The following is a 111,146-nucleotide window of genomic DNA, read 5'->3' as shown; positions in this document are numbered from 1 at the left end:
CCCTATAGAGCAGGGAGCAGAGGGTAGAACTGCCCCACATCCCAGTAGAAAGTAACAGTACAATCACATACCCTATAGAGCAGGGGGTAGAACTGCCCCACATCCCAGTAGAAAGTAACAGTACAATCACATACCCTATAGAGCAGGGGGTAGAACTGCCCCACATCCCAGTAGAAAGTAACAGTACAATCACATACCCTATAGAGCAGGGGGTAGAACTGCCCCACATCCCAGTAGAAAGTAACAGTACAATCACATACCCTATAGAGCAGGGAGCAGGGGGTAGAACTGCCCCACATCCCAGTAGAAAGTAACGGTACAATCACATACCCTATAGAGCAGGGAGCAGGGTGTAGAACTGCCCCACATCCCAGTAGAAAGTAACAGTACAATCACATACCCTATAGAGCAGGGGGTAGAACTGCCCCACATCCCAGTAGAAAGTAACAGTACAATCACATACCCTATAGAGCAGGGGGTAGAACTGCCCCACATCCCAGTAGAAAGTAACAGTACAATCACATACCCTATAGAGCAGGGAGCAGGGTGTAGAACTGCCCCACATCCCAGTAGAAAGTAACGGTACAATCACATACCCTATAGAGCAGGGAGCAGGGGGTAGAACTGCCCCACATCCCAGTAGAAAGTAACGGTACAATCACATATCCTATAGAGCAGGGGGTAGAACTGCCCCACATCCCAGTAGAAAGTAACGGTACAATCACATACCCTATAGAGCAGGGGGTAGAACTGCCCCACATCCCAGTAGAAAGTAACATTACAATCACATACCCTATAGAGCAGGGGGTAGAACTGCCCCACATCCCAGTAGAAAGTAACAGTACAATCACATACCCTATAGAGCAGGGAGCAGGGTGTAGAACTGCCCCACATCCCAGTAGAAAGTAACAGTACAATCACATACCCTATAGAGCAGGGGGTAGAACTGCCCCACATCCCAGTAGAAAGTAACAGTACAATCACATACCCTATAGAGCAGGGGGTAGAACTGCCCCACATCCCAGTAGAAAGTAACAGTACAATCACATACCCTATAGAGCAGGGGGTAGAACTGCCCCACATCCCAGTAGAAAGTAACGGTACAATCACATACCCTATAGAGCAGGGAGCAGGGGGTAGAACTGCCCCACATCCCAGTAGAAAGTAACGGTACAATCACATACCCTATAGAGCAGGGAGCAGGGGGTAGAACTGCCCCACATCCCAGTAGAAAGTAACAGTACAATCACATACCCTATAGAGCAGGGAGCAGGGTGTAGAACTGCCCCACATCCCAGTAGAAAGTAACAGTACAATCACATACCCTATAGAGCAGGGGGTAGAACTGCCCCACATCCCAGTAGAAAGTAACAGTACAATCACATACCCTATAGAGCAGGGAGCAGGGGGTAGAACTGCCCCACATCCCAGTAGAAAGTAACAGTACAATCACATACCCTATAGAGCAGGGGGTAGAACTGCCCCACATCCCAGTAGAAAGTAACAGTACAATCACATACCCTATAGAGCAGGGAGCAGGGGGTAGAACTGCCCCACATCTCAGTAGAAAGTAACAGTACAATCACATACCCTATAGAGCAGGGGGTAGAACATACAGGTTGAGCCTGAAAGAGCAAAAAGGAATACAAAATGGAGGCTCTGTCTATACTGTCCCATTGCATGCTGGGTATTGTAGTTTTATATTAACCCTAGCTGTAGCCTAATTGTTAGATACAAACTACATTACCCAGCATGCAGAGGAACAGGCACACTAGGAAAAAAAAAACTTTGGTTAGTTTCCAAACTACAAACCCACCAAGGCTCCAAAAACTAGCAGCCCAATTTGGCGGGAAAACCACCAACCTGGCAACCCTGTTCTGAGGTAAAGTTTGCAGCCTGCAAAACCTTCATATCAGTCTTCATTTCTGCAGTGTCTTCCTCTCCCCAGCCCTGCCTGCATCTGTGGCTTGATTGGTCAGTTTCACTGTCTGTCAGGAGAGCTGCACTCTGATTGTAGAAGCCACAAGAAGAAAGATCCAATCAGAGTGCAGCTGATTGCCAGAGCTTGCAGGGATGCATGAACCTACACAGATGTAAAGGTAACAGCGCAGAGAGAGTCAAGTACAGAGTGAGGTTTATTTTCTAATGTGCCAAGCAGGTTTGGGGAGGCTGAGCCTACCTTAGCCTTATTATCCGCCTGTGCCCATAAGGCTTCACACTATATATCCTCCCCCTCCACATGCTGGAGACAATATGGAGAGGAAGGCACAATACACCACATATTGTGGAGCTGCCCTGTCATAAGAGACTATTGGACAGCAGTGTTATCTCTTTTACAACCATTACAGTTAGGCCCATTAACATTCTTACTGGGTCTCCCATCTCTAACGCTCAAAAATCACGTCCAGAAATTAGCGCAATACTCACCGCAGCTAAACGGCTACTTGCTTGGAACTGAGAGAGAACAATCCAGAAGCTAGACAGAACTAGAAGCTACAACTCAGGACATTCACTGCATTGAATCAGACTTGGATTCGTGGCGAGGCCACAAAGGCCTGGGCCTAGGGGGGAACAAATTTAGGGGCGACACATACAGTGCTCCTTATGTGAGCTAAAAGGATGCGCAAACGCGTGATTCTTGGTAGAAAGAAGAAAAAGTCTTATGTCATACAATTATTACTAAACAGTACTTAACAGTAATCAACTTATATTGTAAGCTCTACGGGGCAGGGACCTCTTTCCTACTGTGTCTCATACCACATGGCACTTACTCCCTGTGTATTTATATATATATTTATTGTATTTATTTATTATTATAACACTTGTCCTCCCTGTAATTTTGTAAGTTTGTACAGCGCTGCGTACCCTTGTGGCGCTTTATAAATAAAGTTATACATACATACATACATACATTCAACAGACATGTAAACCCTACATTTTCCTACCATGTATATAAGTTGGGCACATCTCCCCCACCCAAACCACACCCTTTGTATTGGATATATCCCCTCCGTTCAACAGCGACATCATATTTTCCTAAAACAAAAAGCAGCTTTCACCCAGCAGCCATTTTCCATCTCACACATCTTCAGTGACATTTACACAATATCAGGCTAATTCATCGTTTGGCCCAACGACGGGCATAGGTGGAGCCGGTGCGGTCCCTGATCTGACAGAAAATCTAACCTGCCCAATCGAGATCTGGACAATTGAAGCCAGCTGTCAGTCGGATAGGCCCGTCATTGGTGCCCATACACAGGCAGATAAGCTGCCAAATCAGTCTAAAGGTGGCCATACACACACCGATAATATCGTACGAAACCTTGTTTCGTACAATATTTTGTGCGTGTATGGTATGTCGGCGAGTCAAGCGATATTGCAGGAGACTGCTGATATCGGCCGACTCGCCGATCGGACCAGATTGAAAATTTTGATCGGGCGCCATAGAAGGCGCCTGACCAAAATTCTCTCTTCAGCGCTGAATCGACAGAAGGAGGTAGAAATCCTATTGTTTCTACCTCCTTACCTGCCGATTCAGCCCTGAATGGTGTGTGGCGGATCTGACCGATGGTCGCACGAAACATCGTCAGATCGCCACGTGTATGGCCAGCTTAAAGGACCCAAATCAGCAGCTAAAATCTGCCCGTGTATGGCCACCTTTACTATTAACCTCTGAGCAACAGGAGTGGCAGGTATTTAAACATTTCAAAGAGGCTGATCACTGATTATTAGTTTTTTGTGAGGGGTTTTACGTGTCTTGTATTTTTTAACCAGGGGAGGGGAAACGGGGGAGGGGTGAGGTAGAGAAGGGGAGGGGCAATGTGAAATGGATCATTATAGCAAAGATGTGCTAGTTTTGTGTAAAAAGACATACGTGCATTTATGATCATAAAGTCAAATATATCAGATATGCAGAACAAGCTCTGTTGTTGGAAGGGCCACACATCACTGCAAGATGGCTGAATACATACGGATAATGTTGTGCAAACAAATGGGCACAACTGACATTTACTAACCAATCTGATTACAGAAATAATCGAGATCCATGGCACGGTTATAACACAGACAATTGCGCAGTTGCCTCTCTCAGATGCAGCTAGGGCACACAGTTTATATCACACACCACCTAGTGCAAAAGAGGTGCTTCTGTGCATACAGAGACTATTAGTTCAGTCTGACCAATCTGTATTTGCCCACTGTGTGCAAATTTAGGCATACACAATGTTTTCCATAGACTGCAAACACTGCCAGGGTGTTCCACCTGTCTATATGAGCCAGCTTCTGTGATTATAGATGTGCAGACCCAATGTGTTGGAAGTGCATGGAAAATAAAGAGTAAAAATACCAAATAGTGCAATATGTTTCAAAAGTTAATGAAACTGAAATGAAAGAGTTATGCCTATAACTCCAAATAATAGCAATGTGCACATAAAATCTACAAATCGCAGTGTGGTGTAGTTGCACACTCACCAGATGGTAATTAAGATATGCAGAGATAAATGAAATCCACTGTTGATAGAGGTAGGTTCAAGATCTCCATTCAATTTGGGAAAGCAAAAGATAAAAACAGAATATAGTGTAATACCCTTTATTAAAAATAGTCCTGCTGCAGTACAGGCTATTTACAGTATCTGGATAAGAACAAAATGTATCACAAATAGCTCTACACGTTTCACGTCTCCGCCACGCTTCATCAGGAGCAATTGCTTTCCCAAATTGGGAAACATTGGGTCTGCACATGTTTTAATACCCATCCAAGAGGGGTATTTTCTTTGGAGGAAGCAGCAGGAGATTTGAGCACCACGCTTATTGTCTACATTGAAGACTGAAAGCAATAAAGCACGAGGACACCTATAGCGCTGAGTATCACTCACAAACTATTATAGATTATAGATGTTGCTGTAACAGGGTCAGTTCCAAAGTGCTTGGCTTGAAGGTTGTAGAAGGCAAACAATGGAAGAAAATAAACCAGTTGTGCAAATACAGAGATCTTTCCCGTAAAAGGATGTCCTGCACTCCTGTGCCCTTATAGAGAATCCTAAATTGTAAATAGAATGAGGGTTTGCACACAAGAAATACAAGCACAGTGGTAGTATTAAAAAGTATAGTCCTTTATATAATATACAAAAGAATTTTTAACAACAATCAATTTTTATTCTATTTAAAATTACTGGTTTTGGTGCCCTATACTTACATTGCTGGGTTTTTTTGCATGCTAAGTGAGTGCCCTCCATTTATGTATATTCCCTGATAGAGAATTCCCCAAGCAATACTGTTGATCTGTGCTGTCCAACTGGTGGCCCACAACCCCCCTTGGTGGCCCCCCCACCTGTCTGGCTGCTGTAACTGGTACCTTTGTGTAAGCTTTAAATGGTATCAGTACTGAAATAAACTGCCCCCCTACACTGTTCACACCTTAGATTCAGGCTGTAAACCCCTGTATTGTTTAAACACATAAGCCCCTGTACGGTTCACACCTTTTAGTGTCTGCATTGTTCATCCACTGCATTGTTCACACCTCAGACTCAGACTGTAAGCACCCACATTGTTCACCTGTTCACACCTCAGACTGTAGGATCAGTGCCAGCATTGTGTCACTGTATGTACTGTGGGTAGGCAAAGTATGGCACCTACGGGTGGGCGATATCGGGTCATTTTGGTTAATTCGGTCGTTTGGCCCTGGGGCCAAACAATCGAATTAGAACGACAGTAATGGGTGCAGACAGTTCGGGGACCACATCAACAAGCCGATGTGGTCCCCAATCCGACTAAATTTTTTAACCTGCCCAATTTCAGGCCAGATGTCGGTCGGGCAGGCCCGATAACCTGTCTAAGGGACCAATATCGGCAGCTAGAATCGGCCCGTGTATGGCCAACTTAAGTTATCCTATAAAACCACAAACCTCAAGGATCTTGGAGGGGAAATAGTGTTAAGATAAATGTTGAGGAGAAAGAGATTAAGAATCACAATTAAAAAGCAAAATCAGCAGCCGCCCACACACCTCAGGTATCAGTTTAGCGCTTAAGTAGTAAAAAATGTTCACATATTAAAATCAAATGTTAAAAAATCTGCTCCGCAGTGCCTTGCCGGACGTTTCATACGATATTATCCCTGCGTGTATGGCCAGCGATCCTTGTGGCTTGCAGTTTTATTGGATAACTTAGTCCTTTATAAGTATTAGGCAAGGTAAACACTGAGCCCGCAGCCACTTGGTATCTGCATTATCTTTGCTTTGTGGTATCCCTTAATTCAGTCAGCAAAAACTGAGATAGTTAAATGCAAAGAGGGATATCTCTGCACCTCTTGAATTTTCCTTAAATTATCTCCGGTGCTGTTACACAATTGCTGCTTTCTATAGAAATTTACCAGTTTGGAAATCTCTTTGGCTCCACCCAGTTACCAATAGGGCAGTGAGCTGAAGGGTATGACCCTCACACATAGACATATAAACTGCCCCATCCAACTGAGTCTGCACAGTGTCCAGTCTGCACCATGGGCTGTAGAACTCTCTGCCTGTCTCTGCTTTTGCTAGTGGCCGGATCCTACGCCCAACAGTGAGTATAAGTCCCCAAAATCCATATCCCAATGTCCATTCTCTGTCTTAGGGTGTTTGTATTGTTCCATTGCCGCAATTCTGCTAAATATTCCCAATGTCTGAGGTATTAGCCTGTATAGATCTGCTGCACCGACTCTCTGTCTGTCTGTATTATTAGCTTTACTGTCTGTATTTTGGAATCATAGGATTATGGAATTGGAAGCTGTTTTGTCCAACACGTTCCTTTCTCATTTTGCTGTGTGAGTAGTGAAGCGTCTACACCTTTCGTCAAACCGCCCACTTCCGGTAAAGTGACAGGTGCCCCGCCCCTTTTCTGGTCTAATGCGTCAGATGTCCCGCCCCTTCCGGTTTAAGTCCCACCCACTACACCCATCGATCGGCGCTTGAGCCCCGCCCAGTACACCCCACAGGAATGTCACCACGTGACCCTGAACAACCAATGGGATGGCTTATTTAAGGGCGGCACCACATGACCCTGAGCAACCAATGGGGATGTCTTATTCAAGGGGCGGCACCACGTGACCCTGAGCAACCAATGGGGATGGATTCATGGTTATTGAGGACATGCCCGGGCATGTATAGTGTTATGCCCGGACACGTCTGTGACTAAAAAAAAAAAAAAAAAAGGATTCTGCGCAGTGTGGTTATAGTTTTTGCTGTATATTGTAAAAGCACAAACTCTCTGTAACATGTCGCTATGCCCTCTATTAAACTTTTATTAAAATAACAATAGCACAACCGTTTTTATCCATTAAATTCTCTTTATTAAATAACAAGTCATACAGTAGAATGGTAAACAGTATGAATAGAAACAAAAATGTAATATACAATCAATATTCACATTAAAACACAACATGTATTTACAGTGTTACAAAATATTTACAGCGTCAACCAGGTTGTCTGTAACAAAGGGAAACCTCTTTTCTTTGGAAGTAAACTACCCTGTGTTAATCCTGGTGATGCGGTTGTTAAAGCTTGTTTTTTATAAGGTCCAAGAGACATAGTGTTCAGCGGTGAAGAAGCCCCATGTAACTGTATTTTACATTGTCCAGAAGTGATCTCGTAGTTGAATTGCCAACAACTGTAGAGGGGATGTTTAATTCAGCCATGGCGTGCATAAAAGAATCCCAGCCATGCGGCATTTTGCTTTTGATCATTCCGTGACTCTGTGTGGTAGTGCGTACCAAGTCCAACATGTTGGAGCCAGGGAGGGTTTTACCTTTGTAAATAAATTCCCCTCTTTCATTCCAAGATGTGATTTCTCCAGCCTGTCGCAGTTTGTTTAACAATAGTTCTGCATTTTTCTTGAAACGGACATTTACATGTCTTAGTATTTCTGGGACAGCATTATCTTCGTTACTGATGGCACTTGGTGTTTGTTGTGTACTATTAGGCATTAGCAATGTTAAAGTTGACAATTCCTTTGCATCCTGTTTAGCAAATACCAAGTATCTCTGCAACACAGTTGTGTATCTTTTAATTTTTCATCATCTGATAAGTCATTCCTATGTAAAATTTCACTGATTTCAGTATCTAAACGCTGTGTAACACTCTGGCGGATGTCAGGTACTGCGGGAAGGGGTCTTTTTAGCCTGTCAAGTTCAAGCTTGGATACCAGGTACATTTTATCAGCATTTTCCATTATGATTAGCTAGCAGTCTTATTACCAAACAAGCTAGCTATTAACGGAATCGCAAAACTCAAAAGAGGAGCAATGACACCCCCTGTCTGTGTCACAAGCCGTTTTTTACCTCTGATAGGAAATTTTTTATCACTTAGTTTTTTTATAGCTTTTCGCCACCTCTTTAGAATGCTCTTTTGGGGCTTTTTTAGAGGTATTCGCCCTTTAAGCACATTAAGAGCAATTTCACTAATGGCGGCTATCAAATCATTACTGGCTTTTCGTAAAATAGATTTTCTATCAGATGCTCTAGCGGTCACAAGGGCTTTTAAAAGGGCCCAGTTGCGACGCAGTCTGCTAGACATCCTACCACCAATGCATATAGTATTAAGAATGCACACAACAATGAAAAAACTTACTTTTTAGAGCAATTTTTCTTAACTACGTACACCGCTGGTAGGGATGGTGGGAATAGACCCGTTCTTAACCGGAGTTCCTCAGGGGTGTTGGATCTTAAATCAACTAGTAAATACCCATAGGGTTGACTTGTTGCATCCTCAAAAGCTTCTAAAAAGAAACGTGTTTTTCCAGGGTACATTTGTCGTGACAGTGTAATAATTTGTAACTTATCACGCGGATTTTTAAAAAGCACCATATATTTGGTGTTTAAGTTTATTGTCCGGCTTTTCTTACCCTGACAAAACACATTTTGCACAAGATACATAATACTTAAATTTCTGTGATGCACATACTTGGTAAATGCTTTTTCTATTTCAACATTCTCACTAGCACTTTCCATAAGGTCATCAACAATTGTCAAATTTACCTTACCAGGAGGGAACAAATCATCATCCATAAATGTTTGAGGCAGACCCTCAATAAACCTAATATGGGGAAATGAAGAAGATAATTCATCATACAATTTTTGCCAGCATGCATAAAACCAAACAATATTATCAGGTTTGTGTGACAAAAGTGTCTCAGCATTGACTAATAGCTGTTTTACAAAATAACTTTTCCCTGAATTTGATGGTCCTGCTAAAATACAGGAGAATGGATGTTGAAGCCGTGTATCCATGGCCTCTATTTAGTAGCCAAAAGGTAATGTTGTAAAATCGTTTGACAGCTGTCTCTTTGTATAAACACACTTTTGTGTTTTCCGTAGTGTCCTGGTCTCTATCTGCCAACGTTTCTTGTTTCTGACAATACCAGATTGTTCTGTTCCTATTGTCTTTTGCGTCTTAACATCTGTATTGTGTGGGTAATCCAGAACCAGATCTTTCAGGCTGTCAAAATTAATAACCTGGGTGTTAGCAACATTGAGCGTTATGCCTTTCACTTTCAAGGTTGTTTTACCAGTGTTAAGCCTGTAACCATATGTCTTGGGCCCTGCAGATACAAATTCTGTGATATGTGTGTTATTTGGCACCTCACTGGTCAGTTCACCCAGATAATCACCCAGTGGTGGATTCCAGTCACCTTCTTTACTCACAAAAATAACAGAGTCTGTGTCATGATAGAGGCACCTTTCTTGTAGCCTGTCTAGAAGTTTGTATAATTCTAGTCTGGCATATGCTGTAGTAAAACAGGCTATAAAGATGTTGGTGTTTTTATTGATTGTGTACCGTTCCTTACTGTATTTCCAATTTACAGCAGCTGTCTCATCATTTATAAAATTAACCTCAGAAAGTTCATAGTAAGGCAGAAATGCTAACTTAAAAAGTTCATCGGGGTCTGTGACAATGCTGGTGTGTGGTAGGTTAGACCTCTGGCCAAACTTGCCCCACAATGAATTGAGAAATAATTTGGAAATTTGACGTTTTGTAGGGTTTACGGCTATCTTATCAGCACGTAACTGTATGCCCTCTTTTTCATAAAATGCGGCAATGTATTGTTTTTTCTTGGCCGCATCAGTACACCAGTTTGGATAACCTGATGCTTCTTGTTTGTCCCTGAGGTGTAGATTAATGTATTGTGTAAACAAGTCATTGCTGGAATTGTCAAAATGCCAGATCTCATAGATTTGTGCTATTCTGTAACCCTTTTCTATAGCTACCTCTAGTTCCATAGTCGTCCACGTACCAGTCAGAGAGCGCTGCTCATCAGAGTGTGTGCATAGTTCTGCCTGACAATTCAAAGCACATGTGTAACAGAGAGGGAACATGAGTTTTTTGTTCAGTTTCATAGGTAAGACTGGAAAAAACAAATCCCTTGGTGGGTATACTTTGACCTTAGCAAGACCAAAGTATTTTTTGATGTAACCAAAATTTTCGTAAATTATTTTTGGGTGCCCAACTGGATAGGTCTTGGTTTTATTAACAAAGGGGTAAAGGCTAGTGAAATCATAATAATTTATGTTTTCACCATCCTCTACTTTGTGATACAGTTTGATAGCGTTTGTTCTACCGCCATAAAGCGCATCACGGGGATCCAGGGGTATTGGAAACTGCATTTTATGGATAAATTCTTTAAGCCGTTCATCCTTTTCAAGCATTTCATGCCATTCATGCTCCCACATCAAACGAATTATAAAGCCACATTCTTGCAGATATCTTTTTTTAACCAAAAATGTGTAGTATAATTGTCCGTATGTTGAATTTGTTACATCATTGGAGTCAGCCTCATTGTAGCAAACAGGACAACCATGATAAAAACAGCCCTGAAATTCAAAAGCAACGTGCTTACCATCAACAAAAGCATAGCCGTCCAAAAAGTACCTTCCAACCCTCCTTTCACCACCCCTTAATGCATGCTGTATAGGAATATTTTCTGTATGTGCTACATACAAAAGCCACTGGATAGCCGGTGTAGAAAAACGTTTTTGTGTCTTGTGGTAATTGTCTCCTGGTACAATGGCTATAGTGTTTAATGGTATGAATTTAAATCTGTACATAGCCATGCAGACAGACGCCAGTGTAACAAGTTGAAAAGGATCAATAGATCTACGGACTACAACACGCCTCTTTTTACGCTTACAGTAATATGTACGTTTCTTTTTTGTCATTGCCATGATCCTGTCTCTGTAACACTCACAGGCCTTTCTTAAAACCTCCACATCCTGTTTGCAATATGCTTTTAGTTCTTTCTGAAAATTAAATGTGTCATCTTTGTGTTCTGTGTACCATGTCATGAATTCATTTTTCTCACCAGGCATCATGTAATCTGTACCATAAAATTTGATGCTTGGCATGGGCCCAATATAGTTTTGATTTTGCTCTGTGTTAAAAAAATGTGGAAAATAACCTTTGGACCCTGAAAAGCCCATAGCTTCTGGTAATTTACTGAGCTTCATGGGCAGGAAGTTTAAAGAGTCTATGAACCGCATTTTCAAATCAGGTAGTGTTACGCACAACAGTTTACCCCCTTGATTTATTATTTGTATTTGGAGTTTTTCCCTGATCAGTTCTTGAACAATAAAATACGAATCGTACCTCCCTGCATTGTGTGCAATGAATGTGTAATGGTCAAATACGCCACTAGTAAAAAACTGGACAAATTTTTGCACACAGTCGTTACCTTCAAACTCCCAAGCGGGGGAACCGTGCAAGTTTGCGGCATAGATGTAATTTGGAATGTGTGTGCCTGTCTCCTGCATGCATTCAAAATCATAGATAATGTATTTTTCACACCTTTTTTGTGCTTTGCACTTTTGCATGTAACAAATGTGTGTGTCAAATTTCCCAACACGCACACCACACACACTGCAGCGCAGCCCACCACATTTATGCTCATCCCCATTACACACATATCGGTAGCAGGAGTCACAAAACGTTTTAAGTCTACAAATGCTCTCGTCATCAAGAGCCAGCTGTCTATGCAATTCCAAACAGTCTTTTGAACGACAAAACACACGACAGTTAAAACACCTAGGCTGAATACCTATTTCATCCCTACAATCCATTCTATGACATGCTTTACAAAACTGCTGACAGCCATGATTATTCTTGTGGTGATACACAGAATTGCATCTCTCACAAAAGTATGACTCACCAATAAAACTTTTCACATTTTTAATACCATAATAATGGTTTTCATGGTGTAAAACAAATAAAATCTTTTCTCTGGATGCCGCCCCTGTATGATAAAACTGCCAGCGCCCCTGACTGAAATACAGAATTTTAATGTTAACGTTTAAGTAATTTTCAAACTCCGCAATGTCATTAAAAGACACTAGCTGATCCTCTGGTATGTCTAGAACCCTGTGTAACTGTTTGGCACGTTCTAGTAAAACGGCATCACCGACATCATCATTATCCATCAAGGCGTATAGACTGGCTGCCAGACACAGATTTGTAGTATAATTGTTAAAATCATACAACCATTGCTTTTTACCACTGATAATTTTGCTGTAAGGGATTGCACGCAACCGTTTTTTCACACCACCGCGCCTATTCCTGATCACTACTACCACAAGTTTTAGAGAATTGCCAGCAAGACATTCTGCATTACTCTGTAAAGCATTCGCAATGCAATTCAAAAAAGTGTCAGCATTAAAAGCTTCACTAGACTGTTTTGTGGAATATACAGGGTCAAAAGCATTCCCACCCTCAAGACGCAACTGTACAAAATCTCCTGGTGCTATGTCTGGTAAGGTTCTGTTCAGTAAATTTTGAATACTGGAATGCACAGCATTAACAGCATCCACAAATGAGTGTATTCTGTCTAAGTTTATAAATCCAAAATGGTCAATATACATAACACCGTTAAAGTTGGCTAGGTCTCTCTGTTGATGGTAAATAGCATCTAAATATACACCAGTATTTTGATCATGATCAGCATTAACAGCTTCCAAACACAGTCTTTGGTCACTGTCCTGTACATTACTGCGCCCACTATTCTGTTGCGTGGCCTGTATTTGTAACCTATCAGATTTGTGTGGTGTGTCATGTGTTTTGAGGACCCCTGATTGAATGGGTAAAGAAGTCGATGTTGTAGCATGCAGATTTGCATTGTTACAACAAAGACGTCTATGTGCCCTAGCCTTCAAAGAAGCCCTGGCACTTATTAACATTTTAACAGCCCGATTGATAGTTTTAGTTCTGTTCACAGACAGTTTGGGAAATTTTTCTAACCTACCACCACCAACCATTTTTAGTCATGCTGTTTCACCTATTTCTTTTTCAAAAGCCTTAAGAACCTTACTTAATTTTGTGTACTTTTCAGAAACAGCTATTATCTCTGCACCCTTAGACTCTTCAGGCGCCGTACTACCTAATGCCATGGCCTGTCTGTTAAGGTGCCCTAAAAAATTAACCATGTTAAGCCATCTGTGGTTTAGACTCCCCATATGACTCAATGCACTCTGTACTTTTTTACTCCAAGTTCTAAGACCTGTAAAATGTAAAATGTGAGTATACAGGCCTTCTGCTGGTAACGCAACATCTAAACTGTTTTCTGTTTGTGTTTCTGCGACGCGTTTTTGTTTAGCAGGTGGGGTATTTTCATATGTGAGTTGCCTCTTCACATTACTTACACCCCTACCAGCTAAAGGTGTGCTCTGTATAACAGACTGCTTTGGAACATACCTGATAACATTACTTGGTATTATACATGCTGACTCACCACCCTTGACAGCTTGTGATGTAGATTCATCAAGATTAGAAACTGGAGACAATGGCAAGGTCCTTATTGATCCATTAAAATCATTTTTTAGTAATGGCTTTGATTTAACGACTTCTGTTTTGTGGAGTCCAGGAACAACAGGATTTGTGATGTTTTTGGTTGCTCTTCTTTCTTTTGTATCAGATATCTGGCCTGTTTTACTTCTCTTAGCTGTAAAGAGACAAGAAAAAATAGAATTAAAAAAAATGTAAATACTATTTAAAAGAAGATTAGTTTGCTATAGTTCTGTACTTACATGTTTTAGTTGTTCTATTGTGTATTTCAGTTTGGGTTACTTTACGTGGGGCTGAAGGCATCAAAACACGCTCTACAGGGGGAATATTCTCCTTTTCTGATGCGTTATTTGCCTTGATTTTTTTACCTGAAGAGACAAAATCATAAACTAATTAGGTACCTTGGTGAAAAAACAAAACAAAACAAAAACAAAGCAACAACATGTCTTATTAATGTACACTCACGAAATGTTTTCCCCCTTTTTTCAGTCTGTGATGGTTTTTTGTGTGTTGCACGGCTCTCAACATTATGCGCAATGATCTCAATGTCGGGCTCTTTTAGAGTTGCACAGTCAAGAATGTTTAGGTCTAAAATAAAAATATAGTTTTCTAAGCGCCGTGGTTATGATATCATACGTTATATTTGAGCCCTATACTAATAACTGTGATTAATGTACAAACAATACAGTACGCTTACCTCTAGCTGTTAGTCCTAAAATATCTTCTGTTTGTGAATAGGGCAATGGTGGTAATACAACATCCATAACAGCCGCTATAACAAAAATGAAATAATAAATAAAAAAAAAAAGATAGCAAGTTTACTAATTAAACAATGATTACTGTATCAAACATACAGTAAAGACAGGTAGATAGATAGATAGATAGATAGATAGATGATAGATAGATAGATAGATAGACACATAGATAGATGATAGATAGATAGCTACATAGAAAGATAAAGTAAAAACATACCTAACTGAGAATCTGTAATGTCCCCAAAGTTGTTAAACATGCTATTAGCGCTGTGTTGAGACATCTAGAAATACAACACAATACAAATAATGTAATGTAATATTGAAGCTATACTAACATTATTTACATCAATTTAACAGACTTATAAATCTACGCTGGGACGTTATCCTTATAATATATACTAAAATAAGCGTCTGAAAAAACAGTCTAAATTTTAGGAAACCATCAGCCCTCTATGTGTGAACAACAGGCTGTTTACAGAGTATACTAAAATGATGTGCATAAACAGAACATAAAAGTATAACATTTTAATAAGCTTTAGTTGCACAAAATATAGAACAAAAGCCATCAAATAACTAAATAATAATTAATTTTAAGAAATAAATGCGATTAAAATGTTCTGTATATAACAATTACAAAAATATATATAGCAATTAATAAGGTATAACTAAAAAAAAAAATATATATATATATAAATCTACAAGTATAAAAATATGAAAGATATAAAATAATACATACCTTGTTTTTTTATCGTCAGAAAAATGTTTCTGTGAATAAAACTTTTGTATTGTCCAGGTCTCATGGTACGCTGTATTTATGGCCATCCTGTATTACCGCCCATAGATGCCTTGTTTTTGCGATTGGCTAGGCCTAAATTACGCCCCAAAACTATCTGCACTGCTATTGGGTCTGCTTAAATTATAAGTTTTAGATATTACCATATTTAACACTCCCCCTCAACTTATAATTAATTAGACTAGATACCATTTAAACATATGTTGCTAATTTGTATATGCTTTTGTCCCTGATCATGTTCCTGTGGTCAAGAGTCCCCAGACACAGAGTGTCCTGAGTGCTTAGATAATTGATATAGCATATGTGCTTTGTCTTTTGTTTCTGGCCAGTTCCCGAGGTCATATCTCCCAGACACATGTGGTACTTATTGCCAATATAATTGATATAGCATATGTGCTTTTGTCTTTTGTTTCTGGTCAGTTACTGATGGCCAAAGGGCATACATCTGTCATTAGTGATTATATATTTGAAACGGTCACACTTCCCCCCCCCCCTTTGCATCTCAAACTAGCATGTATCACTTTTGCTTTAGAAAATACACACAAATGTTGTCCATTATTAAATAAGTTTATTGTATAGTTTAATAGTATCAGTTACAGATCATAGCTGTGTTTTCACAATACGGTATACATGTTTGATTGTTATGACAACACTGTCTAAGTCTAAATGTTAAATACAGCATACGTTTATTTACAAAATGTTTTACTATTCTATCATTTCTTTTAAAATCACTATTAAAGAATTTTAATGCATTTTTATAAGACACACCACGGGCTATATGGTGTAACATGAATATACAGTAATGACCGCAGTATGAGCTAACAGTATCCTGTAGCTGTCTATTTTGGTATGTTATTCTTGTAGAATTTCTTTTTAAAAATTGTATAAAATCCTTAGGAAATACAACATTTTCTGGTGATAACCCATAGCTATCAAAAAATATAGAGTTCTTATTATCACATAAAATGATCAAGATCCAGTGACGGCCTCGTTTTTCTGAACTGTCTGTATTTACAATATATGCAGCAGGCTTCTGTTGGACCTTATGTCGCGGTAATAAATCACATGGAAACACACCCATAAACATTCTCTGGGCAATTGCATCTGATTTCATAATGTGGGTAATTTCCAAGTTATTCATTTTTAATTGTAGTCATACAATATTTCTCTTCTATTATTGATCTCAATAATGTTTGCATTTACAGAATATACAATCATATTAATGGTGTTTGGTGTAGGTTCTGCAAATCTTATTTCAGCTCTTAGATTGCCCGTCTTTACTAGAGAGAAATGTGCTCCGGGTTCTTGATCTGGTGATAAATCAAATCCAAATAAAGTAAAACCATTCATAAACTCTTCACGATCCACTGAAATCCCATTATCTGATTTTTGCTTGCCAGAAAGGTGTACAAGGGCCATGTATTCACGAATTGCTGCGTCATTTTGGAAGGTAGGCTGAAATCCTCTCCCACCAGGTACCTGTTGTCCGTCAACATATAAAGCCGCGTGACTTATATTATAATGATGGAAACATAATGGATTCCTCTGGTAGCTTCCACTGAAAGCCTCATTATCCACAAATCCTAATATTACAATTTTAGGAATTTGCCCCAGAAAGAGATTTTCGTGGTTTGTGATCCTTGTGCCTGCAGGTATACTGTATACTTTCAGAGAAACTCGATCAATGGCATACTTTGCGTTTGTTGTCAACAGCGCTTGGCTGTGGCCTATTCTGACTGCTGGAGAGACCTGCACTCTTTTAACATAGAGGGCCGCTTGTAATATTTGCACTTTATAGTGTTCAGCATCAGCAGTCATCAGACAAAAAGCGTCTTTATTTCTGGATAGTTTAATTTTGAGATCAAGTCCATTCAGAATCAGGCGCGGTGAATTAAAAACATCACCATAAATGGGCCCTATAATTTCTACAGTTTTTGAGCCGGCTGTAAACCGGGCCCTTTTGTTGAATCCTGTATTTTCCCCATTAGGCGTCCTATCATGATGATGGCCGGCTGTGTCTTTATAAAATAAGCCGGCCGTGAATTGTGAAGATAGAGTTTGTGGGCTATAGTTCAGGAGGGTTTCAATGTAAGCTCTGTAAGTATATAGATTATCAGATTGTGAAATGAGTCGATCACCCAAAGTTATATCCACTTGGTTAAAGAGACTGGCTATAGGGTAATTGATAAAGCCCACACGAGCCCCATCCCCTATAACTGTGTTATCTTGTTTAACAATTTTACAAAGTATGTACAAGAGTGTGTTATTTAGGTCATAATAATATTCACCACTCCCTGATATAAAAAATTCCAGCGGCGCATTGTCTGCAAGTGCCGCTATGGGCTGAGACTCTACATATAGGGATTTTTCAATACTTGTCTGTGTAGGAGGTATTTGAAAGATGTCCAGTTCAGATTTAGCACATTCATCAGAACTGTCGTGTACAAAAGCCATGTTGCTCTCTTAAAAGATGTCACCGGGTGAACGTCTAGCTGTTTTCTGCACACGGCGTCTTTTACGTTGTGTGCTTTTATTGGTTGCCATTGTTAAGAAAGCTGAATTATAACGCCTCTTATATTTCCTTGGCTTTTTACTTATGTATGCAATGCCTGATCCTTCTTGTTCTTGCGCTGGTCGGGTCATTCTATCCATAACAGCTGTTGAGACATTGGCAACTGCGTCTTTGACTATGTTTCTCGCAGCATTCTTTACATGTGGTTTTATAATTTCTAGGCCTCTTCGAAAAATCGGGGAGATAGTCCTAAAAAAACCGCGGAAGAGACCCCCGATTCCTGCTCCATACATATATTCACTGCCACGGAACCCATCCAGCCCATGGCCACTTTGTGTAATGTAATAATGGGTATATACAGCCGGATCCCCATACGTTCTTTTGGACAGCATTTTTAGTATGACAGTTCCTTGCGGGGTCTAAAATGTAATCGCACCAGGCATTTACCGTACTTGAATTTAACTGGTTTACACTGGTCTGAATAAATTGAAATTGCCACTGAATCAAAGTGCTGTTTGCATACAGGTATGTAATCTGGTCGTGTGTATCGCTGTGTGATTATCTCATTGTTTTTACCACTGATTTCTACAGTCCGGAGAAGTTGTACATAACTATCGCCCACTAGTTGATGTTGTATTATGTCTGAGTACACAAACATTGTGTAAAATCCTGCTTTTATATCTGCATAAATCTTTTTGACTTTTGGTAGAGAGGTACCGTATGGAGCTATATAACCATCCATACCTAAAATATGGGCAAGCTTTTCTCCGGGTGCAAAAGTGTATATTGGTGATTCAGATACTGATACGCTTCTTTCTAAATCATCATAACGCAGTTTAATATGCTCATGTGGAATTTTTAAACTATCGAGTCTCGCATTTATTGCTTTCACAACCTCATTAATAGTGTTATAATACCCCGATTTAATATGATACTCTTTCAAAAGATCATCCTGTTTCCCAACGACAAAATTACCTTCATGGGGGTCAAAGGTGTTCCATGTGTGGGGGTATTGTATTTCTGTAAGGGCTACTTCCCATGGCCCTCGAAGGTCAACACTTTTTGCTAATTTAGTTGTGTAATTAGATATGGTGTTGTCAGGATATATCTTGGAGGATGCATTGCTGGGCAAGGTCATATAGAATGATCCCTCATCCATGGTCTATAAATCAGTCAATTGATTCTCTTCAATCCAACAATTAAATTTTGGGGGGTAACCCATCCATTTAACAAAGAATAGATTAATGCCGTCAATATTTTTTCTCTTAATAATTTTCTCTATTCTGTATATGCGATTCTGATCTGGAGGAACTTTTTGTATTTCTTCTGCGTAGAAAGAGCCATCTATGGGGTCATCAGCCAGATCCTTCAGTTTATAAAGCGGTCTGAGCCCCCTGGTGTTTATATCGTAAATGGTGAATATTTCATCTGTGTAACTCTGCTCATACCCTTTACTAAAAGTTCCTTTATATTTAGAAATTCTGACATCATCACCGATTTTGAATTTGGGTTTAATCTTTTTAGAAGAAAAATATTCATAGTAAAGATTCTTCCAGATTTTTAATGAATTTTGTTTTGTAACATCAGCTGGTCTACACCGAATTGATGAGTGATATGTGTGATTGTAACTATATACCAAGTTGGGCAAAATATCAATATATCTAAAAGTGTTACGTTTTGTGAGATATCGCCACATTTTAGTCTTTAATGTACGGTTAAACCGTTCCACTAAAGAGCATTTCACAGTGTCTGATGAAACAAAATGTCTTATTTTGTATTTATCAAAAAGCTGCTTTACTTCTTTATTCAAGAATTCTTTACCACGATCTGTTTGTATTTTAATCGGTGTTCGGTGATCCTCTTCAAATATTCTCTGAAAGGCCGTGGCCACCGCTGTCCCTGTCTTATTGCGCAGGCCGCAACACCAGGCATATTTTGATAGGACATCTATAACTGTCAAAATATATTTTATACCATCATTTTCTTTAGACAAATCTATCATGGATACCAGATCTGCTTGCCACTGTGAGTCGATATCTGAAACCACAACTTTGTTTCTTTTAAAGTTCTTTCTAACAGGCTTATGCAGTGCATAGACATCTTGCTGATTTAACCACTCTTTTACATCTTTTCTTTTTAACCTGTGTTTTTTTACTTCTCTGTACAGGTTTTCAATACCGCCATAAGAGCCAGGTGCTCTGGGGTTAAAATATTGCCTTTGTAATATGTGTTTTTTATTCCTCCGTCGTGGCATGATTGTAATGCAACAACCACTATAACCACAATGCGCAGAATCCTTTTTTTTAGTCACAGACGTGTCCGGGCATAACACTATACATGCCCGGGCATGTCCTCAATAACCATGAATCCATCCCCATTGGTTGCTCAGGGTCACGTGGTGCCGCCCCTTGAATAAGACATCCCCATTGGTTGCTCAGGGTCATGTGGTGCCGCCCTTAAATAAGCCATCCCATTGGTTGTTCAGGGTCACGTGGTGACATTCCTGTGGGGTGTACTGGGCGGGGCTCAAGCGCCGATCGATGGGTGTAGTGGGTGGGACTTAAACCGGAAGGGGCGGGACATCTGACGCATTAGACCAGAAAAGGGGCGGGGCACCTGTCACTTTACCGGAAGTGGGCGGTTTGACGAAAGGTGTAGACGCTTCACTACTTGTGTGCATTTCCCAATTAATTATCTGCCTTGCAAGGGACAAAACATGAACCAAACTCCATGTTAGGTCCTTGCAAGGCAGATAACTAGATTACCAGTTCTCAGATAGCCCCCCTGTATAACGGGCTCCCACTTACAAAACAGCCACAACAAAGGGTGACGAGAGGAGTTTGTATACTTGTAATTTACTTATCTTCCTCGCATGAACCAAACCTGGAGTGCATTAAATCTCCCTGATTGCACTATTTAGCTCAAGAAATAACACATTTACATGAATTTTTTGTAATTGCAACAGACAAAAAAGTACTATATATTCAGCAAAAGCCCAATGAGAGCGGTTGCCAATCAGATCCCAACACAGATCAGTTTCCCCCTAACTGAGGGGGGTCCTCAATGTAGTGCTGAAGTTTTTGATCACCCTTTCCAAGCCAGGGAATTGGATCCAAATAAAGAGGAGTCCCTATCCTTATTTGCCTGTTTAGCAGAAGGAATGCTGGGAATGAAACTCATGCTGATTAGTAAACCATACCCTGCAAGGATGAGTCCCAGTAAGGGTGAAAGTTATGGGTACATGGAACTTGATCAGTAACTGCTCCGACTGTGCTGTAACCCCCAGTGAGGGAGCTTTAGCCTACAGGATACTCAATAGAAATGGGCACGTTAGCAGTTAAACTGGACTTTCTTGCCAGGATTCCTTCTGCTTTGCATGAACTTGAATTGCTTTTCATGGGATCCGCTCCTTCGGCTCTACGTGTATTGAAATGAAAACCCTGCGCTACTCTGTCAAAACTCATCAGTAGTTGGGATCCCCCCAGCAACTGCCCTGCCTGTGCCTTAAACTCAGTGCTTAAGCTTTAGCCTACTTGGGTTCCTTCTCTTATCTTCCCTCTGCAAACTCTACATCAAATGTTTGGCCTTTATCTCTTTTTATAGTAGACCTGTCTGTCTTTACAGATTCATATCTTCACCAATATATATTTCGGGCGGGGGGGGCCAAGAAAGGAGAGAGACTAGATGATAACAGGGCATGGGTGGTGTGTAACTAGGCCGGGTGTAACCAGACTTTGGACCCAGGTGCTTGATGTTGTTGTTATAGTCATATATAAATGGATCAGATTGATGACACTGTGAGCCCATAGTTAATGGATTCAGTTAGATACATGAGTAGATTTCTGGTTGAGGCTGCTGTACAGGAGAGCAAGGCCTTGTTCTTCTTCATAGGGTCCTATAGAAAGTTGGGTTCTTAAAGGTGCCTACAATACTCTGTGGCGTCCAACAGGAGATAGTGAAAAGGGATGAGGGTCAATTTTCTTGCCAATCAGGTCAGGTCTGGCACAGCATTTTTTTTTCTTTGTTTAAAACCAGCACCTCCGACTCCCTTCCTGTCGTTGTCTTCAACGGGACTTCATTGTTTTGTGGAAGGCAAAATACATTGGGGCAACAACAACAACTGCACTCTTTATCAAGATATATAGAACATTTGGACATTCTGTGCATTAAGATACCAAGCAATGTCCTCCCCTTTAAGCAAAGCAGGGATTGTTTGTCCATATATAGTGATGAGCGAATCTGTTCCGTTTCGCTTCGCCGAAAAATTCGCGAATCTTTAAAAAGATCCGGAAAACGGCGAAAAAGACGCGAAACGGCGAAAATGTTGTGCGACAAAAAAAATGTGTCGCCCGCGGATATTATTTTGTCGCGCGGCTATTGTTTCGTCGCCCGCAGCTATTATTTTGTCGCGCGGCTATTGTTTCGTCGCCCGCGGCTATTATTTTGTCGCGCGGCTATTGTTTCGTCGCCCGCGGCTATTATTTTGTCGCGCGGCTATTGTTTCGTCGCCCGCGGCTATTATTTTGTCGCGCGGCTATTGTTTCGTCGCACGCGGCTATTATTTCGTCACGCGGCTATTGTTTCATCGCCCGCGGCTATTATTTTGTCACGCGGCTATTGTTTCGTCGCCCGCTGCTATTATTTCGTCGCGCGGCTATTGTTTCGTCGCCCGCGGCTATTATTTTGTCGCGCGGCTATTGTTTCGTTGCACGCGGCTATTGTTTCGTCGCCCGCGGCTATTATTTCGTCGCGTGCCTATTATTTTGTCGCGCGGCTATTCTTTTGACGCCGGCGACAATTTTTGGACGTGTGGCGAATTTTTCCGCGGCGAATTATTTCATCCGTTTCGCAAAACAATCCGCCAATGGCGAAACACGGAAATTCGCCGCGAATCGATGCCTGGCGAAACATTTCGCCCATCACTATCCATATATTGTAATATATACAAGCTGCCCAACTGTGTCACACAACTGGCCTACACTCACTCACCCCCGGTCTGGCCTACACTCACTCACCCCCGGTCTGGCCAGTCCTACACTCACTCACCCCCGGTCTGGCCAGTCCTACACTCACTAACCCCCGGTTTGGCCTGTCCTATACTCACTCACCCTTGGTCTGACCTGTCCTACACTCACTCACCCCCGGTCTGACCTGTCCTACACTCACTCACCCCGGTCTGGCCGGTCCTACACTCACTCACCCCCGGTCTGGCCGGTCCTACACTCACTCACCCCCGGTCTGGCCGGTCCTACGCTCACTCACCCCCGGTCTGGCCGGCCCTACGCTCACTCACACCCGGTCTGGCCGGTCCTATGCTCACTCACCCCCGGTCTGGCCGGTCCTACGCTCACTCACTCCCGGTCTGGCCAGTCCTACACTCACTCACCCCCGGTATGGCCAGTCCTACACTCACTCACCCCCAGTCTGGCCTGTCCTACACTCAGTCACCCCCGGTCTGGCCAGTCCTACACTCACTCACCCCCGGTATGGCCAGGCCTACACTCACCCCCGGTCTGGCCAGTCCTACACTCACTCACCCCCGGTCTGGCCAGTCCTACACTCAGTCACCCCCAGTCTGGCCAGTCCTACACTCACTCACCCCCGGTCTGGCCTGTCCTACACTCACTCACCCCTGGTCTGGCCAGTCCTACACTCACTCACCCCCGGTCTGGCCAGTCCTACACTCACTCACCCCCGGTATGGCCAGGCCTACACTCACCCCCGGTCTGGCCAGTCCTATACTCACTCACCCCCGGTCTTGCCAGTCCTACACTCAGTCACCCCCAGTCTGGCCAGTCCTACACTCACTCACCCCCGGTCTGGCCAGGCCTACACTCACTCACCCCTGGTCTGGCCAGTCCTACACTCACTCACCCCCAATCTGGCCAGTTCTACACTCACTCACCCCCAGTCTGGCCTGTCCTACACTCACTCACCCCCGGTCTGGCCTACACTCACTCACCCTCGGTCTGGTAAGTCCTACACTCACTCACTATATCTTAGTTGGGATCAAGTACAGGTACTGTTTTATTATTACAGAGAAAAGGGAATCATTTAACCATTAAATAAACCCAATAGGGCTGTTCTGCCCCCAATAAGGGGTAATTATATCTTAGTTGGGATCAAGTACAGGTACTCTTTTATTATTACAGAGAAAAGGGAATCATTTAACCATTAAATAAACCCAATAGGGCTGTTCTGCCCCAATAAGGGGTAATTATATCTTAGTTGGGATCAAGTACAGGTACTGTTTTATTATTACAGAGAAAAGGGAATCATTTAACCATTAAATAAACCCAATAGGGCTGTTCTGCCCCCAATAAGGGGTAATTATATCTTAGTTGGGATCAAGTGCAGGTACTGTTTTATTATTACAGAGGAAAGGGAATCATTTAACCATTAAATAAACCCAATAGGGCTGTTCTGCCCCCAATAAGGGGTAATTATATCTTAGTTGGGATCAAGTACAGGTACTGTTTTATTATTACAGAGAAAAGGGAATCATTTAACCATTAAATAAACCCAATAGGGCTGTTCTGCCCCCAATAAGGGATAATTATATCTTAGTTGGGATCAAGTACAAGGTGATATTTTATTATTAAAAGGTAAAAGGGAATACCTTAATAATACCCGTAGATAAGAATTACATTTCAGGAGGGAATACATAGGCATAAATTACAGCAAATAAGAAACTAAATGGCCAATTTTGCTCTGTGCCACCTTGTACAGTAGTTGCCAGATGGGCAAATCCATAACCCATAGCAACCAATCAGTGATTGGCTTTTTCAGTTGTAGGCAGAACAATGAATGCAACAACTTCATTGGTTGCCATAGGTTACTGCCCATGACCACATTTGCCCCCCACTGTGTTGTAAAGCAAAGCTACGTTAAGTACCAATCAGATGCCACTTTGTTGAGTACTGTATGCTTGTGCTTTGTAGAACTTTATATTATTGTATTAATTACTTTATTCCTAAGGTTCTTATGGTTTTATTTATGCGTATAAGTTGGCTCTTAGACTCGGGTGTCTGTACTGTTGGGTAACACAAGAGCTGAGATCCTACCACTCTTCATTGCACTATTGGCTTCTCACATAATGACCCGTAGGTGTTCTACTATGCGCACTGTTTAATGGGCATAAATGAGCTCTAATATCTTTACCCTTTCTGTAGGCCAAACCCATTGCTCAGAGGTTTTTAATACAAAAGGGAACACATCTCGGGGATATTATAGTAGAGCACTCAAACCATATATCTACCCCACAGATGCACTCTGATAACACCAAGCTTGCTACGTGTAGAGACGGAAGAGACCATTGTGGTAGATGCTCAAGGACACAACTCTGCATTTGAGGCCAACATCCTCATCCAGGACTTCCCTCAGAAGAAACTCAGTCTTGCATCAGCCAAAGTCTCCTTGAATAATAACAATGGGTTTCTTGGAAGTGCCACAGTAAAGGTGAGATGGAATGACACGTGGCTCTACCTGAAATGGCTGCCCATGATGCAGCCAGTGAATATATGTGGGGCTCTGAGAGGTGTTATTGCGTTTCTGTTGTGTTTGGTAGGGTGAGAGCAGTTTGTGTCGTACCTTGTGTAATATGGGAGATGTTCCACACCTTTACTGTCTGAGTTGTGCCTATATTGTATTAATAGCCTGTCTTCCTCCAGATTCCCTCTGACCAACTCCCCAAGGACACAAGAAACAATCAGTTTGTGTATGTCAGTGTGAGGTCCGGTTCATGTAAACTGGAGAAGGTTGTGCTGTTGCAATACAGCAGCGGCTATATCTTCATTCAGACAGACAAGACTATCTACACCCCAGGATCTAAAGGTAAGGCTGATCATGGCTGCTGAGAGATATAGGAAGCCATTATTTATTGACACCACTAACTAATTTACCTATTGTTGCACTTGTGGAAGTTAAAGGGTAAAACTGAAAATTTCAGAGAAAAATTAATGCCAAGTAATGGACAAAGTTCTGTCTTTCACTCCCACACTACTTCCTGTTAGAGTTGCATCACTTCCTGTCAGCTGATCTCTGAGGGAGCACACAGCCCATAACAAAATGGCGGCTCAAGAGAAAAGGTGTAAAAGGGAAATATTTACTGATATATATATATATAGATTCTCATGGGGTTTTTTGGGGGTTTTTTTTTCATTTTAAAATTTGACTAAACTCATTTTCTGTAATGTCTAACATTAACAAAAAAAAATCCCATATGAAAAGTCGGAGCGGGAAAAAGAAAGAAAGATCTTCCAGGAAAGGATTTGGATTTTTAGCCGTTTTGACGAATAGTAAATCTTGGAAAACGCTAAAAGTCCGAATCGATAAAAAAATATCTGTTGGTTTGTAAATGGGCCCCAAAGAATCTGTTAAGTATTCATTCTTGGGGTTATGGTTTTTCTTTTAAATATATATTTTAGTTAAACATTATCTGATTTGGTTCATTGGAGGATTACAAGGAAGCCCAGCAGGCAGCACAGGACTCAGTGTAGACAATTATATGAGTGGTTGATGCTGCCTCTCATTGGTAGTGTGGGAGGGTATTGTTGGGAAGAACAGGGGGTGGGGCCTACCATAGCCACAGGCAGTTATGTAGCTGTGGAGGACAAAGGCCGATGCATGGATCTTTTCAATACAATACAATTTCCTCTACTCTTGGTCACATTCTTGCTCTTCAGTCAAACAGCAATGCCCTTTGTATTCTCACCAACATACTCAATCTATTTCTCCACAGTTATGTATCGGGTTTTCTCCATGAACTACAAGATGAATCCAATTACAAAACCAATGGTCGTCGAATTTGTGGTAGGTCTTCTGTTCTTGTTAGGGTCAGACTGGGGTGGCTGGATACCAGGAAAAAAACCTGGTGGGCCCATTGACCAAGACCCAATCCCCTCCTGCCCTCCCCAAATGCAGCAAAAGTAAGTGTGAGGTGCGAGCATGGAAGGGGCTGGTAGTGGGTAAGCGGCCGGCAGGGGCCCCTGTGACATAATAAGTTGTATAAGTTGGAGGGAAAACATGAAATATTCTGGTTATGCTTAAATGTACCGCCTGCCCCCTCCTACCTGTTGTAGCAAATGCATTGTGTAGGTTAATCTTTGATGTAAGTGTGTATTGTGTGTAGCCAGCCAGCTCTGTCTGGCCCTTCCAATGTAATTGCCCGCTACTGTGAGGGCACACAGAGCCACACCCCACAGTGACACAATACACATAGTTACCCCTTGTGAGAGCAGTGCTCTGTCTGGTAAATACAATAGACTGAACTGGGCATGCTCACTAGGTGGCTTCCCATAGGCCCAGTGGGATTAGTTATGATTGGCCCCCTCTGGAAGCTGCCTTTGGGTTGGAGAAGGAATCAAACCCTGTTCTGCATTTACGACAGGGGCTGCTCCCTTTCTGGCTACAAAGGTGGCTGCCAACACCCCAGAGCCTTTTGTCTGGGGTGTAACCTCGCTGCGGCAGGGCACCCTCCCCTGTGTTCCCCTGGAATCTACCTTAGCTGCGGCAAGAAGATTCCCCCCAACTGTGTGTATTTCCCTATTCCCTATGGAAGGACTGTTCCCCTGGAATCAAGGAACAAGAGTGCAGGCTGGCTACCACTTACTGGCTTATGGAAACATGCTGATGGCTACTTGCTATTTCTCCAATAAATGCCTCATTCTGTGATACCAACCGTTTGCTCTTTGGGTCCTGCCCTATATCTGTGAACTCATGGTCCTGAGGTTGTGACAGCCCCTGGGATAGCAGCCCTGGTGGGCCTCGCACACCCCAGTCCAACTCTGGTTCTTGTCTCTTATCAGATTTGCAATTTTTTCCAAATTCAGTACAAAAACAGCAATGGAACCTGACGGAGGATATTATGGGTTGTATAGTATTTTACAGTATTTCTAGTTGTCAGTGACTAAAATATGGTAGCATTATTGGCCTGGAAGACAGCAAAACTAAGGAATAAATGTAAAATAGAAAAAGTCAGCTCCTCTATGGGACTTATTCCACATTTGGGATGGACAATAATTATGTTGTATGTAGAGTCATGAGTAGTCATGAGTAGGCAGCTAGAGTCATGAGTAGGCAGCTTGAGTCATGAGTAGTCATGAGTAGGCAGCTAGAGTCATGAGTAGGCAGCTAGAATTATGAGTAGGCAGCTAAAGTCATGAGTAGGCAGCTTGAGTCATGAGTAGGCAGCTAGAGTTATGAGTAGGCAGCTTGAGTCATGAGTAGGCAGCTTGAGTCATGAGTAGTCATGAGTAAGCAGCTAGAGTCATGAGTAGGCAGCTAGAGTTATGAGTAGGCAGCTAAAGTCATGAGTAGTCATGAGTAGGCAGCTAGAGTCATGAGTAGTCATGAGTAGGCAGCTTGAGTCATGAGTAGGCAGCTAGAGTCATGAGGAGTCATTAGTAGGCAGCTTGAGTCATGAGTAGGCAGCCAGATTCATGAGTAGTGATGAGTAGGCAGCTTGAGTCATGAGTAGGCAGCTAGAGTCATGAGTAGGCAGCTAGAGTCATGAGTAGGCAGCTAGAGTCATGAGTAGGCAGCTAGAGTCATGAGTAGGCAGCTAGAGTCAGTGAGAGTTATATACTGACATTAGTTTAAGAATCATAGCAAAACTTAAGGGGAATAGAGGGGAAGCAGAGAAGAGATCCCCTGCCTCATATATTATTATTATTAGTAGTAGTGGTAGTAGTAATGGTATCTTTTTCTGCTATGTTTATGTGTTTGTTTCCACATATTAGAGCCCTACACCTTTCCTCCAGAAAGATGTCTTTCTTACTCAGAACTCAACTTCTAGACCAGTGATCCCCAATCAGTGGGTTGTGAGCAACACGTTGCTCCCCAGTCCCTTGGGTTTTTCTCCCAGTGGCCTCAAAGCAGGTGCTTATTTTGAATTCCTGGATTGGAGGCAAGTTTTGGTTGCATACAAACCAGATGTACTGTCAAACAGAGCCTCCTGTAGGCTCCCAGGCCATATAGGGGCTACCAAATAGCCAATCACAGCCCGTATTTGGCACCCTCATAAACATTTTTCATGCTTGTGTTGTTCTCCAACTGTTTTTACATTTAGGTGTTGCTCACAAGTAAAAAAAGGTTGGGGACCCCTGTTCTACACCATGAAGGCGCCTTACTCTATCAATTTATACTTAGTGTTTCAGTTTTTACAATTTACCAGACTTTGCCATATGTGCATGTTTGTGGGAAAACTAGATGTACGGCCCTTCTGTATGTTCAGCCATAACTCTGAGTTTAACAAAGGCCTTGTCTCTGTAGAACCCAGATGGCATCGTTGTGATGAGAGAGGCCTTTCACCCTGCCAGCAAATCAGGGATCTTGTCTGAGACATATGATCTGCCCAAGCTTGTGAGGTAAGAGACTCAGAAAGTTACAATCTTAATACACCCAGACAGACTGACTGGCACACACGCACACACACACACAAACACACAGCACACTAACACCCTGCCAACACAAACACGAAATGTGTAGTCATAAATGGCCATTTACGTGTGGGTGCTGTCTCACATTTAAACATCAAGAGAGTGCTGCATTGAGGGCCTAGAAGAAGGAGGACTTGGCAAAAAGTGATAGGAGTTTGGACAACACGGGGCATGACTATACATAAGTAGGGGTGCATTTGTCGATTTGTGGAACCAGGATGACCTTAATAACAGTAACAGCACTAATGTGGGTTCACCTCTAAATCACGTCTTTAGCAGCCATTGCCCCAAAACATTTTATGGAAATCAGAACTCATTTTACAGCCTTGTCCTGGGAACGGCCACATTTAATGTTGTACTTGGTGCTCGTGATAATTACATAACCCAACCGATAATGCTGTTCCAGTATCTACTGGGTTCTTTTCATTTGTTTCTCAGCTGTTTTCATAGAATTAAGGAATAAGCCACCAATTGCACTTCTCCTAGAACCTGAAGTGACCAAAGTCAGTCACATTTTGCACTGCTGCTGTCTGCACTTCCACACGTATGTTTAACTCCTCCAATAGTACAGATGGGTCACACATCTCTGATGAGAGCCTAAGGTACATGAAGACCAAGAGGTACAGATGGTGTTTAAATATAATATAGTCTTCAATTCCAGCACCAAGTAGAATTTAGCAGATCATCCCTCAGTCCTGAGGAGCAAGCAAGCATAACTGCAGTAGCAATTGTAGAGAATTCCTTCTTTCCACCCCTTCCCTGAGCCTCTAGCACTGACCCTTACCTGTAGCACTGACCCTTACCTGTAGCACTGACCCTTACCATATTTACTTGACTCTGGTGTTCCTGAGCTTTACAGGGGAGGGGGATAGGAAGCAAATGGCTGCTGGGTACCACTACCAGCAGGATGAAGATCTATCTCTTGCAATATATGCCTGGCCTCTTTGCTCCAGTGGGCTTAAGCCTCACATTAATCATTAATGAAGTCAGCCTTGGTCAGTCCCACCACCCCGATTCATTCCACTTCATCAACCACAGCACCATTGACTGAAGGGACAACATTTGGACAAGAACTCAAAGTTTCCAATTAAACGGACATTCAAGGGAAATGCTGTCAGAGCATGATGGGTGGTTTTGTTCACACACATACACACTCAGTATTCTATTGGATGCAATTGGCAAATAACCATATCTCATTTGTATCTGCACTAATACATTGGCAGCGTCGGGATATGGACCGTCTCAGCAAAGTATGAAGATACCCCTCAGCAGAATTACACCACCAATTTTGAAGTGAAGGAATATGGTAAGTAGATATTTTTCTGCAACACAGCATGGCGTTGCCTCAAACATCACATGGTACAGACAGAAGGGAACCACAAAACTATGAGTTGCAAAGTTATTTATATTGTATCTGTAGTGGAAGTGCTAAGCAGAACCCAATCTGGGGTTGCCAACTGGCTGGCAGGGCTGTATTTAGGTCTGGTGTCGGCCCTAACTACACCCCTAGGTTACAGAATACAGCGCCGCACATTCCCACTATAGTCATGGGAACCCTCACGCCCAGCTCCGCCGCCAGATTTGGCCAGGAAATTTTTTTTTTATATTATTGATTATATACACACCCAAGGGTTACCCCCCCTAAGACTGCCTATATATATAGATACAGCCCTGCCGGCCAGGATTAAAGTGGCCTGGTCTGTAAAAACAATTACTGATGCCAATGTTATTGATAGGGAAAAAGTTTAAAAAGAAAGGGACGCCAGTGTTTTTTATAGAGAAGGTGGCAACCCCACCCAATCAGAATTGCCACTTAATAGCACTGGGCACCTGTAGTTGTAGTTTTTTTTATTAAGCTAAAGCAGTTTTATTTTTCTCTTTGCAGTACTGCCCACAATAGAAGTCACTCTGAAGCCAGAAAATAGTTTCTATTATACTTCTTCTAAGACATTTTCAGTGAATATTGAGGCACAGTGAGTACTTGTAAATAGATTTGTTTCTCTGCTATAGGGGTCAGTGGCACTCAGTGAGTATCTGTGCAGGGTGAGTGGGGGGTGTAGGGGTCAGTGACACTCAGTGAGTATCTGTGCAGGGTGAGTGGGGGGTATAGGAGTCAGTGACACTCAGTGAGTATCTGTGCAGAGTGAGTGGGGGGTATAGGGGTCAGTGACACTCAGTGAGTATCTGTGCAGGGTGAGTGGGGGTATAGGGGTCAGTGACACTCAGTGAGTATCTGTGCAGAGTGAGTGGGGGGTATAGGGATCAGTGACACTCAGTGAGTATCTGTGCAGGGTGAATGGGGGGTATAGGGGTCAGTGACACTCAGTGAGTATCTGTGCAGGGTGAGTGGGGGGTATAGGGGTCAGTGACACTCAGTGAGTATCTGTGCAGGGTGAGTGGGGGTATAGGGGTCAGTGACACTCAGTGAGTATCTGTGCAGAGTGAGTGGGGGGTATAGGGGTCAGTGACACTCAGTGAGTATCTGTGCAGGGTGAGTTGGGGTATAGGGGTCAGTGACACTCAGTGAGTATCTGTGCAGGGTGAGTTGGGGTATAGGGGTCAGTGACACTCAGTGAGTGTGCAGGGTGAGTGGGGGGTATAGGGATCAGTGACACTCAGTGAGTATCTGTGCAGGGTGAGTGGGGGTATAGGGGTCAGTGACACTCAGTGAGTGTGCAGGGTGAGTGGGGGGGTATAGGGGTCAGTGACACTCAGTGAGTGTGCAGGGTTAGTGGGGGGTATAGGGGTCAGTGACACTCAGTGAGTGTGCAGGGTGAGTGGGGGGTATAGGGGTCCGTGACACTCAGTGAGTATCTGTGCAGGGTGAGTGGGGGGTATAGGGGTCAGTGACACTCAGTGAGTATCTGTGCAGGGTGAGTGGGGGGTATAGGGGTCAGTGACACTCAGTGAGTATCTGTGCAGGGTGAGTGGGGGTATAGGGATCAGTGACACTCAGTGAGTATCTGTGCAGGGTGAGTGGGGGTATAGGGGTCAGTGACACTCAGTGAGTATCTTTGCAGGGTGAGTGGGGGGTATAGGGGTCAGTGACACTCAGTGAGTATCTGTGCAGGGTGAGTGGGGGGTATAGGGGTCAGTGACACTCAGTGAGTATCTGTGCAGGGTGAGTGGGGGGTATAGGGGTCAGTGACACTCAGTGAGTATCTGTGCAGGGTAAGTGGGGGGTATAGGGGTCAGTGACACTCAGTGAGTATCTGTGCAGGGTGAGTGGGGGTATAGGGGTCAGTGACACTCAGTGAGTATCTGTGCAGGGTGAGTGGGGGGTATAGGGGTCAGTGACACCCCGGGGGCTAATATCAGCTCTATGTGCCCAGCTACCTGTTTGGGAGGCCTGTGGAAGGACACGCGTTCGTGCTCTTTGGGGTACAGAAGGACGGCAGGAAGACAGGAATTCCAGCGTCTCTAGCGAGAGTACAGGTAGCACAGATTCCATTTCTCTATAACACCAAATGAGGGGCCCTGAGGTGCAAGTAAATACTCAGCATGACAGACTGGCCCACAAATGCATAAAGAGGAACCTTTTTTTCATGATGGAGGCACATTTGCAACCATATCGGTACATCGGAAAGTAGCAGGAGAACCTACTGAGTGGGTCCCCATTATTATACTGGGATTTTACATGCTAATGTGAATCCAAAATGTGCTTTTACCACATTTCACTGCATCCATAAATGACTCCTGCTGTTCTCTAATTTGTGTTGCACCACCTTTACTCAGATTAATGAAGGCAAAGGACGTGCTGAGCTGAAAGGGGTACACCTTCGGAAGTATCTTAATGCAGTTGAGATGTTGAACTACAAGTTATATATGACAGTCTCTGTGGCCACTGCAACAGGTAAGAACTGGGAAACTTTCCCATCATTTTATACAGTTGTATGAGTTGGGAGGGTACAGTTGTATGAGTTGGGAGGGTACAGGTGTATGAGTTGGGAGGGTACAGGTGTATGAGTTGGGAGGGTACAGGTGTATGAGTTGGGAGGGTACATGTGTATGAGTTTAGAGAGTACAGGTGTATGAGTTTGGAGGGTACAGGTGTATGAGTTGGGAGGGTACAGGTGTATGAGTTGGGAGGGTACAGGTGTATGAGTTGGGAGGGTACAGGTGTATGATTTGGGAGTGTACAGGTGTATGAGTTGGGAGGGTACAGGTGTATTAGTTGGGAGGGTACAGGTGTATTAGTTGGGAGGGTACAGGTGTATGAGTTGGGAGGGTACAGGTGTATGATTTGGGAGGGTACAGGTGTATGAGTTGGGAGGGTACAGGTGTATTAGTTGGGAGGGTACAGGTGTATGAGTTGGGAGGGTACAGGTGTATGAGTTGGGAGGGTACAGGTGTATGAGTTGAGAGCAAGGGTACAGGTGTATGAGTTTGGAGGGTACAGGTGTATGAGTTTGGAGGGTACAGGTGTATGAGTTGGGAGGGTACAGGTGTATGAGTTGGGAGGGTACAGGTGTATGAGTTTGGAGGGTACAGGTGTATGGGTTTGGAGGGTACAGGTGTATGAGTTGGGAGGGTACAGGTGTATGAGTTGGGGGGTACAGGTGTATGAGTTTGGAGGGTACAGGTGTATGAGTTTGGAGGGTACAGGTGTATGGGTTTGGAGGGTACAGGTGTATGAGTTGGGAGGGTACAGGTGTATGGGTTTGGAGGGTACAGGTGTATGAGTTTGGAGGGTACAGGTGTATGAGTTTGGAGGGTACAGGTGTATGGGTTGGGGGTACAGGTGTATGAGTTGGGAGGGTACAGGTGTATGAGTTGGGGGGTACAGGTGTATGAGTTTGGAGGGTACAGGTGTATGAGTTGGGAGGGTACAGGTGTAGGAGTTGGGGGGTACAGGTGTATTAGTTGGGGGGTACAGGTGTATGAGTTGGGGGGTACAGGTGTATGAGTTGGGGGGTACAGGTGTATGAGTTGGGAGGGTACAGGTGTATGAGTTGGGAGGGTACAGGTGTAGGAGTTGGGGGGTACAGGTGTAGGAGTTGGGGGGTACAGGTGTATTAGTTGGGGGGTACAGGTGTATGAGTTGGGGGGTACAGGTGTATGAGTTGGGGGGTACAGGTGTATGAGTTGGGAGGGTACAGGTGTAGGAGTTGGGGGGTACAGGTGTATGAGTTGGGGGTACAGGTGTATACAGAGATTAAGTGGAGACAAAGTAGGAAAGTCCCTGCCCCACAGAGCTTACGTTCTGCATCACATTATTAGAAGCCTGTAAATTTCCTCTGGAAACCTGATTCTTTGGGTTGTGATTATCAGATATGTGTGAGTAGAACTGTGGGTCAGATCTCCCCAGCCGTCTGTACCAACTGTACGTCTCTCGCAGGCACCGACATGGTAGAAGCTCAGTTGGAGGAAATCTATATCGTCTCATCTCCTTACAGAATCCTCTTCAGCAAATCCCCCCAGTATTTCAAGCCTGGATTGTCTTACGATTTAACGGTAATTTCCTGTCTGAACTTCCCAGAGCCAGAGACTCACGAGCGGTTATTCCATAATATATATAACCAGATTATCTGATAATATCTTTATGTTGGGATCTGTATAGTAACCAGGGTGAGTAACTATACCGCTACTGATTGGCCATAACAGAAAGACTATGCCTTCTCCTTTAATGGCTTCCCCTATGGGTACAACTGGTGTGTTAACTATAGCTTATATAAACAAAGCTGCTGTGTTGCCCCGAGGGCAGCCATTCAAGGAAGAAAAGGCACAGGTTACATAGCAGATTACAGATAAGCTCTGTAGCATATAATGGGTTTTTATATGTTATCTGCTATGTAACCTGTGCCTTTTCTCCTTGAATGGCTGCCCTTGGGGCTACACAGCGGGGTTTTTATATAAACTCTAGTAGGGTTTCTGTAGCAAACACCCCAGCTGTACCAGTGCAGGAATGGCTGCCCCCGGGGCTACACAGCGGGGTATTTATATAAACTATAGTAGGGTTTCTGTAGCAAACACCCCAGCTGTACCAGTGCAGGAATGGCTGCCCCCGGGGCTACACAGCGGGGTATTTATATAAACTCTAGTAGGGTTTCTGTAGCAAACACCCCAGCTGTACCAGTGCAGGAATGGCTGCCCCCGGGGCTACACAGCGGGATATTTATATAAACTATAGTAGGGTTTCTGTAGCAAACACCCCAGCTGTACCAGTGCAGAAATGGCTGCCCCCGGGGCTACACAGCGGGGTATTTATATAAACTATAGTAGGGTTTCTGTAGCAAACACCCCAGCTGTACCAGTGCAGGAATAGCTGCCCCAGGGCTACACAGCGGGGTATTTATATAAACTATAGTAGGGTTTCTGTAGCAAACACCCCAGCTTTATCAGTGCAGGAATGGCTGCCCCCGGGGCTACACAGCGGGGTATTTATATAAACTATAGTAGGGTTTCTGTAGCAAACACCCCAGCTGTACCAGTGCAGGAATAGCTGCCCCAGGGCTACACAGCGGGGTATTTATATAAACTATAGTAGGGTTTCTGTAGCAAACACCCCAGCTGTACCAGTGCAGGAATAGCTGCCCCAGGGCTACACAGCGGGGTATTTATATAAACTATAGTAGGGTTTCTGTAGCAAACACCCCAGCTTTACCAGTGCAGGATCGGCTGCCCCCGGGGCTACACAGCGGGGTATTTATATAAACTATAGTAGGGTTTCTGGAGCAAACACCCCAGCTGTACCAGTGCAGGAATGGCTGCCCCCGGGGCTACACAGCGGGGTATTTATATAAACTATTGTAGGGTTTCTGTAGCAAACACCCCAGCTGTACCAGTGCAGGAATGGCTGCCCCCGGGGCTACACAGTGGGGTATTTATATAAACTATAGTAGGGTTTCTGTAGCAAACACCCCAGCTGTACCAGTGCAGGAATGGCTGCCCCCGGGGCTATACAGCGGGGTATTTATATAAACTATAGTAGGGTTTCTGTAGCAAACACCCCAGCTGTACCAGTGCAGGAATGGCTGCCCCCGGGGCTACACAGCGGGGTATTTGTATAAACTATAGTAGGGTTTCTGTAGCAAACACCCCAGCTGTACCAGTGCAGGAATGGCTGCCCCCGGGGCTACACAGCGGGGTATTTATATAAACTATAGTAGGGTTTCTGTAGCAAACACCCCAGCTGTACCAGTGCAGGAATGGCTGCCCCCGGGCTACACAGCGGGGGTATTTATATAAACTATAGTAGGGTTTCTGTAGCAAACACCCCAGCTGTACCAGTGCAGGAATGGCTGCCCCCGGGGCTACACAGCGGGATATTTATATAAACTATAGTAGGGTTTCTGTAGCAAACGCCCCAGCTGTACCAGTGCAGAAATGGCTGGCCCCGGGGCTACACAGCGGGGTATTTATATAAACTATAGTAGGGTTTCTGTAGCAAACACCCCAGCTTTACCAGTGCAGGAATGGCTGCCCCCGGGGCTACACAGCGGGGTATTTATATAAACTATAGTAGGGTTTCTGTAGCAAACACCCCAGCTTTACCAGTGCAGGAATGGCTGCCCCCGGGGCTACACAGCGGGGTATTTATATAAACTATAGTAGGGTTTCTGTAGCAAACACCCCAGCTGTACCAGTGCAGGAATAGCTGCCCCAGGGCTACACAGCGGGGTATTTATATAAACTATAGTAGGGTTTCTGTAGCAAACACCCCAGCTGTACCAGTGCAGGAATAGCTGCCCCAGGGCTACACAGCGGGGTATTTATATAAACTATAGTAGGGTTTCTGTAGCAAACACCCCAGCTTTACCAGTGCAGGATCGGCTGCCCCCGGGGCTACACAGCGGGGTATTTATATAAACTATAGTAGGGTTTCTGGAGCAAACACCCCAGCTGTACCAGTGCAGGAATGGCTGCCCCCGGGGCTACACAGCGGGGTATTTATATAAACTATTGTAGGGTTTCTGTAGCAAACACCCCAGCTGTACCAGTGCAGGAATGGCTGCCCCCGGGGCTACACAGTGGGGTATTTATATAAACTATAGTAGGGTTTCTGTAGCAAACACCCCAGCTGTACCAGTGCAGGAATGGCTGCCCCCGGGGCTACACAGCGGGGTATTTATATAAACTATAGTAGGGTTTCTGTAGCAAACACCCCAGCTGTACCAGTGCAGGAATGGCTGCCCCCGGGGCTACACAGCGGGGTATTTGTATAAACTATAGTAGGGTTTCTGTAGCAAACACCCCAGCTGTACCAGTGCAGGAATGGCTGCCCCCGAGGCTACACAGCGGGGTATTTATATAAACTATAGTAGGGTTTCTGTAGCAAACACCCCAGCTGTACCAGTGCAGGAATGGCTGCCCCCGGGCTACACAGCGGGGTATTTATATAAACTATAGTAGGGTTTCTGTAGCAAACACCCCAGCTGTACCAGTGCAGGAATGGCTGCCCCCGGGGCTACACAGCGGGGTATTTATATAAACTATAGTAGGTTTTCTGTAGCAAACACCCCAGCTGTACCAGTGCAGGAATGGCTGCCCCCGGGGCTACACAGCGGGGTATTTATATAAACTATAGTAGGGTTTCTGTAGCAAACACCCCAGCTGTACCAGTGCAGGAATGGCTGCCCCCGGGGCTACACAGCGGGTTATTAATATAAACTATAGTAGGGTTTCTGAAGCAAACACTCCAGCTGTACCAGTGCAGGAATGACTGCCCCCGGGGCTACACAGCGGGGTATTTATATAAACTATAGTAGGGTTTCTGTAGCAAACACCCCAGCTGTACCAGCGCAGGAATGGCTGCCCCCGGGGCTACACAGCGGGGTATTTATATAAACTATAGTAGGGTTTCTGTAGCAAACACCCCAGCTGTACCAGTGCAGGAATGGCTGCCCCCGGTGCTACACAGCGGGGTATTTATATAAACTATAGTAGGGTTTCTGTAGCAAACACCCCAGCTGTACCAGTGCAGGATCGGCTGCCCCCGGGGCTACACAGCAGGGTATTTATATAAACTATAGTAGGGTTTCTGTAGCAAACACCCCAGCTGTACCAGTGCAGGATCGGCTGCCCCCGGGGCTATACAGCGGGGTATTTATATAAACTATAGTAGGGTTTCTGTAGCAAACACCCCAGTTGAACCATTGCAGGGCAACAGCACATTGTATTTTATTGACATTATTAGAAATTCATAAAGATAAGGAGAAATTCATCTTAAAATCATTACAATAACTCAGCTGTTGCCCCTTCCTGCCTGGGTTATCATAATAGTTCCACAACCACATTTTGGAATTACTTTCACCAACCCTTTTTCACCCCCAGGTAATCTCCTCACTTCCTCTCAGTAGGGTAATTATAAAAGTAACTATAACATGTTTAATGGCCAATTCACTTCTCTCTCTCTCTATTTCTCTCTCTGTATATATATATATATCATGCATTTCTTTTTCTTTCAGGTTCTTGTAACCAATCCCGATGGCTCACCTGCTAATCGGATCCCCGTGGTGGTTCATCCAGGAAACTTTCGTGGGGAAACTCAAGCTGATGGAACCATTAGACTGAAACTCAACACTATAGAAGGAATGGCAGCGATGCCTATTTCTGTCAGTACCAAATATGTTGTTTTTAAAGGAAAGCAATTTCAAGTAAAACTGTTTCCTGGGCTCAGGCATCATGGGAAGGCTCGCAGTAACTGGCAGTATGGTAGTGCAGCCCCTGCTATTATATATGATGTCAAGTACTTTCTCCATTGGCGTAACTACCTATAGAGCAGATCCAGCAGTGCTTCGGTGGCAGGGGGCTCCGGGTTCTGCTGTACTGTAGTCTCCCCTCCCCGACCCCTCTCCTACCTTTAGAATAGCAGTGCTGCGTGACTGGGCCAGGGATTGGGGGAGGAGGGGCTATTCGCACTGCACCTCCTCCAAAAATTTTTTTGCAGGGGGCTGTGACCAAGTCACACTACTGACTCCCTCACTGACCAGTCAGCACTTACTGAGAAATTCTCCCATCTTCTCTTGATCAGGCAATGTACAGTAGGGAGGGAAACTGAAGAACAATGCAAAGTATATGCCATAAAAATTATCTTACAGCAGAGATCCCCAACCTTTTATACTTTTAATTGTAGAAAGAGCCGGGAAGCAACACGAGCATTAAAAAAAGTTCACGGGGTGCCAAATATGGGCCATGATTGGTTAATTGGTAGCCCCTATGTGGACTGGCAGCCTACAGGAGGTTCTGATTGGCAATACACATAGTTTTTATGCAACAAAAACTTGCCTCCAAGCCAGAAATTCAAAAATAAGCACCTGCTTTGAGGCCACTGGGAGTAACATCCAAGGGGTTGGGGAGCAACATGTTGCCCCTGGGCCACTGGTTGGGGATCACTGGCTTACAACAAAGCACTTGCCTATAACCCCCCGAGGGGCCCCAAGATGCAACACATGACACAACTTTGCTAAATCCTCTTAATCTATAAAATTTTACATTCCCATCCAATGGTCACAACAAACCACTTGTTGCTGATAATGATTGGCTATCACCGGAACTATATTAATCTTGGTTACGTCTAAAAATGTAGAATGGGAGCAGAATTTAAGTATCGGGCGGATCACAAGTATGGAAACCCAAGCTCAAATGTACAAAGCTACAGTGACTTTTTGTGTTGGTGAGAGGATCTCTTGCACTTGTGTGTCTGCTATGACTCTCCCATTGCCTTGTATATACAGAACCAGCCAAGCAATGAAACAAAAGTCTAGGAACAAATGGGCCGTTTTTAGACACGATACATAGAAGTATATGTAGGGCTCCCAGGATTCTGCCTTATGTTTTATATTTTCTGTTATCAGGTCAAAACAGACAAGGAAGGTGTGCAACCCCGGCACCAAGCAACTGCGACTATGTCTGCTAAAGCCTACAGTCCCGCCTACTCGTTTAATAATTACCTGCACATCGGCGTCCCTGGATTGGAGCTAAAACTCGGAGGCTCTCTCATAGTGACGTTCTACATCAAAACTGACTCCCCAGAGGTTGCAGAACAAATCCGGCATTTCACCTATTTGGTAACCAGACATACAACCCTGTGAACATGCAAAACTCCATTGCCCTCAGACATACACATAGACCAATACACAGTATGTCAGCGATTGCATTTACTGATAAATTTCACATGTTTAATGATAATTATTGCGATATTGGTCGTCTTGTCAATCCGCCATACACGCACCAATTATCGTACCAAACCTAATATCGGTGCCTGTATGGCCAGCTTAGGGCAAAAGATGTCCAGTTTATTTTTAACATCATGGACAGCAGAATGGGCTGCTGGGGGGGCTGTTTGGGCCTCTGTGTACTGAAAATCAGGCCCAGACTGGCAATCTGTGGGTTCAGGCAAATGCCAGAGGGGCTGCTTTAAGGTGCTATAGACACTCACTATTTATTGGGCCTATGGGGGGGGCTGTTTGGGCCTCTGTGTACTGAAAATCAGGCCCAGACTGGCAATCTGTGGGTTCAGGCAAATGCCAGAGGGGCTGCTTTAAAGGAACAGTAACACAAAACATAAAAGAGCTTTAAAGTAATAAAAATATAATGTACTGTTGCCCTGCACTGGTAAAACTGGTGCTTTTGCTACAGTAACACTACTATAATTTATATAATAAGCTGCTGTGTAGCCACGGGGGCAGCCATTCAAGCTGGAAAAAAGGAGAAAAGGCACAGGTTACATAGCAGATAACAGATAAGTTCTGTAGAATACAATAGTGTTTTATCTGTTATCTGCTATGTGCCTGTGCCTTTTCTCCTTTGAATGGCTGCCCCCATGGCTACATAGCAGCTTATTTATATAAATTATAGTAGACTTTCTGAAGTAAATGCACAACTTTTACCAGTGCAGGGCAGCAGCACATTATATTTTAGTTACTTTTATACACTTTCATTTTTTGGTGTTACTGTTCCTTTAAGGTGCTATAGACACTCACTATTTATTGGGCCTATGGGGGGAGCTGTTTGGGCCTCTGTGTACTGAAAATCAGGCCCGGACTGGCAATCTGTGGGTTCAGGCAAATGCCAGAGGGGCTGCTGTAAGGTGCCATAGTCACTCACTATTTATTGGGCCTATGGGGGGCTGTTTGGGCCTCTGTGTACTGAAAATCAGGCCCGGACTGGCAATCTGTGGGTTCAGGCAAATGCCAGAGGGGCTGCTGTAAGGTGCCATAGACAGTCACTATTTATTGGGCCTATGGGGGGGCTGTTTGGGCCTCTGTGTACTGAAAATCAGGCCCAGACTGGCAATCTGTGGGTTCAGGCAAATGCCAGAGGGGCTGCTGTAAGGTGCCATAGACACTCACTATTTATTGGGCCTATGGGGGGCTGTTTGGGTCTCTGTGTACTGAAAATCAGGCCCAGACTGGCAATCTGTGGGTTCAGGCAAATGCCAGAGGGGCTGCTGTAAGGTGCCATAGACACTCACTATTTATTGGGCCTATGGGGGGCTGTTTGGGCCTCTGGGTTCTGAAAATCAGGCCCGGACTGGCAATCTGTGGGTTCAAGCAAATGCCAGAGGGGCTGCTGTAAGGTGCCATAGACACTCACTATTTATTGGGCCTATGGGGGGGCTGTTTGGGCCTCTGTGTACTTGAAATGACAGGGCCTATTTTGAACCCCAGTCCAGATCTGGAATTCCATTCCACATCTCAGTTTCATGGGGGGGTTGTTGTTGTGTATTCTCACTGATCCCTAATGAACATCATCTCCCACCCATAAAAGTGTGAGGGTAGTTTATTGATTTAACCTTCCTTACTTATCTATTGAACAACAGAATATTGATACACTGCAACCCTCTCACCCAGCTGAGCCCTCACTGGAGGATAGGTATCGTAATGGAACTGTAATTGTAGCTTGTGCCGGTAGAAATAATAGAACTAAAAGACACCAGTGGCTCTTAACCATGAAATAAATGTTTTTTTAACGCCCACTGAAGAAAGGTACTTCTGTAACAGTAATGAGGCATTATTTTATTTAGCCATATAGTGGGTTGGAGACAGGACAGAATGAAAGTATAGTGCCCTCTACAGGTAGGGTTGCCACCTCTGCTGCTCGTACACTGCAGACCGAGAGGTGAAGTGTGACGTCAGTGGGCGGGGCAGTTACTTCACAGGGGCTATGACCTGATTGACCAGTCGCCACATCATCGCCGAATTCCAAATTTGGAAAACTGAGCAGGCAGTTTTGACCCGGACAGCCCTACCAAAAACCGGGATGTTCAAGTCAAAACTGGACAGGTGCCAACCCTATCTACAGGTATATCACACTGTTCACCTCAATGGACTCCCAGGGATTAATGTAAAGCAGGTCCCTCACCACTTTGAGCTTTACACTTGGCAAGTGACAGCTGTGGATTATTCTAAATATATTTTCTAGAGTTACTATGCAACATTTCTGAAGCATACCATCGCAAGGTACTGGCCTGTCACCTACTAACCGCATTCATGGTGTTCCTGTTACCCCAGCTTTAATAAGGAATGGCTACTTTAGGGCATGATCTCGGTGTCCTGTACTGTAGCCTACCTTAACCTCTGGCAGTCTCGCAGGTGGTGGGGTTCTGGCCCTTTGGTGCATTGATGGAGTTCAGAACAATAGTAAACACATGTTCCTTAAGCTCTTATACACTAGGGAACCAGGTAATAGCTACCCCTGGGCAATAGGAATACCTCTCTCCTACAGGGAATAGGGTACTAACTGGCGACTCATGAACAGTAAAGGGAGATTACCCCTTCATGTACCTATATGATTTTTTATTAATATTCCTATTGATTAAATCCACTGGAAATTGTAAAACAAAAACCATGATGGTTGCCCATAGCTTTCTGCAGTATTTGATATGCAGGTTTGAACAATGAGAAATAGTAATTTTGATATACTGGTTTATTAAATCTATCGACCAACTGGATCAATGTTATAAAACTTCAAATCTTTTGTTGAAAAAGGGAGTTAAAAAGAAGGTATATATATATATAGCAAAAAAAGGGAAAGTTGTGCTCAACCACTAAATTTTAAACCATTAGGCGGGGGTGCAATGAGGTTGTGACCACAAAATACATAGAAACAACAACAAGAGATCCAGGTGATCCCAGTGGAGCCAATAAAAGGGCAACCATATGGGGGTTTTAACCTTGAAAGCAAGTAAGTTGCAGGTAAAACTTAGTCCCTTGGCTAAATGTATATTGAAGCAGTAGAATTCTTAATGAATCGCATAAGTCAGTGTAGGAACTGGTCAAAAGGGATGACTTTGACGCAGTTGGCCAGCTTGAAGTATATTGCAATATATGGACAAACAATCCCTGTTTTGCTTAAAGGGAAGGGCATTTCTTAGTAGCTTAAATGCACCGAATGTCTTAATGTTCTATATATTGATAATGGGTGAGTGCAGAGGATCTCTTGTTGTTGTTTCTATATATATATATATATATATATATATATAAAAGGATAGGCATGGGAGATACATCTTATTTTATTACCCCTTCAAAATAGCAGTGGACCAGGAGGACAATATTTAAGCCTGAGGCTGAAGACTCTTCACACACCTAGCTAAGTGATGGGGTAACTGATACTAATCGGCCAATGAGAGAAGGAACCTACTGACTCTCATAAAAACCTAAAGAGCTTTGAAGTAAGAAGGATGTAGTGGGACGTGGCCCATAGTTGGGAGTCTGTCTCCCCAATCTAATTTTAAAAAATTTGGAACGTCTGCTGTATATTGTATCACTTTCACTTTAACTACGTATCATTTCTCCTCCAGGTCATGAGCAGGGGGCGCATCATAAAGGTGGGCAGGCAGGAACGGTTGGCTAATCAGCCCGTGGTCGCCATGTCTCTGTTTATCACTGAGGACTACCTACCATCTTTCCGTATTGTGGCCTATTACATGGTGACAACAACCGAAGGGGGCGATATTGTGTCTGACTCTGTCTGGGTGGATGTGGTAGATACCTGCATGGGCACGGTGAGATTCCATGTTGAAATCTATTACAGTACAGGGGAATCTGGTGTAGACGGTTGCTGGATTAACAGTAATCATATGGGGGAAGGTACTATATAAAGGCTGTGATGGATGTGGATAGGACTGATTAAAAATGCAAAGTTCAGTAACACAAAAAACATTTTCCACCAAATGCAAAGTGGATAATGAATAGAGAGCATATTGGTCGGATAACAGTAGGGACAACAGAAGAGCGACAGATGTATTTTTCCTCTACAATAAGTAACCTGACAAATTTATGGTTCTTGCACAGCTGGAGGTGACAGGTGACAAGGACAAGGACAACGCAGTTCAAAAACTGCCGGCAAGCGTGCAGCTAAAACTCACAGCCGACCACAAGGCCAAGGTGGGACTCGTGATTGTGGATAAAGGGGTCTTTCTGCTGAACAAGAAGTATAAACTCACTCAGAGTAAGGTGAGAAACCCTTCCCATATGTGTTATGTTCATCCATCCAAGAGAAATTATTCATTGTTGTTATATAGTCTTATTATTCTGTGCCCGGGATTTATGACTTTCTGTCATCTTAATATGCCTATGTCACATGAGAAGTTTTCTATATGGGTGCAACTGGCAGACAAAACTGCCCTGCTGCCTCCAATTGGCTTCTATACGAACTATCTGAAACCAGTAGTGTAGCCGGTTCTTGGCCTGAAAATGATGTAACGTGCCTTGTAAGGCCAAAACCCACCAGCGATGGAGGTTAATGGGAGGCTGCAGGGGGAATTGAGGGGACTTCTCCTTTAACAGAGCAAATACCCAGTGAGCAATGAATGTATGAGCACTATAGGAAGCAAAAAGCTTTGGCTGTTTCAGTTTATAACTAGTCCCTACAGCAATATGAACGCAAATGTAACTTTTCCCAAAAATCTAACTTCTACTATCCTTATATTAAACAAGGCAAAAGGCAATGTTCTCTAGCAAAAAGTAATCAATCTCTTAAAAACTTCCAGATCTTTTTAAGAGAACAGAGACATCAGTTAGTACAATACAATACAATACAGTTGCCTTGTGAAACTCCCCCCTTTGCTTTTACACTCCTTTCATTTATCACTTTGCTCAGGTTTGGAATTCAGTTGAGAAGTCAGACACCGGCTGTACCCCCGGGAGTGGTGCTAATAGCGCAGGGGTCTTTTACGATGCTGGGCTTGCTCTACAGACCTCCTTCAGTATTACTACTGATCAAAGAATAGGTGAGTATCAGCCAACAGGCTGTGTTATAGAACTCTTTCTTAATATCCTTATCATTTACAGTAGGGGGTACATTATCCCTTATAATACATGAGCGATACTCAGAGTTCCCTGTAAACCCAGCCTGCAGCCTTGTGCCTTTATATGGGCACAGAACCCCTCAGTGACTGCTAATATCCTTATCATTTACAGTAGGGGGTACATTATCCCTTATAATACATGAGTGATACTCAGAGTTCCCTGTATAACTCAGCCTGCAGCCTTGTGCCTTTATATGGGCACAGAACCCCTCAGTGACTGCTAATATCCTTATCATTTACAGTAGGGGGTACATTATCTCTTATAATACATGAGTGATACTCAGAGTTCCCTGTATAACTCAGCCTGCAGCCTTGTGCCTTTATATGGGCACAGAACCCCTCAGTGACTGCTAATATCCTTATCATTTACAGTAGGGGGTACATTATCCCTTATAATACATGAGTGATACTCAGAGTTCCCTGTATAACTCAGCCTGCAGCCTTGTGCCTTTATATGGGCACAGAACCCCTCAGTGACTGCTAATATCCTTATCATTTACAGTAGGGGGTACATTATCTCTTATAATACATGAGTGATACTCAGAGTTCCCTGTATAACTCAGCCTGCAGCCTTGTGCCTTTATATGGGCACAGAACCCCTCAGTGACTGCTAATATCCTTATCATTTGCTGGCACTGAAGAAGAAATATGATGTGATTGTGTTGCTGAAGACACATGGCTAAATGAGTCACATGACTGGGCAGTATATATATATATATATATATATATAGGGGGCTATACTTAGTTTCAGAGGAACAGAGGCAATAGAAAAGGGGGAACCAAGGGCCCTGTAGGCAATGAACTTGGCAAACAGGGGTTGGAGCTGTATTAGAAGGTGCATAGATTTGCGAGAGCGCTGGGGAGGCCCCATATAGGATATGGCTTTGTAATAAGGCAGGCTGCTCCTTTTGCAATGAAAAATGTATTTAAAGCAAAATAAAAAAATCAATAATAGCCAGGGCCTCAAAGCCACCCCCCAGCTGCTTAAAGTTGAAGGAAAAGGGGTAGCCATTTTGTCAGACTGATGGGCGCTAGCCCTGCAAAGCCTAAGACTGTAATTTTGTGTTTAGCAAAGGGCTGCTGTACTCCAGCTGTGTCTGGAAAACCATTTTAACCGCGTTAAATTCTCCAGAATATTTCAATTCTAAGTAGGGATGGTATCCATGGGTTACCTTACTCCTAGGGGCAGGGAGCCAAGCATCATCCATCATTCAAACATGTGATGCGCGGCTCATATTATGGCACCTTTACGCGCCTTATCGTTTGGATAATCACAGGCATACGTAGTATCTTCCATGACTTTCCTAGTTATGATGATAATTCTTAGTATAAAGTTGATCCAGAGACTGGTAAACTAGCAGTGTGGCAGTTTTATATCAATAAAAAAGTTTGAATTTGATGGACTGCTTGCCATTTGGTGCAACTATCTGTGCCAATCAGCTAGCACTTAAAGGAAAACTAAACCCCCAGAATGAATACTTAACCATTTTTTTGTGAAAATGGCTTATTTAGATGAAGCAGGGTTTTACATACGAGTTGCTTTATTCAATATATTTTTATAGAGACCTACATTATTTGAGGGGTATAGTTTCCCTTTAATAGGCTGAAAGAGGTCAGGTTTGGAATATATGGCTTTATCTGTATCTGCCTGAAGTGTCTTAACTGAAAAGGAACATTACATAAGCACGCCTGTGTCTCCTATGTATTTAGAAGTTCTGACAATGGTTATTTCTCTGCCCCCAGAGCCTCAATGTAAAGATCGGGTGCCGCGCAGACGCCGTTCAACTGTTGCACTGATGGAGATTAAAAACGGGAAAGGTAGATATGGTGCAAGAACTGGTTGGATCCAAGATGGCTTCATATAGCTCATGTCCATAATGCAATGTTCTGCCTCCTTTATGTAGAAGAGTAGAAGTTGCGGCACATATACCCATAACTCCTTGTGAATTTGTTATATGTTATTATAGAACCAGTGATGGAAAGCACACCAAGGTATGGTATAAAGAACACTTTATATAATTAACGAGTTTTCCTTTAGCTTCAGAATACAAGGACAAGGCCAAGAAGTGCTGCCTGGATGGGATGCAGGAGAACCTGATGGGCCACAGCTGTGAGCGACGTACCCGCTACATCTTGGATGGGAAGGAATGTGTGGACGCTTTCCTTGACTGCTGCAAATACTATGAGAAGAGGAGAGAAGATGAGAGGAAGAGTAAAGATGAGGATACTCTGGAAAGAAGTAAGGAACCATGAGAAGTTAGGAAAAAAAGAGTTAAGGACAGGGGGAAATGCTTTTGCTCTTGGCTTCTAGTGATTTTCACCCATAAGAGCATTACTGCAGTGCTTTTTAGGAGCCAATGAATAGAAATTTGATGTACATGGAAATCATTGCCTTGTCCATCATCAGATTTATATACATTAATATTCTGATAATAATTGGGATAATAATTGGAAAAAAATACAACCAGTAGAAAGGTCCACACACCTTTATGTAAAAAAATGTTTTTGTTTAATTTACTCGCTTGTGCATCCCAATGTACATGACTATCTTAGAAGGGAGGAAATCAACTTTAAATACCCAACATCAGGGTTGTTTAATTAAAGTAATATTGCGCGATAAAACTTTTCCAAAACTTTCTCCCAAATCTTCAGTGCCAGCGGCTGCATTAAAATGCAAAAAAATCCTCCAATGAGAATCCCAGTTGCTGTGTGTAAATCCGGCTCCCTGTTCTCTGTTCCTGCTATTGGAGTTGGGAGCAATAAGCACAGTTTCCCAGCACTGAACAAATCTGTCCTTTATTCCCATGTCTGATTTCAGTTTTGTATAATAAAGAAAAAAAATGACATAATTATCTCTATATGTAAGATACCAGCAAGATGGCTGACACAGTGCTGGGAATCAGCATTCTCATTGGTCACTTCTCTTGCACTAATAATGAGATTTTTATTTAGTAGAATGCTCAGGGGTGAATTTTCTTGTCTATAATTGTGTTTTTCGGAAACTTCTATAGCAAAACTATGGGGCACAGTGGGACAGCGTTATGATTGTGTTTACAACCCCTTTAACCAACGTTTCAGTTCCTTACTGAAACCTTCATCAGGATTACCAGAGCACACCATAAACGTATGCTTAATTAACCTAGTTGGTGCCAAAACCTGATGCTAGGCAACTAACACAACCCTCCCAGTGTCAAGGTGCACAGAAATGGGAAAGAACAAAACAAAAGCAAACTGTACAATCAAGCAAAAACCACAAAAGGAAAAAAACAAGCGAGTGTAACCAGACTACTATGTTGGTGAGCCAATGAGTATCAGGACTTATAAGCTCACATGGGGATAAGGTAAAGTAAGGAGCTAATTAGTCAACATGGAGGTGGTCCAAGAAGTTTAGATATGGCATCCCAAGAGCAATGCTATATCTAAAAGTGGTTCATAAATGGGCCAGTCTAAGAAAATGCCGGCCACTGGTTGGTTTGTCTTTCCCTCCTTTGCTCATAGCAGAATGATGGTTACCAATCCATTCCCTTAGTGGGGGTAACCGTCTTGCCCATGTTATGGTGTGCTCTGGTTGCCCTGATGAAGGTTCCAGTAAGGAACCAAAACGTTGGTTCTTCAGTGGCTTTTCAAGTATTGTCATTTTGATATTTACTGTCTTGTGCCACAGGTGAAGAGGATTCCGATTACATGCTGTACTCGGAGATTGATATCAGATCAGACTTTCCTGAGAGCTGGTACTGGAGAGAAGAGGAAATGACTGGAGCTGCTGATAAAGACAAGTTAGTAATGACACCCCTACCCTGCCTTGCTAGCAGTCTAAAAAAAAAGTGTTAAGTCAAAACAAGGTCAAACTGGCCTCCCAGAGTACCAGAGGATCTCCTAGTAGGTCCCAGCCTAGGCGTTCCTATCAGGCCCTTTTCTTATTTCCACCACAAGCTCATCACATCCATAATATTTAGCAGTGTCTTCATCTGATTGTTGAGACAGCCGAAAGGTGACCATACGCAGATTTTAGTTGCTGATTCGGGTCCTATAGACAGATTCTGCAGCTTATCTGTCCGCGTATGGGCACCCCCCGACAGGCCTACCTGACCGAGATCTGGCCTAAAATTGGGCAGATCTCAACCGGGCAGGTTTGATTTTCCGTCGGATCGGGGATCGTTGATGTGGTCCCCGATTCGACTATGTATTGCCACCTTTAGATGTCAGGTTCTTAGGATTTATATCTACAAGTTGCCTATTGGGACTTCAAGAATGCTACAGGTCAAAAGGTAGACAATGTATTGGGAGGATAATGTCTGTGTGTGAGTTGGTTCCTATGGGGTCCTCAAATCCAGCAAATAAACTTAAGCTAGGATGTTGCATCCCATGGCCTTAAAGCAGGGGCTTATTTTGTCTGTCAGTCAACATAGGGCAGGGGAGGAACTAGGGGGGGTGTGATTTCATCTGGGCCCGCACCCCCTCGGGCCTGCAGGATGCTCACGATGATGCGAATTGGACATGAAAACTGCATCCATTGGGGGGTGGGGGCCCAGCTGCACCCGGTCTACACCTGGGCCTTGGTGCATATAGCTCTAATATTGACATAGGGGCTACCAAATAGCCAATTACAATCCAGGAAAGTGTGTTCATGCTTGTGTTGCTCCTCAACTCTTTTTACATTTGAAATTAACTCATGGGTTAAAAAATATTAGGGACCCCTGATCTAAACATTAATGGGGAAGAGATAAATGAGATGGTATTTACAGTGTTTAATTTATACCCCCTGTAAAATTAACTCCACTTCTTAAAGAATCTAAAACAGCACTTTTAGAAGGTTCCCTAACATTAGCACTTTATCTTCACAGCATTTCAACCAAGATCCTAAATGTTAACTTGAAAGACTCAATAACAACCTGGGAGGTTCTGGCTGTGAGCTTGTCTGAAACCAAAGGTAACTGTCCTGTTGGCTGTAGCTATAGTTTCCCTGGGGAAGGATTACTGGAACAGCTTCTAGTGGCCTCAATCCATATGGCTCACACAGGACTATATCACATAAAGGTTTAGTAATGGTTCTGGCAGAAAAAAAGCCTGGAAAAAAACATACTTTTCATTTTCAAAATGTTAGTGGCCGATTTAACAGCACAGGCCCTAAAGTGCACAATTACAGTTGGCAAACCAATTGCTATTGGAAACTGCAATTTAGAACCCCATGGTCACTTCTCTGTTTTCTTATATAATATTAATTCAGTTTGTAGCTTAGCCCCCCCCCCGTGCAAAAAAATGTCTAAGGTTGACAATTTTCTGATATTGGGCAAAATATTTGTGGGCAAGTTTAAATATGTTTGCTGCCCATAGGCTGGTATACATTATGCCATTGTTATTACAATATTGAATTGAACAGTTATCCACTTTGTGGAAAGAGTTGGCCTAAGTTGGCCATATGTGCCTAGATATGTATCCAATATGTATCTGTCACGATCGGTACCCCAAAACTCAGAACAGGCACCAAGGGTCCAGTCACGGCTCACGCGTCTGCCTATAACAGCTGCCTTTCACATCGGGAGGAGCCCTTCGCTACTCGGATGCCGCCAGGACTTATAGTGAGAGACCCAAGGAGAGAGTTCTGAGCAGGCAAGGGAACCAGAAACGTGTGGCAGGAAGAAGGGGAACAAGTCAGAGTAGTCAGAAGTCTGGCCGGGGTCAGCAATGATCAGTCAGCGCGGTACAAAATCAGAATCCAGAAGAATAGTCAAAAACAGGCAAAGGTCGGTTCAGGCAGCAATGTGAGAATAGTCAGGAACAGGCAAGGGTCAGAATAGAGCAAAGCAATATGAAGAACACACCCAGGAACTATCAGGAAGTAGACCTACGTTGGGCAATGAACACAGGACAGTAAGTGCTTTAAATATTTGAATTTTGCACCAAAATGCCATCTAAGGTGAAGATGGGCACGCATGTGCATCAAAAGGAAGACGAAAGGGTGTGCCTGCGCCTAACAGAGGAAGATGGTGGGTGTCCCCGCACTTCCCACTAGACTGACGTACAAGACAATCTGCCCGAACATTAGAATCCGGAACCCAAGACCTCTCCTCAGGACCATAACCCCTCCAGTGTACCAAATACTGCAATTTAGCCCACTAACCTCTGTACCACCTATTCAGGTTGCCCTTCAACAGATATTGGAGGAGGAGGAGACCTCTGCCAAACTGTTCTAGCAGGCTTTAACAAAGAGACATGAAAAGAGTTAGAAATTTTGAGTTCAGGAGGAAGTTCTAACCGGACCGTGCTAGGATTGATCATTCTAGATACAGAAAAAGGGTCTATAAATTTGGGCCCTAATTTGGCAGATGGAACCTTCAAAGGGACATTTTTAGAAGAAAGCCAGACTCTATCACCAACCTGATACTCCGGTGACACTTTATGATGCTTATCAAATGCTTTCTTTTGAACAGCTACTGCAGAAGATAAAGAATTTTGAACATCTTGCCAAGTCTTAGAAAATTGATCAACCAAAGAATTAATTGCGGGCTCTGCAGGGGAAGCAGTAGAAAATAAAAATGCTCTAGGATGATAACTGAAAACAACAAAATAGGGGGATTCCCCAGTGAATGAATGAGTAGAATTATTAAATGCAAATTCAGTCCATGGAAGAAAATCCGGCCATAAAGATTGATTACTGGAGACATAACATCTGTTCTAAAGACTGATTTGTCCTTTCACACAAAGCGTTCAGCAAGAGACCTTGCAGATGGGAGGGTGGGAAGGGGAATAAAATGAGACATTTTGCTGAACCGGTCTACTACCACCCATATAATAGTATTCCCTTTGGAAGGGGGTAAATCCACAATAAAATCCATGGAAATATGAGTACATGGTCTTTCAGGAATAAGAAGTGACTGTAGTAGCCCCTGAGGCAAGGATCTGGAAGGTTTAGAGCATTGGCAAACTGGACAGGAATCTATGGCACAATCATAAGGCCTGTGTGGAGGAAGGATTTCAGCTGCCTTTTTAGAGAAGACGTCCACAAATGGGGAGTAAGGGGAAGGTAACCCCTGTATAGAGGTAGCAGCAAAAAATTGAGAGGGCTTAATACATGACCTCTGACAGTCTCTTCCCCATTGAAGTATCTTATTAGCCAGCCAGTCAATTTGGGGATTGGGCCTACACAACCAGGGGAGGCCTAAAATCACAGGGGTATGTGGACAATGAAAATGAATGATGACAATGAAATGAATGATGAAAAAGGAAATTCGCTCTGCATGAAAGGAGCTCATAGACATGGAACAATCCACGGACTTGGAAGATATAAACCTACATCCTAGAGAAGTTCCATTAATTGCTAGCAATTTAACTGAGGAGGATAAATGAAGCGTGGGTATTCCGTGCCTGCGGCCAAAGTAAATATCCAAAAAGTTCCCTTCTGCCCCAGAATCTATGAAAGCCGAGCTTTCCACACAATCCATATCCCATCCCATCCCAAAAGAACCAGAATCATGACTTTAGATGAATATTGTTGGGAAGGAGAAACAACATTGCCCAAGCAGAACTCCCCAGACCTGCTTAGGCTCTGTCGTTTCCTGGCCTTTTGGGACAGGTGCTACGGAAGTGGCCGCTATTCCCACAGTACAGACATAACCCGTTAACCCGCCTACGACCATTCTCTTCAGAAGATAAATGGATAGAACCCAACTGCATAGGTTCTTCTGAAGGCCTAGAGGAAACTATCTCGGCTTTGGGTACAAGTTCTGCAGAAAAGGTTTGTGGAGCAACTGCAGGAATTCTTTCCTGGTGTCTTTCCCTATGCCTCCTATCAATTTGAATGGCAAGATGCATCAGGGAGGACGGAGCAGGAAAATTTATCAGGCTATCTTTTTCCGATAGAGTCCGATAGCCCGACTCTAAACTGACTTCATATGGCAGTATCATTCCAGCCCGTTTCTACCTCCCAACGGCGAAATTCAGTACAATAATCCTAGACTCGGATCAGGGTCATCATAGATTATTGCCATGGCCTTAAAAAAGGACTCAAGGGATGTACGGGCTGGATCAGAGGGAGGTAAACTAAATGCCCATAATTGAGGATCGCCAAAAAGAAGGGTCATAACAAAATTAACTTTGACCTCCTCAGTAGGAAAAGAGCAAGGGAGGAAACCAAAATATAATTTACATGCCTCCTGGAAGGCAAAAATTTTACTTCACTTCCTGGATAACTTTTCGGGAAACAGAACCTTAGGCTCCACTACAGGAATACCCGAAGCTGTGGGTAGGGATCTGCTTCCTGGGAGAGAAACAGAACTAGCGACAGGCTGTTGTTTGGAGCACATCCAACCTTGCAGAGAGTCTCTGGAGGCATTGGGCAATCTGGTCTTGTTGGGCTTCTTGTTCCCCGAGACACTGAAGGAGATTGGCCAGGATTGCTTTGGATCAGCATCCATATCAGGCCCAACGTAATGTCATGATCGATATCCCAAAACTCCTAACAGAGGAAGATGGCAGGCGTCCCCACCGTCCCACTAGACCACCAGGTATCATTACAGTATCCCTTTGCCAAATGCATCGGTCAATAGGCGACAAATTTTTTTCTTACTCGCGACACATTTTTCTTACTCACATTTTTTTCTTAGGAGTAGGAGATATTGAGATATTGAGATCCAGGACCATGCGATAAATCCCAGTCTGATTTTTTTATTCATTATTTTTTATACTATTATCTTTTTGAGGAACCCTTCTTTAAGAAATACCTTGAAAATGATTTCCCTCTGCTCTATTTCCAAAGCAGATGGTCAGTTTCTTTTTACTGTTTACGTGTGTTAAGGTTCATGTCATGTGACTGTTTATGCAAAGCAAATATGGTTTGAAAATGGTGCATTGTCTTGTTCTCTGTATACAGGTCTGTGCGTGGCTCCTCCCTATGAGATTAAGGCAATGATGGATTTCTTTATCGATCTAAAACTGCCTTATTCTGTTGTGAGGAACGAGCAGGTGGAGATCCGAGCCGTTGTCCACAACTATAACAGCCACAGGATTAAGGTAAATGGGAGAGAATAGTAGGGAAGGGAAATAGGGAATAGTAAGTAATGCAAAGCAGAAGGAATCCTGGAAAGAAAATCCAGTCTCAGCCCTTACATTTCCTATTGGGTGAGCTTTTAACGTATAGCGGATTCCATGAACATAGAAAAAGACTGAACCTGGGCTCTTCAGTATTGCATTACTTTTAAGAGCTATAATTTTTTCACTTTAAACCTTTCTCCCAAGAGTTGTGTCTGCCACAGAATGTGTCTGGATCCGCATCTGAAGAGATGGCACATAATCAGGATGTAGGTATATCCTGGCAAGGCCAAGTGCAAAGAAGGTGCATGAGGGGAATGAAGGGAGGCAAGGTATTCCTGTCCTTAATGCACACTTAAGGCACCTCTGTCCACCAAATGTGGTGTCGGTATGTGTGGCAGTCCGTCGGTCTCAGTGATGGGAACAGACACTGCATTCAATACCAATTACACGCATCTGTGTACATGACACCCCATCCAACTGTTCCTTTTTGGAATTCATATTACTCCCCTAAACACAATACGTTGGAGCAAACTATGCTATAGGAATGCTGATAAGGGAGGCAAAGCTGCTATTGATGCTGGCCCAATACCCGCGGGATCCGTTGGTTAATCCGCAGGTCGGGTGGGTTTGGGCCGACCTCGGCACATGACTTGCAGGTTCCAGGCAGGTTCTGGTTGAGTTCTTCCGCTCACCCTCCCCATCCGCAACCTTACACTGCCGGCTTTCTCTTCTGCCTTCTGTATTTATAGGCACGTGTCTGGCATGCCCGCCCCTTTTCTGATGTCATTGAGGGGCGGGCGCCGGCCTATAAACAGAGGAAATAAGCCTGGGCGGGTAGGGTTCAGGTTGGGAGTGGGCGGGTTACGGTCGGCTGTGGGGTTTTCTCGACCTGCACATCACTAATGGCTGCTGTCCATACACACAGCCAGACTACAGCAGTTTATTAAACCGACGTTTCTGTCTCAGCAGAGACCTTTCTCAAGGTTACAGGACAGGAACAAAAGCAGACATAAATAACCCCCCCCCCAGGAATTGGGCTAAATATTCTGTGTTTGTTGGCATAGCAACCAAGGTAAACACCTAGCCACAAGTAGTGTAACATTGGAGTGAGCTGAACCACATTAATACATGAAACAAAAGATAAAATAAAAGAACGTGTGTCCCATTGTTGTCATTGTCTCATTGGGTACCATAATCCGTGAGTTCTATTGTGTTAAATTACAATCAGAAACAGAAGAGAAACAAAAGAGCATAGAAATAAAGAGAATAATATTACCATTAGTAGAGGAGAGAGTGAAGCGGGCCAGTGACACAAGTCGGTGCTCAGGCATTGGTGACCGTGTATAAACTTTTAATATTGTGCTAAATACTTTAACGTAAAGGAGAAGAAAAGGTAAAAACTCTGTAAGCTTCATCAGAAAGGTCTATGTAGATACAGCCATAAGCACTCACAGAAACGCTCTGTCAAAAGAAACAGGATTTCTTGCCTTATTTTTTGTAAACATGTTGTTGGGGTGTCTGACTTCCTCTCTCAGAAACATCCTTAATTCCTGGGGCCAGAGTCTGCCCAGTTCTTTCCTCTCTCCCCACTCCTGCTCCCCCCTCCCATAAGAATTTATAAAACTCACTCCCCCCTCCCTTAGGAATGTGTGATCTGAGCAATAAGGGCTAGACTGCAAACAGGAAGCTATTTAAAATGGCAGCTGCTGTCTTAAGCAAACAGAGAAAGCTTCTAGGGGTCTTTACTCAGGTATGGTAATGCTTTCTGCTGAATAAACCCAGAATGGGCCTTCGCTAAGTGGAAGAGGAAGGTGAGGGTGTTTGCAACTAGACCTCTCTTGCTGCTATGCAGAAAAATTAAAAACAGAGGGAGCCAGAGGTTCTTGCAAATAACAAAATAACAAGTGTTTATTGAACCTCAACAGGGTTACTCACAATACAGCTCTCAGAGGCCAGTGGTACAGGCAACACCACATACAGAGTGTAATACAGACTGACACTCCCCTGAGTACAGACTTGGGAATCTCACTTCCCTCTGCCCCACCCCGTAGTGGATCCCCTCAGGGAATTCTCTATCCTGATTCCCTATTCACTGGGATCCCTACACTACAGGCAATATGGCCTGGGAGAAATACCTCCAAACTGCCAGTCCTATGCGGGAGCTCAGAACTGCTCTTTCTAGCTCAACCCTAACTGCCTTACACTCCTAGAGTGGTACTGGTACGGGGGCCCAAACCTAAGTGCCTTACACCCCTAGAGTGGTACTGGTACGGGGGCCCAACCCTAACTGCCTTACACCCCTAGAGTGGTACTGGTACGAGGGCCCAACCCTAACTGCTTTACACCCCTAGAGTGGTACTGGTATGGGGGCTCAGCCCTAACTGCCTTACACCCCTATAGTGGTACTGGTACGGGGGCCCAACCCTAACTGCCTTACACCCCTAGAGTAGTACTGGTAGGGGGACTACCCTTGCCTCTATCTAATGCCTCATTTACGGGGCCCTGTTCCCCGAATTCAACTAGTCCCGTGCCCCGGGCTCACAGCAACACCCACCCTGTTCCTCAGGTGGAAGCAAACAGGAAGGTGCCACTCCTCTTCCAGCGCTATACCAAAGTGAGGCAGGATGTGGTCACCATACCTTCTAACCAATAGCACACATATGTTAATGAACTCACTTAGATACATTCCCTTCTGCCCAACAACTAAGGGAACTGAACCTGTAGGGATTTAAAGCCATAGGGGCCATTTAACCCTATGGGTCCCTACATATATATATATGCACATCATAGAAAGCACCCACAGCAAAGGTGCATACAAACAATCAAAGCATTTTATTGCTCCATACTCATATCAACATGTTTCAATCCACCAGGGTTCATCATCAGGATATATAATAAGACTCATTTATGAATGCAACCCAATGGTGTGACTGTACATTAACACCATGCACCCTTACACTATTCGTAAAGGTACTTGCACCCATAAGCATTCCTTACACGTGTGGACAGTGCCAATGCACCCAACCAACCCACTTAGATTAATTACATGCAAGTGTACCGACTGATACAAGGGAAACCTAGAATTACCACCAACATGGGTATGTGGTAGTTCCAAGGATCCGCTAGCAGGGTGTGTACAATATACATTAATGCCATCATCCCAGCATTATGTTTGTTGCTTCTTACACAGGACCGGGATCCATCAGTTTCTTTATAAAACCAACTCACAAGTGTGAAGGCCAACTGTATCTGTTTTCTTTCATTCCTTGCATAGGTGCTAGTGGAGTTCGGCTACAATAAAGAGTTCTGCAGTCTGTCCAAACCTAAAAAGAAGTTCCGGCAGGAGGTTTGGGTTGGTGCCGAGTCCTCTGTTGTTGTCCCCTTCGTCATTGTGCCACTCGAACTCGGTCAGCATGATGTAGAAGTGACGGCAGCGGTCTATAAGCAATTTGTTTCAGATGGCGTCCGTAAAACGCTAAATGTTGTGGTGAGTTAGATCCATGAGCAAACTGTAGTGTGTTTGAGGGAAAGTAGTGCCGTATTTGGATAAGGGCTATGTAAACAGATACTCTGGTGCTGCTGTCACTGTCAGGTTAAGGCTACTGGCCCATGGAAGAGCTTTGTCAGTCTTTCCACCGGCGGCTCCTATTGCTGCCGATGGAAAGGCATTTGGCGTGTTTAGACATCCGTGGTAGCAGAGATCTATTGGGGCCGGCTAACTCACTCCATGGGCCATTAGCCTAAATGTTTCTGTGTCTTTATTTTGCATTTATTTTGTTGTTCTGTTTTAGCCCGAAGGAGTGCTTCTTTCAAAAACATTACATTCTGTGACTTTAGAGCCAGAGGTAAAAGGAAAAGGTCAGTATTTGTTTTTTCAAGTACTGTACCTCTATGGGGGTGATGTAAGAAAAGGCACTAAGTTTGCCCAGGTGCCGTGACCTATAGCAACCAATCAGCAGTTAGTATTTACTGGTCACCTGTTTAAAGGCAAGCCTCTTATTGGTTGCTATGGGTTACTGCTCCTGGGCAAACATAGTCATTTATAAAATTCATGCAGTGCAGAATTATTCGCAGAGTGAACATATTTACCCTGCCCGTGTTTATTTTTATAAAGCTGGGCAAGACTGGTGCATTTCATTTGCAAATTCCTACTCGCAGTGTGAATGTCCTTAAAAGCTTTATAAACATGGCATATTCACAAATTGCAAATATTTATGCCCCGCACTCTGCGCCATAACGTTAGTGGCAGAAAAATATTATAGAATTGCAAATTTATATTTGCAAAGAGAAAATCGGTGCTATATTCGCGCATATTGAACGCAGAGGGCATGCTCACGCAAAGCGCAATCTCATCTGCAAATTATTGTGTACAGTTCCCATTGCAATTTGCAAAAAAAAAAAAAAGGAAAGATGAGCAGAGCAAAATTTTGTTGTATTATATTATCATAATTCCATATTTTATGACATATATTATTTATCCCATAGGTGGGGTACAAGAAGTAAAGATTAAAGCGCTGTCTGCACCGAATATTGTTCCCAAGTCAGATATTGACATCAAAGTCATATTACAAGGTGATGTATCAGTTTCAGCCTCTCATCCTTTTATTGGTCTCTTAACTATATCTTGTTATTCTTAATTAATTCTGTTTTTATGCTCAGGAACTCCAATCAGTCAGCTGGTGGAGAGCGCCATTGATGGGAGCAATCTACATCATTTGATTCAGATACCAGAAGGGTGCGGGGAGCAGATCATGATGAGAATGACTACTAATGTCATTACTACACGGTACCTTGATGCAACCGCACAGTGGCAGCGAGTTGGAGTGGACCGCAGAGAAACAGCCATCGGCAACATTAAAGATGGTGAGTAGACAAAGTGCAAGAGATAACAATGGCTATGTAGAGTACATCATGTACTTCTCAGGCCAAGAAAAGGTAAATGCTTTGGAATGGATGGCAAGTGAACAGGAGTTTTGGAGGTTAATTTACCCAGCCTTGTCAGTGTTTGAGATATAACCCTCAGAATTTAGGACCTAGATCTTTCACATGTGGGTACATGGGTATCTAAAGCTCTTTGTACAGCTAGCAGCTTATTGGCTTGTGTATGGAAACATATTATCACTAATATTCAGATGATCACCAGATATACATAGACATCCCCTCACTAACCACTGATATTCGGAGCTAGATCCCTAACTGGATGAACCAACACCACCTCAACCTATATAGAACATAGCTCAGTCTTTTCACCCAAACTCGACCCCTTCCTTTACTATTACTACAGATGGAATGACCATTAACACTGTTGATTTGGTTCGTTGTCTGAGGCCCATCTTTAACCAACACCTCTCCTTTAATCATTTACTGTAAATGCCACTGCCAAACCGGACACTTTTTTCTCTGTGATATTGGATATTGCAAAGATACGTCCATTTATTTCACATGTAACTGTTAAAACACTAATCCATGCCCTTATACTATCCAGCTTAAACTACTGCAACCTTTTACTAACCAGTCTCCAAGACACCCAGCTCTCTCCCCTGCAATCAGTTTTAAACTCTGCTGCTAGAATTCTCCTGCTGTCTCCTAAGAGGGAAGAGTTCATCAACTAGTAAAATCTCATCATCATGGCTGCCTGTTAGAATACAAAACACTGTTATGAGTAGAAGGTATCTCAGGGCCAAATGCTCTGTGATGCTCTGTCAATCATTGCAGAAGCACTTACTTGGCTGGGGACAAAGCATCTATGTATTGTACCAGCCACCAGCCACCTAAGGGATTTGACTAAAATTGTATTACTTTTGAATCAGTGCAGGGTCGGACTGGGCTGCCGGGACACTGGAAAAAATCTCGGTGGGCCCCGGCGGCCCAGACCCGACCCTTGCCGGCACTCCCCCTGCCCGACCGCTCCTCCCCTGACGCGTTGAATTACGCGTGCCCGGGAGAGGACGTCGGGTGGGGGGCCCTGCCAGGGGGGTTGGGGGGGGGGATTAGGGAACGTGGCTGGTGGGGGCACCTGCAGGGCCCCTGGGGCAGGAGCCTCGGTGGGCCCTTCACCCCCCCAGTCCGACCCTGAATCAGTGGAGGTTCTTTTTGAATGGTGCACTGCCCTACTGCCAATTAATGAATGGATGGGAAAATCCTCATCATTATATAGGAGGTGTGGTCAGCGGTATTAAATTAAATTCCTTCCTAATGTGTAGGTGGGGACAACAGACTGCTTGCACCGGTCCGTCCTCAGAAGATTTATTTTGCAGGGGGGCCCAGCTTATCCACGTTATGCCACTGACTGTAAGCATTCCTGTCTTCATAGGTTATCAGCAAGAACTGGCTTTTAGGAAACCTGACGGCTCCTTTGCAGCATTTGAAGAAAGCCCATCCAGCACGTGGTAAGGCTCATATCCGGGGAGTATACTGGGAAGTATGAAGAAGCAGGTGATGAAACTTATTAACACTAGTGCACAAAAGACATCCTTATATTAATGTACATGTAAACAATATAATCAGTGAACAGCTTCTTTGAAATCTTTAATTACCTGCCACTCTGGTTGTTCAAAGGTCAATAGTAAGGCTGCAGCAACCCCTTAATCACTTAGGATTCCTTCTCCTCCTCTAACCCACTCAGCCCCCTCCCTCAGGAATTTACTTTGGCTGTTGGCTACTGAGCATGCTCAGTTCGTCTCAACTCAGGTTACCAAACACACCCTCCACTCCAGCAGCCAGTGAAGACATAGCATTGCTGGTTCCCATAGAAACTCTGCTCTAATCGTCTGCCCCTATTTTTTTCTCCTAACCTGTCCTGAGCTCAGCTGAATCATTACAGTGCTCAATTCAAGCAGGACTGTTTTTTTTATCAAAATAAGTTCTGCCTGTGTAAGCCTGCATTCTTGATTGCATTAACTTTACAGCGCACATGTGCTGCTTGCAGTTGTAAATGTTACTGAAGATGTGTGAGAGACAAAATGGCTGCAGAGTGAAAGCTGCTATTGGTTTTAGGAAAATGTGATGGCACTGGTGAATGGAGGGGATATACACTTATATACATGATAGGAAAATGTAGGCTTTACACAACCCTTTAAGGGATAAATGAACAATCTGAAACAAAAACAAGCGCATGTTGTTTCCAAGACAGGCCAGGGTATCATACTGTGATTTTTTAGTGGTACGAGTAACCGCATACCTTCCATACCTTTCAGCGGGACAGTCCCGATATTTATAGCACTTCCCGCTGTCCCGGATTCATTGTTAGATGTCCCGCTTCTCAGCTTTGCCATTTAATTGATTGCTGTGCCTGCTCTGCTCTGGGGAATAAAGCCGCCCCCTTAACTCTTCAATCTCCCCTGCTACCCCAAGCTCACAGGTTTACCTTGATGTCTAATTGTCCTGGGAGGAGCATTTGTGACAGGCAAGGGTCAACTATCGGCATTGGCGGCATTCCTCTCCTGCTCACTGGGTCAGGGGCTGAGGGGGCTCTGTCTTTTATAAGGAGTGGAAAGGTGAAACTGCCCAGCGCACAAATAAAAGCAGCAGCCTCTTCTGCCTAACATATATCTCTCACTCCTGGGAATCTCTGGCAGAGCACAGCATGCAGGAGAATAAGAAGACAGAGGTATAAGTCTGGGAACCTTAGGCTGGCCTTGTTAATATGGCTAGAAATTCTATTGGTACATTAATATTGTTTTGCTTTCAACTGATTAAGAATGGAAGGAAATAACATAGATTTATGTACCACTGGAATTGGCCCTGTTTATAAGTTTGGAAAATGCACAGAACTGTTGGCATGTCTGAAGTTGATATGCCCTTTATCAGTTTCATTTAGTAATTTTACTAGCATGTCTGTGGTTAATATGCCCTTTATCAATTTAATGTAGTCATACTGGCACCTTTGAAGTTAATATGTCCTTTATTCTTTTTATTTAGTTATTATACTGGAACATCTGCAGCATGTAAAGTGGGTGTGGCATGTGGGGGCGTGGTCACAAAGCAGGTGTGGCCAAAACATTTTGCCACACTACCCACGTCACATATTTTTGTCCCTCTTTCTCTTAATGAAATGTTGGGAGGTATGTAACTGGCTACTGGCTACACAATTTCCCCGGTAGAAGATTGTAGCAACCTGGCCTCATAACCTCACCCCACCTCCAATCTGGTTGGTTATACAACCAAAACCACATGGTTTTCTGAAAAAACATTCCATTCACCAGAACTTCCTTTCTGGAGATTACAAGGGCATATTTGTTTTTGTGCCAATTTCCCTTTAATGACATCAAAATGGAGGTGAGCTAAAGGCATGATGGAAGATGGGGAGAACAATCACAACCTTGTCAAGTATTTCATATATTAACAATCATGTTTTTGCAGGTAGATAAAAAGTTAAAAAGTAGTGCCATTTGGCCAAAGCCAAGTCTGCCAATTCCTCATCCACCTTCACTCCTCTGAAACAGAACACTATGCAGGCCAATTAAGTTCATTCAAAATTAGGCCCCATCTAGAATATGCCAAGCAGTTTCTCCAAGGCTGGCCAAGTTAGGGCTGATTACACTGGAGAAGAGGAATAAAAGGGGGCCATACAAGAAACTGCTTTATTCATTAGTAGACCCTTCCAGCAGACACAAGGGCATACGATTAGAAGTAAGAAGGTTCCACATTACAGTGAGAGCTATTAAGTTGGAATTGTCTTCCTGAGGCTGGCAGATATATTAGATACTTTCAAGAAAGTATTGGACAACTTTTTAGAGAATAAGAAAATGCAGGATTACTGAAATTAACTCTAGTGAAAAATATGATCCATATACTGGTCACTGGATCTTTTCAACTTCCTCTGGCTCCACTAGCAGTTGGGCCGGTTCACTTAGACAAGAAGGTTGTGAGCCTTTTTCAACCTCATCTACTATGTTATGTAACCTTTCTTATCTTTCAGAAAGTCCTGTCCCTTTACCTGTGAAACAACGAATCATAAAGAAAAAGTCTAGTGACAACCAATGTGTGTCCTCTCTTTCATTGCTCTTTATTTCCCCTTCAGGCTCACAGCGTACGTTGCTAAAGTGTTTGCCATGTCCAAGGAATATACAGAGATTGATGATAATGTTCTCTGTGGTGCAATCAAGTGGCTTCAGCTGGAGGGACAAATGCCAGATGGAATGTTTGTAGAGAATGGGCCTGTCATTCATATGGAAATGGTGGTATGTACTGGTAGATATCCATACAGATACATTACAGGAATGGAAATGGGGGTACGTACTGGTAGATACCCATACAGATACATTACAGGAATGGAAATGGGGGTACGTACCGGTAGATACCCATACAGATACATTACAGGAATGGAAATGTGGGTACGTACTGGTAGATACCCATACAGATACATTACAGGAATGGAAATGGGGGTACATACCGGTAGATACCCATACAGATACATTACAGGAATGGAAATGGGGGTGCGTACTGGTAGATACCCATACAGATGCATTACAGGAACGGAAATGGGGGTACGTACTGGTAGATACCCGTACAGATACATTACAGGAACGGAAATGGGGGCACGTACTGGTAGATACCCGTACAGATACATTACAGGAATGGAAATGGGGGTATGTACTCGTAGATACCCGTACAGATACATTACAGGAATGGAAATGGTATAGAACCACACCCAGGCAGTATATAGGGCTATGGGGCTACTTTTTACTCCTGGATACCCCTCCTGGAAGATGTTGGACCTAAATTAGTGGGGATAATAAAACAGAACTTGAGACAAACAAAACCAAACCGGTGGGTTCGCTGCAGGTAATGATACAGCAGTTCCTAGCAATTTCTCCTTCTCCATGTTTCTTATTTTGTCAAAAAAACTAAGATCCTTTGTGTATCAATATTAGAGAAATGTTTTGCCTCTTCCACAGGGGGGAAATATAGAAGGAGCAGCAGAGCCAGACGCAGCCCTCACAGCCTTTGTGCTCATCGCTATGTTAGAGAGTCGGGAGCTTTGTACCCAACAACTCACTGTGAGTAACTGGAACAGTGTTGAGAAAGCCTCACAGAACCCCTCAGTGACTGCTAATATCCTTATAATTTACAGTAGGGGGTACATTATCCCTTATATTACACAAGTGATACTCAGAGTTCCCTGTATAACTCAGCCTGCAGCCTTGTGCCTTTATATGGGCACAGAACCCCTCAGTGACTGCTAATATCCTTATCATTTACAGTAGGGGGTACATTATCCCTTATAATACATGAGTGATACTCAGAGTTCCCTGTATAACTCAGCCTGCAGCCTTGTGCCTTTATATGGGCACAGAACCCCTCAGTGACTGCTAATATCCTTATCATTTACAGTAGGGGGCACATTATCCATTATAATACATGAGTGATACTCAGAGTTCCCTGTATAACTCAGCCTGCAGCCTTGTGCCTTTATATGGGCACAGAACCCCTCAGTGACTGCTAATATCCTTATCATTTACAGTAGGGGGCACATTATCCCTTATATTACACAAGTGATACTCAGAGTTCCCTGTATAACTCAGCCTGCAGCCTTGTGCCTTTATATGGGCACAGAACCCCTCAGTGACTGCTAATATCCTTATCATTTACAGTAGGGGGTACATTATCCCTTATAATACATGAGTGATACTCAGAGTTCCCTGTATAACTCAGCCTGCAGCCTTGTGCCTTTATATGGGCACAGAACCCCTCAGTGACTGCTAATATCCTTATCATTTACAGTAGGGGGTACATTATCCCTTATAATACATGAGTGATACTCAGAGTTCCCTGTATAACTCAGCCTGCAGCCTTGTGCCTTTATATGGGCACAGAACCCCTCAATGACTGCTAATATCCTTATCATTTACAGTTATCCATTGAATCATAAGATTTGGTGTGTAGGGTTGTGAAGTGACGAGGTAGGGTTATGGATGGCAAGAGGCACAACACAGTAGTATGTCTGTGATGATTCTGATAAAGTCACATAGTTACATAGGGTTTAAAAAAGACAAGAGTCCATCAAGATCAACCATTCCAAATAAACCCACACTGACCTATCTATCCACTCACATACAGACCCACACTGACCTATCTATCCACTCACATACAGACCCATACTGACCTATCTATCCACTCACATACAGACCCACACTGACCTATCTATCCACTCACATACAGACCCATACTGACCTATCTATCCACTCACATACAGACCCATACTGACCTATCTATCCACTCACATACAGACCCACACTGACCTATCTATCCACTCACATACAGACCCACACTGACCTATACACTCACATACAGACCCACACTGACCTATCTATCCACTCACATACAGACCCACACTGACCTATCTATCCACTCACATACAGACCCACACTGACCTATCTATCCACTCACATACAGACCCATACTGACCTATCTATCCACTCACATACAGACCCACACTGACCTATCCACTCACATACAGACCCATACTGACCTATCTATCCACTCACATACAGACCCACACTGACCTATCTATCCACTCACATACAGACCCACACTGACCTATCTATCCACTCACATACAGACCCATACTGACCTATCTATCCACTCACATACAGACCCACACTGACCTATCCACTCACATACAGACCCATACTGACCTATCTATCCACTCACATACAGACCCACACTGACCTATCTATCCACTCACATACAGACCCACACTGACCTATCTATCCACTCACATACAGACCCACACTGACCTATCTATCCACTCACATACAGACCCACACTGACCTATCTATCCACTCACATACAGACCCATACTGACCTATCCACTCACATACAGACCCACACTGACCTATCTATGCACTCACATACAGACCCACACTGACCTATCTATCCACTCATATACAGACCCACACTGACCTATCTATCCACTCACATACAGACCCACACTGACCTATCTATCCACTCACATACAGACCCACACTGACCTATCCACTCACATACAGACCCACACTGACCTATCTATCCACTCACATACAGACCCACACTGACCTATCTATCCACTCACATACAGACCCACACTGACCTATCTATCCACTCACATACAGACCCACACTGACCTATCTATCCACTCACATACAGACCCACACTGACCTATCTATCCACTCACATACAGACCCACACTGACCTATCTATCCACTCACATACAGACCCATACTGACCTATATATCCACTCACATACAGACCCATACTGACCTATCCACTCACATACAGACCCACACTGACCTATCCACTCACATACAGACCCATACTGACCTATATATCCACTCACATACAGACCCATACTGACCTATCCACTCACATACAGACCCACACTGACCTATCCACTCACATACAGACCCACACTGACCTATCTATCCACTCACATACAGACCCACACTGACCTATCTATCCACTCACATACAGACCCACACTGACCTATCTATGCACTCACATACAGACCCATACTGACCTATCTATCCACTCACATACAGACCCACACTGACCTATCTATCCACTCACATACAGACCCACACTGACCTATCTATCCACTCATATACAGATCCACACTGACCTATCTATCCACTCACATACAGACCCATACTGACCTATATATCCACTCACATACAGACCCATACTGACCTATCCACTCACATACAGACCCACACTGACCTATCCACTCACATACAGACCCACACTGACCTATCCACTCACATACAGACCCACACTGACCTATCTATCCACTCACATACAGACCCACACTGACCTATCTATGCACTCACATACAGACCCACACTGACCTATCTATCCACTCACATACAGACCCACACTGACCTATCTATCCACTCACATACAGACCCATACTGACCTATCTATCCACTCACATACAGACCCATACTGACCTATCTATCCACTCACATACAGACCCACACTGACCTATCTATCCACTCACATACAGACCCATACTGACCTATCTATCCACTCACATACAGACCCACACTGACCTATCCACTCACATACAGACCCATACTGACCTATCTATCCACTCACATACAGACCCACACTGACCTATCTATCCACTCACATACAGACCCACACTGACCTATCTATCCACTCACATACAGACCCACACTGACCTATCCACTCACATACAGACCCACACTGACCTATCCACTCACATACAGACCCACACTGACCTATCTATGCATTCACATACAGACCCACACTGACCTATCTATCCACTCACATACAGACCCACACTGACCTATCTATCCACTCACATACAGACCCACACTGACCTATCTATCCACTCACATACAGACCCACACTGACCTATCTATCCACTCACATACAGACCCACACTGACCTATCTATCCACTCACATACAGACCCACACTGACCTATCTATCCACTCACATACAGACCCACACTGACCTATCTATCCACTCACATACAGACCCACACTGACCTATCTATCCACTCACATACAGACCCACACTGACCTATCTATCCACTCACATACAGACCCACACTGACCTATCTATCCACTCACATACAGACCCACACTGACCTATCTATCCACTCACATACAGACCCACACTGACCTATCTATCCACTCACATACAGACCCACACTGACCTATCTATCCACTCACATACAGACCCATACTGACCTATCTATACACTCACATACAGACCCATACTGACCTATCTATCCACTCACATACAGACCCACACTGACCTATCAATCCACTCATAAACCATATACCAACATCAATATTAACTGTAGATATTAGTATGACAATAGCCTTGGATACGCTGCTTGTTCAAGAACTCATCCAGGCCCCTCTTATACGCATTAACAGAATCTGCCATTTTTTACCACCACTCGGTGTAATCTATCCTTCAGCCAGTTTTCTATCCAATTACAAATATTATGTTCTAGGCCAATATTCCTCAATTTGATCATTAACCTTCTGTGAGGTACTGTATCAAACACTTTAGCAAAGTCCAAGTAGATGACATCCACTGCCATTCCAGCATCAAGGTTCCTACTCACCTCCTCATAAAAGGCGACTAAATTAGTCTGGCAAGATCTGTTACGCATAAAACCATGCTAGCACAAACTAATAGTATTGTGAACTGCAATATATTCAAGTATCCTATCCCTTATTACCCCTTCCAAATCAGTCATTGTTAGGACTATGGGCAGACTTGGAGTACTAATCACTAATTAGCAGGAGTGAGGATGGTCCCAAACTTTAAGATTTTCACATAAAAAATAACCAGGTGGTTAGCTATGCTCCCTTGGATAAAGATTCTGGGTTTGAGCATAACCAGGGCATTAACTGGTTGTGTTTTGTGGGTTTCCACAACATACAGTGGGTTACAGTACTTGATCAAATGGTTGTGTGGTAGGGACCTTAGATTATAAACCCCACTGAGTCCGAGTCACAGATTCTTGTGAATGATGCAGGCCCGGATTTGCGGAGAGGCCACAAAGGCCCGGGCCTAGGGCGGCAGAAGTTTAGGGGCGGCATGCCGCCCCGCCGCAAGAACATTTTTTAATTTTGCTCCCATACGGAGCAGTCGGGACCTCTCCCCACTGCTCCGTATGGGAGTTAAAAAGAGCGTTCGCGCATGCGCTGGCGCTTTGCGCATGCGCAATGGGGAGCTGGCGCTTTGCGCATGCGCACTGGGGGCGCGCTTGCGCATGCGCAACGGGAGCGCGTTTGCGCATGCGCACTGGGGTGCGCGTTCGCGCATGCGCATGGGGGACTCCCACAGGGGCGGCCTCGGGGCGCACCAAAGAGAAATCCGGCCCTGGAATGATGGAGTATTTATCAAACACTGCCGCCTCCATCTACAGAGACCTTTATGAGATCTAGAAAACTCTAACTTTATGCATATGTATAAGCTCCTAAACTCAATGATGTGCAATCCACAGCATCACTTGACTTCTGACTCTGTTCTTGACCCTAGAGCCTGGGAGATTCTATTAATAGGGCCATCAACTTCCTGAGGGGTAAATATTCTCAACTGCGCAAACCGTATTCCGTTGCAATCACATCCTACGCGCTGGCATTGGCCGGGGAGCTCCAGGATACTAACACACTAATGAACGCAGCCACAGGTAATAGCTCATATATCTCCGCAGGCCATCCTCTACATTCACATCAACATGGACCATAAGAATGAATTGTTTCCTCTAAAAGTAAAGGAATATCTCATGTCATAAGTGAAACATAAATAACAGTCCAGAGTTCCTGAACTGTCTGTTCCTCAACTGTCTAATCTAAAGCTGGGTTGCCAGTTCATCCCAACTCTGTACTCAAAATACAAGATCACCATAAAACGGTTTATTGATGAATATATGAAATAATATCACCATATATATTTTAATTAAGCCTTCCTGGTAAGGGGAGAGTTTACTATAAAATGTCCAGGGCCGTTCCTACAGTGATCTTACTGGCCTGTGTGGTGTTAATGGAGTGCTCACTGGCCATTTTTTAGTAATCCTACTGGCGTTTATCGAGTGCTTCTTGGCCATTTCCAATGAGGTTACTGGCATTTTTGGAGCTAATGGCTTTTATGGGATTAATGGAGTGCACATTGGTTATTTCTAAGGTGTTTATACTGGCACAGCTGGGGTTAAAGTTATACTGGCACATCTAGATTTTATTTTGGTAAAATGAGTGTGGTATTTAGGGGTTTGGCCTAAAAGTGGGTATAGTCAAAAATGTTGCCACACTGCGCACAGCAGGGCACCGGGGACCCACCAACTGGATCTTTGCCCAGGGCCCACAAAGCCTTACAACGGCCCCGTAAATGTCTGATCAGTTGAGTCAGCTACAATGTACAGACTGCACTGTCTGCTCTCTATTTTATGTGGTGAACAGCTAAACAAATCTTTCCAGCCAAACTGATAAACATTATCATGTAAAGCAACACTTAATTGTCCACATTCTCAATGGTTTATGAGTATATTCATTCAAATGTGCTCTTCATAAAATACTGTATATAAGGTGGGACCCATTCTCAGTAATTTGACTGATCAAACTGATTTGGCAACTTATCTGCCCATGTATGGGGTCTTCAGATGGGCTTCCCGAATGGTATCTGCCCGAAAATCAGCCAGATGTCAATCCAGCCAGTTTAAAACTCCTATCTGGGTGAGGAGCGCATTGGCTCATTGATGTGGTCCTCACCCCAATGGCCTACATCTCTTTAATCTGGGATCGCCCACCTTATGGTGGATGTTTTTATTCTTGTTTAGACAAGACCCACTGGGATGAACCAGATTCATTGTTTATCACCCTGGAGGCCACATCATACGCTCTTCTGACCCTCCTTAAAATGAAGCAGCACGATCCAACCGGTGCCATAGTGCGTTGGCTAAACGAGCAGAGATATTATGGAGAGGCTTTCGACTCCACACAAGTAAGTGATGCCTTCCAGTTCATTGTGTAGTTACCTGCTGTCTGCGTTACCCCATTATGAGGTTATGCAGTGATGGCAATGAGACACCCTACTGAATGATCAGCATGCCCCTGCTCTATTCCTGAAAAAAGAAAGAATAGAAAATATAATTTATACCATATATCACCAAAACCGTGGCCCTCACCCTGCTTTATCTGCCACAGTGGGAGGCCAGTCCCATAGTTTTAGGAACATCTGTATAAGTCTATTATTCTGTTGTTCATTAGGATGGCTGATATTTTGTATTATTTTGTTCTAGGCTACGATTATATTGTACCAAGCTCTGGCTCAGTATCAGACAGATGTCCCCAATGTTAGTGACTTGAGCATGGACGTCTCTGTCTACCTCCCTGAGAAAAAAAATCCCATTGATATCCGCATCGATAATGAGAATGCTTTGATGCCGCGTTCTGAAGAGGTCTGTATGGAAGCCATTGCACGAGAGCTGCAGCAAATACAATCATAGTAGAAATAAAATAATGCCTAATACATAAATTGAAGGGGTTGGACAAAGACCACAGGTTGGACTATCCAGACATAAATACAATAGGTTAATAGGCAGCTACAACTTTTACTAAGCACTGAGATTTAGATACAAATAGCAGCCCTGTTGGACATCAACCCAGAGATGTCTCTCTCAGCCCCACCTACCGACTTAATCAGCTACTTGGGCCGCTGTTTGTATATTCAAGTGGCAAGTTTGTATGTATTTTACTCACCTTCTCTCTCTCACACACGTGTATTTATATATTTTGCAGACCACTATAAATCAAGACTTTGTAGTTAAAGCTAAAGGCAAAGGACAAGCTCTTCTGACAGTGAGTACAACCTCAACCATATATTGTGCTTGATCAAGTCAGCTGATAGCCATGATCATCGTTACTCTAGAGCAGGACTGTCCAACTGGCGGCTCGCAGGCCGCATGCAGCCCTCGACCCCCTCTGTGTGGCCCCCCACCTGTCTGGCTGCTTTGATGGCTTAACTTTGTGTAAGATTTAAATGGTATCAGTACTGAGATTAACTGGCCCCCGCATGGTTATCACCTCAGATTCAGGCTGTAATCCCCCTGTATTGTTTAAAAATGTAATCCCCTGTGTTGTTCACACCTTTTAATCTCTGCATTGTTCACCCCTGCAGTGTTCACACCTCAGGCTCAGGCTGTAATCACCCACATTGTTCACCTCTTCACACCTCAGACATTGTATGTACTGCCTGGCCTATGCTGCCTGTGTATAGCACATAGGCAGCATAGGGCAGGGAGGGTATGGCACACTCAGGCAGCATAGGGTAGGCATAGTATGGTACATAGGCAGTATAGGGCAGGGAGGGTATGGAACACACAGACAGCATAGGACAGGCAAAGTATGGCACACACAGGCAGCATAGGACAGGCAGAGTGCTGCCTTTGTGTGCCATACTCTGCTTGCCCTATGCTGCCTGTGGGAGGTGAACCTGGCAGGGGTTTGTTCTGGGAGTTTGTTACCAGTTGGAAATAGCCATTAAATGGTCCCTAAGGTGTGTAATTATATGCTGGGGGTTGCTGTGCTATCCACAGGGGAGGAGGCATATGGATTTAAGGGTATGTCTTAATATGACATAATATAATTCTTTAACATATGAATGATGGTTGATATCCCTGCAGCGACCATTGTGATAAAATGGGTGTGGTTTGAAGTGGGTGTGGTTTAAAATGGGGGAGTGGCCAAAACTGGCTTCCATTAGCGGCCCTCCACCATGTATGCGAGAGAAATTCCGTCCCTCGGCACCGCAGAAGTTGGACAGCACTGCCCTAGAGTAATTGATAATCATGGCTATTAAGCGTTAATCAGTAACCCTAACCAAGTGTTTGCCACTAATGCCTTTCCACCCAACCAAAACTCAGCTGCACTAATGTAACATGGAAAAGTCCATTATCCTACAGTGAATCGCTAGGGCTCATTTACTTATCTTACTGCCAATGCCATTGCCATTTTTTCCCACAATTCACCATTTTCCCATGATCCCAGCATAATTGCAGTTGGCAGGGGTGATGTCACCTCCTAATGAGCTTCAGTGTGTATCAGCTGGCATCCCATACTCTGCTTTTCCTATATTATACAACTGGACTAAAAATTCTCTATACCTGTAATTAAAATCTACAGAGAAAACTAGAAAAATACACCCAAGCCTCAACAGCCTTGACTTCGTATATCTCTTTAGCCGTTACGCTGCACCGTATATTATTTTGAGAGTTATGATGTCATCATTCCTAATAACATTCATTGTGATGCCATTTCCTGCGCAGGTAGTGTCTGTGTATCACGCTCTTACAACGGAGAAGCAAATGGAATGTAAAAACTTTGATCTCTCTGTGACAGTGAATGAAGAGAAAAACCGTGAGTCGTTCGAGGCGTATTTCATTTTTTGTTATTTTATGATGTTCCTAACAAGGCAGAACATTGAGGTCCCTTTGGAAAGTTTCATATCCTTTATCTCAGAGATGATTTGGTTTGGTACCTGCCCAATACATTCAAAGTGGACAGGTGGAACATTCCTGATTCCCTGACCATGAGGGGGGGTCAATGAGTACCCTGCAGTGGCATAACTATAGAGGTAGGGGATATCTGGGAGATGGGGGGCTTCTCTATAGCCGCTCTCTAACAGAAAAGGTACAAGCCTGCTGCCTGTAAGGGCAGGCACACTTGCACACTCGAGAGGGCGTGGGGGCAGCGAGTTGCAGGGGGGGGTCAGTGGCAGAGCAATGGGTCCCGCAGAAGTATTTCTAATCTGGAATTGGTCCTCCCACTCCCTCCAGAGTAAAAATTTCTTTTTTAATGTTTTTTTTTTTTTTTGTAACCTGGTCGATCCACCTCCTGGAATGATTTCACTTCTAGTCCACAGGGATATATCTTCTATATTATGCAATTGCCTGGTTGGAATAAAGTTAACCCCCAGTAGGTATGGTCAGGTGGTACGTCTGGGGCAAAGCAGGCAGGTTGCGGATCAGCGGTACAGATGAGGCACAGGTCTAACTGACCAGACAAGAATTGGTCTCCCTTCAGTAACACCATGAAGTAGATCTTCTGAGTGGGGGGGAAGCAGACACTGGAGGGAAGTCTGGTGAGGACCCAGAAGAAGGCTTCTTTCTTCTTAGACTGTTCCTGCTCCAATAGATTTCATATAACTGTGTGTATGGCCAGCAAGATGGTGGCAGGGGAGCCCAAGGAGGGACAGTTATGCCCCTGGATCTCCCCATCAGGATTACTAGCAGCCATGATCAATATGTCACATTGCGCTAATTAGCTGACAGTATTGTGGGGTTTGTTTGTTTCCTTTTGTTAACCCTTTCTGACCCTTGTTATTTTATTTCTATTAAACCAGTGAAGCTCCCTGATGGTGTTGTGGCTGCAGTGTCTATTGAAGTCTGTGCAAGGTTTGTCCAGGAGCATTTGTCCAATTCTTTTTTTTTAACCATTGAGTTTTATTCAGAAACAGATTACAGACATAGTTTCCATTCAGAACATCAAAGGAGAGATCATATGGTACAAAACATATATCAAACTTTTTGTGACATAACATGTGCTTTGATGGATCTCGCTATAGCATTACATAGCCTGTAATTCTGAGTTCCACTGTTTTTGTGGTTTATACATCTACACTTCATTACTACCTTAACACAACTATAAACTGTGCATTGCCAACGCTTGTTCCTAGGGTTTCTAGACCAGAGTGATGGGATGGAAGGACCATTGTGTGTTAGAGATGGAGGGGGAGGGGGGAGGGGATCAACGCTCATTTTTTGTTTCTGATTCTGGGTTGTTCTGTTATCGGGGTGGTATCAATTTCCTATATTGTGTTTGTTTAGCCACAAGGACCAAATTTTCTCAAATTTATTTGGGCATCCTCTTCTGACGTATAGCAGTCTATATATGGGCATTGCTTGATTGACTTGGCTTACCCAGAATTGTATGGTTGGAGCTGAGTGGGCTTTCCATTTCATTGTGATAGACTTACGGGCATATGCTAACAGAATAGAAATGAGAGCTCTTTCCGCAGTTGTTGGGGCTAGATCAGTAATTTGGTTTAACAGCATTCCGGATGGTGTTGCCGTGGTGGGGGCACTAGTTAGATCAGATATATAGTCTGCCACCTCTGTCCAGAAGCTCGCTATTTTGTTGCAGGTCCAGACCATGTGGATGAAATCTGCTGGGGATTGGTGGCATCGGGGGCATTCGTCTACCTGAGATGGAGATATCTTTGCTAGTACTTTGGGTGTGATATATGCCCTGTGCAAGAATTTGTACTGTATTAGCCTGTCTCTTGAGTCCACTATATAATCAAAGATTGAGTCAAGGGTTTCCTTCCATTGCTCTTTATTCATGTCTGGTATATCTATTAGCCATTTGTTATAGAGTTTGTTTAGTAATGTATCATTAGCCAGTGCCAAAAGGGCATAGGAGCGGGAGAGGGCCTTGGCGTGTGGGCAGTTGTGTGCTTGTTCTTCTGTTCGGGAGGGGGTAGTTTGTAGGGTTGTTCCTTGAAACTGCGAGTGTACTGCATGTCTCAGTTGTAAATATCGGAAGAGCATCCTATTTGGTAGGTTGAAATTGTTTTTTAGGGTCTGGAAATCTAGAAGTTTCCCTTCCTTAACTATATCCTGTATATACTTGACTTGGAAGCTGGCCCATAGCTGGGGGTCTGGTATGGTTTGGAGGTGCTGTAGTTTGGGGTTGCACCAGAGCGGGGTGAGTTCAGAGCAGTGGTTTTGTGGTTTGGGAAAGAGGCTGAGGGCGGTATTCCAGGCCCATACTATTTCTTTCATGAGTGGGGTTGCTTTTGGGGTGTAGGAGCAGCCCCTATATAAGAGATTCTTTAGTTCTTCGTATGAGCCCACTGTCTGGGCTTCAAGGCGTGTGGCCGGGTTGTCCAGGGTTGGTGCTGCCCACCAGTTTGCAGTGGTTAGTTTAGCGGCTTTATAATATAGAAAAAGATTTGGGGCTGCTAAACCCCCCGCCTGGGTTGGAAGTTGAAGTTTAGCTATACTGATTTTTGGTGTGGAGGGGTGCCAGTATAGTTGTATAAGGAGCGCCCTGATTTTGGTGAAGAAACTGTTGGGTATTTTTGTGGGTGATTGTCTAAATATATATGTAAATTTTGGTAGCATTACCATTTTAAAGAGGTTAATGCGGCCAATGAGGGATAGTGGTAGGCGGGTCCAGGCTTTCACTTTCTGTTCTACTGTTTGTAGTAGAGGTAATAGGTTTAGTTCCACAAATTTATGAATATTTCTTTGAATTTTGATGCCCAGATACTTAAATTCTCCAGTCCATTTGTCCAATTCTGACTGACACTAAACATCCCACAATATCTGAGCTTTTATGTCACATTGTTGCTGTCACCTGATTCGTCCCCTTAACGCAACAGCCGAGCGTAACTTTGGGCGCTTTTTATCATAACTGACCCAGAGCGAAACCCTAAAGAAGAAATATAATAACCAAACTCATGCCAAAAAACTATATTCCCACACCACCATTTTTAGATTTATGAAGCTTTTTTACAACTTTTTCCTAAGAGATACAGTATATATTTATTTATAGGAAAACTATACCCCCAGAAGAAATACTTAACCAACATATAGTTTATATTATTATATTATGTTAAGTGACCTATTAAAGAATCTCGCCTTTCCCTTGAGCCGCCATTTAGTGATGGGCTGTGTGCTCCCTCAGAGATCAGCTGACAGGAAGTGATGCAGCTCTAACTGTAACAGGAAGTAGTGAGATAGCAAAAGGCAGAACTCTGCCCACTGGCTGATGGGGCCTAGCATGTATGTGTGCCTTGGCTTGTTTGTGTGCACTGTGAATCCTATGATCCCAGGGGGCGGCCCTTAGTACTTAAAATGGCAGTTTTCTATTTAGGATTACCCAATGGCACATACTACTAAAAACTTAATTTTTTATGAAAATGGTTTATTTCGATGAAGCAGGGTTTTACATATGAGCTGTTTATGCAATATATTTTATAGAGACCTACATTGGTTGGGGGTGTAGTGAAGGTATAGTTATAATCAACATACTGTTGTCTAAATTGTTTTAGGTTCTGTCAAGTACAAATGTTTAGAAGCCGTCTCCTCACTGATTATTGCTGATTATTTGCTTCTGTGAATAAATAAACATTTATATATATTTACAACTTATTCTGCTTCTTACCAGATATCTTAAACATTCTGATGCCACCATGTCCATCGTGGATATCTCAATGATGACTGGTTTCTCTCCCGATACTAATTCCCTTAATAATGTAAGTACCAGTTACACGGGGCATCACAATATAAGTAGTAAGGAACTGAGAAAAGGCTTAAACTAAGTAGCGTATGACCTGGGATATTAAGAAAATAGATATTTATAATGGAATATTGCTGGTTAGGAGCTGCCTGCCCATGACCCATGGCAATACTGACTTACTGTTACCCACAGCTAATGAAAGGAGCGGACAAATACATCTCCAAGTATGAAATCAACAAAGGAGCAAATGAGAGGGGAACCATTATTCTCTATTTAGATAAGGTAAGTTCTGAGTGGTAAGTGCTCTAGGGGACTCTTTACTCCATTTTCTTTTATCCACAAATCCTCTCTAACACATACTTTATCTCTAGTAATACTTGATATATCAAGCTGGTCTCTCCTTTTCCCTTTTGCCCAATCTGCCCTTCTATTGTACCAGGACTCCCTCTTCCTTCAAATATTATATTACAAGGGAAGGGAATCATTTAACCATTAAATAAACCCAATAGGGCTGTTCTGCCCCAATAAGGGGTAATTATATCTTAGTTGGGATCAAGTACAGGTACTGTTTTATTATTACAGAGAAAAGGGAATAATTTAACCATTAAATAAACCCAATAGGGCTGTTCTGCCCCCAATAAGGGGTAATTATATCTTAGTTGGGATCAAGTACAGGTACTGTTTTATTATTACAGAGAAAAGGGAATCATTTAACCATTAAATAAACCCAATAGGGCTGTTCTGCCCCAATAAGGGGTAATTATATCTTAGTTGGGATCAAGTACAGGTACTGTTTTATTATTACAGAGAAAAGGGAATCATTTAACCATTAAATAAACCCAATAGGGCTGTTCTGCCCCCAATAAGGGGTAATTATATCTTAGTTGGGATCAAGTACAGGTACTGTTTTATTATTACAGAGAAAAGGGAATCATTTAACCATTAAATAAACCCAATAGGACTGTTCTGCCCCCAATAAGGGGTAATTATATCTTAGTTGGGATCAAGTAGAGGTACTGTTTTATTATTACAGAGAAAAGGGAATCATTTAACCATGATATAAACCCAATAGGATTGTTCTGCCCCCAATAAAGGGTAATTATATCTTCGTTGGGATCAAGTACAGGTACTGTTTTTTTATTACAGAGAAAAAGGAAATCATTTCTAAAAATTAGAATTAGCTTATAATGAAGATGGCCCTCCCATAATTCTGAACTTTCTGGATAATGGGTTTCATAATAACAGATCCCATACCTGTATCATATTTTGAATTTCAGTCCAAGCATTGAAAGAATGAATTTTTATTGAAGAACAGCTGATTTTTTAATAAAAATTAAGGGTCTACTTTCTCAATGCATAGATGGCCCTGTTCTCTGCTGGTTCCGGCCTCATCTGTTTAACTCTAACATTCATTTCTGTGTTTATTCCAATCTGTCGTCTCTTTTGCTTTCTTTGTATTCATTTCTTTTCCCACTTCATTTCAGATCTCCCACACGGAGCCAGAATGTGTGAAGTTTTACGCTCACCAGTATTTTGTGGTGGGTCTCGTTCAACCTGCTTCTGTGACAGTGTATGACTATTATACTCCCGGTAAGGAGGCCTATTTCCTACTGTAATTAACCTTTTCTTCCTTTATTACCTACAGTCTCCTTCATTTCCCTTTAGATTTGGCAAGGCTGAGCTCTGACGTTTGCAGTAAAAAGAGGGGAAGTCTAGAGATGTGAAATTGTGAAGGTTTAGTCACTTGTGTTAAAGATCTAGGTCTCTTTGTAGACAGACCAGCTGTCTGTTATCTACTTTGGCATTGGTAAAATGGGCGCCTACATCCACTGACTTTCATAATGTGCAGTTTGCACCATGAACAGGTTGGCTCCTCATGACAGACAGGAAACCTTCTATGACTACTAATTCCTAGTATTCCATTGCAACAGTGTCTTGATCAATTCATAAAAATATCTATCCATGGGGGCCGCAAATAGGGGCGGGGGGGCACTCACCCTCGCTGGAGTATATACATACCTGACAGCCCATTTTCCCAGAATGCTGTTTAAATGTCCCACAATGCCCAGCCTGTCATCGGTTCTTCTCAGATCCCTGCTCCTCATAGAAAAAAATCCAAGATGGCCTTGCACCCCGTTGTGGATTGAAATATTCAGGTTTAATAAAAATTTTGCCAGAACCAACAGATCGCCAGTCCGGGCCTGAAGTGGAAATCTGAAGCAAAACAAAAGTATTAATCAGTTGAGTTGGTCTGGATATTCCATGTGATTGTGAAATCCTATGGGGGGTAATTCTACTCTCTACTTCAGTGATCCCCAACCAGTGGCTCGGGGGCAACATGTTACTCACCACCCCCTTGGATGTTGCTCCCAGCAGCCTCAAAGTAGGTGCCATTTTTACATTTCTGGCTTGGCTTACCAACACTTTCTTCATCTGAGTGTGGCTCACAAGTAAAAAAGGTTTGGGATCCCTACTCTGCTTTTTAGGATTTATTTTATCCTTTTGTTTTGCCTTCTTACACCCTTTCACCTGCGTTAGTTCAAGCTACAAAAAACAGGAAAAATCAAACATATATCAGTTTTGGTCACAGGCCCAAAACCCAGTGGCTGCAGAAGATGGTTTGGGGGGGTGGGGGGGTTGGTTCTCTGCTGCTAAAGTTTGGAACTGGGAGGGGGGGGAATTCTGGGGGTTGTTCCCTGGTTCTGATACACATGAGATAACCCACAGGTCTGGCTCTATGTACAGCCACCTTCACTGTCACCCAAGAGCCAGCCAGACCCCAGGCCCACCAAGATTTTTAAATATGCAAAGAACATTTTTATCAGAAGAGCAATTTGATGTTTGCTTATCTTGTCCTTCCCTCACAGAGAACCGCTGCACTAAATTCTACCACGTTAATGAGAGCAGCGCGCTATATGGCAAGATTTGTCAGGGGGATGTATGTCGCTGCGCAGAGGGTGAGTCCAACATTAGAAGCTTTCCAGCTAATTAATGGTTTGTTCCTGCCGGTGATCTGCCCCCTGTTTGCATGAACCCCCCACTGGTGAAGGAGAAAAATAGGTAGAGAATAACAGAAAGGGAAGGAAAAATAGAAGAAAGGAAATGGGGAGAAAATGCCTCAAGGATATCAAAGAAAGGAGAGAGATAAATCACAAGTGTAGAGAGAACCAATGGAATATGGGGAATAACATGGGAGAAGACTATAAGGTTTATGCAATAAAAGGCACTAAGTTTGCCCAGGAGCAGTAACCCATAGCCATCAATCAGCAGGTACAATTTACTGGTCACCTCTTTAAAAGCAAACATCTTATTGGTTGCTATGGGTTAGTGATCCTGGGTAAACTTAGTGCCTTTTGTTACATATGAGGGTATATATATATATTCTGTAATGAATGGCAGAAGGGTTAGAAAAAATAAACAGGGGACAGTGGGGGAATGGCAGTATAGAATGTAAACATGTCTTAGTGGGTCAGTATATAAACAGGGAATATACAGAGTAATATCCAACTGCACAGACTCTGGCTATTAATCATGTGCAGATGTAACATTGTGCCTATTCCTACACAGATCCCTGTTATATAAATGTACATAGTCCCACAGTAACAATGGGGGGTTTGGTTTATTCCCTCCATCTGTGTTTAACTGTATCACCCCAAATTCTCTCTCTCCTCCTTACAGAGAACTGTTTCTTGCAGAAGCAAATTGACTCTGAAGTCACAGCCAGTGACAGAATGAATACGGCCTGCGCTCCGGGTGTGGATTATGGTGAGAATCAGGAATTTATGAACCATAAACCTTCGAAAAATAACATTTAGGCTGTGTTTAGGGATATGATAGAATATGATAGGAAGAGAAGTCTCTTTTGCTGGAGGAGTTTTTTTCCCTTTCTCACTCTTCTGTATAGGTATGGGACATGTTATCCAGAATGCTCAGAACCTGGGGTTTTCCAGATAAGGAATATTTCTGTAATGTGGATCTTCATACTTTTATGTCTACTAAAAAATAATTTAAACATGAATTAAACCCAATAGGATTGTTTTGCACCAATAAGGGGTAATTATATCTTAGTTGGGATTAAGTACAGGTACTGTTTTATTATTACAGAGAAAAGGGAATCATTTAACCATTAAATAACCCCAATAGGGCTGTTCTGCCCCCAATAAGGGGTAATTATATCTTAGTTGGGATCAAGTACAGGTACTGTTTTATTATTACAGAGAAAAGGGAATCATTTAACCATTAAATAAACCCAATAGGGCTGTTCTGCCCCAATAAGGGGTAATTATATCTTAGTTGGGATCAAGTACAGGTACTGTTTTATTATTACAGAGAAAAGGGAATCATTTAACCATTAAATAAACCCAATAAGATTGTTCTGCCCCCAATAAGGGGTAATTATATCTTAGTTGGGATCAAGTACAGGTACTGTTTTATTATTACAGAGAAAAGGGAATCATTTAACCATTAAATAAACCCAATAGGGCTGTTCTGCCCCCAATAAGGGGTAATTATATCTTAGTTGGGATCAAGTACAGGTACTGTTTTATTATTACAGAGAAAAGGGAATCATTTAACCATTAAATAAACCCAATAGGGCTGTTCTGCCCCAATAAGGGGTAATTATATCTTAGCTGGGATCAAGTACAGGTACTGTTTTATTATTACAGAGAAAAAGGACATCTTTATTATAAATTTTAATTATTTTATTAAAATGAAGTCTACGACAGGTGGCCTTCCTGTAATTCAAAACTGTCTGGATAACGGGTTTCACACCTATAGTTGTATCACAATTGGCCTCAGTTGAGTGAGTTGGCTCAGTGTGCTATGGGAGCACTTTCTAAGCCCTGTAATTTATACCCTGAGTGCAATTTAGAAGAACGGGCAGAACCAGCACCCGGTGCTAAATTCTCACTGAATTCTGGGTATGTAAACTCTTCCGCCATTCATTGTTTATTGTATTCTCAGTGTACAAAGCCACTGTCAAGGAGGTGCAGCGCAAAGAAAGCTTCGATAACTATGTGCTGACAGTTGGGAAGGTGATTAAGCAAGGTGAGCCTATGGCATTTGTTTCATTTCCGCTCTATAAAGATACAAAGGGGGAGTTAGGGAAGTGGGGGGAGTCATAAATAGGGAGTCAGCTTGATTGTGTTTAGCTCAGGTGACATCCTATCATTTCTTGGCATCAAATTGAATGCATTCTCCCTGCCCCCGCTCTGCTTCATATCTCTCATCCATTTGCCCCACGCACTGGCTGATGTGCCCCGGAAAATATCCCATCATTTCTCAGCAACAATCAATTGTTTTCTGCTAGGTGTTCATGCATTTTTTTTTTTAAATTTCTTGCACTTAATATGAAAATGAGCCTGAGTCTCTAACTGCCACTGTTTGCAGAGGAGAATGTAGTAAAACAAATTACCCGCCCAATGATAGACTGTCTGTATAATGAGCTGCTTCTTATGTCAGGACCTAACAAAGGCTACAGGAGAAGCTGGGAGGCCCCGACACAGCCCACTAGCTTATTGTGGGTCACGTGCCCTTCTCAGTGAATCTCCATGACTCTAGTTGCATTTACTTCAGTCTCCCACTTACATTTACCTACTGTACAAATATACAATTATGCACTGGAAACTGACAAATGATGTCGGACCTTTAAAAGAAGCACTGATTGGTTTATTAGCACAACTCCAATATCCTTCCCATGTTCCTCCAGGTACAGATGAGGTTGGTGAGGACGAGGAACGTAACTTCATCAGTCACATCAAATGTCGGAAAGCTTTGGATCTGAAGGTCGGCAGAGATTACCTGATCTGGGGTATCACCGGGGACCTTTGGAAACAGCCTGATGGGTAAGTGTGGCCGCTACTGAGTTCTGGAAGAAGCAGTAAATCTGACTAACCTTATAAACTAGGTATCCAAGCCTATGGGTATTTTAATGATTAAACATGTTGATTTAGACCACTTGTCACATGAGCAGCGTTTATCCAATAAGGAGCCGGCTGCTACTGTACTGCTGAGAAATATTATATTATAAGGCTCAAGCAACCAAAATTTCACAGGAAAATCTGAAATATCTACCTACTTCCCACTCTGGGAAAAGCTGGGCTCCCCAACAAGAATAGAGCCTTTATGATTATGGTCAGACTAGTGTGTGCGGGGCCCACTGAGGCTTCCACCCCAGAAGCCCCCCACACCTCTTACCCGCACACACCCCACTCCTCCTCCCTAATGAGCATGTATACCGTGGGTGCTCCCACTGCGCGCTGACTTCCTGTCTCCCCAACCGGTGCTGTTATTTGTGGAACTATAATGTGTGGTTGTTGTCGCTGCTTTCCCCGAATGCTCCCGCTCTCCAACCTAACTGTGCGCTGCCTTGTTCCCCCGCTGGACAGCAGGACATTAGTTCCTCCGTAACAGTAATTTACATTGATATACACTGATACCTATACTAACTGTACATCTTATGAATTTCATACTTGTAAAAGAAGTCAACCAAGCCCCTGTTAAAGGAGAAGGAAAGGCTAAGTCACTTGGGGGTGCCAATATGTTAGGCACCCCCAAGTGACTTAGAACGCCTACCTTGTACCCCGGGCTGGTGCCCCCGTACGGAGAGAACAGCACCAGCCCGGGGCAGCTGCCGGCGCTACCTGCTTCCTCCTCGCTTGCGCGCGGCTGCGCAGTAGAGTGAAAAGCCGAACTTAAACATTAAAGTCGGCTTTTCACTCAACTGCGCATGCGCCGGCCCACGGATTTCGCCAGCAGCGCGCAAAGGAAGGAGGAAGCGGTGTCTACAGGTGCCCCGCGCTGGTGCTGTTTTCTCCTAACAGGGGCACCAGCCCGGGGTACAAGGTAGGTCATGTAAGTCACTTGGGGGTGCCTAACATTTTGGCACCCCCAAGTGACTTAGCCTTTCCTTCTCCTTTAAAGGCATTAATCTGGCATGCCATAATCGTACTGCCCGCCCTGGGAAGAACCATTTTCACTACTTCAAATCAAAAGTTCCTCAAGTCTAAAAGGTGACTCTGGGTCTTTGTTTTTTTTCAATGTGAAAATGTCTGTCTATAATGTCCTCTAATGTACTTGTAAAAAGAAATTCTGTCCCACTGCAAGTGATTTTTTCCCCCCAACCTTTATATATTGTTTTAATTGTTCCATTCCTTTTACTAGTTTAGTTGCACATCTCTCTACAGTTTATTACTATCCATGTTACACTGTCTGTTAACCCCTAAAATCCCCAAATCCTTCTCAAGGTATGGGCTGCATCAAGAGGAAGATAAAGACAGATTTTGTTTGGAATGTAACCATTGTTTATTCTTTCACAGATATTCCTATATCATTGGCAAAGATACATGGATTGAGTGGTGGCCCAAAGAGAGGGACTGTCAGCGACGTGAGAACTATGATATCTGTGATATATTTGAAGATTTGTCTGAAAACCTCTTGAATGTTGGCTGCCCCAACTGAAAGAAGCTGATTTGACCCCTTTCAGATTTCCTCCAGGCATCTTATTTTCCCTTTCCATGTTTTATATTCAGTACAAATAAACACTCAGTTCTTCTGATTTGGCTTCAACCACAGTATCAATAGTCTGAATAGCCCTATAAATGCTGTGTAGCACTCACTTAGGTGCTGGCAGTAGTAGCAGTGGGTCTGCGTCTGTCCCACTTAGTGATACCCCAAGTCCCCAGTAACCAAGCACACACTTATGGCATAGCAACAGGCACAACCTCACCTGATTGGTTAGAAAGTATGTACAATAGAAGGAAAATTTGTATTTATCAGCTCTGCCTGTGATATAACAATAATAACACCCAAGTCCCCCAATACATAGCCAGCTGGATAGAGTTTGTACCAATGGGCGACCCCTTCTTCAGAACTAGATGGGCAGCAAATGGCACAGCAGCCTAAATGAAAAACTAAGGTAAATTCCACTATATTATAAACACTGAACTTGGGAACTGCCTTCTGCCTGTGGGTGTGAAGGAAACACAAAATGCACAAGACGTACCTTGGTGAAGGTATAAAGAGTTCTTCCTCAGGATGTAAAAAAGCACTGCTGCCAGCCCTACTTACAATCCTTGTAGGTGAATGGGGTAACTGCGTGATCCCTGAAGTCACCTCATAAACAAACAGTGATGTTGCCCATAGCGACAAATCCGCAATTGGATTTGAACAGTCACCTACAAGTTAGATAACAAAAGCAATGATCTGATTGGTCGCTATGGGCAACATCCCCGGTGAAGTTTCTCTCTAATGTTAATAAACATACCACTTAGTCTGACATCACACATTTTTCATCTGGCGGGTTACTCTTTCTCTTCCTGACCCCGGGGACCTGACCCAGACTGTCCCAAATTTGCTGGAGAATCTTTTCCTTCCTACAGGCTGAAACATGAACTCATTTTTCTGTATATATCAGTAAATATTACCCTTTTACACCCTTTCCCTTGAGCCGCCATTTAGTGATGGGCTGTGTGTTCCCTCAGAGATCAGCTGACAGGAAGTGATGCAGTTCTAACTGTAACAGGAAGTAGTGTGGAAGCAAAAGGCAGAACTCTGCCCATTCATTGGCTGATGGGGCCTAGCATGTATGTGTGCCTTGGCTTGTTTGTGTGCACTGTGAATCCTATGATCCCAGGGGGCGGCACTTAGTACTTAAAATGGCAGTTTCCTATTTAGGATTACCCAATGGCACATACTACTAAAAACATTTAATGTTAGAAACATCTTTAATGAAGTCATGGAAAGAAAAAATGTGAAATTCTACAGAAATGTGTCTGTATCATAGACATGTATCAACTTTTTATGTCTGTAGAGCCACATATATGTGGTTACAGAAGTGGAATGGCATAGTAACTGAAACAGTAGCGGTAACCCATAGCAACCAATAACATATTTTCTTTTTAACATGTGACCTGTCCATTCTACCTAAAAAGTCATTTGGGAAATTCATTTTTTGATGTTTTTGCGTATTTCACTGCCAACTTGTTTTGTAGTTTATGATTGTATATTCAGGACCTAAGAGGTGAAGTACAGGTATCGGACCCCTTATCCAGAAAGTTACGAATTACGGAAAGGCCATCTCCCATAGACTCCATTATAAGCAAATAATTCTAATTTTTCAACATTTTCTCTGTAATAATAAAACAGTACCTGTACTTGATCCCAACTAAGATATAATTACCCCTTATTGGGGGCAGAACAGTCCTATTGGGTTTATTTAATGGTTAAATGATTCCCTTTTCTCTGTAATAATAAAACAGTACCTGTACTTGATCCCAACTAAGATATAATTACCCCTTATTGGGGCAGAACAGCCCTATTGGGTTTATTTAATGGTTAAATGATTCCCTTTTCTCTGTAATAATAAAACAGTACCTGTACTTGATCCCAACTAAGATATAATTACCCCTTATTGGGGGCAGAACAGCCCTATTGGGTTTATTTAATGGTTAAATGATTCCCTTTTCTCTGTAATAATAAAACAGTACCTGTACTTGATCCCAACTAAGATATAATTACCCCTTATTGGGGGCAGAACAGCCCTATTGGGTTTATTTCATGGTTAAATGATTCCCTTTTCTCTGTAATAATAAAACAGTATCTGTACTTGATCCCAACTAAGATATAATTACCCCTTATTGGGGGCAGAACAGCCCTATTGGGTTTATTTCATGGTTAAATGATTCCCTTTTCTCTGTAATAATAAAACAGAACCTGTACTTGATCCCAACTAAGATATAATTACCCCTTATTGGGGCAGAACAGCCCTATTGGGTTTATTTCATGGTTAACTCCCAATTATGGCTTATCCACTGAATTAACTATACATTTCCATCAATCCTACCCTTTCAGGGTCTACAACTCAAGAGTGTCCCACCTTCCCTCAATCATGACCATTGGGTGTTATGATTTTGCCAGGGGCCAGAGGATGTTCTTCTGTAGCCCAACAAATGGCTCTTAGGGAATACTGCAAGCTACAGCCCAAGAGCATATGAAGGGCACACAAAAATGCCACTTATTGCTCTTTATATAGTTGTGTTTGGTGCTGCCTGGCCTCCTCTTATGAATTTTGTGCAAGTGGGTCTATGGACCTGCAGTAGTCTTCTGGCTAAAGAATGATGCGGATAGGCAAAAACCCTTTTCTCAGTTCAGTCCCTTCCCCAAGAGCTGTTAAGTCCCCCCAGGTAGCGCTACCTGCCCCTGAGTACCTTTCCCTTTGGAAAGGCAGCTGCTCCCACGTAGCAGCCACTCCAGCAATACCTGTTCTCACCACCAGGGGACACACACAGAGACTCACACAGAGGAATTAGCAATCACCAGCAGCCCAGCAGATTTCTATCTTTGTAGACTGAACACAACAGTAAGTGGCTGGCTACTTACTCCAGATCTCTCTTTCAATTGCTGGCAAAACAACACGGGCTCCCTTTATAAACTGCTTGGCCCGTCCCTGATTTTTGGCTCCAAACCTAGCCACACCTTTCTCTCCCAACAGTGCACTGGGGCATCCAGCCAATCGGGTTTCTCCCCAGTCTGTAGCCAGGCTAGATGATGTCACAGACAGACAGGGTCGCACTGGGCTGCCGGGACACCAGGAAAATACCCTGGTGGGCCCCAATGGCCCAGACCCTATTGCAGCTTCCTCTGGCCTCTGGTGTCCTCCCTTGACGCGTTTCACATATGCGTTCCGGGGAGCACATCGGACAGGGGCCCCTGCGGGGAAGTTAGGGGTGCACGGCGGGGATGTGTGCAGGGCCCCTGAGGCGGCAGCCCTGGATAGCCCTGCACCCCCCAGTCTGACCCTGCAGACAGAAGAACAGGGGAAAGAGTTCGCTGATCCCTTAAAAAAAACAGACTGACTTGTGCTTGCAATTGCACCATTCAAAATTGCTTTTACTGGCTAGCAAGGGGCAGTTACAAAAGGGGGTGGGTCATGATGTAAATAGGGGCAGGGCTATTGCACAACACAGTGGCTAGAGGGGAGATAGTACAAGAGAAAAAAGTAGGATTGGGGCAGGTCAAGGTCTTAGATAGGAGGGCCAGATCCTGTAGGATCATTCAGCAAATAGTCTGATGTATATATATCAAATCGGAGCATTTACTCAGTAACCTTTGATGGCAGGTTCTGAGCTGCTCCCCAAATCCATGCCCTGGCAGGAGAGGGACAGGAACCTTTCCCCTTTGCCTCTCTAGATGTCGCAATATAGAAACCAAAGTGCTTGGATTGGACGTTGAGTATTCTATTTATATACAAATATTAGAAGAAAAATAAGCAGTTTTCAATTGGCTACAGGCTCTTTGCCAGGGATGGGGGGCACCTCAATGATGATGGGTAGACAGGATAGATGGGGTAGTGGGCATAGTAAGGTAAAACGGGGGAGGAGACTTGCTTCGGGGTATTAATACTGGCAGGGAGGGGAATAAGTTGTTAATGTGACATACTCACGCCGGTACCAGTATTAGATATATGTTACCAATGCAAGGAGTCTGACTGGTAAAATGGGAGAGCTGGGGGTACTAGGGTTGGAGCATAAATATGACATGATTGGCAATGCTGAAACTTGGTTGAATGAGTCACATGACTGGGCAGTTAATACTTGGGGTTACACATTGTTTCGGAGGGACAGGGGCAATAGAAAAGAAGGGGGGGTGTCTCTTCGTTAAGCAGGAATTAAAAGCAAATATTAAGGAGGAAGTGATGGGGGAAACAGAGGGAGCTGAATCCTTATGGGTTGAGCTTCTCACAAATGGTAAAGTCACGAGGAGTTCCTTATAATACTGTATATAGTGAATAAAGTGCCCCCTATTGTAACATATAGGGATATTATAAGCCCCCGAGGAGTTCCTTATAATATATAGTGAATAAAGTGCCCCCTATTGTAACATATAGGGATATTATAAGTCCCCGAGGGGTTCCTTATAATATATAGTGAATAAAGTACCCTGTATTGTAAAATATAGGGATATTATAATTCACAGAGGAGTTCCTTATAATATATAGTGAATAAAGTGCCCCCTATTGTAACATATAGGGATATTATAAGTCCCCGAGGCGTTCCTTATTATATATAGTGAATAAAGTACCCCCTATTGTAACATATAGGGATATTATAAGTCCCCGAGGAGTTCCTTATAATATATAGTGAATAAAGTGCCCCCTATTGTAACATATAGGGATATTATAAGCCCCCGAGGAGTTCCTTATAATATATAGTGAATAAAGTGCCCCCTATTGTAACATATAGGGATATTATACGTCACAGAGGAGTTCCTTATAATATATAGTGAATAAAGTACCCCCTATTGTAACATATAGGGATATTATAAGTCCCTGAGGAGTTCCTTATAATATATAGTGAATAAAGTGCCCCCTATTCTAACATATAGGGATATTATAAGTCCCTGAGGAGTTCCTTATAATATATAGTGAATAAAGTGCCCCCTATTGTAACATATAGGGATATTATAAGCCCCCGAGGGGTTCCTTATAATATATAGTGAATAAAGTGCCCCCTATTGTAACATATAGGGATATTATAAGTCACAGAGGAGTTCCTTATAATATATAGTGAATAAAGTGCCCCCTATTGTAACATATAGGGATATTATAAGTCCCTGAGGAGTTCCTTATAATATATAGTGAATAAAGTGCCCCCTATTCTAACATATAGGGATATTATAAGTCCCTGAGGAGTTCCTTATAATATATAGTGAATAAAGTGCCCCCTATTGTAACATATAGGGATATTATAAGCCCCCGAGGGGTTCCTTATAATATATAGTGAATAAAGTGCCCCCTATTGTAACATATAGGGATATTATAAGTCACAGAGGAGTTCCTTATAATATATAGTGAATAAAGTGCCCCCTATTGTAACATATAGGGATATTATAAGCCCCCGAGGAGTTCCTTATAATATATAGTGAATAAAGTGCCCCCTATTGTAACATATAGGGATATTATAAGTCCCTGAGGAGTTCCTTATAATATATAGTGAATAAAGTGCCCCCTATTCTAACATATAGGGATATTATAAGTCCCTGAGGAGTTCCTTATAATATATAGTGAATAAAGTGCCCCCTATTGTAACATATAGGGATATTATAAGCCCCCAAGGGGTTCCTTATAATATATAGTGAATAAAGTGCCCCCTATTGTAACATATAGGGATATTATAAGTCACAGAGGAGTTCCTTATAATATATAGTGAATAAAGTGCCCCCTATTGTAACATATAGGGATATTATAAGTCCCTGAGGAGTTCCTTATAATATATAGTGAATAAAGTGCCCCCTATTCTAACATATAGGGATATTATAAGTCCCTGAGGAGTTCCTTATAATATATAGTGAATAAAGTGCCCCCTATTGTAACATATAGGGATATTATAAGTCCCTGAGGAGTTCCTTATAATATATAGTGAATAAAGTGCCCCCTATTCTAACATATAGGGATATTATAAGTCCCTGAGGAGTTCCTTATAATATATAGTGAATAAAGTACCCCCTATTGTAACATATAGGGATATTATAAGCCCCCGAGGGGTTCCTTATAATATATAGTGAATAAAGTGCCCCCTATTGTAACATATAGGGATATTATAAGTCACAGAGGAGTTCTATGAGTTTGACAACTGGAAATTTGGTTCTTATAGTTACGAGGATTGGCTTTGTGCCCCCCTCCCCCCGGTAACATATGGGGCACTGCCACCTCCACAGTCGATAATCGATAATGAACAAGCAGAATTATTTAGTCATAACGGATAGACGTTATTTACAGTTCAAAAAGCCCAATCAAAACCACTTTGACCACTTTGTATTATTAATGGGTAATACAAAAGGTAGAAAAAGTCCAAGTAATAAACCTATTATATTTTTTGCCAAAGACCTCAGTTTGCAATATTATCAGATTTGCAGTATTGTTAAGAAATGCCTTCCGGTGTCGTATAATGACTATAAATAAAGCAATTTTGACATATAATAAATGGAAATGTCCAGGAAAGCCCCCACTCTTGCTAACAGACTTGCGCCAAGTTCAGTCGGTTCCCCCAAAGCAAATAATGTGACAAAATGGCACCTATAGGTGTGGCTCCTCCCACTGTAGGGCATGTTGGGTCAGTTGGGTGGGCCCAGAACTGAAATCCAATGTAACAGGCAAGACCTACAGTAATAGAGAATACTGTAATTGTAATACCAAGCGGGTGATATATTTATTAGAAGGTTTTGGCTGCAGAAAGCAATACGTGGGCCGCACAGCTCCCCATTGAGGAAAGGGTGCATGGAAATGTGTATGCTATTGTACATAAAGATCTTACATCCCCCATAGGGAGACATTGTGCAGCTTGAGCAGGTAGAGCTTTTGGGGTGAAGGTAGTTGAAAAAGTCTTTACCTCGCTTAAAAAGGGAGATAATATATGTCCATTCAATATACATAAGACCTTTTGTACTTTTACATTAAATAACACATTCCTTCAGGTTTGAATACCAGATATGATATCACTTGTCTATTGTAACTTCATTTTATACAAATGGATACAATCGCTATACTTTATTTTGACCCAAGAGAGAGTCTGCTCATGTGTATTGTACCATTGTGTAACATTCACTGTATTTAACTATAGATATTTTTAAGATAATTCTGAGTGTGTATATTATATATTCTATACACCAGAGGGCGCTGTTTGTGTTTGTCTATACTTTTTTATTACATACCAATAAATAATACTTTTATGGGATTAGATCCGGAAGTTGCTGCATTTCTCTTCTATACTGTGATTCAAGGAACCTTGTTGGCCGGCACCCAGAGGCGACCTGAGTGCAGTAGGGTAACGTGTGTGAGTGAGTGTCACTAGTAGTTCTTTTCCACCTCTGAATGACCCCAGGGGTCATCCCACTCCCTCTAACAGGGATGACTCCTCCCACCAGTGACTCCATCCTTCCTTCCATGTCCTCCTGCCTCCTGTCACTGGTGGTCCCTTCCCTCCCCCCTGGGGATCATTCTGACACCTCTGACTGAGTTCTTTTTACTTTATGTCTTCATTTTCTCTTCTTTTTCCTCTATCGTTGAGTTTTTTAAGACCGGCGGTGGAAGTATTTGCCAACTTTAAATCCTAATGGTTTCTTTTTGTCCCTCTTAGCTTTTTCCTCTTTATGTTTTTCCTTCCAGTAAAGAATTCTAAAGCCTCTGTGCTTCTTTTCCCTGGCTAGTACATACACGGACTCATCACTCTCTATAGTCTCATAGGAAGTCCCATCTGTTGTGTCATTGCTTGCAATGGAGACCTCATCAGGCGTCTCATAGAGACTTTCCTCTTCTCCATCTGACGGTTGGCGCCATTGCCATAACCGTTTCTTATTTCTATGACTTCCCTTGTTCCTTGCTAGTTTATAGCAGTAGAAACATTTCCTAAGTTTAAGCCCGAGGCGTTTCTTTTTCCCCTTGGTGGTTTCTCTGGTTTCAGAGCCCAAGGTTTTACATTCCTTACAGCAAAGAAGAATGTTAAAGCCTCGCTTCTTCTTTCTCCCTGCCGTTATATTTATGGGCTCACTTTCTACTGTTTCATACGATGTATCGTCGGTTATTTCAGTGCTTACACTGGATGTTTCTTCATAACTTTCCTCAGTTACATCCAAACTCTCATCCAGGTTTCCCTCACTCTCCTCAGATGTCTCAAGGTCAGGCAAGGTTAGACTTTTCTTTTTCTTCTTGTTTCTTCGTTTTAAGCAACGGAAGAAACTTTTTCGCACATTAAGCCCAAAACGTTTCTTTTTGGGCCTCGTGGCTAAAAGATCTTCACCTTCATCTGACGTCTCATTCTCTTTCTCAGAATCAATAGTTTTGCTTCTCTTCTTGTTTCTCCATTTTATACAGTGGCAGAAACATTTGCGCACATTGAAGCCAAACCTTTTCTTTTTGGTTTTCTTGGCTTCTGGTATGGAGAAAGAACCATCAGAAATATCCTCTGAAGCATATTCATCCTCACTTACCTCCATCAAAAGATCCTGGACCACTGGGGGTGCACGGACCTTTTGGAAGTAAGTCTGAATTCCTACACTTTGCTTCTCTTCTCTGGCATGGGGAACATCCTTGTTCAGCTTCTTTCCCAACTTTCTATTCAGATACAGGGAGAAGCTCAAAGCACCCAGCAGTAATAGCAATAGGTAGAACATGTATGAGGAGATTTTAGTCTGGAAAAAAAGAAACAGAGTCATTAGAACATTCCATAACACAAAGGCGAGCAGGTTATTTATTCCTACAAAGCTTTTACAAGTTGATTTTTATTTAATTTATAATGTCTCATATTATGTTATGGTGCGATGGGATTCAGCAAGCAAAATATCTGTTCTTGAATGATACTCTGATAAAAAACATTGCACTTCTCTGGTTTTCTTATATTTCATCTAACTTACCTTGTCAACTTTCATGCTGTTCAGAAAGCTTTCTATTTGTCCCTCTGAAGAAGTGGTACGAGACAGGAGACGCTGCAATAGAAGATACACAGTTACTAGAGCAGTTGGAACCTCACTTCCCAAGGTCAACAATATGAAGAAGAGCCAACTGTCAGGCACGACCATCGCCGGCACAAACAGTAACCAACTTACCTCAGCGTCTCTTCTCTTCTGTTCCTCTTCACTAATAGCCTCCACATTGGCTGTAATCCTCTCTATAGACTCCATCATTCTGAGCAGCTTCGCTTCCTTCTTGCTGAAACTGTCATCTACAGAGGAAAGTTCTGCCAGCATTTCCTGCAATAGTAAATGATCAGTTAGATTACCAGTGGGACACTTACCTTTCATTGTCATTTCAAAACACATTTCTGCATGAGATAAAACTGATGATATCAAACATAACTTTGTACTATAGACATATGGACTTACTTCAAAAGTTAGTGTTTTTTCTGGTATCGGGACTGGTTCTTCTTGAACTGTCGGAGGATCTTCATTTTGTAGAACTGATATTGTTTCTTCTTCTTTAACAATATCCTTATTAATTGTCTGATTTTCAGTTGAATAGATTTGTTGATTGTTTAGAACATTTTGCTGGGGGAAAAAAAGATATATTTAACTCTTGTACAACTAAGGCTTTCAGTGATCAAAAGAGTGAAAAGATTGAGATAGATATTATATATATATTAAAAAGACATGGATCAATAACAAACTATATTCTTTACGGAATTTTGTTTCGTGAAATTTTTTTTTTTTCAAATTGTGACCCATTATACAGACTGTTAAACGCAGGAGGATGATATGGGCTATAAGTGGGCTATGAGCCCAATGTGGCGTCGGCTTTAGAAGCAAAGGGGGCTCTTTAATGGATTTAATAATAACATATGGCGCATACAGATAGTATCATGGGAATAAAATATGGAGTTTATATCCTTGGCAACAGATATAAAAATTAGAAATGTATAGTTAAATTTAGTATAGAGCAAAGAAAACACATATCAAAATTAGCTGGCACTTTAATATCCGTGCAGAACAGTAAATTGCCAGATATATATATAAACATAATGTTATTCCAATATAACATCTCAATAAAAGATAAATAAAAACTTACTGTTAAAAAATTGGATAAAATCAGGAGACTGATGACGAGCAGCTGCATGATTGCAGGAGATCAGCAGTCTGGCCGCTCCCTGCTCCCCGCGGGTATAATCCCTACTTGTGTCAGCGGCTGGCTGTGATGTCACAATGGAACTCTTATCTCAAGGTTTCACAGTGCATTGTGATGTCATCACCCCAGAGCCGGGTCAGGTTACATCAGGCCGTGCAGCCTATCTATCTAAAGAGCTTCTGGTTTATTAGTGAAAACCTATTCCAACTACCAGGGGCTTTGAACTATCACTGATGTGGGGCTTATTGCACAATTACACTTGAGCGATTAGCAAAACCGATAAGATATCAAAGTTGAAAAATATAATAATAAAACATAAAAGACCAGAATCAAATCAATGAAAGAACGTTGTTTTATGGTTTATCACGTAAAACTTATGGGCCAGATCCAGTTTGATGAGAAAAGTTTATCTCCCAATTCAATTCCAGTTTTCCATACACTCTGACCCAATTCAATGAGAAAAAACATATAAACTCCCTGTTCATGACACGTAGGGCCAGATTCAACTTAATGAGAAGATGGTTTATCACATGAATAATCATGAACAGGATTCAATATGAGATGAAATTCAATTCAGAAAAACATCAGTGCTTATCCCCAAAAGCTCTACTGAAGTCTGAGGGAAAAAAACTTGAACTGAATTAGGAGAACAGTTTTTTCTCAAATTGAATCTCGTCAGCCACAACTTTTTTGACATGACGGTGATGGTTTTGACGTGACTGTGGCTTGTTTGACAGGCTTTTCTCATGGAACCGCATTTGCATTTGAATCAGACCTGCGTGCTCACAAACTAACTGGCAGTTATGTCCCATATGGCCCCCCTCAAGTCACTGATTGGTTACTGACTGCTAACAGCTATTATGTGGGCTCTGTATTGTTACTACTGGGAGACTAGGGCTCTGTATAAGCACTGCTGAGAAGGTATGGGCTCTCAGTACTGCTGGGATTCTTGGGCCTTTCCATCTGTATATCTGTAACAGTATGGGCTCTGTGTCTGTGCTGCTGGGACAATGTTTACTTATTTTGCACCCTGTTATTCAGAAAGGAGACAATGGGGTTAAACAGCCCCAACAGGGTCAGTACACAATTGCATATGAATTTAAATACAGGTATCGGACCCCTTATCCGGAAACCCGTTATCCAGAAAGCTCCGAATTACGGAATGCCCATCTCCCATAGACTCCATTTTAATCAAATAATTCAGAATTTTAAAACTGATTTCCTTTTTCTATGTAGAAATAGAACAGAACCTTGTAATTGACTCCAACTAAGATATTATTAATCCTTATTGGATGCAAAACAATCCTATTGGGTTTAATTAATGTTTTATTGATTTTTTATTAGACTTAAGGTATGGAGATCCAAATTACGGAAAGACCCCTTATCCGGAATACCCTTGGTCCCGAGCATTCTGGATAATGGGTCCTATACCTGTAGTACATTTAAACCCACAACCCAAGGGTTAATGTGGCCATACAGGGACAGATAAAGCTCTGGATATGAATGTTTATTGGCCGCTGCCCCTTGTTGCTAGGGCACGGAGCCTTAGCAGGGGAGGAAGGGAAGAGCCGCAGCTACCCAGAACTCCCTGCTGTTTGCACGAATGGCCAGAACGATAGGAAGGTGCCCAGACCGTGTGTTGCCTGCCATACACTCTAGGGCATATTTATTATAGTGTGTAACCCAATATCATCGGCCATGTTGTTCATAGCAACCAATCAGCAATTAGATTTGAATGGTCACCTACAAGTTAGAAAACAAAAGCCAATTGCTAATCGGTTGCTATGGGCAACGTCGCCAGTGATGGCTTACACACTATAATAAATATGCCCCTCTGTGTCCATTGGGCCCGTTATGGCCACCTTTACAAGCCACATTCACTCCACTTTTGATCACTCCTTCATCTCCTTTGTTTTTATCTTCAGGGGCCGATGTCAGTAGGTTTGAACCATGTGGCTGGTGTTTTACCAACCTGATTGTGAGAAACATAAATTAAAGCTGGTATTTATTACTAAAAAGGCACCAAACTTTCCCATGCAAAGAGTGGCCGGTACTAACAACCCTTCCTGTCAATACTGCCAGCAAATATCCCTGAGAGCTCCAACCCGATGGCCATTTATATCCCAGTCTCCGGCACAGCTGGGGGGCAGTTAGTGTATAACAGGGGGGCACAAGTAGCCCCTTATATCATTAGGGAGATAAAGATCTGCACGGGGCATTTTTTAGACCTCATTTCATCTTGTTGTAACGTGCAAAGAGGAAACTGCATGGCAATCAGTTTAAAGGACAAGAAAGCCCTGTGTATTCTCAAGTTTAAGGGGGACATTTAGTCACAATAAAAAAAATAAAAAATCTAAAAGCTGCTGAGATCATGTCGAAGTGACGGGCAGGTGCCATGTTTACAACTGGAGGATCTTTCTTGCCTTCATGGGTTTAGAGGTTTTCGGGGGGGGGGGGGGGGTTTATTGCTTTCATTTTTGCAATAGGAAAAAGTCACGGGTTTGGCATTATTATTATTTTGTTTGTGATTTTTCATTTTGGACCTTTTAATAAATGACTAGAAATTCCTGGTGTTTGTGGAAATGGGTTTTATCTTGGTCTCCAAAAAACTCTAAAACCACAAAAAATCCAAATGTCGATAAATCTTCACTGCTGTCAACTGCAAAGCGTTGGTAAAAGGGGCACAGCGCGGTGCGTGCCAGCGCGACACCAACAATTGGAGCCTATACCCAGAAATGGCGTAACGCCCCGGGCCGCAGTTTCTGAGGTAACACACAGGCGCTAATGCTGAATTGAAACCCAAAAAACAATTTGACACAAATTCAAGGTGATTTTTAAAAAAAAAATAAAAATGGGAGAATACAGTTGGATAACAGGAAACAGGAAGAAAAGCCTCATTCAGGCCAAAAACTTCACACAAAAAAAGGGGGTGGGGGGTTGGTAGCTCTGTATGTGCCCACAGGTGAGTACAGAGAATAAGCCCCCCATGTTACAATAGGCCTTAAAGCTATCAACTGGATCACAGTATTTTTATTTACAAATTCAGTCAGCAAGTGCAACATTAATATGATTTAATCGTAAATTTGCCAACCCCCCCCCCCCCCGCCCTTTCTTCTCTAAATACACTCAGTCCAACAACATTGCTGCGTATTTTGTTCGCTAGTTAACATTATATAACTTTTTTCATAAGGCAGATAAGAAAGGCAAACTATGCCCATATCCAAAATGGCCGTTACGCGTCCTCAATGGCTTTTTATGCCAGGCTTGTGGAAGGACTGCTGGAAATTATGAGCCCCGCCCATAGGTTCCCTTTGTATATAAGCAGGTTGCAAGCCGGCGGAGATGGTTTGGGATTTATGTGTGTTACCAGATAATTGGAAAGGTGAAGGGAACTTTGGCAGGAGTAGCGCTTTGTATCGGGTCTGTACAGTGATTTATAGGGAGAGAGGATATTTCATTAAGATAAACATGTTATTTCGTCAGAGGTCCAGGTTAAGTCATAGGGTTGAAAGAAAAAAAAACATTTGGAGGGTAATTTATATCGCCTCAGAGACGAACAGCAGCCATATTGGGATTGTGAGCCTAATGGAGGGAAGGAAGCCCTGCCATACTGAGATATTGAGCTGTTAGTGTGTAATAGTCCCATTGCCAGGGGGTAACCCGGCTGAGGGGAGCTGTTCCTATGAGCTTACACTCTGCCTGTGAGATATAAAGGGATTGAGAATGGGAAAGGGAATGTCCCAGTGTAGGTGCTGGCTGGGATGTTGGCAGTTCCACATTTGGCTCATCCCTTAATGGCAGAGATCCATAGCCCCCTGCTGTGATAGAGCAAGGATCCTGCCCCACAGAGCTTACAGTCTGTACGAACCTCATTAGGGAACAAACCCTAAGCAGCAAAGCTTGCAATCTGCCCAGAGGCTTATATAGAACATACGGTTATGGGGAGATACGGCCCCTGAGTCACAGAGCTTACAGTCTGTACAAGCCTCATTAGGGAACAAACCCTAAGCAGCAAAGCTTGCAATCTGCCCAGAGGCTTATATAGAACATACGGTTATGGGGAGATACGGCCCCTGCCCCACAGAGCTTACAGTCTGTACGAGCCTCATTAGGGAACAAACCCTAAGCAGCAAAGCTTGCAATCTGCCCAGAGGCTTATATACAACATACGGTTATGGGGAGATACGGCCCCTGAGTCACAGAGCTGACAATCTTTCCTAATGGAAATAGAAGACATATTGGGAGACAGACCCCAGCGGGATACAATTAGTGTTCCAGGGAACTTCGCTATAGACAGACAGTGTCTCAGAGCTTACGGCTTTTATATAATATATATAATATATGGACTTAATGCCCATATAGTGAGAGGGAATGCAAAAGGTGTAATTCTGATGCTGTAATATGGCAGCACCCACTTATTAAAGAGTTTGCCTTAAAAATTAAGTTTTAAATGTAATGTACCGACAGTACCCAAACAATTATGGTTTTTCATATGTTTAAATTTTTCTCATACAACTCTCCAGCCTGGTATTTCAACTGCTGTCTAATTGCTGCTTACATTTCCATAGCAACCAGGCAGCAGTTCAGAAGCTAGAATGAAAGGTGGACTACAGGAGAGGGACAATGCAAAAAAAAAAAAATATATATATATATATATATATATGTATTAAAAATATAAATAGCAATGCAACTGAACCCTCTCTTCAAATTTGTACCTTTTTGGTTACTTTGGTCAGCAACACGCCATGGTTTCCAATTGTAAACTAGAAATCTGCAGAATAGGAACTGTAATAATAAAAAATGAGGATTAAAAAATAAAGACAAACTGAAAGGTTGGTTACATAAGGTCTGTCTGTAGCAAACTTTGTGCAGAGCATCTCCGTAATGTAAATACACAGAGCAGCATGTTCTGCTTGGACAGCATGGGAGGTTCTTCCAGATAAATGCAATAAATAATATTTTCCTATTAAAAGGTTGCGGGGTTACATATGAAACAGAATTAGTTTTGCTTTAATACTTATATGCCTGTCCTATGCTTCTCTTTAGATCCTAAAATATTATACAAGCAGGGACCTCTCCATCTTTGCTCCCGTATATCTGAGCGCTATTGGCTTTCCCAGGGAATGATTGCAAGGGGCTGCGTAAAGGAGGAATTCTTGAAAAACCCATTCCCACACCTTGTGTCTCAACCCTTTCTCCTTGTAGATTGTAAGCTCTTTTGGGCTCTCTTCACCTTTTGTATCGGTTATTGATTGCTTTATATGTTACTCTGTATGTCCAATGTATGAAACCCACTTATTGTACAGCGCTGCGGAATATGTTGGCGCTTTATAAGTAAATGTTAATAATAATAATAACCCAGACACGCCATTGATTAAGTAGGCCAACTGCACTGAGAAGCAGGCAAACCAGAACCTATTATTATAGGCAGCACAGCTGAAGCCAGCTAGTCTGCAACATTATTGAGGGTAATTGCAGATCCTCATCGTTATGTGGTATAATATTACCCCTCTATTTCTAAGCCACTCCTCAGCCTTGGGGGGGTGGGGAGATGGTGCTACTGACTCATGGGAAACAATGGGGGGGTTTGGTTTATTCCCTCCATCTGTGTTCAACTGTCTCACCCCAAATTCTCTCTCTCCTCCTTACAGAGAACTGTTTCTTGCAGCAGCAAATTGAAGGCACAGCCAGTGACAGAATGTATACGGCCTGCGCCCCGGGTGTGGGTTATGGTGAGAACCAGGTATTTATAAACCATAAACCCTCTGACAATATAATTTTGCCTACATTTTAGGATTTGATAGAATTCTGATCCCTAAATGAAACAAATAACCAGTCCAGTGATAGGCTGTCTGTATAATGAGCTGCTTCTTATCAGAAGTTGGGAGGCCCCGACACAGCCCACTAGCTTATTGTGGGTCACGTGTCCTTCTCAGTGAATCTCCATGACTCTAGTTGCATTTACTTCAGTCTCCCACTTACATTTACCTACTGTACAAATATACAATTATGCACTGGTAAGTGACAGATGATGGTGGACCTTGAAGAAAAGCACTGATTGGTTTATTAGCACAACTCCAATATCCTTCTCATGTTCCTCCAGGTACAGATCAGGTTGGTGAGGACGAGGAACGTAACTTCATCAGTCACATCAAATGTCGGAAAGCTTTGGATCTGAAGGTCGGCAGAGATTACCTGATCTGGGGTATCACCGGGGACCTTTGGAAACAGCCTGATGGGTAAGTGTGGCCGCTACTGAGTTCTGTAAGAAGCAGTAAATCTGACTAACCTTATAAACTAGGTATCCAAGCCTATGGGTATTTTAATGATTAAACAAGGGGATTCAGACCACTTGTCACATGAGCAGCTTTTATCCAATAAGGAGCCGGCTGCTACTGTACTGCTGAGAAGTATTATGTTATAACCGAAAAATCTGAAATATCTCTGAGAAAAGCTGGATTCCCCAACAACAATAGAACCATTATGATATAGATAGGAGCCTCCCTACAGTATGGGGATTCCTTGGGGTATCCAACCCCTTTTTGGGGGTGTCTAATGCCTGATGCCATGAATAGAATCACATTCTCTAGTATATACACTGGATTCATATTTGCTCTGACATGGGGAGTTATGTCATAAAAGGTGCAAAATTTGCTAAATGTCTGTTCACTTTTCGTAACTATTGAGCGGCAGCTTTTACTGGTCCCTTTATGCTATGGGCTCTCTGTACCTGAGCAAGTTTGTGCCTTTATTACATAAGTGAGTAAGTGTTGTACAGGGCCATGTAAACACCCCGCAGCAACAAAGATTTTTCACAGGGCGACTAATCTCCCTGTCTTCCACTGCCCTTAGTAGCCCTTGCAGGATCCCAAGGGGAGAAGCAAATGGGTAGAAGCTCCCAGAGGTGCCCCAAGGAGCAAAGCATTGGCTATATATTTACAGTGACATCGTTAGTTTGGGTTAAAAAAGACAAAAGTCTATCAAGTTAAACCTAATGGCACCCAGTTCATATATATTTAAATGTATATAATATATATTAAAGTTTCAATATCCCATTAAGTGAGTTGTTGGGCCTGTGTGGTTAGCGAGCCTTGTTGCTGGGAATTAAGTGCATATTGTTTGGGCGGTGACGATATGAACTACAAATCACCTGCATAAGAGGAAGATAAAGACAGATTTTGTGTGGAATGTAACCATTGTTTATTCTTTCACAGATATTCCTATATCATTGGCCAAGATACATGGATTGAGTGGTGGCCCAATGAGAGGGACTGCCAGCGACGTGAGAACCAAGATATCTGGTTATTATTTGGATGTTATGGATGGTAACCAAGCACACACTTATGGCATAGCAACAGGCAGAAGCTAACTTTACTAAACAGCCAGAGACAGCGGGTGAGGGACCTGTTACTGTGGGTTACTGAGTGAGGGGGGCTTAAAGGGACATTACCATGATATTTATGAGGTACTTTTATTTCTAAATGTGTAGGCGCCATCTCAGTGCATTGTGCCTGAGTCTGAGCTTTCAGCCAGTGCTACACATTAGAACTGCTTTCAGCTAACCTATTGTTTCCCCTACTCCCATGTAACTGGAGGAGTCTCAAGCCGGACTTGGATTTCTTACTATTGAGTGCTATTCTGATACCTACTGGGAGCTGCTATCTTGCTCCCTTCCCATTGTTCTGCTGATCGGCTGCTGGGGGGAGAGGGATTTAGGATTACTATTTATGGCACGGTTAGAAATGTATGAAATCCTGTATCCAGATATATAATGAAATATGGAAACCTGTTATTCAGAAAGTTTTGAACTACGAGAAAGCCATCTCCTATAGACTCCGTTATAAGCTGATAATTCTAACAGCTAAAAATTATTTAAATTTACTTTGTAATGATTTTTCAGTAGACTTAAGGTATGGCGACTAAATTCTGGAAAGATCCCTTATCCAGAGAACCCCAGTTCCTGAGCATTCTGGATAATGGACTCAATACCTTTATTATGTATCCTAATATTGATTGAGCAGTAAAGTACAGACTATTGATCATTCTTTTGGCTTATTTCTAATTCAGTTCCATATTTTTCCATTGAGCCAGATGAAATTCAATGAGAAACATTCTTAGGGGCAAATTTATTATAGTGTGTGAACTGACGTAACCGTTGATGTTGCCCATAGCAACCAATCAGATCTTTGCTTTTGTTTTCTAACTTGTAGGAGACCGTTCAAATTCAATTGCTGATTGGTTGCTATGGGCAACATCACCAGTGATGTCAGTTTACACACTATAATAAATATGCCTCTTAGTGTTTATCACATGAAAAGTCTGTGGGAAAAACTTCTCAAATCAAAGTTTTCATGTGATTAACCATAAAATAACATTTTGTCATTGATTTGAATCTAGAGCAATTTATTATATATATGTTGAATATATTGCTATTGCCTCAGGATCGGACTGGGCCGGTGGGGCACTGGGTAAAACCTGGTTGGCCCGCGGCCCCCACTGACCCAGGCCCACTCCCTCTGCTAACTGCAGGCCCCCTATAACGGCCATAAGGACCCCACAACGGCGGGGTCTGCTTGCTCTGTTGAGCATTGAATTCTCACAGAATTGCAAGTCTCAGTGCAAATCCCACACAGTCTCAGAACCTGTCCATATAGAATGTTCCCAGGTACATGTGGTGGGAGGCAGAAGCATTCAGTATATTGTTTGCATCATCCTTTCTAAGTGGGGTGAAGACTTTCAACTATCCTCACCCCTAAATTGCAAACCCCTCTACCTGTGCAAGCTGCAAAATTTCTCCCTATGGGGGGTCTGAGATATTTATGTTCAATAGCATAGAAATACTCATGCACCATTACATTCTATAAATAAATCACCTATTTGGTATAACTATCAGAGTCAGACTGGGGGGTGCAGGGCCCACTGTGGCTCCCCAAGGGACCCCTGCCCAACCCCTTCCCCTGAACTTGCATACTTTATTTTTACCATGTCAGGAAAGGGGGATCTGCAGGCTGGGAGAGCACTGGCGGGGATCGCGTAATCAGGGTTGCACTGGGCCGGTGGGGCACTTGGAAAAAAAAATGAAGGGGGGCACCGGCCTGTGTGACCCTTAATATTTTATTTTAATTCCAGGCCCAACACGTCCTTCATGGGGAAGAGCCCCACTTATAGACACACACACAGACAGGCAGTTTGTTACATGTATAGGTACCTTTCGGGGCGGCCCCACTAACTTAACGACTGGAGAACTTATTGCTATATATGTGGGTGGAGTGTGGGAGGGGCCCGGCCCGAATCTATGATAATAACCCATTTCATCACAATACTGTTGGGTATAGGTGTTACATAGACAGCCTTTGATTTGTCGGGGTTCACCGTGGCCATGGAACTCATAGGTGACTTCTAATATCCTCATATTTTACAACAGGGGGTAGTTTATTATAAATACAAGTTTTAGTGAGTCATGTGACAGAAATTACATCACTAATCTCCGATTATAACTGATGACATCACTAAGCACCGTTTATAAGGATATCGTTTACAGTTTGGTTCCATAGGGAAATGACCAAACTGTATATTATAAAGCTATAATTGCTCCACAGTCATATCCATGATGAGCAAGTGGAAATACTTACTCAGACGTTATGTTAATACTTTAAAGTTGACCTGTCACCCTAAGAAATAATTCCAATTTCTTTCTATTGTGTTTGTTAAGCAAAATTAACTTAACATACTATATAAATGATATAAATCTTGTTTCCTTCAGTCTTGGGAATATACAATCACAGCAAACAGGCAGCTGCCATTTTGTGGACACTGTTAGTAAGGAAAGCTTTGTATCACCCCAAAATCTTGTGTATGTGCCAGAATGGGGTACCTGATGCCCTTGCCCATGCATTGGCTACACAATTAGATGGTGAGAAGGTAGGGAGAATGTGAGTGCTAAATGGAAAGTTTAAGTAATTGTCTGCCCTGCCTCTATGCCTAAGGCATAGAGGCAGGGCAGGCAGTATATGATTGACAGCTGGGATTTTTAAATGCATTTATAATGGGTTTGGATGTGTTAATATCAAAATGAATTTTGGTTTCATGTTTGATTTAAAAAGGACTTTTATTATTCAGCTTTTCATGTCTGGGTGACAGGTCCACTTTAAATACAGTATTCCTTCAGGTTTGAATACCAGGTATGATATCACTTGTTTATTGTAACTTCATTTTATACAAATAGATACAATCGCTATACTTTATTTTGACAAAAGAGAGAGTTTGCTCATGTGTATTGTACCATTGTGTAACATTCACTGTATTTAACTGTAGATATGTTTAAGATAATTCTGAGTGTGTTTATTATATATTCTATACACCAGAGGGCGCTGTTTGTGTATTGCTCTGTCTGCTGCATACCTATGATTAAGGGTGGGGACACACAAACCATATCAGGCAAGTGCTGCTCAAGTCTATACTTTTTTATTATATACCAATAAATAATACTTTTATGGGATTAGATCCGGAAGTTGCTGCATTTCTCTTCTATACTGTGATTCAAGGAACCTTGATGGCCGGCACCCAGAGGCGACCTGAGTGCAGTAGGGTAACGTGTGTTTCTGGAGTTGTTCTTTTCTGCCTATGAATGACCCCAGGGGTCATCCCACTCCCTCTAACAGGGATGACTCCTCCCACCAGTGACTCCATCCTTCCTTCCATGTCCTCCTTCCTCCTGTCACTGGTGGTCCCTTCCCTCCCCCCTGGGGTTCATTCTGCCACCTCTGACTGAGTTCTTTTTACTTTATGTCTTTTTCCTCTATCGTTGAGTTTTTTAAGACCGGCGGTGGAAGTATTTGCCAACTTTAAATCCTAATCGTTTCTTTTTGTCCCTCTTAGCTTTTTCCTCTTTATGTTTTTCCTTCCAGTAAAGAATTCTAAAGCCTCTGTGCTTCTTTTCCCTGGCTAGTACATACACGGACTCATCACTCTCTATAGTCTCATAGGAAGTCCCATCTGTTGTGTCATTGCTTGCAATGGAGACCTCATCAGGCGTCTCATAGAGACTTTCCTCTTCTCCATCTGACGGTTGGCGCCATTGCCATAACCGTTTCTTATTTCTATGACTTCCCTTGTTCCTTGCTAGTTTATAGCAGTAGAAACATTTCCTAAGTTTAAGCCCGAGGCGTTTCTTTTTCCCCTTGGTGGTTTCTCTGGTTTCAGAGCCCAAGGTTTTACATTCCTTACAGCAAAGAAGAATGTTAAAGCCTCGCTTCTTCTTTCTCCCTGCCGTTATATTTATGGGCTCACTTTCTACTGTTTCATACGATGTATCGTCGGTTATTTCAGTGCTTACACTGGATGTTTCTTCATAACTTTCCTCAGTTACATCCAAACTCTCATCCAGGTTTCCCTCACTCGCCTCAGATGTCTCAAGGTCGGGCAAGGTTAGACTTTTCTTTTTCTTCTTGTTTCTTCGTTTTAAGCAACGGAAGAAACTTTTTCGCACATTAAGCCCAAAACGTTTCTTTTTGGGCCTCGTGGCTAAAAGATCTTCACCTTCATCTGACGTCTCATTCTCTTTCTCAGAATCAATAGTTTTGCTTCTCTTCTTGTTTCTCCATTTTATACAGTGGCAGAAACATTTGCGCACATTGAAGCCAAACCTTTTCTTTTTGGTTTTCTTGGCTTCTGGTATGGAGAAAGAACCATCTGAAATATCCTCTGAAGCATATTCATCCTCACTTTCCTCCATCAAAAGATCCTGGACCACTGGGGGTGCACGGACCTTTTGGAAGTAAGTCTGAATTCCTACACTTTGCTTCTCTTCTCTGGCATGGGGAACATCCTTGTTCAGCTTCTTTCCCAACTTTCTATTCAGATACAGGGAGAAGCTCAAAGCACCCAGCAGTAATAGCAATAGGTAGAACATGTATGAGGAGATTTTAGTCTAGAAAAAAGAAACAGAGTAATTAGAACATTCCATAACACAAAGGCGAGCAGGTCATTTATTCTTACAAAGCTTTTCCTAGTTGATTTTTATTCTATTTATAATAAAGCAAGCAAAATCATCTGTTCTTAAACGATACTCTGATAAAAACCATTACATTGTACTTTGGTTTTCTTATATTTCATCTAACTTACCTTGTCAACTTTCATGCTGTTCAGAAAGCTTTCTATTTGTCCCTCTGAAGAAGTGGTACGAGACAGGAGACGCTGCAATAGAAGATACACAGTTACTAGGGCAGTTGGAATCTAATTTCTCAAGAAGATCAACAATATGAAGAAGAGCCAACTGTCAGGCACGACCATCGCCGGCACAAACAGTAACCAACTTACCTCAGTGTCTCTTCTCTTCTGTTCCTCTTCACTAATAGCCTCCACATTGGCTGTAATCCTCTCTATAGACTCCATCATTCTGAGCAGCTTCGCTTCCTTCTTGCTGAAACTGTCATCTACAGAGGAAAGTTCTGCCAGCATTTCCTGCAATAGCAAATGATCAGTTAGATTACCAGTGGGACACTTACCTTTCATTTTAATTTCACAACTAACTTCCACATGAGATAAAACTGATGATATCAAACATAACTTTGTACTATAGACATATGGACTTACTTCAAAAGTCAGTGTTTTTGTTGGTATCGGGACTGGTTGCTCTTCAATTGTCGGAGGATCTTCATTTGTCGAAACTGATATTGTTTCCTCTTCATTTACAATATCCTTATTAATTACCTGATCGTTGTTAGTTGAATATATTTGTTGATAGTTGTTTATAACATTTTGCTGTGGGAAAAAAAAGATATATTTAACTCTTGTACAACTAAGGCTTTCAACCATCAAACAAGTGAAAAGATAGATTATGTTGTTGGGCTGATAAGCCCAGAAATATATTATAAAGCTGTGGATCAATAAAAAAACTAGACAGTTATACAGACTGTTAAATGATATGGGCTGTAAGTGGGCTATATAACTATAAGCAAAGGGGGCTCTTATGCCTACTATAACTATTACATAGTTGAAGACAGATACAGTTCTCCGTTTTCATGTAGATGGGGCACTACCTAACCTAAGCTTGTATTTGCCATGTATCTATCTATCTCTGTCACTAAAGAGCTTCCCATTTGTTAGTGAAAACCCATTTCAACCACCCGGGCCTTTGACCAATTACTGCTCTGCTTGCATTGTGCTATCATCCTTGCAAAATGTGTCATATTAAATGAATAATGATATAAGTCCCAATCAGTAACAACTGATGGAATATTCCCAAAAGGCTTATTGCTGACTTTGTTTTACCATTTGGCACATTCAGTAGAAATGGTGGATAATTGTAATTAATTGCATATAGATTGTAAGCTCTACGGGGCAGGGACCTGCATCCTCTTGTGTCATTGACTCGCAACTGTATCTTATTTATTTATTTATTTGTGCTTATTGTTATACTTTGTATTTATCTATAATTATCTTAATAACCCCCTGTTTGTATGAATGTATTCTACTGTACAGCGCTGTGTACATAAGTAGCGCTTTATAAATAAAGATATACACACATGATTGGGCAGGGACTATAAAGGTAGATCATAGTAGGGATGCACCGAGCCCACTTTTTTGGGTTCAGCCGAACCCACCCCGATGGATTCTAATGAATCCCGAACCGAATCCTAATTAGCATATGCTAATTAGGATCAAGAAAGGTTAAAAATTGCCGCACAAACTGCAAAATTCCCCCCCCCCCTACCATTTAACCCTTCCAAATGCTAATAATGATTCACCTTCAGTTCGGCCGGGACCGGGGATTCTGCCGAAACCGAATCCTTCCAAAAAAAAAAAAGGTTGAATTTGGCTCAAATCCCGAACCAAACCCGGGATTCGGTGCATCCCTAGTTCAAAGCTTTAAAATTGGTGCAATATATGGGCAAAAAGGTAAAATAATATTTGGAGCTGGTCAATGAGCTTTAAAAAGAATATATATCAGAACAGATTAGTCATTTAAATGTATGGATATATCTGTAACAAGTGGGTTGATTTAATAATAAAGATCAAAAAGAAAAACTAACAAAGAGTAAAGCTCTACATACAAAAATAAAGGGGAAAATAAATTCACCCTATGAACCAATAACAATAGCCATTCCCAATATAACATCTCAATAAAAGATAAATAAGAACTTACTGATAGAAAACTTGATAAAATCAGGAGACTGATGACGAGCAGCTGCATGATTGCAGGAGATCAGCAGTCTGGCCGCTCCCTGCTCCCCGCGGGTATAATCCCTACTTGTGTCAGCGGCTCGCTGTGATGTCACAATGGGACTCTTATCTCAAGGTTTCACAGTGCATTGTGATGTCATCACCCCAGAGCCGGGTCAGGTTACATCAGGCCGTGCAGCCTATCTATCTAAAGAGCTTCTGGTTTATTAGTGAAAACCTATTCCAACTACCAGGGGCTTTGAACTATCACTGATGTGGGGCTTATTGCACAATTACACTTGAGCGATTAGCAAAACCGATAAGATATCAAAGTTGAAAAGTATAATAATAAAACAAAAAAGGTCAGAATCAAATCAATGAATGAACAAACAAACAAACGTTTTATGGTTCATCACCAGATTCAATTTGATGAGAAAAGTTTATCTCCCAATTCAATTCCACAAATATATCCACAGCCCTTCCCTTTTCCACAGGCAAAGGCTCATCAAATACCTATACTGGCTTTTCCAGCCTCAATAAACACAGCCCCTGTTATTCTACACATTTGTTTTGTCAAATAGAACATTCTGAGAGATATCCCTTCCCTTTAGAGTCTCCCCCAGCTACTGTGCCGCAATGGCAAAAACATTATTTTCCGCAAAACCATTGTGGTAGTGTGTGAACACAGTGTCGTTTTTTCATCCTTACATATCTATTGTTTTAAACACTAAAAGCTCTAAAGGGTAGGGCTTCCCTTTCCTATAGCTGTGTACATTACCAGCTCTTCTGTGTACATTGCTGCTGCTATATAAACACAAATTCATGCAAGGCAAGCTTACATAATAAAACACAGAGATCAGACAGGCCCTTTCTACCTTAGGGTAACTCCCTTTATACAAACCCTAAGGGGAGAGGGGCAGTTCCACACGTGCTGCCCCTCTGGTTTATTTTTGGTCATTACGTTCCCTGTTCTTGCAGTAAAAGAAACAAGTGCAGAGTATCTCCATATGACCCAGCAATGATTAGAATATTGAATTAGAAACCTTAATGTAACACCAGTGCGCATTGTGTTGGAAATGGCCTCTGTTGTATAGAAAATATTAAAAATATCCACTGAAGGGAGAGGGGCTGGCACAGTTAGCATGGCATAGCTTGGGTTACTGCACTTGGGATGGGTCTGGCCTACTGCAGCCTTCATACCTCTTGTTCCCAGTGGTCCAGCTAAGGCATAACTGCTGTAAATACAGGCAAAACCAATGAATCCTGTGTTCGTCACAATCATTCAGACAAACTAAATGAACTGACACATGAAAATCACCTGATCTAAAACTATCTCACAATTGTTCATACCTACCTGAACTGCACTTTGCAATTATTTGCACAATATTTTTAATTTATGTTGGGTTGTTAATTCATGTGTTGCATGTATGTAGCATCTTCAACCTGGAGAAACGCTGTTTCGTTTCACTGTGTACTGTACTGTATATGGTTGGAATGACAATAAAAACTGACTTGACTTGACTTGAATATTAAAAATATATATTTTATTGCCCTTACACACTATAAATAAATTTGTTTATTAAAAAAAATACTAATTAAGTAATATTAATATAAATGCAATATGAATTAAAAGCTCAAACTTAATCTAAGGCACAATCCATTTAATAGACGCACAATAGCAACTTAGTTAATTAAGCGGTGTTTAAATGATACATGCAAAGGTAAAGGTCCCCATACACGGGCCAATTCTAGCTGCCGATATAGGTGCCTTAAGGTGACCATACACGGGCCAATTCCAGCTGCCGATATTGGTTCCTTAGACCGATTCAGCAGATAATCGGCCCGTGTATGGTCACTACCGATAGGCCTGTCCGACTGATATCCGGCCTGAAATCAGGCAGATATCGATCAGGCAGGTTAAAAAGTCTAGTCGGATCAGGGACCGCATTGGCTCATTGATGCGGTCCCTGAACCTATTTTGCCTATACCCGCCGTTATAATTCAATCAATGTTTCCCATGACGGTATTCCT

The 111,146-nt window shown here is 42.8% G+C and overlaps 4 protein-coding genes and 1 long non-coding RNA gene across 9 annotated transcripts; 1 reads left to right on the top strand and 4 right to left on the bottom strand.

The window, feature by feature from the left end:
• The first annotated feature begins 1,847 nt into the window (after window positions 1–1,847).
• On the top strand, window positions 1,848–84,910 carry LOC101734099 (complement C3). 3 transcript variants are annotated; one of them, XM_031899477.1, is made up of 41 exons: window positions 1,848–2,099; window positions 25,119–25,311; window positions 25,524–25,686; window positions 26,594–26,664; window positions 29,125–29,219; window positions 30,515–30,597; window positions 31,177–31,264; window positions 32,624–32,726; window positions 33,027–33,144; window positions 34,630–34,745; window positions 38,699–38,845; window positions 40,088–40,300; window positions 44,035–44,238; window positions 44,528–44,689; window positions 45,336–45,465; window positions 47,287–47,361; window positions 47,582–47,782; window positions 49,208–49,319; window positions 50,388–50,473; window positions 54,413–54,552; window positions 57,848–58,060; window positions 58,365–58,431; window positions 59,059–59,145; window positions 59,233–59,436; window positions 60,887–60,962; window positions 63,596–63,755; window positions 64,473–64,574; window positions 69,582–69,732; window positions 70,876–71,039; window positions 71,338–71,496; window positions 71,837–71,896; window positions 73,363–73,453; window positions 74,439–74,490; window positions 77,270–77,357; window positions 77,534–77,623; window positions 78,826–78,931; window positions 80,209–80,298; window positions 81,020–81,106; window positions 82,307–82,390; window positions 83,052–83,187; window positions 84,661–84,910. In XM_031899477.1, the coding sequence occupies exons 4-41, from the start codon at window positions 26,596–26,598 to the stop codon at window positions 84,800–84,802; spliced, it is 4,551 nt and encodes a 1,516-aa protein (XP_031755337.1). In that variant the 5' UTR covers window positions 1,848–2,099; window positions 25,119–25,311; window positions 25,524–25,686; window positions 26,594–26,595; the 3' UTR covers window positions 84,803–84,910. The 3 variants fall into 3 exon arrangements, with proteins under 3 accessions (XP_031755337.1, XP_031755336.1, XP_031755338.1); XM_031899476.1 differs by lacking the exon at window positions 1,848–2,099 and adding an exon at window positions 6,441–6,555; XM_031899478.1 differs by lacking the exons at window positions 1,848–2,099; window positions 25,119–25,311; window positions 25,524–25,686; window positions 26,594–26,664 and adding an exon at window positions 6,479–6,555.
• Window positions 8,817–14,065, bottom strand: LOC116409826. The gene is made up of 2 exons (XM_031899481.1): window positions 14,036–14,065; window positions 8,817–13,950 (listed from the first exon to the last, which is right to left on the bottom strand). The coding sequence occupies exon 2, from the start codon at window positions 13,265–13,267 to the stop codon at window positions 9,266–9,268; it is 4,002 nt and encodes a 1,333-aa protein (XP_031755341.1). The 5' UTR covers window positions 13,268–13,950; window positions 14,036–14,065; the 3' UTR covers window positions 8,817–9,265.
• LOC116409828 lies at window positions 14,257–15,802 on the bottom strand. The gene is made up of 4 exons (XR_004222111.1): window positions 15,285–15,802; window positions 14,766–14,829; window positions 14,491–14,565; window positions 14,257–14,381 (listed from the first exon to the last, which is right to left on the bottom strand). It is a non-coding gene; the product is annotated as an uncharacterized LOC116409828 (long non-coding RNA).
• Window positions 84,911–92,047: 7,137 nt separating the features above from the next.
• LOC116409827 lies at window positions 92,048–94,203 on the bottom strand. 2 transcript variants are annotated; one of them, XM_031899483.1, is made up of 3 exons: window positions 93,941–94,203; window positions 93,749–93,820; window positions 92,048–93,526 (listed from the first exon to the last, which is right to left on the bottom strand). In XM_031899483.1, exons 1-3 carry the CDS (start codon window positions 94,151–94,153, stop codon window positions 92,411–92,413), a joined length of 1,401 nt encoding a protein of 466 aa, XP_031755343.1. In that variant the 5' UTR covers window positions 94,154–94,203; the 3' UTR covers window positions 92,048–92,410. The 2 variants fall into 2 exon arrangements, with proteins under 2 accessions (XP_031755343.1, XP_031755342.1); XM_031899482.1 differs by having other exon boundaries at window positions 93,749–94,203.
• An 11,197-nt stretch (window positions 94,204–105,400) lies between these two features.
• Window positions 105,401–107,772, bottom strand: LOC116409825. 2 transcript variants are annotated; one of them, XM_031899473.1, is made up of 4 exons: window positions 107,547–107,772; window positions 107,271–107,414; window positions 107,076–107,147; window positions 105,401–106,881 (listed from the first exon to the last, which is right to left on the bottom strand). In XM_031899473.1, the coding sequence occupies exons 1-4, from the start codon at window positions 107,766–107,768 to the stop codon at window positions 105,766–105,768; spliced, it is 1,554 nt and encodes a 517-aa protein (XP_031755333.1). In that variant the 5' UTR covers window positions 107,769–107,772; the 3' UTR covers window positions 105,401–105,765. The 2 variants fall into 2 exon arrangements, with proteins under 2 accessions (XP_031755333.1, XP_031755332.1); XM_031899472.1 differs by having other exon boundaries at window positions 107,271–107,772.
• Between the last annotated feature and the right edge of the window lie 3,374 nt (window positions 107,773–111,146).

The sequence above is a fragment of the Xenopus tropicalis genome, chromosome 3 (genome assembly GCF_000004195.4).
Source record: "Xenopus tropicalis strain Nigerian chromosome 3, UCB_Xtro_10.0, whole genome shotgun sequence".
Taxonomy (NCBI): domain Eukaryota; kingdom Metazoa; phylum Chordata; class Amphibia; order Anura; family Pipidae; genus Xenopus; species Xenopus tropicalis.
The sequence above is the reverse complement of the archived record's forward strand: the minus strand, read 5'-3'. Positions and strand labels throughout refer to the sequence as shown.

Excerpts from the sequence above, each read along its gene's own strand:
- LOC101734099 (XM_031899476.1), top strand. The coding sequence starts at position 6,494 with ATGGGCTGTAGAACTCTCTGCCTGTCTCTGCTTTTGCTAGTGGCCGGA. Across the intron at positions 33,145-34,629 it reads CTCTGTGGCCACTGCAACAG|GCACCGACATGGTAGAAGCT; the intron begins GTAAGAACTGGG and ends CGTCTCTCGCAG. Across the intron at positions 81,107-82,306 it reads CGCTCCGGGTGTGGATTATG|TGTACAAAGCCACTGTCAAG; the intron begins GTGAGAATCAGG and ends TTGTATTCTCAG.
- LOC116409826 (XM_031899481.1), bottom strand. The coding sequence starts at position 13,267 with ATGGTTGGTGGTGGTAGGTTAGAAAAATTTCCCAAACTGTCTGTGAAC.
- LOC116409827 (XM_031899482.1), bottom strand. The coding sequence starts at position 94,153 with ATGTGTTTTGAAATGACAATGAAAGGTAAGTGTCCCACTGGTAATCTA. Across the intron at positions 93,527-93,748 it reads ACAGCATGAAAGTTGACAAG|ACTAAAATCTCCTCATACAT; the intron begins GTAAGTTAGATG and ends CTTTTTTTCCAG.
- LOC116409825 (XM_031899472.1), bottom strand. The coding sequence starts at position 107,768 with ATGGTTGAAAGCCTTAGTTGTACAAGAGTTAAATATATCTTTTTTTTC. Across the intron at positions 107,148-107,270 it reads AGAAGAGAAGAGACACTGAG|CGTCTCCTGTCTCGTACCAC; the intron begins GTAAGTTGGTTA and ends CTTCTATTGCAG. Across the intron at positions 106,882-107,075 it reads ACAGCATGAAAGTTGACAAG|ACTAAAATCTCCTCATACAT; the intron begins GTAAGTTAGATG and ends TCTTTTTTCTAG.